The following is a 134,299-nucleotide window of genomic DNA, read 5'->3' as shown; positions in this document are numbered from 1 at the left end:
TGGCCAAGGTTTCCACTTAGCTTCAAGATATGTCCGTGGTATCAGCCGTGGATACCTCTCTTTGAAATCCCATTCTTTACCATGAAACATTATCCCTTCCGGTGTAACCACATGAACGGCACATGCCCTTTTATAATTACAAATCTCAGCATCAATCGCGGTCATGTGAATATCGACGTCTGCTTTACCGAGCACCGATCGGAAATGGCAGCGGTGAATCTCCTCCTCCAGTTTTTGGCCACCTTCCAAGAGTACATGGAAGGTATGGCCCAAAGGTGGCTTTTTGGCTCGTCTCCAACCGTATTCAAGGCCATTATTTATAGCTTGGCAGTGGTAAACTCTCTCTGGACGTTTCAAGCCTTGCATTTCATTACGTATGTTCAGCTCCGTTGTGACGAAATGTGACCTCCCGGCCTGGGAGACCATGGTGACCTGCGTTACAAGGAACCACGCTAAGGTTCTTATAAATCTATCAATGTTAAACGTCATATTTTACTTGTCGTGACAATTTGCCTCGTAAGAAAGTTAAATAAATACGACATATAGGGGTTTCAGTTAGATAAATATCCCAATATATTTTTTTTATACTAGACAATATTTTAAAAATATTTTAGTACCTTGTAATTAGTGGTCAGTTTTGTGATATCTCAATCAATTACCAATTTAATACTTCTGTCAATATTATTATTTTTTTGAAATGTTCAATTTGTTATTATTAAATAATATTTTTTTATAGAAAACATAAAATTTATTATGATGAAACAATGTTTTCCAAAACATTTATATTGGTGGAACGTAAGTAAGTAGTATGTATTTTTTATTTATTTTGAGTGAATATTTTTTTGAGAAATTAAGTCACATATGCCTAGAAAATTTCATATTTAGATAAATACCTTAAACACTATTGATATTTCTAAATCTCAATACTACCTCTGCCCAAACTACTTCTATCTCCCTCTCTTTTTACTACATCTGCCCAAGCTCTCTCCCTCTCTCTTTCTCTTTCTCATTTTCATGTTCCTTTATCTTTTGCCCAAAATATTATTTTTCTATTTTATATCTCTCCTAATCTCGTAAACAATTTTCTTATAAATAGATTTTTTCCATAACTAGGTTTTTTTATCTGATAAATATTTGATTATATGCTATAAATTAAACCTTGTGATCAAATACATGTTTAGTTAGTTCTTACCAACCGATTTGGTGCCGTAATTTGAAAATGTCTATATATGTTTCCAAGTGTGATTTGATATGATTGTAAATTTCTACGTAACATATTGTATTAATTGATACATGTTTTTTTAGCTGTTACAAAACATGCTAACATTTTTCAAAATATGTGGGTATGATGTTTATAAATACCTTGAGTTAGCTATATATGTTTTTTTAAATGCTACAAAATAGATTATCAGGCTAACTTAACCATTAACTGTTTAACTTCTATATTTTTAACGGTTAATCATTATTGTATGATAAGTAAACTAATAAGTTACATCTATCATATTTTTTTACATGGTAAATAACATATAACATTGAGATCATTGATATTGTTACATGATAAGTATATTTTTATGATAAACAAGTTATCCACTAACAGCTTCTATAATATCTTAAGTTAAAGGTTAGCATTGAACTTCTTTTGTTACAAAAAATTTTTTTTCATATGATACAAAGTTTGTTAGATGTTTTTTAATAGTTAACCATGATAACTTAATCATTAGCAACTATGATTTTAGTTAGATGTTATCAAACATTTTAGACGAGACGCTTTTTAAACTGGTTGGTGAGATGTCCAAAAATAACTGGACTTAGCTTATACATAATTTGTTAGATGCTATAAAATAGATTACTTGTTTAACTTAATTGTTATCCATGTAGAATATATCACAATCCATAATTCATCCATTGAATTTCAGTTTTGAAAGATTAGATGAGAGATATATAAACTGGGGGAAAAAAATCTCTAACCGTGATTGGAATTGAAATCCCATAACTCATGTTTGGAATCTTGGTTCTCTTTGAATCTGTGATTCATTTGCATACATATGGCTTCAAATAATACTATTCTGATGTGATAGTGATGGTGACGATGACAAACTATGGAAGAGGAGAAGGTTAGCGTATGATTGGTGCAGAAAATAAAGTAAGTGATGATTGAGGGAGAAGAAGAAGAAAACTAATTTATTTGAGAAGAAGATTTTTCAATAACAATTGAAAAAGGGAGAGAAAGAAAAGTGTAGAAGTGAAGTTGGAAAAGAAAGAGAAACGGGACGAGAGTTTGGGCAGGGATAAAACTGTGTTCTACTTGTAAATTGCTATAGAAACTAGAGTTTTTATGTGTTTGGGATAGTTTCTTAATTTTAGGTGTCTCTACTTTTTTTGAGTGGATCACCAAGATTATATTATAAGTTACAAACTTACAATACATCATCAATATCTATAAATCACTTTTAATCCTTGGCGTGGCCTCCATTTTTAGAGCGTGGAAACGGCAGCCATGGGAAGAGCTTCTTCTCAGGCTTGTAATAAACTCCATCTTTTCTAATAAAATAATGGCATTTATAACTAGGGTAACACCTAGCAGAAGTGTCAGGGTGAATATTGATAGGAACATTGACATACCCACGACTCGACCGGAGATGGCAATGTACGAATTTATACCTTGTAATACCAGTGTGTTCGAACTCGATTACAATGTACCGGTCTCCCGGATTGCTTTTACGCCAAACCTTGGGACCGTGAGCGCATACAAAGCCAGCGTTACCGTTCTTAAGACCCCATAATTCGTTGGCCACGACGATACGTGTGACAGTGCTTGGTCGTATGCTAAACTCCGATTTATAAGGTTTCCTATATAACCGCTCCAGAGAGAAGACAACGATGGAGAAGTTGGAGATTTGCAGGAGGAGTAAGAGGAGGAGGTTTGTAACTATGGTTTTGGGATTCATCTTCACCATCTTTTGAGTTATATCTTAACTAGTGTTAACCCCGTGCGAACACGAATCAAAATGACTGTATTTAAAATTATTTGATAACAAAGTTAAAAAACTGTAATTTTTGAATTATCAATAAAAATGATTATACTAATTAAATATTCTATAGATATGGATAATAATTGCATCTAAAATAGTTGCATCAAACAAAGAGGTTGTAAATGGCAAAACAATATTTTTATGTTGTTTTAAAATAGATATATATTGAAAGTATTTTATGTTTAAAATTTGGTATATATACCAACACATAAAAAATATAGTTAAAAGTACTATATTTGAGTCATTAATTTTTATTTGTATTTTCTTGTAAATAAATCTTCCATTAAGTTATACATTTTTATTTTAAATACAAAGAGCCCAAAATTATGATAGATTATGATAAAATATAATAAAAATATATACTTATTGTTTATGATATTTTGAGACCTAATATAAAGAGTGAAACTCAATAGAAAATCAATTATGAATATATATATATATATATATATATATATATATATATACATATATATATATATATTTATAAATGCTACAATAAACAGATATAAGATTTTTCTCACAATTGTTCTCAAACACGTTCATCATCTTCCAAATTCTAAAAACGCATGTATATTATTTTTAATGTCTACACTTTTTTCATTGTTCTATTTCTAATTATTAAAGTAGCAAACATTTACTTAGAGCCTTGAACAAAAAATGTATTTGCAGGGAATCCAAATTCTATTTAAAGTTATCTATTAGATGAACTGGGATAATACTTTACAAAAATAATACTGATATTCTGTTGTTTTAAAATATTTCTGTAAACTTTTTTTACCATATATTTCTGCAAACTCACGGGTGTACTCCCAATTTCTTATTTGCAACAATTGAAATAGTAAATAGATAACATAAATTTTCTAAAGAGAAGTCAAAAACAGATATTAAAATCAATTTATAAGTAAAAAGAAGTAGATTAATACCTTGTTTCCTTCGTAGTTGATAAACTTTTATGTCCCATTCTTTTTGGAGCTTTCAAACAGAAGTATACTCAAGGGTCATTTTAAATCTGAATTATTTTACTGTTTGGGCTCTATACATATGGTAAGTATGGTGGAGTTTGAGCTTTTGAGGGGACTGTGAGAAATTGACAGAAAGGAAGACCAATAAAAGTTAGAAGTTCTTTACTGTTTTGATCATTTTAAAAAGATTCACAGCCATAATATTGAAACTATGGAAAGTTAGAGAAGAAGCTAAATAGAAAAGAAAACGTGGAAAGAGACTTTTGAGAAATTTTAGGATTTGAGGTAGTTGGAATTGTAGAAAATAGGATTTTGTTTTTCAATTTTTTTTTAAAAACTTATTCCACATGTCTAAGTTTTATTGGTCATGTGACTTGTGCTTTAGTATATAGAGGATACATCAGTTTATATATTGTTTCTTTCGGTTTTTTACTAGACTAATTTTGAAACAATTCTCCTTTATTTATATGTATAAGAACTGACTCGTAACTCGTTTGTATAAGAACTGTTTTTTTGTTCGATAACTAATTAATAATCAAAACGGTGTTATTACTCGTTAATACGTTTCTTTGTGTGTATGGGGTTGCTGCTATTAAAGATTAATGTTTATAAGTGGATAGTTACTTGGTATATGTCCTTACCAATTTAAACGTTGGAGGTCATAGAAGAAGGGCATGACTTGAGTTTTCTTGTATATTATTTATATATTGTCATATGATTAATGGAATCAAGGGACTTTAGTTTCTCAATCAAGTATTAAGATTTGCTTCTGTTACTGAAAGACTTTTTTTATTTATAGTCTACATGAACTGTGGGCAGCAGTTTTGTTAGTAAAATCAACATTTATGGAATGAAATAGTGTAGATAAAAATCTATTCAGTAAAATTACACAACAAAATTTGTCATTTATCTTGAATGAATTAGATTTATCATTCTATCAATTCTATAGAAAAAAACCAAATTAAACGAATTATATTACAATTGGATGAAGAGTGAAATGAAATAAATTTATCTTATTTTTTCTATATCATATTTATCTTGTTTTATTCATTTTTACTTCATCCATTATTTTATACACCATTCACAGCCAAATTAATTACGGGCTTTTTTTTGCTATTTTTGAACGACCCATTAAGTTATAAATTTTACTACACAGCAGTTTAAGGTCCATTATCTCTCAAAATCCAAAATAAAATTATTTTATGATAATCCAAGTACATTATCAAAGTTAAATCTGAACTAATCCTTGAAACTTAAAAACAGGTATTTTATAATTCAAGATATTTTCAGTGACAGAAAAAAACAATTAAATTTTTTTTTTCATATTTTCAAATTAAACCATATAAATATGCAATATTTAATTTTATAAAAATCAATAAAGGTAATTTTCATTTGAAAATATAGGACAGCATCCAAAGAGAGGTTTAATTTTGTCGCCTTGCTCACTCTCGTCTCTGCTTACTTTTTGCCCGATTTGCCTTTATAACGGCTGCTGCAAAAAGCTGTATCCTCTTGCAGAGCTCACTCATTAATGGAGGAGAACCAGAGATTCAAAAAAGTTTGTGTTTTCTGCGGAAGTAACTCTGGTCACAGAGATGTTTTCAGCCTTGCTGCTATCGAACTTGGCAATGAACTGGTTTGCCATCTCTTCTCTCCATTTCTTTTCTTTAATCAAATATCGCTGTTTTAGTAATAAAGATATGAACTTTACGGTCTAGTGAACTAAAAAATCAGAACTTTTCTTGTTCCTGTGAATGTTTTCAGACATGGGTTTAAGTTTTGTTATCCTTTTATGTTCTGTAGTGACAGAACTTACGAAGTGCTCTTTTGCAAGTCGTTTATAGTTTGGTCTGAATTTTTAGATTTGGTGATTAAAGTTGTTTTATTTGGAACAAGAGTCAAATTTTTACTTGAGCATGTCTGAATACAATGTGTTAATCTTTTGCGTGCTTCTGTGTGAATTGTGTTAGGTGAAGAGAAAGATAGATTTGGTTTATGGCGGAGGAAGTGTTGGGCTAATGGGTTTGATATCTCGGAGAGTCTCAGAAGGTGGTTGTCATGTACTTGGGTTAGTTTCAAGACTCTCTTCCACTTTCTTTAGATGCAATTTCAAAATCTCCATCTTAGCAGAGTTTTTTTTTTTTTTAAATGTAGGATCATTCCACAAGCTCTGATGCCTATTGAGGTATGGTTCTTCATCACTCTGCATCTTCTTAACTAATTTGAAAAGTTTGAGATTTTCTTCAATTTGTTTAGCAGATATCTGGTGAGACAGTTGGAGAAGTAAGAATCGTTGCAGACATGCACGAGCGCAAAGCTGCAATGGCACAAGAAGCTGAGGCTTTCATTGCCCTCCCTGGCGAGTTTTCAAAAACCTCTAAGCAAGTTTATATATGTTTTCTCCATGTTTTTTTAAAAAGAAGATGGCTTCTTGTTTCCATCAGGAGGTTATGGAACTATGGAGGAACTGCTGGAGATTATTACATGGGCACAGCTTGGTATCCATAAGAAGACGGTACTTGAAAACCATTTCCACTTTTTGTTAAAGCAGTTTTACCGTTTAATAATCCTGTATTATTTTCTGCAGGTTGGTCTTTTGAATGTTGATGGTTACTACAACAATCTGCTTGCTTTGTTTGATACTGGAGTTGAAGAAGGTTTTATTAAGCCAGGTGCTCGTAATATCGTTGTTTCTGCCCCATCTGCCAAAGAGCTTCTGGAGAAGATGGAGGTAACATACATACAAGCAACAAGAACACTTTAGATCATTGTTTCTTGTGGTCTATTGTTTCAGTGTTTTTTTTGTTACTTCTTGGCAGCTATATACTCCTTCACACAAGCACATTGCTTCTCACCAAAGCTGGAAAGTTGAGCAACTGGCTGGAGATTCTTAACAATCTGTTTAGCATTTGAAACAGCATGTGTGTTTGCATTCAACAGTAGAAAAGCTTTTGGTGTATGGTTAAAGCCATTTATTATTATTCAGATTTTTGGATCATACATAATGTCTTCTTCTTCTACTTCTTTTGGAAATCAGAATGATCTGTCATGTCTTTTGGACAAAAATAATGTGACAGATTCTAAGGTTTGGATAGAGACAGCTTACTCAACTCACATGGAAAGCATTTAGTAACTGTCTGTTTTGAAAGCAACGTTGGCTATGAGGGCCCTTCCTTCATCTCTGTCTCTTAATTTACAGAAAATAAAACACTCTTTTTTTGTCTTCACATTAGTCTTAAAAAATAGCCAAACTAATAACATGTTCAAGGATGGTGAGATGATGTTGAAATACTCAACAATGTACTTATAGTTCATAATATTCCCTGCAACTGTACAATGCATAAGCTTTTATAGATCAGAACAGGACTTTGTTTCACTTGTCTTTTTTTTTACCATTTTTGTCTACCTCAGTACATGTCTAAACCTTATATGTATCCATTTCACTTTGGAGTTTTAGCCTCTTTGTTCCTTTCTTTGCCACAAGCCCAGGATTCATAGGCCTATGGAGTCTGTAAACCGGTCTTTTACTTCTTTAGTGACTTCCTTTGTATAATACTAGGCCCAACTTTCAAAATCCCCATTAGTTTTATTTTTCACAAGCAGTCTACATTTCAACCATAGCCAGCTCTGAAATTTTATGGAATTCGAAATAATTACGGTTTTGGATTCAAATGTCATGGCTTATGGTAAAATCCCTAGTTTGTGAAATAATATGAGGTTGAGGAACTATATTTCAATGATTCTCATTTGTAACAAAATAAGATGCTAAAGAAGTACTACAGTTTCAGAATATCATGTTAAACTGTGAACACACATACACTATATATAAGGAACTAGAAGCAATGTGAGTATAAGAAACAAAACAAATCAGTCTCAAGGTGAATACTCTGAATAGCATTGTTTTCACTATCTTTTCTCAAACCACGTATTGTTATGTTGCCTTGGCAAGCCATAGGGGAAACTGAAAAAGTTGATGAAACTCTTTAAGAACCTTAGTTCATACTTGAGTGATTGTGGAAGCCCTCGTAAGTTGTTATCACAAAGCTCGGATCATCTCTGTCTCTTTCAACTCTTTTCTTCACGGGACAGCCATCAGCTGAACATTTGTAGTAGTTTCTACATATGAACATGGACATCATGATTACAGTTAGCCAGTGGTATGGTGCATTTCATTTTCAGCTCATAAAGGTTGAGTTTTAGAAGATGTAATTCAAGAACTGAGAAAATGTTGTTCCTTACCTGGGATTTGGGCTGTTCTTCACCATCTTCTTCCCATACTTTCTCCACTTGAACCCATCGTCAAGCACTTCAACTTCAGACTGTGTCTTGAATGCCACTCTCTCTTTAACTTTCTTATTTTCTTTCTTAACTTGGTTTTCTTGCATACGGAAATAAAAAAGAAAACAAATAGATTTAGGGTCCAAATGGTAACATACTGAATAACTTTGTTGCAGTTATAATAGTAACAAAACATATAAATTCATAAACATTTAGAAATTTTTGTTATTATTAATTGCGATGCGGTTTTAGCATAGAATGACTTTTAAAAAACACTATAATCAGGCTTTATGTCTTTGCTCTCATAGTCTGATGCATAAGGTTGATGAAATCCTCAATGACATATATGTTTTGACAGCTCTGTGATTCTGTTTTCATTCATGATGGTTTCTTTCTTATATGGTTTCTACAGAACGAAAGAGAGACTTACCGGCCGAAGCAGTGGCTGTAGCAGCAGAAGCGTTGGTACTTGAAGATTCAGGATGACCCAAACTGCTAGAGGAACCAGAGAAGAAAGCAGCAGCATCACTGGTCTGATAAGGATAAGATTGATTCATTCCGGAAACCGCAGAGGCAAGATCATCATCCATCCATTCATCTGACAAGTATAGATCCGGAAGGTCTAAACCTGAGTGAGTATCATCACTGAAACTCCTCGCCAAGTTCGTCTCCGCATCATTCATAACTCGAATACTACAACTTAGTGCCTATATGTTTCTAATAAATCTTTCTATTTCCAAGTTTTGAAGGCTAGCCTTAGAAAGGAAGCTTCGAGGTAAGTGTTTGAATATACTTTGTAGAAACGTGTACTTTGTGGGTACAGTTTCCCAAGGAAACTTACATTAGAAGATGTAGTAGTCTTACAATGACCTGTGGTTGACTTGTGTATTGGCCCACGACTACTAGTCTTCTTATTTCAAGTCCTTTTCATAAGTCTCCTCGTGCAGGACTTAAGGCTTAAGTTACGCTACCACAGTTCACAAGCGTCCCATCACTAAGAATAACATCAATGCATTCAAGTAAGAAATGTTGTTCAAGAGATAAAGACATGCAGTAGTTGACTTGCAAAGATAGAAAGGACTTATGAATCAGACTGTTGAATTTTCTAGTCAACCGGACTTTGCTATTTATAGATTCTCCCTACTTCCTAGACCTTAGTTTATGCAGCCTAAAGCGGGTTCATATTCTTTTTAGCTCTAAGAAGTGAATAAGGACTAGTTGTACATATATCATAGGTACATTTATTTGAGGATAAAACGACTTAAATCAACATCATAGGTGTGAATCAAACAACTACAAAAGAGATCTGAATACATATGTATAAATTAAGGACCCTACTCTGGTTATCATTTTAAATTTAACGGCCAATAATAACTTTATAGAATTTACAAAAAAAATTGCAAAATTTAATGATTTAAATGTAACGGCCAGTAAAAGTTTATAGATTTTAATTAATATTTGCAAATATGTAGGTTTTTCTCGGAATTATATCTTAGTATTTTTAACCAAAAAAGTGTTAAATCTATTAAAATCTATTATAACCAATATTTATAAATTCATATGCCAATAAATTAAATCTGATCAAAAATAAAACTATTAATCTAATAATAAACAAATTCATTTAATTTTCTAATCCATTATTAAAATTTAGTAATCAGTAACCGCATGAAAAAGCCTACCGTAAATCCCAAGTTTAATTTTTACTAAAAAGTTAAAAAAACGAAACCATGGCGGTGGTGTAAATTTGGTTCGGTTTAACAAAACCGGAAAGTCGCGGTGGGTTTAAAGAGCTTTAAACGCTGAAGAAGTCTCGGAAGAAAGGGTTTTAGCTCTGCGAGTTGGTTTGATGGCGCGTCGCAAATCCAACGCGCCGCCGAAAGCCACGCGCCAGCCTGCCAAGCAAAAGTTCTCCAGCGCCGAGAGATCATCTCTGTACGCATCAAGGGAAGCAGCTAAGGTCCTCGGCACAGCTCTCCGAGGAGACGCCGAGCGTCGAGCCGTCGCTTCGATAAAGTCACTCGTCTTCAGCCCTTCCGTCCGCAACAAACGCGGCACCTTCGCTCTCGTCTGCGAGACCCTCAAACGTATTTATTGTCAACAACTTCTTCTTACTCTCTCTCTCTCTGATATTCAGACAGTAACTGATATGTCTTTGTCTTGTCTTGTCTTGTCGGCAGATCTTACTGTAATAAAAGAAGTTCTTGAAATCGCTAACGCGTTGAATAGCAAATGGAAGGTAATGGGTTCATCGTAATTGCTATAAAGTTCGATACTTTAACTTACCCACAATGCTAAAGTTTGATTTTTTTTTGTTTGTATAGAGACAAGAACCATTGGTTTACATTATTTGCTATGATATCCTTTTCGGAAAGGTAATAGCTTTTGTGAGCTTCTCTAGCTGTGTTTTGTTTTTTTTTTTATCTCAAGGGAGCTACTTTGATTGCAGGAGCCTCCATTAATTGGTGATGCTGAGAAGTTTCTAATGAAACGTAAAGATGCTCTAGTGTCAAGTCTAGCCACGCTTCTAGTGAGGAAGAAAGCTGAAACTGTTGATAAGTTGTTGGGTGTTTCTCAGCTCAATGGTAATAGTATGATAACCTAAGCTATTGTGGTTTTGAGTTCTTTTCTGTGTATTGATTTTATAATTGTGTGCAGGTCCTTTGAAACCACGTTATGTTCACGTAAATACACTCAAGATGGATGTTGATTCGGCAGTGCAGGAGCTGGGGAAGCTATATAAGGTAACACTAACTAGTTAGTGAAATTGAAATCTTGGATAAGTGTAACATGTGTGAACGGTCCTTTTTATGATCTATGTGTCCTGATCTCATTTTTCTCACTTTTTTTTTTTGTTTTCAAAATGAAAATAGGTGCAGAAGGATGAGACAGTTCCTGACCTGTTGGTGATGCCACCTGGCAGCGATTTGCATGCTCATCATTTGGTTAAGAATGGGCGTACATTTTTGCAGGTAAAACGGTGAATGATCTTTGTAAATTAGTATGTTTTAATATATAATTTATTTTTAGTTAATATTCATTTCTTCTGAATGATAGGGAAAGGGAAGTGCAATGGTAGCAGTAGCACTACAGCCAGAAGCAGATTGGGAGGTGGGCCACAGTTCTCGCCCACATTTTTCTATTTGGTAGATTGTGGTAGTATCATGCTAAGTTTTTGCCTCTTTTTGTGAAGGTTATTGATGCATGTGCAGCTCCAGGAAACAAAACTATTAATCTTGCTGCTCTTATGAAAGGACAAGGGAAAATCATAGCGTGTGAGCTAAATGAAGAACGTGTAAAGCGTTTGGAACAGACTATTAAGCTCTCTGGTGCTACCAGTATCCTTCTCTTTACCCTTTCAGCTTTTGTTTGATAGTTTTGTTCCAAGTAACTTGAAGAACAAATCTGAATGCTTCTCAAGTCTTGTCTGTCCATGATTGCTTTTCTTAACCTCAAGCTGTAGATATTGAAGTCTCTCATGGTGATTTTTTGGGACTAAATCCGGAAGATCCTTCTTTTGCAAAGGTAAAGCATTACTTAGTCTTCTGTCAAGAGAAGTAACTCTGTGGAATGAACACTAGTAACCAAGGTTCTAAAAATCGGTATAGACAGCGCTTAAGCAGAAAATCAGACTTGAACGAAATGATTTTTCGTGAATGATGAAGGCATTCAACAAAATCTCGGTCTAGGCGTCCACTTAATCAATAATCCCCTATAAAACCCGTAGCGATTTCTTGAAGACTGGTAGTAACCATTTAATATTATCATCGAGTCTTGTAGCATAAGCAGATGTAGTCATTTGAGCCATTGTTCTGCATGCTTGCATGTGGCTGGTTATCTCAGGTTCGGGCTATATTGTTGGATCCTTCTTGCTCTGGCTCAGGAACCATTACAGATCGTTTGGACCACCTTCTTCCTTCTCATTCAGCAGGTTTTAAACTGATTCTTGTGCCTGTGTATGTGTGGTTTATGTTATCTAGCGACTGAACATTTAAGACACTTTTCTATGTAGATAACAAGAACTATGACTCCATAAGACTCCACAAACTCGCTGTTTTCCAGAAGAAGGCTCTTGCTCATGCACTCTCCTGTGAGTTTTACATTCTTAATTACTCTCATGTGTATTGAATTAGTTACTCATCCTATGCATATGCAACTTGTAGTTCCACAGGTTGAGAGAGTCGTATACAGCACATGCTCCATCCACCAGATAGAAAACGAAGATGTGGTCTCATCTGTTTTGCCATTGGCTTCATCCTTGGGCTTCGAACTCGCTACCCCTTTCCCTCAGTGGCAGCGTCGTGGTCTCCCTGTATTAGCAGGATGTAAGTATCATCATCACCCTTACCGTTTTGGTTTCTTAAACAAGTTGATGATCATGTTGGGGTTTTTTGTCTTGCAGCTGAGCATTTACTCAGGATGGATCCAGAGGAGGACAAAGAAGGGTTCTTCATCGCTTTGTTCACCAAGACAAGCAAACTCGAGAACTCGAACTCGTCTGAGATTCCTGAAAGAGAGTGTAGAAGAAGACGCAAACAGGGTCATCCGTTTCTTTGGCCTAAAGTGTTCTTCAGAGCTTGGAATGGGCGGATGAGTAGCTTCATATCAAGTAGCAACTCAGAAGACTACGTTTCTTAATTCTCACGTAATAGACTTGATAGTTATCAAACTTTTGTTTAATCTTCATGTCGTCATATTGATGTTTTGCAACAAAGGCATGGAAGACTTCTGAAAAGTAAAAACAAGAACCTCTTTAACTTTGATCCACACTGAAATACACAACATTGCATTCGGTTACCAACTTACCTAGGCATGGGTGTTCGGGTATCCGTTGGCGTTCGGATCGGGTTTTTCGGATTTTCAGATTTTTGGGTTTACGCTTCTAGGTCCCATACTAAAATTTTATTAGTACGGGTCGGGTTCGGATAATAACACTTCGGGTTCGGTTTAAAATTGTATTGCATCATAAAACCCATAAAGTAATCATATATCGTACGGATTCGGGTTATATCGGTTCGGTTCAGATATAACCAAAGTAAAAAACAAAAATTTTGAAGTAAAACATAAAGAAAAACATCTAAATTAAATAAAAATTAATCTATCACATATAAAATTGATAAAATAACAATAAAATGTTAAATCAAGCATGAAAACAAACATCATTTGTAAAAAATATGTATTGCCTTATAGAGAGTAGACTTTTTATTTCAATGAGCAAATTATAAAATATTTATTTATAACTAATTGTGTACTTAAAGCATTTATTAGAATTTTAATATTTATTATTATATATAATATCACCACAAATATTGAATTTAATAATTGGAATACTTATATAAATTTCAAAATAATTATATTGACTATTAATTTCAGATTTTTTGGGTTACCCGTTCGGGTTCGGTTAATAACACTTCGGGTTCGGATATTTTTTGTACCACCCTACAAGACCTATTCGGGTATTTTTACGTTTCGGATCGGATAACGGGTCGGGTTTTTCGGTTCGGGTTCGGTTCGGATTTCGGGTTCTGGATTTTATGCTCATGCCTAAACTTACCATTGAAACCTGTAATACACAGAGAAAGAGAGGTGGGAGCATTGGATAATAAGAATGTAGACTAATACTTTGAAGATAGTAAACATTTTACATATTATTTCCTATTTAAACTCTGAGCTATTATTTATTAGGAATTATGAGAATTATTACATCAACAATTACAAAACCAAGAGTCCTATTATTCTTATAGGAATTTATATCAAACTGTTCTATTCGCACTATATTGAACTATTTTATGAAAAATTCACGACTAATGATTGTGAAGATTTTATGTAAATAATTTCGTTAAATCTGCATAATCACATTTTTAGGATTCAAACTTCAAATTTTATGTAATAACTTTATTGAACCGTTAATCAACTAAACCAAGGGGATTTCCACATTTTACATATTATCTAAAATCACTAAATTTTATTTAGAAATGGCTATTGGTAAATACAATATTTCTAGAAAATTAAAATGAGAAACTCAACATTAAGGTGCAACAAAGAAAAGAAATGTGACTCTAAATCAGGGAAAAAAGAAAGAATAAATAAATCTTTTTTTTTTTTGACAAAGGGGAGAATAAAAAAATGTTAACCCATAGAATGATGAAATATGTGGGCGATCCGGACAGAAGCCAAACTCCTCTCAGGCTGATGCAACCTTAAAAAAAAAAAAAGCGGCAAGTTTCTCTAGGATAAACTAATAAACGTTAACCACGTCTCCTCCAATCATTTCCAACCCATGACTCTCTCTGTCTCGCAGCCTTTTGAGTCACACTACTAATCGAGTTGTGTGTTTATCCAATACAACCCATTGTTTTGGCTCCTTCCAATTTTTTAAATAATATATTCTCTACCGAGTTCATAGTTTTAAAAGCTAACAAATCCACAGAGATTCCTCTTCTCCTACTGATTTATATATCCTACTCTCTCTTCTCCACAGGATAGTTTCACAACACTAAGTGAATGAAGACACTTGCCATGTTATAGATAACTTATCTCTCTTTTCACTTACTATATATAGCTGACTAGGTTAACCTCTTTAGGTCGCTTTTGAGCATCTTTGATCTATTTAAGGAAAGATTTAGCTTAAAAATGAGTTTAGGTGCGTTGATAAAAGAGGAGAAAAGAGCAGCAACAACATCGTCTTCTTCTCAGGTACATATGCCAAAAGATATAGACTGGCAAATGCTTGATAAACCAAGATTCTTCTTCCTCGGCGCCGCTCTCTTCTCCGGTGTATCCACCGCTCTTTACCCTATCCTTGTCCTCAAAACAAGGCAACAAGTCTCCCCAACCCGCATCTCCTGCGCCAACATCTCTCTGGCCATCGCTAGACTCGAGGGTCTAAAAGGCTTCTACAAGGGCTTTGGAACGTCTTTGCTTGGAACCATCCCGGCACGTGCCCTCTACATGACGGCTCTAGAGATCACCAAGAGTTGTGTTGGTCAAGCAACCGTTAGGTTAGGTTTGTCTGATACAACATCTATGGCTGTTGCCAACGGTGCAGCTGGTTTGGCCTCTGCCGTGGCTGCTCAGGTGGTTTGGACACCGGTTGATGTCGTGAGCCAACGGCTTATGGTTCAAGGCGATGTCTCGTTGAGTTCTTGCAGATACACTAATGGGTTTGATGCTTTTAGAAAGATTCTTTGCACTGATGGACCGAGAGGGTTCTACAGAGGGTTTGGTCTCTCTATCTTGACTTACGCACCTTCAAACGCTGTCTGGTGGGCGTCTTATTCTTTAGCTCAGAAATCAATTTGGTCTCGGCTCAAGCGTCAAGATGGTGGTGGCTCAGTGGTGGTTCAAGCGTTGAGTGCAGTCACGGCAAGCGGTTGCTCAGCTTTGATAACTATGCCTGTTGACACAATCAAGACAAGGTTACAGGTTTTAGACGCTGAAGAGAATGGGAGGAGACGAGCAATGACAGTGATGCAGACGGTGAAGAGCTTGTTGAGGGAAGGAGGCTTTGGGGCTTGTTATAGAGGGTTGGGACCAAGGTGGGTCTCAATGTCCATGTCCGCAACAACAATGATCACAACCTATGAGTTCTTGAAGCGCCTGGCAGTAAAGAAGCAGACATGACATGATAAAATCATTCATAGACTTAGTTTCTCCTTTTCTTAGGTTTAAAAATGTTTTCTTCTCTAATCAACAAACATAAAACATACCAAGGATCACACCCTAAACACAGACTTGTCTCCTTCAACCACAGTTTTCTATATACAATGTTCGCTTTATAAAGAACTACCGACCATACAAGTTATTTAAAGCATTATTATTTAATTTAACAGATTTAAATCAACTTAGATTTTTTTAAACCGATTTAAAACAATTTAAACCAATTTTAAATCGATTTAAAATAATCTAAACCGATTTGAATTGCAAAATCAGATTTTAAGAAAATTACTTTAGGACGACTTGGCACCTAGTGGTTACGAATGATAAGTAATATCTTCCTAAGATGGAGAAAAGAAGAGGCTAAACCGATTTTAGAACACTGGAAATAGAACAAACACTTTGATTGAGAATTAAAATGTTTTATTCTCTAATGAACAAACATAAGACAGAACAAGGATCAAACCCTAAACACATAGATGCTTCACTCAATAACCATTTGTAACAAATGGTAACTAAATGTCTTCCCTAAGAAGGCGAAAAGAAGTCTTAACTTAACCAACAAATCTGATCTAAACCAAAGAGTTAGGCTGTTACATCATATGCAAAGGCAAATACACAGAATTGAATTTTAGGACCGAGCCCTCTTGTTGCTGCAAGATGGGCACTTATACTGCTTAATGTGCTCGGCTCTGGCTGGTGTTATCTTCACACACTTCCCATGGAACCAGTTCTCACAGAGATCACAGCAGATCCAGAACTCATCAGCTGCATAGCTCTCACCACATGCCCCACACTGTGTTTCCCCTTGCTCATCATCCTCATCCTCCTCTTCTTCCACACCTTCCTCTTCCTCCTCCTCCTCATCTTTGGGCTCAGGCTTTGTCAGCTTGGGCCTCGGTTCTGATCCTCGCTGTAATTTCAAAAAAAGAACCAAAGGTTTTAAGTAAGATGGATAAAAACCAGTGTTATAAAAATCGGTCTAGTTCAGGTTTATGCCCTCGCCTAATCAATAATCTCCTATAAAGCACCTAATTACCGTCTAGCGATATTATAAACAGATTATCCCACTCAATTACCTTGGAGTTTGATTTGGATCTGTTGCTACTATTGTTGGAAACAGAAGATTTCTCCTTTGACTGTTTCTTAGCAGTGCCAGCCACAACCTCAAATATTGATGGGAGGTCATTCATCATATTGAAAAGCCTTTTCCTGCAGCAACAAAAGGTTCATAAAGAGCTGCATAAACACATATAAGCAAGTAGATAAGACTCTAGAGAAGAGTTTTTATTGTGTGGCTAAGGAGATACAACATACCTATCAGCTTTGTCAAATCCAAACCTGGCTCCGAAAAAGAAAGCAACAGCGAGAAGCCATGCATCACTGTGGACAGCAACAAGGGACAACCAGTCCTTTTCCTGCATCCCGTCGCGGGCAAAGTTGATGCCCAAGACAGGCTCTGGGAGCTCAGGGGGAACCTCTTCAGCTGGTAAGTTCACTTCCCAGTGCTCATCTGGGCGCCCATAGAGACACAAGTTTTCCTTTTCTACAATCAAGGAACAGAACCAAAACTGTTTCATTGCTGTCTTCTAAATCATAGATTAAAAATGGAAAACAAGGACCAAAACCAACACTAAGAACACACACAAAAAAACAAACCTTGAATGGTGCCTATCACAGGCAACACAATGCTAAAAGCCAATCACGAAATGAACATTTAAAAAAAAAAAAAAACAGTATTCAAAAAGTCAAATAAAAATCAACACTTTACTCATTATAATTCAGACAAAAACAGAGAAGATAAACTATCAAAACACCTTAATGCATCACTCAACACTCAGCTTCAAAACAGAGCACCAAAGAAACACAATAAAGACAGTAACTTTCGTCAAACCCATAACCACAAATCACTCACCTGGATCACAAAGTCGGTAAAACTCCTGAACATCTGCGAAAAGGAGAAACCTTTTAAGTTAAGTTTTCGATGAACAATGGAAGAAGAAACGAAGAGGACAAAAGTGTTTGATGAAACCAATTACTTACCTGAGGTTAAAGCTTTAATCATGCCACTCCTACGGCCCTTGAAATCTCTGAAAACTTCCTCCACCGTGCGTGGGTTGTACGCGCCACCTCCGTCCATAATCTTCTTACAGAACAGCTTCTTCGCAGAGACAACGGAAGAAGAAGAGAGAAGGTATATTTGACTTTGCCCTGTGAATTTGTGAAAAAGGGCGGACACAAAAAATAATATTAAGCGGATTTAATAATATGAGGAGGAGTCCGCTAATGAGAGAGAGACAATCAGATGGGGAAGCGAGCACGATGAGCGTTACTTTATGAACCTCTTGAATTTTGACGCGTGTCGATTTTGAGAGTACTAAGCGTATTGGTAGTAATATGTTTCATGCTCTAGAGATGCTTTAGGGGATGTATTCAACTGAAAGTTTCAGGTGATTTGTATTAAAATGACAAATCTACTGTTATTGAAACATGAATTTTAAAAACTCATTTAAAATCCACTGTTATTGAATTTGACATTTCTTAAAGTACTCTGAAATCCACTGTTATTGGAAATATTTTAAGCTGTGGAGTTTTAAAGTTTTCAGGTGATTTTAGGGTGTTTGGGTATGATTTCTTAGTTAAAAAAATTAAAACTCAAATCTCATAGTTTTAGGTGATATTCTAGAGTAGTTTAATAAAAGTCAATTAAATATCTGCAACTTATTGAAATCATCTAAAACCCCATTAAAAATCAAATCACATCAAATGTTAAATTGAATACATCCCCTTAGATTATATCGAAATTCTAAATTTTCATAGTATCAGAGTCATATCTTCGTTTCTTCGTTTTCGGTTGTGTTCTTTTTTCATTTTTTTTAAAGTAGACTAGTTAACATAGGGTTTGTTTGCTTTTTCGCGCCAAATTTTCTTTGTTAATATGGTAATATAACAATACATTTAAGGGCTATTAATTGTTCTAATTTTGATTAGTGATAAACATTAGAGATGTTTTACTAAAAAATATGTTGTTCGTCCCAAGTTATATTTGGATATGTACAAGAGAAACACGTTCTAACCCTTCAGTATTTTGCTTTTGACTAATGAGATTCGTTTACCAAAATTTTACGCTAAATAATATTTAGTAAAATGATATCAAAATACTTAATTTGGCTCATAAGTACTTTATTATTATAAATAGAAAAAATCTGTTATATTATTAATAAAAATATTGAAGAATGGCAGAGGAATTCTGGATATGATCTCGACATAGTTGAAACACGTATATTCCAGAAATATTCAAGAACGAAGCACTTTGCGTAAAATAAATGCTTCCAAGACTTTTGATGCTGAAATCAAATCTTTCGATCACTGAAAGCTTGCGTAATTTTATTAATTCTTCCCTTTTTTCACTGAATATTTCACCAGACTTAATGGCTTCACTCTTCTGCAGTTGTGATGGCTTCATAGTCTTAAGTGATGGCTTCATAGCCTCATGTGAGGGCTTCATAGTCTTCTGTGATGGATTCATAGTCTCGTACTGAACATTTCCAAAACTACCAAAATCCGCACCAACATTCTCTCTGACAACATGTTTTTGATTTATGTTCACATCATGATGACCTTTGTTTGCAGTCAATGAGACATAAATACACATTACATTTGTCTTGAACAATGTGATAAAGCTTGCAAGTTGTATGTCGTATTCAAGAAAATCGGAGGAGTGTTGTTAGGCATTTTCTCCAATATACGTTTAGGCAACATATAAGCAAACTCGACCGCTTTCACCTCACTAATATTGTAATCTTCACAAAAATCTTCACAAACCATGCGGAGAAAATACTCATATTCCATATATCGTCTTCAACAAAAAAAAACATTCCTTTTCTTACTTGGATCAAGAACGAAATCCCAACCAACATTATCCGTCTTCCATTGTCCAAAAACAGTAATTAAGTGCAACATTATCTAGTAGATCTAAAGACTCATTGCAAAACTTTTTTTTTGAAAGACAACAAGGTATAGTGAATCGTAGCGGCAAGAGAACATCATTGTTAAGACAACCATAGAAAAAAGACTTGGCCTTTGTTCATAGATCTGATAACAATGGACTGTTTATCATACCTGGTGTCTCAGATCTGGTTTTGAAGTTTCTTTCAATCAAATCGCATATAATCTGTTCGCCTTCCACCAATAAATTAACTTAATTTATCTAATATAAACGGAGATCTGACAGCAGAGAAAGTAGTGATGAGGCTTAAAGGTATGAACAACTATGAATCTAATATGGGAAAGAACCGTTGAAGACTTGAAACTAAAGTGATGTCTTTTATTTATTTTTTAATTTTTGTAAAACCAATAATAGCATTCTTGTTGGAAAATGGTTAAATGGTAATTTCAAAAGAGAGTGGACTCTTTTAACAATTTTCCCTTGGAAGGGTACTATTCTCCCTTTTGTGTTTGAAAGTAGTGCATTTCAACAAATGTACCATTGTTTAATGCATAATCTATAAACATTGAATTAATTTTTTTGTTGTATTTCACTTGTATGATATTATTAATTTTTAGTTAGATATCAATTTTTTCACAAGATCTAATCAACCAAACAACTAAAACCAACATAAGCTAAAACAATAACTAACACATATGTGAGAAGAAAAAAATCTATACAAAATTTCCAAAAAGTTTCAAGAGTAAAATTAATCACAAATTTTTGCAATAAGTTTCAAGTATATAATTATAACACGTTAACTTTTAAAATTCATCCAAGTCCATTAAAATCTTACTAACATACACTGTAAAATAATTAAATCGTGAAAAATATGATGAATAATACACAAATGCACTTTTAATAGAATTTACAACGTTGACTTTAACTGTAGTCTATATTTGCAGATTTACAACGACGTCTACACTTAATATCTAACATATTGATATCACTCAAATTACCCTAATGAATGATTTTACTCTTTCAAATAAGAGGTCCAGTTGTAGTTTTAGAGATCAAATCCACAAAGCGTGTGGATACACAATAAACTCAATACAGTCACGATTAAGCTAGGCTAGTAATTTAATAATGCAGTAAATACAGTAAAGTAGGTGAACAAGACAGTTGTTCAGTAGATTGATGAGTTGTTTGATAGAAGGAAGGTTGCTAAACCTAGGGTTGCAGGCAATCAAGTTTATAAAGATATAGAATGCAAACAGTGTGCTATGACAATCCTAGAACTCGATATTGTAATGCAAAGATACCCACCTTTTGTATGTGAGTCTTATCGTGACTAAGTCCAGTATCTCAGTTGTCGCTTATTGATATTGATCTAGCGTCGATCGATGCTATTGAGTTAACGTCGATCGATGCTTCTTTAGGCAAGCATTATCGATCTAATCGATGTGTTCACTAGTCTTAATTAAATCAGTTGTCGCTTGTTTTTAGCAATCCTAGCTCAAGAGAATTAATTCAGGTAATAGACAATGATGTCGCATGCACCTAATTATCCTAAGTTCAGGGTTCTAGTACGCGACTCTAGAACACAAGTAGTAAGAACAATTCTATAGAAGGATATCTAATTATCACCTAGCAATTCTATAGTTTTGGCTGATCCATCAAGAACCCTAATTAACCCTAAACCTAGCAGATGCTCTATTCAGACATGATAGTTGTCATAGAAAATCATAGAAAGAATAGATGAATAGATATAAATTATAAAACCAAAACCAATGGAGTTCCAAGAGGACTCTGAAGGAATTCCTCTCTTTTCTCCAAACTTAAAACTAAGAACAATGAATTGAATAAAGCGTGTAGCTGTCAACAATGACCTAGAACACACATAAATAGGGTTTAGAGTCGTCCAAGGGCATCTTGGTAATTTGTAATTGCTTCTGGGTCGGTCTTCAAATACACTCAGCCCGCTTTCTTGAATCACCTTTGGTCGACACCATGGGTGCACCATCGATCGACGTTCCATTCATCTCCTTGACAGTTTTCTCTCGCGAGACAGATTGACCACTTTTCAATAAAACAAGCATAACTTCTTATCTAACCGTTGGATTGACCTCAAAACGGAGGCATTGGAAGGCTAACCCAAATCTCTATCTTGTGTTAAACGATCAGCTCAATCGCAGCATGGGAAAGTATCCATCCATATTTAAACATCTGACACATCTGTGAAGTTCTGCACCTCAAAAGGCTCCAAATCACCTGAGTTCTCCCAAACGTACCCGAACCTGAAAAACACTCTAAAACATCATACTTCAAACCTATATAATATACTATAGAAAACTTATATGCCATGGCTAAAAGTGGGTAAAATCCATGGTATATCACATATAGTCAAACTAAAAATTGTAGTGTACTTGGCGTTGACTTGATACACAAAGGCGTACAATGTGTGTCTTCGATAACTCAATCAAGTTCTGCACTTTTTGATCATTCGTGACATGCATAAGAGGATTATTCAGAGTCATTTGTAGTAAAATAACGTTTGGTAAGAAATACGTTGGCACCATTTTCTAGATTTTTTTTGTCCAGATCATAATCTTCTTGTACCATTTCAAGAAGTTCACTATGTGTACAACCATCATGCACAAGGAACATTCTCTCTCCTTTATGATTATTGACCACAAACTTCCACAAAGAGCCTTTCACCGCCCATTCTCCGTATACAACAGGTAACTGGGCTATTTCTGGTAAGAAAATACAGTTAACATAATTAGAGAAGAAATATTTCATGTTTCATAAAACTATTAAGGTAGACTTACAAATACGTCTATAATTATTAGCTAATAACATAGTCAAATCAAAAGTATTATACTTTCATAACTACAACAGATTTTCTTTTCAAAATCACTTAGACCCATTAATAACTAATACACACTTTCAAACAAAACAATATCTTGAAAAAACTAAATGAATAATACACAAATTCACTTTTAATATATTTTCTATGTAGACTCCATATTCAATATACGAAGACGTAGACGTTCATTTCAGTTTACTAATGTTGACTATCAAATATGTCTACTTTTACTCTTTGGGTTAGTTTTTGCAATTGCAAATTTTACGGGTTACTTTCTATATATGAAAAAAGTTGTGATTTTATACAAGTAGACTTTCTTTTCAGTTTATATTTTAAAAATGTTAGTTTTTGCAATTGACCAGAATTTGACTTTCAAAAGTAGACTTCATATGCAGTCTACATGTTTGATTTTTTTTTAAAGAGGTTAGTTTTGCAATTTACCAAGTTTGACTTTCTACTAATATATTGAAATGAACGTCTACGGGTGTGTAGACTTTGCATGAAGTATACTCTCAAATCCGACGGGTTAGTTTTGGATTTGACCAAAATAAAAAAGTAGACTTCACACGCAGTCTATATTTTTTTTCTAAGATTAGAAGACTGCATATGAAGTCTACAATTTAATAAGTTTTTGATTAATTTTTAAACTTCTTAGTCAAACACAAAACTAACATATTCAACGAACTCAAAGTTTTGGTCAAATGCAAAACTGACATTTTGTAAACTTCTCTGGCAGTCTACATAGTGTAGACTTCCGATGAAGTCTAATATGAAAAGTCAAAAGTGTGGTCAAATGCAAAACTGACCTCTTTTACGTAGACTTCTTGGTAAGTCTACTTAAATTTTTGTTTTTGTTGTTAAAGATAAAGACCAAGACTGCTGGGGAAGTCTGCTTTACAAAAAAAATGTGTTTGATCAATTGAAAAACTGACATGTGTGTTGATAAGTAGACTGCATCGTAAGTCTACACATAGGCTTAGACATACAAAACAATCTACTATCGCGACATAGATCTGAAAATGATGAAAATCATGTAAATAGTTATCCTTTTCAGGTGTAAAGCTCGTTTCCAGTCTTTTCAACCGTCCAAACTCCAATTATGAGCAAAGAAACACCTTAGACGGTTCATAATGAAGAAACTCGAAAATATGAAGTCTGTGATTATGCAAAATGAAAGTTATGAGAGGTTTTTAGATGGAAATGTAGAGGAAATGAGAGGAAATAAAGATTTGTTGATTTAGAATGAGAAAAAGTGGCTGAAAATTGAATTCTAGAGGTTTAAGAGCTAGTTCATGGTGGTCGAAAAAATTGATGATAATGACATTATTGTAAATAAGAAGCAATGTTTAGAGTTTATTTGGTTTTTTGTTAATTTTGAAATTAATAAAACATTAAATAATAATGAAAATTTTGCAAATAATTAAAAAATAGGGATAATATGAAAAATTCATTGATGAATAGTAATGACAAAAAAATGGTTGTTTTAGCCTTGACTTGAAAATATGTGTTGGTGTTGAAAACCTCTCTTTTTATATTCGAACTAGTAGAAACTGTAAGAAAGAATGTGCACTGTAGAACAAGATATGTAAATATTGGTGTGGTAGGATAAATTAGAAGAAAAATAAACTAAACCAAGTTGGTCATCTAAAAAAAGTTTAAACTTTAAACAATACAAAGACACAATGGGACAAGTGTTGGCCGTCCAACTTATTCACCATGCCGAAGCCGAAGTCACAAAACATCCATGCAATGGAGACATGAAAATCCAACTTACTAGTCTCTTCTGTCCCAAGTAACCTTTTTAAGAAGGGCCTTGTTAAGAAGAACAGCCGAAAACAAAAAGTCATTGAAGCATAGTTTTCAGTGACAGATGCAAACCCAAATAAGGGGATTCTTGTAGTTATAGGCAGAGAGAATTGAAATACTGACTCAACTAACCACTCTCAAGTGACTCAATAACCAACCAAAGTAACAAAACATATATTGCAATGAGAAATATACTGGCTCAGTTCATCGTAGATAGAGCATCGCAATACCCACTCATGTAAATTTTTGTAAGAGTAACCGAAAAGGAAACCTTTGATGTAAGGCTAACAAAAGTGTCCTAGCGGAAGTATCCCTAACTCAAAGTTAATGTTGAATTCAGGCACTCTAGTTTTAGAATAAAAATATATATATATATTAATCAAAAGGTTACATATTTCTGGCCTAAATGGCCACACTTACTACACTGCGATGACGGCCATGAGTAGATCACATCCACCAAGGTGATTTTATCACATTTTTATTTCAGCGTTACTCTTTGAGGGAATTGTCTATCAAGCTTTACCTCTACTAAAACCTTTGCCTCTCCTCATCTGAATGGGATCTAACTAAGATCTACATTGGCTCACCAATTCCTGATGCAATCCACTTAATACCCTTAATCGAGTATAATTGGTCTGGGATATTTCTAAGCGTCAACCACGCGGGAATTGTGGTGATTTCAGAGTGATGTTTGCTGCCAGAGTCCAAGGTGAATAAACTTCAAACAATTGTTTATGTGTCAAAGAACTCTTTGCATAATCCACTTACGTGTCTATATATGAAGAAACTTCTACTTTCCGAGAAAAGAAGCAACACTTTCTACCCCAAATCTTATTAACAACAGTACTTTCCGAGAAAAGAAGCAACACTTTCTACCCCAAATCTTATTAACAACAGCATGAACCAACCTTCGTGGAGGAGCTGCACACTGAAAGAACTCTAGTTAATTATGGGAAACTAGTGTTTCATTTTCAGATTTTTTTTAAGAACACTAATTCTCAAAAGCAAACGATCATCCTAAAAGGAAACTATCTAGAAGAACTTCAGATGAACCACTTCTCCAGGACCAGTCCTGAAAGTTTAGAGGCCTAAGACCATTTAGTAAACACTTCAAATATTTGGGGTCTAAAAATTTTTTTTTCACAGATTGGGGACCTATTTACGTATAAAAATTTTCAAAAATTTTGGGGGCCTAAGACGAATATTTTATTGGGCTTGCCCCAGGGCCGGTCTTGCACTTCTCCTCAGCTGATGGGGTTATCAAAGAGATCTGTTTAACTGTCAAAAACAGAATCGCAAATCTAAGGCAGGAAAGGCCAAAGTTTTCTTCTTTTATGATGCAATTCTGGATTACTAGTTAGTAGAGTAGCACCTGATAATTTTGGGTCTTCACCGGATTTTTTTTTGGCCCATTATATCTATACTATTAAAAATAAAGTATATTTTTTGACACCCCCTTAATTTTTAGGAATATTTAAAAGTATGCCATTATCATTTAATAGTTGTCTTAAATATTTATTAAAAGCATTTTTAAATATTTTTACACCCAAAATACGTGTAACAACTTAATTACTATCATAACCACTAATCTTTTATATTTTTTGTTTCCAATTATATGCTTATGTTAAATTACACAACTAAATTTATCAATATATGCTTTCGATATTTAAAAAAAAAAAGAATTGTATGCTCGTTTTCTAATATATTGCAAATGCATGGGATAAAATGCTCCAATTAATAATCAAATTAATACATCTTCTCTTTTTATAGTTTTTTAATAAATTAAATCCTTTTTAAGAGAACTCCTAACCATATATGATTCTAATTGATTTTAACGAGTTTTTTAAAATGATTTATTCTAACTATAAACTTCTTCATTTTGAGACCAATCCAATAGTATATTAGCATAATTTCTAATGCTTGCTTTGTAGATTAAACAAATGCATCATGCTTTTTAACAATGTAACACAACATCCCCATTATATCCCATATAAAAACCTTTATTACATCTATTTGTTTTTATCCCATTGACAAACTTTTAATACATCCTTTAATTATATTTTTTTTCAAATTAGCGTTTATTACAAAAAATATACTTTAGATTTTAGGGTTATGAAATTTTAAACCCAAATCGTATTATATACGGGTCACATGTTAGTGGCGGATTTTTAAGTTTTTACTGAATTTTATCAGGTTTTTAATAAATAATTTTTTCACTAAATCCAAACTGCATTATATATGAGTCACCGATTGACCGGTTCAATCTCAAATCCGAGTGAGATATGAAAACACTACTGTGGAATATAAAACTTAAAAGGTCAAAATAAAAAAACGTCTCAGTTATAGAAATCAAACATCAAATTTTAATTATTTTGATATCCACTAAATAAAAGTTTTATACCTAAGAAGTTACCCCGCGCTTCTCATAGCACATGTTAAAATCTAGTATGTACTTATAAAAGAAAAGACACATATGAAATCAAACTCAGAACATAAACACATGGTGAAATAGACTCAATCTAATTATCTAAACATGTGCTTGTTGTGCTTCTACTCAAAACCGCTTTGCTGGTTACCATACTTAATCTCGGTTCTTTCGAATCCATTTGGTATATTCTTGAAGGCTCACCTATGATTCAAGTTTGTTAGTATGTGAAATGTTTACTATACATGTTTGGAAATTTCGCCTACTGTGATATAAATCTGTACAACTTTTTATTTCTTTATATAAAATATTTTAAAACAAAAGGGGCATATACCAGCGACGATATGATAATGTAGTGTCACTACATTGTGTGTATGTTACGACGAATCAATACACGTCTTTTTTTTGGCGAAGAAATAGTCTCCTCATCATTTTACGACGATTTAGAAATGAAATATTCTTTACGACGGATGATTAACGATGAAATGATTTTCGAGGTTATTTCATCGTAAAAGGCTATTTACTATAAAACTCATTTGTATTTGATTAGGTTATAATATAACTCATTTGTATTTGATAAACATTAGGGTTGTCATTTATCATTTTATATAGTTAATAATAAAAAATTATTTTATATTTGAAAGAGAAAAGAATATTCCTTTTTACAAAATCTTCTTAAAATCTTTGTAAAATGCATTTTTAAAATTAATCAATTTAAACTTTTATTATTATTAAAATATAATTATTTTGTATAATTTTAATTTTCGTTTATAAAAATTAATAAAGTAATTTTAATCTCTAGTTTTATTTGCATAATTAGAATTTATATTAATTACTTTTGGAAATAAGTTTCAAAAAGATTATAAAAGATTTTTTTTTATAGATTTTGTTAGCATTAGTTAAAAAAAAAGTTTATTATTTCAAACAAAATGATAAAAGATATTATAATTACATTATGTAAAATTTGATATAGTTTCTATGGAGTGGTCCAAAAAATCACAAATAAAAGAATTCTTGACTTCTATTTAAATAGTGTAGATTATTACCATTAGTAAAAAAATTCTTCTTTTCAGTCAACATCTAATGCATCCATTTAGGCTATAAATCCAGATCTATTCTAATAAATTTTATAATATGGAAATATATATATATATATATATATATATATATATTTCTGGTAACCACACTGACTATAAATATTTCTGTAATAGGGTGTTTTATTCTTTTTTCCTCGTTTTAAGATGGAAATAAAAATAATAAAAAAGGAAAGGAAAAAATGTAACGTATATTTGAAAAGCAAAGTCTGGACACGATTCTCATTGGGATATCAAAACTCTACAAAACCATACATACACAGATTTGTAGAATTGAAGAGAGCACAATCACAAGTACAAGATAAGGTTTAGATCTTTTCAAAAAAAAAAAATCACCGGTTGAGTTTAGGGTTTGTTCCTTGGTTATGAAATTTTGGCTATTGTCAAAGAAATGAGGAATCAGGATCGTAGGAGGGGTATAATGACGAATCAGATTCGTAGGAGTCCTAGGAGGGGTAGGCTGAGTGAGTTTCCAGACGAGTTGCTGTTGAAAATACTGTCTTTTCTTCCTAGTAAAGATGTTGTAGCCACGAGTGCCATTTCAAAACGGTGGAAGTCTCTTTGGAAGGAGGTAAAGAAATTCAGATATGATGCTACTCCTTCATATCCTCACACTTTTCAAATGTTTGCTCTATTCATTAGAAGCAGATCAAATGTAGAGAGCTTACAGCTCAAGCTGAACCCAAATAACTCGAGACAAGACATCAAAGATTTGGTTAATTATGTAGTTGCTCGCTCTTTGAGAGAGCTGAGAATAGAGATGCTTTACAAATCCTTTGAGTTTCCCCAAAGCTTGTATCTCTACCCACAACTTGAAACCCTCATACTTGAGAAACTTAGTCTTGTGGATATTCCATCTAACGTTTCTTTGATTGGTGTCAAGAAACTTCACCTTTTATCGGTTAGATTCTCAAGCGACGAATCTGTGACAAAGCTTCTAAGCATATGCCCACTTCTTGAAGACTTGGTGGTGAGAAGAAGCACATATACCAATGTGATGGTATTTACTATTGATGTGCCAACGCTGAAGTGTTTATCTATCGATAATACGTCTGGGAAATCTCGGCCTGAAGGTGTTCATGGGTTTGTGATTAATGCACCTTCTTTAAGGTGCTTTAGCATTAAGGACACCTTCAGCAACTATGTACGGTTTGGATATATGCCCGAGCTGGTCAAGGCGAGTGTCAACATTGTTTGTGACCAACCTATACCGACCGAGAGAGAGAAGGTGCAAAGTACATCCTCGAAAATGTGAGTCGTTTAAAAAAGGCTGCTGCATTCTATTCAAAATATGGGGAGAAACATGATGTACTGAAGGAGTTAGAATGTGTGGCTTGCATGCATGTGTTTGAATAACTTCTTTGTTATTAATAACTTGGAATAGGTAGTTTCCAACATATTTCTTGTTATTTGCTATCTTTGTTTGTTATGAATAAGTTGGAATAGTTTCCAACATATATTTCTTGTTATTAGCTATCTGTGCTTCTTATTATTGAGTCAGTGAAGGATTGATTGTCCGTTATTTTGTATGTTTCTCGGTTTCATCATGTATAACAAAAAGGAAATTCTAGAGTCTATGATCAAATGTAAGAAAGTGTGCAAATGTACCATGTTGGTAATCCTAAGAAAAAACTTTCAAACAATAAAAACACAGGGATAATGTTCTAATTTATACACCGACCAAAGTCACAGAACATCCATGTCTCAAGTTACTTTTTAAGAAAACAATTGAAACAAAAACTCCATAGAACAACAGATACCCAAACAGTATAAGATAATTTTTTACGGGTTGCGGAATTCAGTTTAATAATTCATATTAGGCATGAATTCACAAGAACATTTGCTTTAGGGTTTCAAACGGGATGATCTCCGTGTTGAAGTGAACTTGAAGTAGTTTAGAAACAAGATATCACTTTCCTAATGAGTTATGGAATATGAAAGATAATTATGATTGAGAGTTATCTATTAGAGAGCTATCCTAATGAGTTTAGGAACTTAGTTTTATATATAAAGACATACAAGAGTGTTGTATAATTTAAGAGTTGTGATATTAATAAAGAGATTAAGTTATGGGTTTGATTCAATAACTGGTATCAGAGCATTTTAATATTGTGTGTCTCCGCACCAAATTTTATTTTTTGTTTGCTTTATTTTCTTTCCTTTTTTATAATAATGTATATATATTTCATTTTAATGTGACTTTTAGCATTATTATCAAAAATATCCGTCGTTTTTTCACACAAGTTATGTTAACTAATAAGATATCATATAAATATGCTTGACTGTTTTCTCACTTTCATTATGTTTAACTTTTTTTCCAATCATTTTTCTTCAACTATAATTTGATTGCTACATTTAGTACTTTATCTAATCTTTTCTGTTGTGTTCTCCTATCTTCTAAGAATCATATGGGTTAAGGTAGTTGGGGTGTTCCTATGTCTATTATTTTTATACACCAAAGATGATAGCACTATAGCAGCCCTCACCAAAAGCAAGCTGGGAAAACATAGTCTTATGGCTTCTAATGTGATTATAAATGTGAGAGGTCAAAAATTCACGGAAGGTTTCATTCAGAGCCGGCTTACGGCAAGGGGCAAGGAGGCGTGGACCCCGGGTTCTAAGCATTTTTTAATAAAAATAATATTAAAGAAGAGTCCAACTTTTAAAAAAAAAAATAGTTAGGAATAAAGGCCCAAAAAATTTAAGTTATCCATAGATATATGTAATAAGATTTCTTTTTTGTCCAAAAACCTTTATATACCTTGAGCCGACCATGGTTTCAATATATGTTTTGGTCAAGGCTTCTGATAATTGTAGTGTTCTAACGATTCTGGCGGCTAATTGGCTATATACCATACAGAGTACATATATATAGGCATTTTTTCATATATACAGGCATTTATACAGAGTCTATACGGTATATATTTTTTAGGAAGTATAAATATAATAATTTATCATACATAATTTAATATTGATTTATTGAATAAAATATATATTATAAATAGTAAATTAAGTTTTTTTATATACCCTATAAACTGTAAAACTGCTGCATAGATACCGTAAGATACCGTATTTTTACCGTATACATGTCGCATAATTGACTGTATGATTTTTAACATATATTTTATAGGTTGTGGGATCAAATTTTTTTGAAACTTATTTTTAATATATATACATCAGTTATCATTTAAAAACTTAAATTAAATTTATGTTTTTGTTACATTTGAACAAACTATAATTTCCTTATAATGAAAGATTTACTTCTATTTCATTGTTATTTTCTATTTAAAATATAGAAAAAATCTTTCCACCCTATTGACAAAAGAATTGCATCAAATGTCATCAATTAGATTTTTATACATATTCATTATTTAAATTTATATTTTATAAAATAAATCTTTCCTTTGTTAAACATTACTTATTTTATATAAAAATTTTATTTCCATTTATTGAAAACAAATTTCATTACCATAACTGATAAGTACAAAATAATCTAGCTTATGGAAACAAACAAAAACAAAGAATAACATAAATCTCTTATATAAGAATGATATATAAGTTTTTTCAATTTTTGTAAAAGGGTAAAATACCAAATTAAAAATATAAAAAAACAATAGCATGGGCTCTAATCAAATGTGGGCTTTAGGGTAAATAAAAAACTGGCAAAATTAGAATGGTAATGTACAATCCATGTGAAGATACAAAAAGGTCTTAGCATGACCGCGTGAACTCCATGCTATCGTCAGCTCTGCTTCAGGTTCAGCTTCAACTTTGATTGTGATTGCCTTTCACAAAGCAACCATCTTCCTATCACTGATCTCATCGACTCAAATAATTTCTTTTTAAATGTTCTAAAATGATTGGCATGTAATTGGTCTTTGTGATGGTGAGAGCGAAAGATTCTAGTTATTCTCAACAATTAGATATCACCTCATGGTGTTATAAATGCTCACTGACGACAGAGTAAAGAAATATATAAAGGTCTGTTTTCTGAATTCAAACTTTTGAAAGTTCAAATGTGAAACAAATAAAAGTGGAACTATAAAAGTCACATTCGTAAAAATTCTTCATCAACTTGTTAGTTAGCTCCATGACTTTGCTTGACTCTCATGATGCAAAGACTCGTTGAAGAGTGGAAACATGAGCTTGAGAATGAGATTTGATGGATATACGAGAAACCACAGGCTTCAGCAATGCCTTAACTTCCTTTGGTAAGTCGAGATGTTTCCTAACCTCATTTGCCAATTCAATCACATACTCATCCTCATGCTCTGTTTCACAATATTCATCAAACATCAAAATCAATGCCATATATTTCCTGTTAGTATAAATTCGTTGAGAAGGGCTCTTTCTCACCTATGTCGTGCATTGCTTTCTCCAGCTTAAAAAGATACTCCCGGTTGTTTCCACAAGGTCCAGAAGCTGTGGCGATTTGCATCGCCATCTCCTCCATTGGAGCAGGGCCCAAGTAGTATTTGTTTGACAATTTGTCTGGGGTTGACGTGAATCTACACCAGAGAGAGGACACCAAAGTGGCTTTAACATTGAAATCTTCCAAATTATAAACATTAAGAGCCAAAAAGGAGACTTTAAAATCCAAACATACACTATAACTCCGGTCAAGATTGGTTTGGACTGTTTGGTGGTGTCAGTTTCCTGCATTCAATGGATATAAACTAGTTAATTTTTTTTCTTAATTTGGAATATTTAGAGCACCTCAATCTATAGTAATTTAATTAAGTCAGAGAAAAAAATATTTAGGCATCTTGAAATGTGAGAACTTGTTAAGAAATATCCAAATGTTTTCATGTTCATATTTATACTTTTAAGAATTTTAGTTAAATATTAACAATGAGAATGCTCTTACCGTGTAGAACTCAACGAGTGTTTTTAAGTCGTACTCACATTCTCTTCCTTCCAAGTACTGCAAAAAGAGACAATAATCAGATTCAACAAAAGTAACAAAAAAAACAAGTTATGTAAAATCAATAAAGGAATATTTTTGTACCTCCATCGCTAGCTTCTCCTTCTCGGGTCCTCCACGAACACAATAAGCTGCACCCCACTGTCCATATATCAACAATATCAATTTCAAAATACTTTTGTTTCTTATAAGAAAAAGAGAAGGTATATCTTTTTGTCTTACGCATATTGCTCCGGTGGATTCCTCCAACGTGCAAGTTCTTGCAGGATGTTCAGGCGTGCCTCTATGATCAATGCAGCCTGCAGAAAAGGAAACTTTCTAAGTAACATTCCCATTGTTTCAAGTGTGGATAAATGTACTGGAAACATACCGAGATCGAAGACACGTTTATAGTCTTTGATATAGCCAATGAGTTTCTCATCAAAATCGAAACCCGGGTTCCATATCAAAGATCCATATCCGAACACCCACAAGACCATCTTGATGTGTTCGGTCTCTTTTTATAGGAAGAAGAAGCTAGGAGGAGCTTAGAAAAAAGGAATTGTGATATTTTTTTTAAAGGAAGAGAGAATCGGATATTAATACAGAAGAGTTGAGAGAGAGACCAGAGTTTCAGTTGTGGGAAGAGAATCCCCCAGTGTTTGGGATTATGAATGAATATAGACGGCTTTTAAGGTTTATTACTTGTACCGTGCATCTCCGCATTTATAGCGGATTCCTAACTCTTTGTTTCTCATGGGATACATTGAATCTAGACACCTTTTTGTTATTATTCTTTAACAAATACAGACGCAATTGGCATTGATCCAGCATAGCCTGCCCTAGGCTAGCCCAAGCCCACCTTTTCGTTCTTTCTTTTTTAGCAAAAAGTCAAATTTAATTTTGTCGTCTTAATTTTTTGAAGGTGTATTACGATTTGTGTATACTTAGTTTACTTATTTAGTTGGTATATATATGATTAGGTCTACAAACTTGTATAAATATGTAGGTAGCTTATTGACTTGTTGATTGAATAACTGAAAAGTCTTCGGATGTTTGGATTCCTCCATAATCATATTATCTAAGATCGACGTAGCGTTAGACAATGCTTAGCCAGATGAAAAGAGAGATCGCTGCAATATTAGTTGGGTCACGAGAGATGATCATAATTAATTCGTTGGGGCTAGCTAAACTGGAGTATATGTTAAACTTTAATCAGCGTTAGCTACACAATAAGTAGATGGGTTGCATTTTCTATATGCAAGTTGGACTTTACGTATATTTGAATTTATCTCTGATTTAAAGGTTTCTTAGCGTTTTCTAGGTTTTCTCTCTCTTCCTTTTCTCTCTCTAAAACTCTCTCCACAAGAAAACCAGATCTCGTTTTTTGTCCGGTGGCCAGTGGTCTTCTCACCGCCGGTCACCCCCTTATTTCTTCTTGTGCAGGTTCCCGCCTCACACGCTCCACTCTCTTCTCCAAGTAGATCCGATATGCGTTTTGCTCTGTATCTCCACAGGTGTTGACATCTGGCGGACCTAAAATTGAACACACGGGTGTCCGTGTTTCCTATGGAGCAAAAGCGAGGTATTTTCTTTGGTCTAAGGTGGAGGGTTCCGGACAGGGTACGTTCTACGGCGGGTGAAAACAGATCTGTGTAGATCTGGTTCTCGGAGCCGACGGAGACAGTTTGGGAGCGTCGCTGCCTCCTCTTTGTTCCCGCTCGTCCTGCTCTTCTCCGCTGTCGTTTGTTTACTTTCCGGGTAGTTAAGAGCTTCTCATCTCCTTCTGAGAAAGGCGGTCTCAGAGGCAGCCGCCGAGGACCTCTGTTTTAGATCTGAAGTCAGCAAACCTAGGCGTCACTCTTCTGTCGTTATGTCTCTTTCGCCGTCTTCCGGAGGCTCTGAGCTTTGAGGACATGCTCAGTTTCATTCTCCTTTTTACGGTGAGGTTCCTATCGTCAGTCGTGTCGCTCTGTTTGTGTGGAGCTTCTGCTCCGGTTCTTCAAGCGCTCGCAGGAAGGTTGTGAGGAGTGTGTCATGCCTCTTTGTCGATTGGAAAGCATCTATCTCTTCGACGCTGTGGCCGGTGTAAGGAGTTTAAACCACCGCCTGCAGTCCACGAGTCTCGTTTCTTCACCGCTTGCTTTTCCATTAGTCGGATTGGATCAACAGCCGCATCTTCTTCAATCTTCTGGTTTGTTCAGAGTGGACCCTTGACGGAATGATAGCCGGGGCCGGGACGCCTAACCGCCTCCGCCTGTCACGTCCTCTGATTCCTTTCGGGATCTCATCCGCTCCTGAGCTTTTCCTAGACCTCTAATCTTTTTTGCATGTTTCCTACTTTAAAGTGTCCTCTGGGTCTTCGAGTGCCAATTGCTGACATTTTGATCTCCATGTTTAGCCTTAGTCTTCATAGATTAAGCCTAACTATGTATCTAAGGATCTTTTTTATCTTTTTTGGGGGATCTTTAGGTAGCCTTTGCTAGTTCTAGCAGATTTAGATCCAAGCTTTTGTATCTCAATGTCATTTCTATGAAATGAATTCACATTTTGTCCAAAAAAAAAATCTGATTTAAAGGTTTATTTATTGACCTTTTGGGAGACTAATCAGACTAGACCTAATTAAGATGGTGATTCAATAATAGAACGCTGATAGATCGTCCGAATATCTCTATATTTTAGTCCTAGCCAGCGAATCATGTCAGCATATTGAGTGGCCTAACAAGCCTTTTATAACTTTCATCGTCTATAATGATATAATCTCAGATTTGTATCGAATGGCTTGCCATATGTAAATGCTGAAAAGTTGTTTTTCAAAATCCGTATAACACGTTAATTTAGAAAAATATTAGATGGTGGACAAGCATCCAATAATATTCAACAAATTTAGGTAATATTTGCTAGAAATGGAACGTAAACAGAAATATAATAGTAGTCTTCTAGATCTACTTTAAGTGAACAAAAATAATAAAAATGCTTTGAAAATGTTTTCTAAAAAAGGTCGTTTCATGTAGTACACTCGTATGTAGGGAGAGTGAAGATCAGTTTCCCAACTGTGCAAAATGGTCTCTATAGCCACAATAAGAATATCGATAAAAAAAAAAAAAGAATCAGTGACAAAAAAAAGAACAAAAAAATTGTGGGGCTGGAGGAAAAGTTCAGGTTGTCTGGCTTCTACAACCATTAAGAAATTATATATACCAACCTCGATGGGCGATGGCTCGATGAGCACTTGAGCTGGAGTTCTTGGTGTACTCGTTTTGGTTATGCCGCAGATCGTTATTAATTAGTAGCATTGCTTATGGAAATGCTAAATTGATTACGTAATCCATTTTATAACTTATATAAGTACAATCTGCTTCTTTTGTTATTTTATCCTTTAATTTTGGGTGAATTTGGTATATAGTCGTACCAATCGAGAGTTAACTAGACAAATAACTACATTTTCTGCAGACAAATAACACCCACTTGCTTAAGATACGACTAAAGTTTCCAAAACTCTATAATTGAAATTTTCAAAATTTTATATTTGAAGCAAAACTTCAAAAATGTTCTTCTACAAAAGCAAAACTTCAAATTTAACTTCAAAACAATTTGTATTTTATCTTAAAAAAAAAACAATTTGTATTTTATAACATGGTCTTTATATTTTTCATAACTAATTTGAATTCATAAAACTTTTGTAAATAACTAGCACATATATAAACATATTACAACAATATTAATTAATAAAATAGTATATTAAAATATAAATTTTTAAAAAAAATAACTTAATCTAAACTATTAAAACAGGAATACAAATTTGAAATAACCCTGACTTTTCTTAAAAAATTACAGTTTCATGCCACTGAGTAAATAAATAGATTGATTTTAAATGTAAACTATTAATCATTTATTATAGCTAACCATTTCCAATTGAAATGAAACCGTGTCATTTACGGTTCTCAATTCGTCCATGTTTATGAAAAATATGAGTTTTAGAATTACTGCCTAAGTCAAAACTCATTATTCACTGATTGTGCTCATATTATATTATATATCAAACTGGGAATTTTTTTAAAATATTTCTAGACAATATAATTGCTTCAGTTGAAAAAAACCTGAGACTTTGCTGCCTATAATTTTAGGTTTGTGTTTCATTGCTGCTTTTTTTTCCAGGCATAAACAAACCATTGCATGGTTTTTAAAAAATGAAACAAACCATTGCAAGGTTTCTTAAAACGTTGACCATGGATTATACTATGGCTTTTGTGGCATACCAAGTAACTGGTTTAATTTTCCTATCATTAAAGATCTCGTGATAACAACAATCTATCAAACCGTTTAGTAATTGAAAAAAAAAACTTTTTGAATGGATGGAATATACCTTTGTTTTTGAAATGTACACTAAATAATTAAAATTAAAATGACATATATATATATATATATGTATATATATATATATATATATATCTAAATTAGTAATGAGAATATAAACTTAACAAAACAGATCATCGAATGAAAAATAAAAATTCCACATATTTTAACAAACTGCCAAAAGTACTAGAATATATAAACTCAATATCTAAACTTATCGCCCACATATATTTCGATTTCCTAAGAAATATTATTTATATATATATATATATATATATATTCAGTCCATAATCTTAAATATTCTGTAACTAACAATACATATATTTTTAATGTTATACATTATTCACAGTAATCTCAGCCATATTACCTAGCAATACAAATATTTTGCGTGATTCAATCAGTTTTAAACATTTTTTCTTTATTTTTTTTAAAAAAAATTCTGTCCAATTATGAGTTTAAAAAAAAATATTCCAAAGAATTACAGTCTCATGCCATTGAGTGAAAATCTACAATTAGTGAAAATCTAACTTTTAAACACGAAATTAATTAGCTCATTAATATTAAATCACCATTGTCCTTGTATATATATATATATATCGCTTCCCTTTTATTGTCTTTGCCTCCAAAACACGCTAACAAAAAAAATTGTGACTAACCGAAATTTTACTCTTATCAAGCACGTGAAACCCTGAGTGTATTCTTGCAGGTGAAACTGTTGTAAATTCTTGGGTGACAAGCCTACAGATAACTATGTCAAAAAAAAATTATGAAGTACAATCGATGATAAAGAATCGTAAAAAAGACTTGCACAATGAACAGAACATTCAGATGTTGTTATATTTATCCTCTGTATTCATATTATCTCAAAGCAAATATTATGAGAAACTGACGTATGTAACACAGATCTTCGGCTTCGGATTTCCTTATAGATCAGCTATGTTAAGTCGTACACTAAACATGGAATTTTTTTAGTATTAATTTGATCCCACACACAATATATATATACAAAGATCCAATCATTTTTTTTATAACCACATAACTGCTCCAACACACACTCAATAAAATAAATATATAACATGTTCCAGTAATGCAATACATGATTGGTATAGAAAAACTGAAGTAATGTAAATGCAATTTTTAAGTTCTGTTTCAAAATGTCTATATATATATACATATAAAATGTAAACATGTCTAACATGACAACTTTTACTGATGTAAAATGTAGAATGTAATTTTTTTAGCTAATCAACCTAATTTAAACACATAAAACTAGGGATGGACAAAAAAACCGAACCGAACCGAGTCAAACCGAACCAAAGTCTATTTCAAACAATTCGGTTGTAGATTTTCCCAACTCGAATGGTTATGTTAAAACCGAACCGAACCGAGAAACCGATGTGTTTTGTAATTATTTAAATTAAAAATATTAGTTTTACCAGTATACTAAAATTCTAATACCAAACCATATATTTTCCATTTTTCATTTAATAATGATATAAGATACATTACTAATGATGTTGGTTTTTGTTATTTTAGTTAACTTTCATTTGTTTTAATTTTTATATACTTTTTGTGACTTTTTTAAAGATTTTTGTTTTAGTTTATATTGAATTTAGTTCACATAGTTTATATTTACATAATTTATGTTAGGTCTGGGCGTTCGGGTACCCGTTAGCATTCGGGTTGGGTTTTTCGGATTTCGGTTCATTTTGATAACACCTCCTAGGTCTCATTCTTGTAAATTTTCAAGTACGGGTCGGGTTCGGATATAACACATCGGGTTCGGATCGGTTTTGTATCACATCATAGAACCCATAAATTAACCATATATCATTCGAATTCGGGTTATATCAGATAGGTTCGAATATACCCGAAATGAAATCTAAAATTTAAAAGCAAAACATAAGATATATATACTTATTTATATATAATTAAGTATTTAAAGTAGTTATTTAAATTTTAAATACTTATTGGTAGATACCATATCAAACTAAATAGGAAATTGAATATTTGAAATATATATTCATGTTTCATATAATTACATTGTAAATTAGTTTGGACATTCGGACCGGTTTCTTCGGATATCTTTTCGGATTTTTTAATCTTTTTTCGGTTTTTCGGGTTACCCGTTCGGGTTCGGTTAATAACACTTCGGGTTCAGATATGTTTTGTACCACCTTACAAGATCCATTCGGGTATTTTTTATATTTCGGACCGGGTACGGATCGGATTTTTCTATTCGGGTTCGGTTCGGATTTCGGATTATGGATTTTATGCCCATGCCTAATTTATGTTTTAAAACATAATTTTTCTTACAAAAAATTAAACAAAAAAGAACCTAATTAAACTGATCCAAAAAACAAACCGAACCGAATATAAACCAAACCGAACACAAACCGAACCGAACCGAACCAAATTAACTATGGTTTATTTCAGTTGGAAAAATACTAGAACCGAACAAACCAAACCAAACCAAACCCGAACCGAACCGAGAAAATAACCGAAGTGCCCACCGCTTACATAAAACTGAATCAACACCCGCGCACCCAAGCTCTAGTTAATATTAAACTTCAAGCAAAATACCATATTATTCCATAAAGTGATTTTCGTAATGCATATATGATCTACTAGTGCATTTCGAAGTAAAAATAACTCTCCCCATTTTTAATTTGTAGATTAGAGATAAAAATTGTTGAAATCGGGAGATATTAATACTTGTAAATACATTAGATCAGAACGAGAAAGTAAAAGAGAAACATAAGATATCACTAACATACTAACTTTTATCGATGATATTAATACACGGAATATATTCAATATGAACAAGAAAGAATTGTACGAAAAGACATCATCAACAACAACAACCATCTTAAATTACACAAAAAAATTGGACAATATTTGAAAATTTTGAAGGTTTCGGATCAAACTTACCTGACTATTAGTGTTGTTGTAATATTTAAATATATGTAATAGTTATGTCTATGTAATTTTTAAAAAGTTTTTTTGTTAAGTTTCTTTTGTATATTTTTGTTATCTAAATCTAGTTTTAAGTATTTTAAATCTTCTTTTAAAGTTTTATTTAATTTTATGTGTAAACTTAAATTTTGTAAACAAAACTTAAAATATTTATGAGATATAATTTTTATAAAGGATTAAAATAATAAACAAGAAAATATTTATGAATTATAAATGTGATATGTAATTGCAGGGACCAAAATATAAATAAAAATATAAAACTTCAAATTTGAAGTTTTGAGGAGTGAAACTTCGGATATAGAGTTTCATTCCTCAAAACTTCAATTTGAAGTTCTTTTTTGGAGAGCAAAAGACTTCATATTTGAAGTTATAGAGTGTTTTTTGGAGATGCTCTAAGAGTATCTCCAAAAGACACTCTATAACTTCAAATATATATTTTTTTGCTTTCCAAAAGAAACTTCAAAACTTCAAATTTAGAGTTTTAAGAAGTAAAATTTCATATTTGGAGTTTCACTACTCAAAACTCTAAATTTGAAGTTTCATCTTATTATTTGCATATTGGTCCTTATAATTAATTATACATATCACATTTATGATTCTTAAGGATTTTCACATTCATCTTTTGAATCTTTAGAACTTTTGTATATCTTAGATATTTCAATTTTTTTTAAATTTAAATTTTACACATAAAATAAAAAAATCAAAATAAGATTTATAATATTTTAAAAGTAGAATTAGACAACAAGAATATTACAAAAAAAAACTTAATATTTTTAATAAAAAAGATACGTGAAGACATAATTATTACACAAATTTAAATATTACAACAACACTAATAGTCTAGTAAATTTGCTCCACAACTTCTAAAATATTGTCCAAACAAATTTTGTGTAACCGAAAATGGAGCATTTAAAAATAGTTTTATGTAATAATATGGTATTTTGCTTGTATTTTAATATTTAATTATGTATTTATATTTAGAATTTTATATTTTAGTGTAAAATTTATTAATTAATATTACCATAGTATTTTTATATATGTACTAGTTATTTATAGAATTTTTATAGATTTATATTAACAATGACAAATATAAAGACCATAGTGTAAACTACAAATAATTTTGATGTTAAATTTGAAGTTTTGCTTTCGGAGAAAAATACTTTAAAACTTAAAATATAGAGTTTTGTAAACTATATAATATAGAATCTTTTTGGAGATGCTCGAACAATGGTTCATAGAAAATCATCTGGGTTTTCTAGTTTGAATGTGTATTAAAGATGACAAATTAATTTTATTAAATGTCCAGTCACGACCTAACATCAAAATACAAAAAAAAAAATTTCCTAATTTTATAAATTTTCTCTTTCCGAATTCTTGTTAATCTTTTCAAATTCTTTTTTATTTTCATGTTTCTATTGTTTAAATATTGACCCAAACTATATAACTGGATCATAGAAGCCCTTAAGAGTAAAACATCGTGTTTTAAAAAATCTTGTCATTTAGAAGAATGACGGATATTTTTGTCAGAAAAATATCTAGTCTGATCCTTCACCTAATTAGCTCTCTCCTCTTTAATTTCTGCGTCGGTGCAAGTATTAATATTGTCATTGATACGATAGCGATGCTACCAAAGATCTTAATAAACGCATGTCACTGTTTGTCATTAACTCTACATTTTCATGCAAGGCAAAAACAAATTTCCAACCTACCTTTTTACTAGTATTATTTACTGATCATTTCGACTAGTCATCAATCACACTATCTATATATTAATTCAAACTACGTCAGTTTATTTCACACGAACAATTAGATCTAAATTTATAATTTACACATATATACCAAATAAGATTCAAGAAGTTGAAGAAAAATCTACCAGTTGCATCACTTCTAATACGACACGTCACCGATATATGGGTCCTTTTTTAAAAAAATGTGAAAAAGTGTCAAGTCTGTGATTCGAACTCGGGTTTTTAGGATCTAAACAACGACATTTATACCACTGAGGTAAAAGATTCTTTGTACATTGATGGCTGAAACAAATATATATTTATGAAGGTCAGAAACCTTTGCTTCTTCGGTTTTCGAACCTTTGCTTATTTATTTTATCTAATTATTTAATAAATACTTTATAACTCACGTTTTGAAATGAGATTCGTTAAAAAAAAGTCCAATAAACATCTTTGATCTGTAAGCGTCCTCTTCAATGGAAGTTTATGGCTTTCAATTTTTAATCATCGGCTCATGACTCATCTAAGAAACACAGATTGGCTTTTTGAGTTTCATGAATCGGTTTTTCTTCTTTAGTCTCTACTTCTCCTCATCTTTAATAAATTCTTCATCGGTTCTTTTATTTTGCCTGATAAATCATGATTGTGTGGTTTTAATTTTCTTTGGTCATCCTTAGCTTGCACCCTTTGATCTAACCAAGAAGAAGAAGAAGACATTTGTCGTTCAGGATGCCATCGAGGACTCAGCTGAGTCACACGGGAGACATACTATCCGTTGCCTGATTGTTCAAGAAGAGTTTATGTGCTATGAAACATATTTGTTTCTTTTCATCAGTTGCTTTGTTTAATCTTTTTCCTGCAAATAAAGATGGCTTTGACAGTTCATTCACGGGAGCCAAGAAGTAAAAGAAGAAGAAACCAGTGGGTGTTTGACATTTTATGTCTTCCTGAATTTTTTTTTCCATTCATTAAACTTAGATTTTGAAGATTATGTGCCTCACATTCTTTTTATTTTGATGGTTGTTAAATTGAATGAAGATCATTGAATAAAAAAAATGTCGATGCTCCTGAAGATTTGGAGGGTACTTTATATTTCTTTCTCTGATAATTCTAGCGACATAAATTTGAACCTTACAGAGGGTATATTACAGAGCATCCTAATGATGAGTAAGAGGTGGAGGGAATTGATATGCACCAGCAACGTTACTCGTGGGAGGGAAGTGACATGGATTACTTATACGATGAGGTAAGCATATCATTAGATGGTTTGCAGTCCATCTTTGAGAGCCGTCGATTGTAAGTGTCTATCGTTTTGAAGTTGTACGACACTAAGATGTAAAGAATTACTAATCACGATTACCTTACTAGCAGAGTTCATTTGCACAGCTATTGTCAATGGAATTAACACTGGAAATTGATGGTGCTATATTTCATGTTCCAAATGCTAACGCTAGCTCCAATGTTGATTCTCAGCTTTAACATGCCAAAATCACAATGCAGTAGGTGTTGTAAGGTAATTCAGTAGGCACAAATGTTCAGTTGAAAAAAAATTTAAACTGTATTTATGCATCAAACTTATCATCCGTAACATAATAATATGCTTTTTCTGTGCTAGGAGCCGTTTGTAAATAAACGTCTCGAATGTGTATGACTGCTTAGTTTGTTGCTTTTGACAGTGAAATCACTAAGCTTGCAATGTGTCCGGACAGCAAAAGCATCTCAACTGATGGTTAGCTTTACCATTTCGTTGGTTTCTTTTTCCTATTATGTTGGATGGATTATTTTAGCTAACAAATATCGCAACAGAGTGCTGGCAATAACTCTAATAGATTTATATATACATTTAGAATTGGAAGTTTGGTGAGAACATGAACAAGTACTTCTGTCACGCTATTGGACAGCTATACGCCATTTCAAGATAATTGATTTCTTATATTTCTCATAATCAGTAAAATTTTAAATGTTTTGTCTACTTTGCATCCATACCTCATTCTCCATCTAACTTCTCGGTGTTACTATATAATGATCAAGTCATTTTCTGCACAAATAGGTAAGTGGGGATGTTACGTTGGGTGCTTGGTTTATTAGGCTTGGCTATACAAAGTCTGTTGTGACTCTAAAACTTTTACCTCATTTAACATTGATTCTGGTTCTTGGGAGAATTGCAGATTGTGAATGAAAGGCACAAGCAAGGAACATATGTGTAGCTGCGTTCGACTCGACATGTAGCGGTATCTGAAGATTCGATGATCCCATTGTGGAGGTTAACATGCAATGTGTTGACCTGGAAATCATTATTTGGAAGTTACATTTCGAGGCATTTCCTCAACATATAAATAGACCATAGATAGAGTTCGATATTTATAATACTCAGTGATGATGGAGTCTGCAGAAAACAGTCCTTTTGCATATTCTATATGGAACCAAGAGATATGTCTTTTGTTTGATGATTGTATTATGATAGCTACTAACATAGGAGATGACTAGATAAAGAGAAATGAGTATGAAACTCTTTTATGGGTAGCTTTTTTGTAAACACATTTGGGTTTATTAATAGTTGTGACAAGCAATTATGTTTATAGTAAAGGAAACCCGCCGCAGCGTCAATAACAAATGCGCCTGTTTTTTGGTTGTTTGGGATTGAAATAACTTATGGATTTTCTAAATAATATAATTGATTTGATTAAAGCTATCTTGGATGACAAAAATAAGGATTGCAAGTTTAATAACTTCTACTTTAGACTTTAATTTCAACTAAATTATACTCAGTCTTTTATCCATATCATCTTAGTTATAATCGTAAGGATTTATTAGAATAAATAGACAGTTTCAACAATATTTAATATGTGATTTAATAAACAAAATGACATGTAGAATTTTTAGGATTTAAAGAGATTGAAGACAATAGTTAATGAATATGAAAAGAATACGAAGCAGATGATGAAAAATGATTCGAGCAAATTAGTGGCAACACAGAGTTAAGCGAGATAAAAATATCAATCAATAAAGAATAAAAGAAGAATGAGCAGGGTTAAGTTATTACGCAAGCTAAAACTAAGACAAATCAAACGACAGAACGTGAAAACAAATGTAAACAAGACAAAAAGAGATGGTGAAGATAAAATGCATTGAAAAACTGAATGCTAGATTAGTAAACTGAATGCGCGGATAACGACCCCTAGTGATAATAATGGTGAAGAGGTCCTCATAATAATTGAATTTCACTGTTCTTGTATTTATATAAGCATCAAAATGGTCAAGAACAACATGAAGAGCCCCCATCATATTAAATGAAGATATTATTGGCTATGATTAAAACGAGTTGAAGTAAATATTTTAGTTTGCAGTGTTTAATAGATTTGACTTGGACCACATTAGAATCTTTATTACGTACCAGCGCTTCTCAATGCAAAGAAGCACATGGATTCGTCCACTTAGAGTCAAACACATGCATATGTGATTAATGTTTTTGAGCTTCTACTCCACGTATACGATTAATTGTACTACCATCATAATATCTTTCTGAAACACCTTAGACTAGCCCTGGGACGGATCCGGATATCCGGGAAATTTAGGATATCCGGATCCGGATCCGGATCCGTCGGATCCGTGGATTTAATATCCGGATCCGGATTCGTGGTTTCCGGATATCCGGGTTTCGGATATCCGTCTCGATATTCTATTATCCGCGGATATCCGGATCCGGATCCGGATCCGTCAAAATAATTAAAAATAATTTTTTCAACAAAAAATACTAATTTTTTTAACAAAAAATACTAATTTTTTAATATAATACATAAATTAAATATTTATAAATATATTTATATATGTTTATAATATTGTAAAAGCTAAATTATAATATTATAAGATTAATTCATGTATAAATATTAATATATCAAATATAAATATTAATAAAATTTAAAAATTTAATGTATTTTAAAAATACGGATCCGGATCCGGATATCCGGACCTAAAAATTAAGATATCCGGATCCGGATTCGGTTTGCACGGATCCAAGATTTTACTATCCGGATTCGGATCCGGACACCCCGGATATCCTATTTTCGGAGCGGATCCGGAGCGGATCTCGGATCGAATCCGGATCTCGGATAATAAGTCCCAGGCCTACCTTAGACCATGATTATCCCTAAAACTCATTTAAAATTTCTTTTAAAAAAAAATTATTTTTTTGTCTAAATAAAAAAAATTAAAAAATGCATCAATCGCGAACCGCCATTTGTCGGTAAAACCCACGAACAGTACAAAAAACCCTTCACAATCGATTTTTATCACACACCTTTTGGGATTGTTTTTTAACTTTTTTTGTAGGCCCCATAGGCTAAAAACACTTAAAAATCGACCGATATTCATGCCCTTACAGCATGATTAATGGAGGTTTCTTAGATAGAGATTCTTAGCGAAATATAAAAAACTGTTTCTTAACTTTTAACTAAAAAAACTTCTTAAATATTTAAGAACCGGTTCTTAGCTTTTTTAGTTAGAAGTTAAGAGACGGTTTCTTATATTCTGCTAACAACCTCGGTCTAAGAAACTCCCGTTAATCATGCTCTTGACAAATTCTATTAGAACATGTGTATTTTTCATGTAGTTCAAATTAGCTGGTTCATGATATAATTTTACATGTTTCTTACCATTCCAGTAGATTCTTAATCAGTAACCAGATTGATACATGTTAGATATAAAAACTGCACATTTTACCATCTAAAAACTAAATTTATGGGGAGGCTAATTAGACGACCTTAAAATCGGTTTTCCATTGTAAATAACTTGTTTGTGTCACCATGTGTAACAGATTGTTATTAATCACCAAAGGTAAACCAATGTTCAGAATACAACATCATCCCATCACAAAAAACGATGGAATGATCAACAAAAGACAACAATCTAGACAAACCTAGAGCCATAAGCTAGCACCACGGTGGTTCTATGCTTAGTTTTCTTCTTCATTTTAAAATTGTATAAATCTCATGATAAACTAAAGATATAAAAAGTCGTTGTTGTGCACCCAATAAGTAACATTACTTTTAGTGACTTTTAGTGACTTTTAGCGTTTCATGTCATGTTTAAAGTTTAAACCATTCTTAGAAGAACGACTATAATATATTTTTGGCCTACTAAGTAGTCTAAGCTGGATGTTTTTTATAAACACACAAATATTTAGAGTGTCATTCTCCACCCAAAATCACAATAATAGTTGTATCTATATAGATATAATGTTCGGATATATCTTCAATTATTTTTTTAAAAAATATAAACCCCACCGTCGTTTTCCTTCAATTATTTCACGACGTCTATATACTCGAACTTATCTATCTATTAATCATATATCCAACATACCACAAGATCAAAAACAAGGAAAATTATGTTTGGTGGATGCAGTTTTTAGCTACCAAGAAGTTTGTACAATAACATTAACGTATGATGAATTTATTTAGGGTTTTGGTTTTAGTTGCCGAAAATAACTTTGTAACAACCAAATGGTGGTAATCTAGTGGTAAAGATTGATTTGAGACAATGCGTAAACCCATCGATTTTTGTTTTGTTTCTTATTGCGAACAGAATTGATGCTAATTGGTCAGATGAAGATGGAGCCATACTTTATAATTCGGAATAGTTAAACCTCGGTCATGATACCTCCGATTAACAAATATATATATATATATATATATATATAACTTTGTCATATATATATATATAGGTTTGTTATATCATATGAAAAGTTTGAGTTTTGATCCATTAAACTAATAACACTATCATTTGAAAAGGAATTGAAATCACGACGGATCTTGAAATGACCCACCAACTACAATGTCTTATTCTGAGTTAAGTTTAATCAAACATAGTTCTACTTATATAACATCCGTATTAAATAATAATAACCAATAACATCGTTAATTATATCGCATGTTTGGATCACACACATGGCAATTCTAAGACAAGGGAGTAGCTCAAATTTCAAAATGATTAGAACTACAAAAACATATAATGGATTGGTACAAAGATATAATGCTAGATCTCGAGACTACTAACCAAACTCTTCTGCAACATTGAGTTCTTGCAATGAGCAATAGCTCCTTGAATAGCACTCTGCAACTCTTCCATAGAAGAAGACACACTGTTGTTGCTGCTGCAGCTACTACCTCCTCGTTGGCCCGGAAAGCCACCACGTGTCAGTACCCCGGAGTGACTTGGAGACGACCTCATCGACGACGGACAGCTCGCCGCGTACCGTCCTCGTTTTGTGTATTTCATTAGGTTCCCTGAGAAAGAGGACTCTGTTTTTAAAACAGAGGACTCTGTTTTGAAAGCTGCGACGGTGATGCTCTGTTTCTGAGATAGCTTGTCGTATAAAGGTTTGACCTTTTTCATGTATTTGCGAATAACCTCTTTAGCCGTGGAGCTCATTCTCTTCACCGACGACGGAGCAGCGGCGGAGACGGCTTTGGTGTCTTTCTTGAAAACAGAGGATAGTCTAGAGAGTGAGAAACCACTCTTCTTTGTCTGTTTAAAGAAGACATCTTCTTCGTCGGTAACAGAGCTAGGCCGTGAAGAGTCGCAGCAATCGAGCGGGGGAGCGTGGAGGAGAGGGAAGGAGGAGGTGGAGTCAGTGGAGGAGGAAGATTCCGTGGAGTCACGTGCGGCGGAGGAAGAAGAAGAAGTGTAGTCAGAGGAGGAAGAAGAAGAAGAACAGAGTGTACGGACGAGAGAGAGACGAGGCGAAAGCTGGAGAGGAAGAAGCTGACCTTTGTAGAATAGCTCATCTGCTGGACAAAGCGAAGAAGAAGCTTTTCGCGGCGAGATTGAGATGTTGAATTCAAATTCCGACGAAGATGACGACGGAGAGGAGTGAGATTGCGGTGGCAAGTGACGCTGACGTGGTTGATGTCTCATTGTGTTCTTATCTCTCTCTCTCTGTTTTGTCTTCAGCTTCTATGCAATGTAATAATAGAATGCAATGTTTTAAAATTGTTTATTTATGTTTTGTTTTATATTTGCTACTGCAGTGCAGTTGATATCATGAGGAAAGCCCACAAAGATCGCCAGATTGAAGCTGCAGTCACATGCAATGCAAACAAATAGTGGTAAATGTTTTAACACAAAAAAAAAAGAGTTTAAAATGGTCCACAGGGTTAGAGAGTTGTTTAATGACGTTGATTAATTAGAATAATCAGTTTGTAGGAGTGAAGAGTGAGCAAAGTTATTTGTGGTCTCATTTTTTTTTTTTTATGTATTACGTTTTTTTTAATGGTCTTACCATCTCCAATGGTGCTCTATAATCTCCTCTATAATTACTACTAAATTAGAGTAACTCTATTATAGAGTTGGTTTTCCTCCAATGCTTAACTCTATAACAGAGTTACTCTATAATAGAGTAGAATATAGAGGAATGTTATTTTTCTACTCCAAATATATAGTCAAAAAAACATTACTATATATTCCACTCTATTATAGAGTAATTCTATTATAAAGTTAACTAATGGAGCAAAACTTCCTCTATTTTTAGTGGAAATTATAAAGCACCATTGGAGATACCCTAACGCATCTGATGACTTTGGATTTCGAGTGTTTTCAGAGTTCTCATGATTTTTTAGAGTTTTTTAAGTCGAAACGCGTTTGGATGTATTTTGCCACAAAGAGTAAGAATCATAGCAAACCAGACAAGAAAATTGGACATATTGGACCTAAGAGCATGATTATCGCTTGATACCCGATATGGGGTCCTTAATTTTTTTTTAATTGTTTTTTTTTGTCCATAAAAAAAAAATTGAACCAATCGCGGACCGCCACGTGTCGGTGGGGCCCGCAAACAGTAAAAAAACCAGCCCAAGACCGATCCTTCACTCGGGACTTTCGTGACCGTTTTTTAAAAAACACGTGGGGTCCACACATGAAAATCACACAGAATCGGGTTTTAGAAACCGCGATAATTATGGTCTAAGAGCATCCCTATTAGTAAACCCGGGCACGAAATCTTAGATTAGGCTTTTTCTTTTAATTTTTATTTTTATGTAATATTTTTTTTTTATTTTTTTTAAGAAAAGAACCAATCGCGACGTGTCAGTGGGGCCCGCGAACAGTGTTGAACCCGTATCATACCAGCGAGCTCATGAGAGACACTATCATCAAAACACTGGGGCCAGCAAATATCATAATAATTTTTTTTTTGGGATTCCGTGATGATTTTGGGTATGAATTCTTGATGGACATGCTCTAAGACCATGATTATCGCAAGGGGTCCTTAAGGTTTTTTTATTTTTTCTAAAAAGAAAAAAAAAATAAACCAATCGCGGGCCGTCACGTGTCGGTTGGATCCGCAAACAGTGCCAAAACCCTTCAATTACCGATCCTTATTTGGTGATTTTGGAGAGTAGTTTTTAAATTTTTATGGGATACACGCTTTAGTGGGGTCCACATTTTGTCAAAAAAAGAAAGTTGGGACGTTCATGCTCTAATCGATCATCTCAATTCACCCGAGGAAAATATGGTAGAGGTTGAATTTTAGTACTAGATGTTAAACATTATCAATAAATAATATTTTAGTACAAGGTGCATTGAATTTTAGTACTAGATGTTAAACAGTATCAATAAATAATATTTTAGTACAAGGTGCATTTTGTTGTAAAACAGAACAAACTTGTATACTATAGTCTATAGAACAGTAGTAACTAACAATACATTTTTAGAACAATGATGTTAATTGACTTTAATTTGGATTAGTAATGGAATTTGGTAGGAAATGGTGATACAAGGATATACATTTTTTTTTAAACAGTATACATATATATGAAATATGAAAACGTCATCGTCGTGTTCTTGTCGGGAAAATACAGCGGGAGAGTTTAGGAATAGTGATTCCATCACGTGACGCTAACCCTCTGTGTGGCGCGATTGCTCGCCTTGATTCTTTGATATAAGTTATTTTATTCATAGATTCTCTATCAGTTTCACATTGTTATATAATTCTCATTTCTCAATTAGTTCTTGATTATGCCGTTTATATTATTGTTGAAGTTTATATTATTGTTGAATCCTTTACTTATTTATAAAGCAACTACTTTATTATATATCACAGTCATGCAGGTGGTGTCGAAGACACTTTATTGATCACGCGGAAGAACTATGACATAACAAGCATCAACAAAGTCACAGTACCAAATTTTAGCAAAAAAAAAAAGTCACAAGTTTGGATAGTAAACAAGTAGAGTCAGACGGGGACAATGTTGGTAACAGAAACCCTAACCATCTCGGCTTCAAAGACAATGGAATCTTTCACCAAATATCCGTCTTGTAAATCTTTACGCAAGATTATATTGCTTACTCCCTCACGATGACCTGGTTGAATCGGGTACCAAGCTGCAGCTGCGACACCAAATTGCATTCGTTTAGATAGTGAGTAAGGTCGAGACATAATGTTACATTTACACTGTCCTAAAATATATGTGTTTTTTCCCATCACTTACAAGATGCTCTTTTGGGGTTGGAGCCTAGCTGATGCCTCAATCGCAGATTAACCGCTCCCCAGGTGCTCGTCTCGACAGCGTTTGGCCTAAAGCCTTGAGCGTATAGGAAGATAGGGATTGCATGGGGTCTTCCTTCTCCCTCTCCTTTCGGGTTAAACCCTAATCTCCTGATTAATTATACATTAATGAAAACCAATTACTGTAGCTCAAATTGACCATTTACACTTGTGGACTCTGAATTCAAACTAAACATTAGTCTAGGACTTTTACCGAAGTTGGTTACCAAAAATAATCATCAGGATTTTCGCGGTGCTACGTATGTATCATCAAATAAAGTACTAACCAGAATCGGTCTCCAACAAGAAATTCGGAAGAGTAATAGATCTTATCTTCCAAGGAGGAGAAACGAAGTATTCTCCAAGTGAAAACGTTGTCCGGAGGGTTCGATACAAAACTGACTCTCTCTTGTTGTCCGACCGGTCTGATGATGAAGATCTCAGCGCCAAAAGAAACAGTGTTTTGCACGATGAAACCTTGATTCGGGTTGCGGAATGTTGAAAGAGGAATCAACTGTCCAAATCCCCACTCTCTATTTCCTTGGTTGTATCGTTTCACCGCTTCATCTGCAACCCACGATATATACATAAAACTTACATGGGCCGAATACAGAGTAATCATGCATGCGTACGTAATATTCATTAACAAAATGTATCCAAGTGGTTAATATCAGAAAACACATACCAGTGACAGTCAAGTACTTGCGCCGTCTGGCATTAAACACAAAGAGCTTGAGATCAACATCGACCTCCCAGCCCGTGGGAAGAGATTCTGTGTCTTCAATCCTCACGTAAAGTGATACATGGTTGTTTCCTCCATCGTCTTTGTTACCAGTCACGTACAAAATCAACCTCCTGGTATGGTTCATACAGAAAACAATGTTTTCTCTTTTCTTTTTTAACAACATGCAATACTTTGGTTTTTTACAGCATGCATTTACATCAAGAATACACATATTTATGAAGTAAAAGAATAGCGAGAAAGAACTAACCATTTGTAACCAGAAGCCTCAAAAACTGAGGATTCGTACGGTTCAAATCTCTCCATAACCACAGAGAAATTTCCTATTGTTACGATCTTACTTGATGGTCGCACGGTTCTCAACTCTCTAGTCACTCCTGTCAACCAAAATTTTCACAAGCATTATAAAACAAGTTTCCACTTTTAGATAGAAAACAAAGTGAAAAATGATTTTAGAACCGCATGCATACCCAAATTTGCGTTGGGATTGTAAGAACTATTATACTCTGTGACCTGTTTTTGTGTTGTTCGTTAAAAACTATGTTTAGTTACATTAATAAAAGCATAATAGATAAATAAAATAAATTGAAAAAATAGATTCAGACCTGTTGAATGAGGAACTCTGCAGAAGAGGAAGTGATGATAAAGAAAAAAGCGAAACATATGACTCTCAGACTCCATCTCCCATTCTCCATTCTCCCTTTATGTTTAATTAAGTGTTTAAGGAAGATGAGGTTGTGTTTGGCTTCGTATTTCGCAAGCATTTTTTTATAGACAGACAAAATGTGTCCTACTAGATGCTCGTTGTAACCACGTGCTTGAACAAAGCTGTTACAGAGCCACACGGCTAGTTCGTGTAATTTGAATTCTATCACAACAATGCATGGTTTTACTTGGAGCACTGGAAAATAGTTTTAAATGTGACAAGAACACCCCTAAATGCAAGGCCGGTCCCTCGACATAGCTTAGTGAAATATTGATCTTGTGATCCAAAAATTTTAAACATGCGGTTATTTTTATTTGAGAAGAAAAACATTTTGAATATAAAATAAGTTATGAAAATATATATTTTATATTAAGAAAAATGCACATAATAGTTATGGTCCTTAAAGAATATTCTTCCTCCCCGATGTTAGGAGTTTTCAAGGCTCGTAAGACAAATGATGTATTATAAAAAATTGTCGAACCAGTTCTGAGGGATATCAAAGCACTGAGAATGCAAGTACTCACTTAATCTAAGTGCAACCAATAATTTAGATGAGTTTTAAACTACTACTAATACTAGAAAGCAATTACAAAATGATACTTTCTTGACTAAGGGAAAAGAGAACTCATAGGCATAGGAATTAGACCTTGGGTGATCAAGTATCGAACTAAGAATGTCAAATGATCAATCAAACTATCGACCTTAAGCCTAGACACAATTTTAAGCAAGCTCTATGTCTAGATGAATGCTCATTTGCTAACATATCTCAAACATCAAATGTCTTTGGTTTAATAATGTGAAAGCAATCATTACTAACAAGTCTATTAGCTATCTTAGCATCTTTAACAACAAATGTCTTTGGCAAAGTATACTAAAAGCCTAGGAGAGTTGTCTCAGGCATTTCATCAAACACCTTTTGGGTGAAAAATGCCTATTGATCAACTTTTAAGTGGCCAACTCAGAAGATGCATTATGAATACTCTACTAGCAAGGAACAAGAATGATCTACACTAAAGCATCCTAGAACTAACCTAATCACCCTTGATCTCCCTAACCCATGAATTAAAAAGGTGATTACTCATTAATCTCCATGATTCCTCTTAAACTCATATTGGATTTCAGATTAATCATGTAGAAGAATAGATAAGAAATCAACAAGAACACAAGATGAAAGCAATCTGAATCTCCAGAAGTTTTACTAGTTGTTCTCCACCAAAAGGGATCCTCTGCCTCCAATGGCTTACAAAAGTACTTAACTTAGGTTTAGGCAATGTAAAAAAACAAAACAAATGACCAAAAGACCCCTGAAATAACATAAAAATCGCCCAAGCAAAACACGCGGAGCGACCTAGCATAGCCGCTCCAGGAGGTCGCTCCCGACGCGTTTCTTCGTGTCTCACCCCGTCAAAACGCGAGCGACTTGAGCTGGTCGCTCTGGCTGGAGCGACTTGAGATAGTCGCTCTGGGCTGGTCGCTCTGGCTGGGAGCGACCTTGGTAGGTCGCTCTGAGAGGTCGCTCCAGGATGCTCAAACAGGGTGGATATGCCTCTAGTAAATTGGTCGTAACTCCTTCATTACATATTCAAATGACTTGAAACCACTTCCATTAGAAAGCTAACTCAATTTGCTGTGTCTCCACAAAATCTTAGCAACAGAAGATTTCTCTAAAGACTCCATCCATGCTCATCTTTCACCCCCTTTTAGATCACAATGCTCCCAAACATCTCAAATCACTCCATGGCACACTCCAACACCTAATAAGGACAATGAATGCAAAATGCAACCTAGACATGGCTAAATCCTAATCTATATGATGAAAATGCCCATGGATGAATGGATAAAACAATGAAAATATGCAAGACATCAACTCTCCCAAACTTGCTCTTTACTTGTCCTCAAGTGATCAATTCAAATTCATGGAAGGGAGACAAATGGCATAACCTCACTCTTTAGTCTGCTCTAGCTTCTCAAGGCCTAGTGAAACTCATACCTCTACACAAGTTGCTGGATCATCAATTAACAAGCACCTTAACCAGCTCTCACATTAAATTAAGCACAATGCAAACAAGTGAATTCTTGCAAATGGATAATTGATCCTAGTCATTTGACTTGGTGAACAAGGGTTGGTTTCATGAGAATGAAAGAAGGGTTTCCAAAGCATTTTTTCTAGCTATCACTCAAAAACAGGAACCTCATCATTATTCAAAATCTTTCTAAGAAGGGAAGCAACTGATGCATACATAGATTGGTTCTCATCCTTCTACCCTTTTCTAAGTGACATCAAACTCCACAAATCACCTTTTTCACCCGATAAACATTCTTGCTCTCTCTCTTTTTCTTTTTCTTTTTCTTTTAACCACTAGGGACTCAATATCTTTCTCAACACTTAGCTCTAACTTTTCCTTATTCACTCTCCTTTTTTTATAATTTTTTTTTCTTATCTAGAGCTTTCTCTCATTAATCTATTTTGTCCCTAGGGTCTTTCTATCTTCTGTTTCCCCTTTAGTCATATTCTTTTCTTTTTTTTTTCACTTCCCAAACCCAAGATAAAAGAACTTAGAATACACAAACTCACCCACCATCCTAGATGCTAGCTCAAATGAGGTTCCTATTGCTAGCCAAAGATGAGAACAAACCTATGTCGCTCCCAATACTCTATAGATTTTGCACATGACAAGCTATCAAGAGGAGACCTCACTCAAGCAAATCAATGTTGGTCTCAAAGAATGGTAAGGGTTTAAGGGCGTGGAGTGCCATTTGGGTTAACAAAAAGGTAATGAATGGAATAAGATAACCCAAATGTGTATGAGATCCATGACTAAGTTTGCAGATGCCCATATGCAAGAGAGATTAGATTCATTAAGTTCAGGTTCATTTGGAGCTGGTTTCAAGGCTATATAAATCTCACACAGCACAACAAGTTTCAAGCGGAGCTTTCAAGGTACAAAGCATACAAGTTTTCCAAGAGAAGTTTAAGCTATAAGGCAATCCCAATCATTGTTCCAAATGCAACATGAATGCAATCCTATATGCTGTAGACTCAATCCTAAGGATGCAACTACATGCTTGTTTTTGGTTTTTTTTTCTATGCAAATATGTATGTATAATGCAATGCATGAGACTCAAAATCATCAAAGCAAACGTGATCAAATACTTGGTACCTCCTCCACACTTAAATCACACAGTCTCTGTGTGAGTGAGAGAGAGAGATACCCAAAAGATAACTAAAATGCAAAATATGAACTAGTATATACAAGGGAGTGTGGTGGGTTACCTTCTATGGGGAATGAGTAGAGGGAGATGCTCCCTCCTCGTTGTCTTCAGGTGGTAATTCTTCAAGGTGCTCATCAGCAGGAGTGTCCATCTCTTCAATGTAGAAGGTTTGCCCGAACACAGTTGGTTTTCTCATTTTCCCCTTGATGTCAAAGTGGAGGATGTTCTCTTTACCCAAATGGAGATCAATCGTGCCTTCCTTCACATTAACAATAGCTCCTGCTGTAGCTAAGAATGGCCTTCCTAGAATCAATGGGTCTTGAGCCTCCTCACCCATCTCAAGCACCACAAAATCTGTAGGTATCTCATACCTTCCAATCTTCACAGGGAGGTCCTCTAAGATGCCCACATGGTACTTCACTGAACGATCAGCTAACACCAGAGAGAGTCTACACTTCTTGTACTGAGTGAATCCAAGCTTCTTTGCAACAGACAAAGACATCAAGCTAACACTAGCTCCCAAATCGCAGAGACATTTCTCAAATACCATAGGTCCAAGAGCACAAGGTAGTGTGAAGCATCCTGGATCCTCTAACTTCTCTGGAACATCAAGCCTTTGGATGATGGCACTGCGTTAATGGGTAAGAATCATCATGCCTTCTATCTCCTTCTTCTTTGCAGCTACAACATCTTTCAGGAACTTGTTGTATTGAGGAATCAACATGAAAGCATCGATGATGGGCATTGCAACCTGAACTTCACTCATTTGCTTCTCAAACAGAGCCTTGTACTTCTCTAGCAGCTGCTTCTTGAATCTACCAGAGAATGGAAGTTTGGGTTCATAGGGGGGAGGAACAGAAGAATTCTCACTTGCTGGAACAGCAGCTTCACCATCTTGTATTGTTTTCTTCTCTTCTCCAACCTTTCCTTTTCCTTTACCTTTAGCTTCCATAATCTTCTCCAAAATCTCATCATTGGTCTTCTCATCAACAATTACCACATCATCATCTAAGTTGATGGCCACTTCCTCACCTAGTTTCTCAACATCCCTGGTGAGGGTTGTAGGAGGTAACTGCTTACCACTCCTAAGGGTGATAGCTTTGGCCTCCTTGGGGTTTTGGTCAGATTTTCCAGGTAGAGATCCTTGCTGGCGATTCTGGTGAGTGATCATAGAAGCAAACTGATTCTCTAAATTCTTGACTGTAGAAGCAAGATGTGAGAATTTGTTGTTGAGCTCATTGTAGCTCCCATCAATCTTGGAATGAAGGTTCTTCAACTCATAACCAACATGCTTATCACTTCTAGTCTGAGACTCCAAGATTTGTTTCAGTAAGGTATCAGTGCTGCTCTCTTGAGGAGCAGAGGAACCAGACGAGGGGTTTTTCTGAGGCTGATAGCTGCATTGCTGGTTGTTTCTAGGCGGATAACCACTATGTTGGTTGTTGGAATATGATTTCTGTTGGTAGTTGTTGTACTGAAAGTTGGGCTCTTTTTTGTACCAGCTACCATTGTTGTTGATGAAACACAGCTCTTCCTGACCTTCCAAACCCTCAACCTCATGGACAACAGGTGGTGTCTCTTGACTTGGGTTACCAACAAAGTGCAGCTGTTCTTGGGTGGCTTTATCAGCAATGAGGATGTCTATCTTATCCTATAGAGCTTTCAACTCCTTCCTCGTCTGCTTATCACCTGATCGACTGCCTCTGTCGTGGTCTCCACTGTAGACTGCATCACTCTTTACCATGTTGTCAACCAGCTCCTCTGCATCTTCCTCAGTTATCCCCAAGAAGAACCAATTGCTAGTTGTATCCAGTCTGGCCCTGTACTTAGGAAGAGCACCACGGTAGAATGTGCTCAGCAAGCTCTCCTTAGAGAAACCATGGTGTGGGCATTGAGCTTGGTAGCCCTTGAATCTCTCCCAGGCTTCACTGAAGCCTTCCAAGTTCTTCTGTTGAAAGCAGGAAATCTCATTTCTCAACTTAGCAGTTCTTGAAGTAGAGAAGAACTTCTCTAAGAATGCTTTCTTGCAGTCATCCCAAGTGGTGATAGAGTCAATGGGTAGAGACTTCTCCCACAGACGTGCCTTATCCCCCAAAGAGAAAAGGGAATAGCTTGAGCTTTAAGGCATCTTCGGACACACCATTGGTTTTTGACAACCCACAGTAGCTGTCGAACTTGTCCAAGTGATCAAATGGGTCCTCTAGAGCCAAGCCATGATACTTGTTGTTCTCGATCATGTTGAGGAGTCCTGATTTGATCTCAAAGTTGTTGGCTGCCACGGCGGGTGCTCGGATTCCCATATGACCATGAATGTTGGGGCGGTCATAAGTGCCAATGGGTCGAGCTGCTCGCTGTGGTGGAACGTTGTTAGCTCCATTGGCATTCGCATCATTTTGAGGTATGTCTCCCATATCAGTATCCAATCTCTGCAAGTGAGCCTGTTGCTCTTCTTCTCTTCTCTTCTCTTCCTAGCACACTCTCTCTCTAAAGCTCTGATGTCTGCTGCTCTTGGTACTAGGTTTGATGGACCCCTACTCCGCAAGTTCATACATATGTAGATGAAAGGGAGGTGAAGAAGGAGAATCAGTAACAAAAAAAATAAAAATGACTTAGTCTCAAGTAAGTGACTAAATCTCAATGTTCAAATCTACTCAGAATTTGGCAACGGCGCCAATTTGATGTTAGGAGTTTTCAAGGCTCCTAAGACAAATGATGTAGTATAAAAGATTGTCGAACCAGTTCTGAGGGATATCAAAGCACCGAGAATGCAAGTACTCACTTAATCTAAGTGCAACCAATGATTTAGATGGGTTTTAAACTACTATTAATACTAGAAAGTAATTACAGAATGATACTTTCTTGACTAAGGGAAAATAGAACTCATGGGCATAGGGATTAGACCTTGGGTGATCAAGTATCGAACTAAGGATGGCAAATGATCAATCAAACTATCGACCTTAAGCCTAGACACAATTCTAAGCAAGCTCTATGTCTAGATGAATGCTCATTTGCTAACATATCTCAAACATCAAATGTCTTTGGTTGAATAATGTGAAAGCAATTATTACTAACAAGTCTATTAGCTATCTTAGCACCTTTAACAACAAATGTCTTTGGCAAAGTATACTAAAAGCCTAGGAGAGTTGTCTCAGGCATTTCATCAAACACCTTTTGGGTGGGAAATGCCTATTGATCAACTTTTGAGTGGCCAACTCAGAAGATGCATTATGAATACTCTACTAGCGAGGAACAAGAATGATCTACACTAAAGCATCCTAGAACTAACCTAATCAGCCTTGATCTCCCTAACCCATGAATTAAAAAGGTGATTATTCACTAATCTCCATGATTCCTCTTAAACCCATATTGGATTTCAGATTAATCATGTAGAGGAATAGATAAGAAATCAACAAGAACACAAGATGAAAGCAATCTGAATCTCCAGAAGTTTTACTAGTTGTTCTCCACCAAAAGGGATCCTCTGCCTCCAATGGCTTACAAAATTACTTAACTTAAGTTTAGGCATTGTAAAAATACAAAACAAATGACCAAAAGGCCCCTGAAATAACATAAAAATCGTCCAAGCAAAACACGCGGAGCGACCTAACATAGCCACTCCAGGAGGTCGCTCCCTACGCGTTTCTTCGTGTCTCGCCCCTTCAAAACGCGAGCGACTTGAGCTGGTCGCTCTGGCTGATCGCTCTGGCTGGAGCGACTTGAGATAGTCGCTCTGGGCTGGTCGCTCTGGCTGGGAGCGACCTTGGTAGGTCGCTCTGAGAGGTCGCTCCAGGATGCTCGAACAGGGTAGATATGCCTCTAGTAAATTGGTCGTAACTCCTTCATTACATCTTCAAATGACTTGAAACCACTTCCATTAGAAAGCTAACTCAATTTTCTGTGTCTCCACAAAATCTTAGCAACAGAAGATTTCTCTAAAGGCTCCATCCATGCTCATCTTTCACCCCTTTTTGGATCACAATGCTCCCAAACATCTCAAATCACTCCATGGCACACTCCAACACCTAATAAGGACAATGAATGCAAAATGCAACCTAGACATGGCTAAATCCTAATCTATATGATGAAAATGTTCATGTATGAATGGATAAAACAATGAAAATATGCAAGACATCACTCCCCCAAACTTGCTCTTTACTTGTCCTCAAGTGATCGATTTAAATTCATGGAAGAGAGACAAATAGCATAACCTCACTCTTTAGTCTACTCTAGCTTCTCAATGCCTAGTGAAACTCATACCTCTACACAAGTTGCCAGATCATCAATTAACAAGCACCTTAACCAGCTCTCACATTAAATTAAGCACAATGCAAACAAGTGAATTCTTGCAAATGGATAATTGATCCTAGTCATTTGACTTGGTGAACAAGGGTTGGTTTCATGAGAATGAAAGAAGGGTTTCCAAAGCATTTTTTCTAGCTATCACTCAAAAACAGGAACCTCATCATTATTGAAAATCTTTCTAAGAAAGGAAGCAACGGATGCATACATAGATTGGTTTTCATCCTTCTACCTTTTTCTAAGTGACATCAAACTCCACAAATTCCCTTTTTCACCCGATAAACATTCTTGCTCTCTCTCTTTTTCTTTTTCTTTTAACCACCAGAGACTCAATATCTTTCTCAACACTTAGCTCTAACTTTTCCTTATTCACTCTCTTTTTTTTATATTTTTTTTTCTTATCTAGAGCTTTCTCTCATTAACCTCTTTTGTCCCTAAGGTCTTTCTATCTTCTGTTTCCTCTTTAGTCATATCCTTTTTTTTTCACTTCCCAAACCCAAGATAAAAGAACTTAGAGTACACAAACTCACCCACCATCCTAGATGCTAGCTCAAATGAGGTTCCTATTGCTAGCCAAAGATGAGAACAAACCTATGTCGCTCCCAATACTCTCAAGATTTTGCACATGGCAAGCTAGCAAGAAGAGCCTCACTCAAGCAAATCAATGTTGGTCTCAAAGAAAGGTAAGTGTTTAAGGGTGTGGAGTGTCATTTGGGTTAACAAAAAGGTAATGAATTGAATAAGATAACTCAAATGTGTATGAGATCTATGACTAAGTATGCAAATGCTCATATACAAGAAAGATTAGATTCATTAAAATGTAAATCATATATTTAAATATTTACGATTATATTAAAATTATTCATTTATAGATGTATTTTTATCCGTACATATGCGTGGGCCAAGCATTAGTTTTACTTTTAAATAAAATAACTGGAGACCGTCTTCTCGATATTTCCCAAGTAGACCCAAAGGTTTTCAAATTGAACCTGTGAGTTGTTTGTCTGTTTATACAAAAGTTGATTGATATGAAAGTAATTTAAATCAATACATGAATATTTTATAATTCTTTGATGATAATGATATTACCTTTGACATTGGCTCGATCACGCAATTATTTAGAATCTTTTTTTACCTCAATTATTTAAGTATCTTACTTTAAATGTTCTTCATCAAGATTTTCGGCAATTATTAATTCGAACCTGCCACTCACCACGTACTTCATATAGATCATCCAGAGATCCATGCCCATATTGTTTGTTAATAAAATTGGGGGTGGGGGGTTAGAATTAAAAAAAACATAAAACAACAATAACCAAAACAATCAATTGTTTTTTGGGAAAATTGTTTTTTTTTGGAAAAATTGTTTATTAGAGCAAGAAAAGATATTAGTCTAAAAGGGACATAGTTATCATGTGTTCAATCAAGCGGGATCGATCGATCCAAAATTACAAGGTCTAACGGATCGATCGATCCTGATCATTATGCAGAACAATAAAAACGCGGAGCATATACTGATCAACCTGGTCCATTTCAGTCGATTGGCAAGGTCGATTTCATACAGATCGACCGATCTCAAATTATAGATTGATCGATCCGTGGAAGCATAGATATGAATCATGGTAGAAATAATGTGATTTTTTGTGAAATTTTTGTGAACAATCAATGGAATATAGAAGACGGCGTGAGAAGAAGGTTGCCACTTTTTTTTTGGTTTTTTTTTTTAAATCGATTTTTTTCAAAATATAAAAGTGAATATTCCCAAATATTTTGTTTCCATATTTTTAGGAACTGATTTCTTATCCGTAAAATACAACTAATATGTAGAAATCGGTTTCTACAGGTTTTTAGAATTATAGTAATGTGTAGATTTTGATTTCTACATGTTTTAGATTTACAGTAAATCTGTAGAAGTCGGTTTCTATGTGTTTTAGATTTATATTAATGTGTAGATTTTAATTTCTAAAGATTTTAAATCGGTAGGTTAAACGCGGAATGTGTATTCTAAATATTTTTAGAATACTCTTATTTGGGTATATCACGTAATCTAAACATTGTAGATTCAATAAAAAAAATAGATTTCGTTTTCTACTTCGTAGAATACCATTTCTACTTTATTTAGAATATAATCTGAAAATTATGATTTAAACATTTTTAAAACTTAAAAAAATACCACTAAGTTCATATAGGTATTTTATTAATAGTTACTATTTTTTTAATTTTTTTTGTTTGTAAAACTATTTATTAAATTTATTTTCAAATATATTAAACGGTATTATAGGCAAAAAATGACACAAAATAGATATTAGTCTTAAAATGAAATAGTTATCATTTTTTTGCTCTAAAAAATAATTTTCGCCTGTTTTTTTGATGATTAAATTGTCTTACGAATATTTCAACTAAAACCCTGGAGTTTTTAGTGCCTTCTTCAATTCTCTACCTGTCATCATCCATAGGACTTTACGAGAATCTCCTTTTGTAAAGCCTCAATCATTTTCTCTTTACTAAATTTCAACTTCAACCTAAAATAAACGTGTAGAAATTACTTTAGGAGTATTTTATATTAGTAACTAACTCAATAGGTGCCCTGATGTGGCTATCTATATAAATGTAAAGGCCTCCCGAAGACCCAAAACCAGACCACAGCAAAAATGGATAGTCACAAAAGGAGTTTGGGTTTCATATCTCTCGCTTTTCTCTTCATCACTTGCTCTTCTGCTGAGTTCCTCATTCAACAGGTCACAGAAGGCAAAGGAACAGAGAACAACAGTTCTTACAATGTCGAGGCGAATCTTGGTAAGCTTGTTGTTAGAGTAGAAGAGATCATGCTTCTTTTTTTTTTTGGATTTTCTTAGTAAAAGACTGGGATCCCGTAAAAGACTGAAACTCGTTTCTTGATTTTCTTGGAAACTTCCTTTGTTCACAGGAGAGACAAGAGCGTTTAGAGAGGAGCGACCATCAAGTAAGATAGTGACAATAGCAGGCTACTCGGTGATTAAAGGGAGATTCGAACCCTACGAATCCTCTGTTTTCGAAGCAGCTGGTTACAGATGGTAAAAAAATATTTCATTTTTACTGATTTTAACTCATTTATTAATTATTATTTTGGTAAAAAAAAACAGGAGATTGGTTTTGTACGTGATTGGTAATAAAAACGACGGTGGAGCTGGCCATATATCACTTTACGTGAGGATGGAAGAGACCGAGTCTCTTCCCTATGGTTGGGAAGTCAATGTTGATCTCAAACTCTTTGTCCACAATCCAAAGACCCATAAGTACTTGACTGTCACAGGTATATTTTCATCATTCATTTCTCAAAACTTATACAATGTGCTATGGACATTACTAGATCCATTCCATTTTTCACATTCTGCTAGCTATATTTTCATCATTCATCTTCCACGACGTATAAATGAGCTATGGATAATACTAGATCCATATAGTGCCGGCCTGACATTTTAAAAAATTTCATAATGCCCTACGCGCAACTACAAATTTATGCTTTTATTCTTTATATAAATTTTTTTAGTGCCCTATACACAACTAAAATTGTTGTATAAAATTGGAATACTCTAAGCGGCCAGTTCTTTTGCTTATGTTCTGGACCGGGCACTCATCCATTACACTTTTCATATTTTGATAGCTACATCTATTTGGAGGCTATAGAAGTTTGTAGAGATTAGTCTAAAAACCGAGTTGATAGTGATTGATATTTTTTTTCCCCCTAATTACGGATCGCAGATGGAACCGTGAAGCGATACAACGCTGCAAAAAAGGAGTGGGGATTCGGAAAATTGATCTCTCTTTCAATATTCGAGAACACGAACAATGGCTACATTGTGCAAGACACTTGTTCTTTTGGTGCTGAGATCCTCATTGTTAAACCAGCTGAGATACAAGAGAAAGTCACATTCATATCAAACCCTCCAAACAATGTTTTCACTTGGAAGATACTTCGTTTCTCCAGCTTGGAAGATAAATTTTACTATTCTGCCGATTTTCTCGTTGGAGACCGATACTGGTTAGTACTTGATCTCAAAGCATTGCAACTGTCATTTAAATTCATGGAGTGGCCAAGTGTAATAATTAACGTTCTTTTGGTTAATGAATAATCAGGAGATTAGGCTTTAACCCGAAAGGGGATGGAGATGGACGACCACATGCACTTCCACTCTTCTTATTTGCTCAAGGCTTTAAGGAAAACGCAGTTGCTACAAACACTTGGGGAGCAGTTAACTTGCGGTTAAAGAATCAGCGAAACTCCAACCACAGACAATTATATTGTAAGAAAACTATAACCAAAAGAAGAAAAAACAGTGACTGAAATTAATACCTGATATTAATTGTTCTTTTTTGGGGATGTATGCAGCTGCAGCTTGGTACCCGATTCGAAGCGATTATGGTGTAGGAGTGAACAACATCATATTGCTATCAGATTTAAAGGATCCGTCGAAAGGGTATTTGGTGAATGATGCCATTATCTTTGAAGCTGAAATGGTTAAGGTCTCTGTGACCAACATCGTCTCCGTTTAGTAAACTCTACTTGTTTGTCATATGGGTCAAACAACCTTATAAATAAAGAGACGTTTAATGAGGTTTTAATAATATGAAGTTGTCGATGCTTGTGATGTAATCGTCATTTATGTTCATCGAGTGTGTGTTTTCTGGTTTGTTATTAATGAAATGAAACTTTCATGGCTTTAAGTGTTTTTTTTCTCAAAAGATGTTGAGATAATTTTATAGTAATATGGATACAGTCAACCATTTCTAGAAGATTAATATGTTTTTAATTTGGTTTACGTAGCAAGTCCTTAGGCTATTTACCATGCCATATTTTGGATTCAAACTTAAAAATATTAATGAGATTACGAAAATAAAACTAGCATTTCTAACGAACTTACTCATTACAAAAATAAGTACTAACAAAATCGTTATACTTATATGCTTTTTCTTTTTATTATTGATGGAACGTTTCTACATTTTGAATCAACTAAGGGAGAAAAGAACAATACGGTAGAAAGATGAAAACATAGCAAAAACTTAAATGCAGTCATTGCAATGTTTTATATAATCCTAATTAAGAAGCAAAATTTGCAAAGATCAAAGAGACAAGGAGAGACACCACAGCTGCCGCCACACTCGAAAGAGAAGCCGCGTGGCTAGGAGATGGACCGGGGACTCCGGCTGCAGGAATCATAGTAGTCGACGAAGGAGAAGAGGAGGAAGAAATCGGTGGATCAGAGAGTGGCGTGAAGGAGACGGGATGAATGACGTTGAGGTCAAGTTTCTGACCAGCCATACAATGACCGGGAACGCCGCAGAAGAAGAAATGGTGGCCGTGGTTGGTGAGGGTAACTGAGTCGTTACCGGTGGTGAAGGTGGAGATTGGGTTTGAGTTGTTGCAGCTTCTATACATTGCATGCGTCACTCTCATCACGTTATGGAATTTCGGGTTGTACTCAAACACTGTCATATACAAATTACTTTATAGATCAGTTATAAACTTAATCATTCAAACTTTGAACAAATGTGAAAAAAAAAGAAGAAGTTAATAGTGCTGGAACAGGACCCACTTTCCGACATAAGTAAAAAGAACAACTACAAGTAGAATCCAGATCTGCTCATCTTAATGTATAATTAATGTGGTCAGAATGTTGTGGAACTCACAGACGGTATCACCAATGTGGAAAGTTTTGGTTGAGGCCCATAGCTTATAGTCTACGTTGGCTATGGTTGTCCAGCCTGCTGAGTCGCCGACTTTGTACACTGCCGCTTTACTCAGCCCTAACATCACCACCATACATGCCAAAGCCACCACTATCCTCGCCGCCATTCTCTCACTCTTCTTCTTCTTCGATATCTGGTCGAGAGCCCCACAAGGGTATGTGTATTTCTATACATAAATGAAACTAAGTGGTGTGTATATGTATGAAGAGGCCACTTTATTACTTTGGTTAGTTGGCTAATTTGGAGAAAGGAGTGTCTAAAAAGCATAATACCGACAAAGATTGCTTACTTGTTTATCCTTTATTGGTGTTGGACTTGATTTCTTATACTGACTTGAAATATCCGAAGACTATATCACATAAATATATTATTTTTGCGCCAACTATTTTTATGTAGTCGTACATAGTAAAGTCAATGCACCCATTACCAGATGATTCGAAATTGGAAAAAATATGAGTCTTTATATAAATTAAAGATCATGAACAAACAAAGATTTTGATCATCTGAAGAGTTCGGTATTAACTTGGCTAAAATTTTAAATTTATACCAGAATTGTTATATATGAATGATTTAGAAGAACCATGAATGATTTAGAAGAACCATCTTTCAGAAGTGTTATTAGGAACCTCACGCCAACTATAAGTTGGGTTCTGATTTTATGTGTAAAGACTACAATAAGCTCACTTATTGGTAATTTATGATTGATTTTTTTTTTAGAAAAAAAAGTGTTAAGCCTCTTGACAAAACAAATTAGATAATTAAATAAAACACACACACACAATGACACAAACTTAACCATACAATACATTTCTTGTATAATTTAAGTGTTCACATGGTTTAAAGTTTGGAAAGCTTGCAAGGAAGGAATGCTCAGTTGGTTGGTACGTTAATTTTGAATCACCTTATAATATTTCTACTTGGCATTTACTCTTCCTCCTACAATCTTGGTAACCAGATTTATTTACTTATTTAAATTATATTTTCATGCTAAAATCATTTTCTTTATCTGTTTCTATAGCACAATCTCTAGCAATTCAATCACTGCAGTATTCAGCAGATATCAAAAAGAAATCTGTACCAGACACACAACCCATGTGATGCCCCCTTTCATGATAATATACTATGCCCATAACAAACCCAATTTCGACCATTAATATAGCCTACATCTATTTGTAGAAATTCAACAATACAACTTTGGACTTTGGAATATACAATGTCACTCTCTTTAAGAAAAAACATAAAAAAAAAAACATAACAGAACACATGTTGGATGAAACATTAAGTACTTTACCTATACACAAACTCACTTTGAAGCATTAAGCAGAGTGTACAAAAACTGTATATTTCTTACAACTATTTGGTGTTTCTCTCGCTTCTAGTTTGGTTTAGAGCCGTGTTGAAGGGTCAAATCCGTTAGATTTACCGTTACTCTTCTTACCATTTACATGACCACTCGCGAACACTTGATCATCGTGATGATCATCCATGAACCTAGCCCAGAACCAGTGCTTCTTCCACACTCTCTCAGTCATCTCCTCGATAGGAATGTTCTTGGTCTCAGGAAGGAGGAACATCACAAAGAAAGACATCACCAAGACCCAAGCAGAAAAGAAGATGAATATCCCGAACTTGAAATGACACAACATCGAGAGGAAAGCCTGCGCGATGATGAAAGTGAAGAGGAGGTTGACGCAGACCGTCACACTCTGTCCAGCAGAACGTGTCTCTAGAGGGAAAGTCTCACTAGGGATTAGCCACCCGAGCGGTCCCCAAGACCAGGCGAAAGCAGCTACGTAGGTGCAGATCATCACCACGACTAGAATCGCAAACCCTTTGGAGAGGTTTTGTGAGTGGTCTGTGACTTTGATGCCGAGTATAATGGCGATAACGACTTGAGAGAAGAACATTTGGACACCAGCTTCAAGGAGAAGAACACGACGACCGACTTTGTCAACAGAGTAGATTGAGACTACCGTGGAGAGCACGTTGACTGCACCAGTGACCACCGCAGAGTAGAGAGCAGCGTCATTGCCAAAACCTAAAGTGCTGAAGAGAACAGGAGCGTAGAACATGATGGCGTTGATTCCAGTGCATTGTTGGAAGATCTGCAGTGTTTGCGTAATTATCACGCAACAATGGGTTAGCATAAACTAACAGCAGAACTAGCCTTACAAAATTAAACTTAAAATTTCAGCTCGTTTAATTCGGAAAGCTTTTGAAAATACTTTTTTTGTTAGTTCGAATTTTAAGAAAATATATATATCCAAAAATTAACCAAAATAATATAACCAAATTAACTAAACTAACCGAATTTAATTGAAAATAACCAAATTTAACCAAAAATATTTGAATTTTTTTAAAAAAATACTAAACTGAAATTATCACAAAACTGAGTCGAAAGTTTACTTCCGTGGGATTGTAACCGAAGCGAAAATACTCGACGTGAATTAAATCGATCAAACCGAAACTGCAGGGCTACACAAAGCAAAATACTGACCTGCAAAGCCACGGCAATGACAAGCTGAGGCCTATTCCTACGTTGAAGAAGGTTTCTAAAAGGGTGTTTGACTTCTTTAGCAAGGCGGCTAGCTTCAAGAAGGTCAGCAAACTCTGGCTCGACATTATCAGTACCCCGAATGCGACGAAGAACGGCTTTTCCTTCATCAAGACGACCTCTTTCGACGAGACTGTTCGGTGTTTCCGTCACCAACAAAGCTCCCACCGTCAGTAGAAGCGCCGGGACTCCGGCCAAACCTAAGGATAGTCTCCATCCCCATCCTCCCTTGATCCTGCAAAAAAATAAAACATTTATTTAGTGGGTCCGTATTTAACTCCAGTATGGGCCTAAGTAGATATATAATTAAAGCCCATTAATTCGGCTCAAGTGACAGATGCATTAAAAGTCAACGTAGAGGATAAAAATATTAGGGCATGCCGTGAAAAATGAGATACGACTAGATTCAGTGTACTATACTATCTCCGTATCTGAAAGTAAGATGTTTTAGATTTTTTTCTTGTTCCATAAAGATAGATTTTTTATATTGTTAAAGTATTTTTTTATATTTTTGAGAAACATTAATTGAAAATATTTGAATTGATTAAATTTTATTGGTGGAAAGTTATTGGAAAGTGTATAATAAAATAAAAAATAAATTAAATTATAAACATTTATTAAATTCTTAATAAACGTCTCTGCTCTAGAAAATGTAACTTAAATAACTGAGGGAGAGTATAAGATAAGACGTAGTCACGTAGGATGTGGATAGTATTTGCTGAAATCACGGAAGACTTAAATGTCTACTATTAAAAAAGGGTTAAAATGCTTTTGTGATGGTAGTTGAATATGAACAACCAAAAGTTTCACAACAAGTATAAGAAAACTTTGGAATAGTTTAGAAAGTATATGTTAAATATTTATCACCATCTATTTATTTGAAATTTTATTAATTTAAGCTTATTTCACACATTTTAGTCTTACTTTATCATAAAAAATAAAAAAATAAGAAGAGGATATATAAGGATAGAGATATCTTAAATAGACTTAAAACGTTAAAATGCTTTTCTGATAGTAGTTGAATATTGACAACCAAAAGTTTGACAAGAAGATAAATAAAACTTTGGAATAATTTAGAAAGTATATGTAAAATCATTATCACCATATATTGATTTTTTTAATTAATTTTAAGCTTATTTTCACACATTTTAGTCTTACTTTATCATAAAAAATAAAATAAAAATAAGAAGAGGACTTAAATTCCCATTTTATTAACTAAATTTTAAAAGAATCAGTTAAAAAAAAAAATAAGAAGAGGATATAAGGATAGAGATATTTACTTGGCGGTACCATAGTTGACAAGATTAGCGAAGAGGATTCCAATAGTGACGTTAAGTTGAAACAGAATATTAAGACCACCACGGATCTTAGTAGGTGCAATCTCCGACAAGAACAAAGGCACAGCTTGATTAGCGAACCCAACTCCACAACCAAGTAATATCCTTCCTGCAATGAGCATAGCTAGGTCTTGAGCCGCGGCGTTGAGAACCACACCGATGATGAAGAACACGCCGGCTATAAGCATGGTTGGTCTTCGTCCTAACGTTCTCGTCGTGTATGAAGCGAAGAACGTTGCGGTTAGACCGGCTAAGTATAGAGATGATGTGAAGAGTTGTAGTCCTTGGTTGTCGTACTTGCAGTAGTTGCTGTTTTTGTCGGCTCCGGCTTCTACTTTCCGGTGAACCACCGGAAAAAACTTCTTCAGAAAGTCCGGCATCGATGTCACTCCGCCTACATAACCAGATGGATGATGGAAAATAATTAATTATTCGTTGTTTTTTTGACGAAATTAATTATTCGTAGTTGCAATTATTTACCGTTTAATCTCATTTAGATATTGTAAGATAGTCATGAATCATGATGTTATGCATGAATTGTAGAGGACAAAATTATAATTAGTTATTCTAAAAAAAAAACTAACACCTATGACACTAGTGTTGTCATTATATTACTATTTAAAGTTAAACAAGGACGATCTAGATCTAGGGGTCACTAGTTGCCAAACTTTTGCAAGCTATGATTTCACTAATTAATTAACATTAATGGAACTAGCTGTAGTGAAACTTATTTTGATAAATTACTTTCTACAAGTTCTCTATATTTTAGTTGAAATCTTCCTCCCAAAGAAAAAAGTTAAATATGGTAGGTGAGAACATAACCAAAGTCCTATTAAGAATCATTACTGGAGATTTTTTTTTTTTTTTTTCTAAAACAAATATACATACTTGAGAAATCTTGCACTAACAAAAACTTAGGTATCCTATTATAATCAAATTTTCTACTTCATTCCATTAGAAACTAGCAATGGAATATTCATACCGGAGACACCAACGTCGTAGCCGAACATGAGACCGCCGGTAGCAGCCATGATGCAAGAGATGATAACTATTGGAGTTATCTTTGCCTCAAACTCCACTCCGTTTGCCGTCGCCGTCGCGAATCCTCCTCCGGCCATACTTAAGGTCTCTTCAGATACTAAATTGTAAAAGTAATTTTCTATAACGAGTTAAAAGGGAACACTTAATTAAAGAGACCATTGGGTGTTTAGTTCTTTATATAGAAGAAGAGGCAGTGAAGCACAAAGAGAAACCGTCTGCAGCCAATTGGATGCACACACGTCTCTTTGAATGTTCACATGCTCCTGAGTCATCAAGTCATTGGTCAACAAACGTTACTTCTGCTTTATGTGGCGCCTTAGTTGAATATATAATATGCATACCGCACAAGTCATAAGTCTTCTCTTTCTTGTTATTATATTATCCTTGAATATTATATTTTTTGTTCTGTTATACTGCATGATTCTCCTCTATTGTTAGATTGTTACAATTCTTTATATCGCTCTCAACGTGTTGTGAAAATCTTGCTACCGTATCAAAATATCTCATACCTTTGTATAATAAGAACGATCCGTTAACATCGTGTGTAGGTCATACAAATTTGCTGTCATGTAGCCTGTGAATAACTTCATAGATGTCACATTTGTACAATTTTATATATGGTATTTAAAGCCGACGGGACCGTTCCAAATGGCAAAATTCTGAAACAGTTTAGGTCAGTTTTAATTTGGTTTAAATTGCAGAATCGAAGTGGGATAAACCAGTTTAAAATTGTTGTTGTGCATTTGGCTACTTAACTGGTGAATAATGTAACAAACAGTACTCCAAGAAAGTAGGCTGAGACAACTCCAACCCACCAAACTTTCTTAAGACTATCTTAAAAGTCTATATATGTAAACACATATTTGTATCCTTACTCCATTCAACTGTTGTTAAATACGATTATGGAATCAAATATGTGATATTAATCTAAAGGTTTCGACATGGATTCGGCGGATCCGCCGGGATTACCTAGGTCTCCGGGGAGATCTACGGTTAATCGGAAGAATCAGCAGGAGGAAGTAACAATGGTGAACCTATCGGAAGGATCTGGTGATAAGCAGATTCAAAAAGTGATCTCGGAGTTGAAGAGTAAGGAGAGTTCGGTGGAGGTTGTAACGAAAAAACAAGGATCGGAGAACCTTTCGAGGGGAACTGAAAACGGAGGATCGTCATGGGTTGAGATAGCACAAGAGAAGAAAGTATTGAAGAAGTATGATCTGAAGATTGTAGAGTTAGAGGGTGGGAAAGCTGTGGAAATTCCTGATGAGGTTATTGATAAAGCAGATCTTCTATGGGAAGACTTTCTGATTGGCAAGTTTCTCGACACTGCTCCACACGTAGCTAGAGTACATGCTACTGTGAATAGGATCTGGAACCAAGGAGAATCGAAGCAGATTGATGTTCATATTGTGGATGATACGACAATGAAGTTCAAGGTTCAAAACCCAGCAATGCGAGCTCGAATCTTGAAAAGAGGTATGTGGAATATTGGGAATGTGCCGTTGGTTGTGACGAAGTGGACACCTGATGAGTTGAAGGAGAAGCCAGAAATTAAGACAATACTGATGTGGGTATATCTCAAAAATGTGCCAATGAATATGTATTCTTGGCAGGGGCTGAGTTTCATAGTGAGCGCAGCAGGGTTTCCGGTTCGTTTGCATCCAGAAACAACATCGTGTTCAAATTTCAAGTTAGCAAAGATCTTTGTGAATGTGGACTTATCTAAGGAGATGCCTGATAAGATAAACTTCACAAAAAATGGGAAATCTTCGGAGGTGGAGTTCATATACCCATGGTTGCCTCTTAGATGTCGCAGTTGTGGAAAGTGGGGGCATATAGCCAAAGTTTGTTTAATGAACAAGAAGAATGGGTCGGAGAAGTCAACTCATCAGATAGTAGAGCAAGAAGAAACGAGTAAAAGGGTCGCTATAGAAGATAGTAAAGAGAAGGCCAAAGAGAGGGAGATTGAAACAGAAGGAGGTGTTGATTTAAGAAAGGAGAACTCAGATGCAAATATTGTAGTGGATATTGAGGAGGGGGTAATAGTAGAGAAATGGATTGATGTCACACCAGAGAAGGCGAGTAGAAAATCAAATCTGAAGTTTGGGCAGGTGAAGATTTTAACTCCATCTAGATTCACAAATTTGCTCGAGGTGGATGAGGAAGGAATTTCTTTACAAGTGGGGAATATAAAAGATGCAGAGGTTGAGGAGATACTGAGTGTTGAAGAAGAGGTTGAAGAGATACTGAGTGTTGAAGAAGAGATTGTAGAGAGAGAGGAAACTAAAAGCGCAGAAGGGAAAGCAGAAAGCATAGAGGAGCAAGAAGTTGTAATAGCAAAAAAGGATGATATGAGTAGTGGAAAGGGTGGTAAGGAAGGAAGTATAATAGAAGAAAGTCAGAATCAGGGTATTGCTGGCATACAGATCACTCAAGAGAATTGGCCAGACTTGGCTAGTGCTTCTAAGCTTAGGCCTTCTCTACCACGAAGATCAAAGACGATGCATAAAGTGGTTCCAGAGTTGGGAATTCTGGGGAAACGTAACAAAAACTACTTGCAATGACCGGTTTCTTCTGGAATGTACGGGGATTTAATAAGCAATCGAAGCATAGAGTTGTGAGTAAATGGATTCAAGATAAAGGTTTACAGTTTGGGGGTTTGCTGGAAACAAGAGTGAAGGAAAGTAAGTCAGCAAAAATTATCTCATCAGTGTTCCAAGGATGGTCTGCTATGAGTAACTATAAGTTAAACAGAAGGGGAAGAATTTGGGTGCTTTGGAATTCTCAAGTCAGATTGACACCGATTTTTAAGTCAGATCAAATAATAACAGTGTCGGTTCTTTTGGAGGGAGAAGAGGAGGAATTCTTCTGCTCTTTTGTCTATGCAGACAATCTTGCAGAAAAAAGAAAAGAGTTATGGAAGGATATAAAAGATCATCAGGATTCACGAATGTTTAGAAACAAGTAGTGGGTGATTATGGAAGATTTCAACGAGATTTTGGATGGTAAAGAACACTCTAGTTATCAAGATTCGGGATTGATGACTTCGGGTATGAGAGACTTTGAGAGTGTGGTTCAGCATTGCAGGCTTATGGATATGGGGTATCAGGGTCCGAAGTTTACCTGGTGCAACAAGAGAGACGAAGAGACCATTAACAAAAAGCTAGATCGCATTCTAGTCAATGAGACATGGCTTAACAACCGTACGCAGGCTTTTGGGGTTTTTTAAGCGGGTGGTGTATCAGATCATCTTAGGGGGAGGTTTCACTTGGCGGTGGAAGTTGCAGGCAAAAGGAAGTCATTTAAGTTCACAAATGTGATTGCTGAAACATCTGAGTTCAAGGAGACCATTGAGAACTATTGGAAGGAAACACAGCCTTTATTTAAATCAGCTTCAGCTCTTTTTAGGTTCTCAAAGTACCTCAAAGGGCTGAAACCTCACATTCGATCTCTTAGTAAAAATAAATTGGGAGCGCTGACGACGAAGGTGAAAGAAGCTTTTAGTGATCTTTGTGAGAAACAAGAAAGGTTGATGGAAGCTCCTTCGCTGGAGAATGTTCGTGCAGAGCATGATGCAGCAGTAAGGTGGCAGAGAGTCTCAGATATTGAGGAGAAGGTGCTGAAGCAACGATCGAAATTGCATTGGTTGCAAGTTGGTGATAAAAATAATAAGGCTTTCCACAATGCAGCAAAGATTAGAGAAACAAGAAATGCGATTCGAGAGATAAAGTGTTCAGATGGAAGGGTAGTAACTAATCAAGAGGAGATAAAGAAGGAAGCAGAAAGATTCTTTACTGAATTTCTCACTTATGAGCCGAGAGGTATTGAAGGAAAATCTATAGAGGAAATTCAGAGTTTTCTTCCTTTCAGATGTAATGAGGAAGAGAGAGGTAACCTTATCAGAGCAGTTACAGAGGAGGAAGTAAGAGAGGTGGTCTTCAAAATGCCAAGTAATAAGTCTCCAGGACCGGATGGCTATACAAGTGAGTTCTTTAAAGCATCTTGGAGTGTGATTGGGAAAGACTTCACCGTTGCAGTCTAATCTTTCTTTAGCAAAGGTTTTCTACCTAAGGGCTTAAATTCTACTATACTGGCGCTTATTCCCAAGAAAGATAGAGCTCAAGAAATGAGGGACTACAGACCGATCTCGTGCTGTAACGTTTTGTACAAAGTGATATCGAAGATCATTGAAAACAGGTTGAAAGGAACTTTGCCACAATGTATATCTTATAACCAGTCTGCGTTCATAAAAGACAGGCTCTTGGTGGAGAACTTATTACTGGCAACAAAGATAGTTAAAGACTACCACAAAGAAGATGTCTCACCTCGATGTGCGATGAAGATTGACATCGCAAAAGCCTTTGATTCAGTGCACTGGCCGTTCTTGTTAAACACGCTGAGGGCTTTAAACCTACCTGAAGAGTTCATACATTGGATTGAATTGTGTGTTTGTACGGCTTCATTCTCAGTTCAAGTTAATGGGGAGCTTGCGGGGTTTTTTCAGAGTAAGAGAGGGTTGCGACAGGGATGTGCGTTGTCTCCCTACCTATTTGTGATATGCATCAATGTGCTTTCGGGAATGTTGGACAAGACAGTGGAAAGGAAGCAGATTGGCTATCACCCCAAATGTAAGAACATTCTGCTGTCTCATTTATGCTTTGCAGATGACTTACTGGTATTCACTGATGGAACTAAGAGATCGATAGAGGAAGCTCTCAGAGTATTCAAGGAGTTTGAAAGCTGTTCGGGGCTAAAGATAAGTCTAGAAAAATCAACCATATATACTGCGGGCATCAGTGAGAGTACGAAGAACGACATTCTTGCAACATTTCCTTTTTCTACAGGCAGCCTACCAGTTAGGTATTTGGGGTTACCTCTACTAACCAAGTGCATGACAGTTAATGACTATCTACCACTGGTTGAGAAAGTCAGGAAAAGAATGAGTTCTTGGACGGGTAGGCTTCTCTCGCATGCATGGCGTCTGCAACTTATAAAATCGGTCATAACAAGCCTAGGTAACTTCTGGATGGCAGCGTTTCGACTTCCTGGCAGCTGTATAAAAGAGATCGAAAGGTTGTGCTCTGCTTTCTTATGGTCTGGTCCTGATCTAAAAACAACAAAAGCAAAAGTTAGATGGAAGGACATCTGTTACCCAAAAGAAGAGGGAGGCTTGGGAATGAGATCGTTAAAGGAGCTGAATAAAATTTATGGCTTGAAACTTATCTGGAGGTTAACGGCAGAAACATCACTTTGGGTCCGATGGGTTCAATGTTATTTGATTCGACAAGGCTCATTCTGGTCAATCAAAGAGAGTACAAGCTCTGGATCATGGGTATGGAGAAAATTGTTAAAACTGCGAGGTCTTGCTAAAGAATTCCTTAAGAAGGAGGTGAGAAATGGGGAATGCACATCTTTTTGGTATGATAGATGGTCCAGGTTCAATACACTTAAAGATGTACTTGGAGAAAGAGGTCCACTTGATTTAGGAGTACCAGATTATTACTCTGTTGCGGAGGCAAAGAGAAATAGAAGGAGGAGGAACCATAGAGTGGAGTTGTTGAATCAGATAGAAGAGGAATTAAGTAAGTATGGTAGCTACCCGGATGAAGATGTTGCATTATGGAAACAAGCTGAAGGAAAGTTCATGGCTAAATTCTCGACAAGGAAAACATGGGAGCAGGTCCGAGAAAAAAGGCCTAACTGTGCATGGTACAGAGGAGTCTGGTTCCCTCAATCTACTCCAAAATACGCTTTCTTTATGTGGGTAGCTCTTAAGGAAAGGCTACAGACGGCAAACAAGATGCAGAAATGGAACAGTTCAATCAACACAACCTGTGTTCTTTGTACTGAGGCAATAGAATCATGTGATCATCTCTTCTTTGGCTATCGATATTCGGGAACGGTATGGAGAAACTTAGTTGAGGGACTTATGCGAGATCAATTCACTATGGTGTGGAATGAGCTGATTGATATTGTCTCAAAGTCTTGGGTAACACCAATTAAGATTTTTATTATCAGATACACTGCAAGCCACAATGCATACAGTCTGGTGGGAGAGGAATGCTCGCAGGCATGGGGATGCGCCTAGAGACATCAATATCTTGACAAAGATGGTGGATAAGAATGTGAGGTCGAGGCTTTTATCACTAAAAGGAAGAGAAGTAATTTTACATTCTTTAAAAAAAAAAAAGATATTAATCTAAATTTGTGTTTTTATCTTCCTATTGGTTTCTCAGTTTCTGTCACGTTATTTGTGTATATATATCTTCTTAACTGTCACTTTTGTATTGTTTATGGGTCCATATCTTTAAAAGCCAACAACCATATTTGCTCAATGTTACTCGATTATGGAATACACTTATGCAACAACAAGTGGATTAAAGTATGATTTTTTCATTAATTTGTAGTGGCTTTCTGTCACTGACTCACGGGTTTTGTTTTTCTTGACTGGTATCAGTAATCGACTTATTTTAAGGTATATCAACACATGCAAATTCAAAACTGAATATTAGTTGTGTATAAGTTTTTGTTGAAATATGATACCACGGATATCATGTGTTCAGACGTGTAAGTAAACTATATCCACTTGACATACATGTACGTAAAATTAATTACGTAACAAAAATTTCATGTAAGCACCAAAAATGTGTTTTACTTCTCAATCATCATTATCCTGTTAAGAGTTGTAGTCAACGATTCTAACTTGAGAAGCATCAAAAGAATGAACAAATAATAAAACGTGACGATGGTTTTATTAAAAGATAGAAAAGAATATGCTAACAATGAAAATGCATGTATACGTCTAATAATTATCCTGTTGACAAAAAGTATATAAACAAAAAATATCTGTAACGTTTTACTATTATCCTGAACATCAAAACTATGAGATGCAATTAATGGTGTTTGACACAAATGGTCAACTTAAAACTCCATCAAAAAGTATTCAATATTACAGAAAAAACAACATAATAAAAAAAGTCTTTGGAGCAGAAATTTCAAAAAGGCATAACAGCTAGCACTCTGAAGACCAACCAAGTGACTATGAAAATTCAACAAGCCAAAAAGCTTATCTCACTAAAAGTCATTGCAAAATTAGAAGACATGTCAAACGTAACGATAAAAGCTAAAAAGAAGAAAATAGAGAAAAAAGTGAGAACACAAACATACCAACGGTTGGGTTTCTCTTTTCTTAGCCGGGAAGAATCTGTTAGTTGTCTGCATCTCCTTCTGTCTCACTCTCAATGGTTGGCTTTGTAGGTCCAGCTCCAGGAGCTTGCTTCTTCTTGATACGACTCTCTATATGATCGATTATACGGGCGAGCATACATGCAGCCTCTATCGCCGTCTTGAAAGTTTGCGCATTCACATTGTACACAACTGGGAAAATCCTCCGATTCTTTCCCTTTCGCTTCTTTTTAGCCCGGCTCAAAAAAAACTGAATATTGTTGGTCGATTCTTGATCACGTGTTTCGTTATTTATATCAATAAGTTTGTTTTCCTTAAAGCAGCTCTTTCGTTCTTTGTAATTATCGATATCATAATTGACAAACAAAAATTATAACAAAGAAAGCTAGATTCATTTGTTGCAACAAATGCATATGTTAAATGTATGATTTCATCCCTTTATGTTCAACGAAAAAGAAAGAACGGAGAGAATGGGCAAAGAGAAATAATAATTTAAAGTGACATCATAAGGTAAGGCCTTTTTGTATGTTATGTCTCCTTCCGTTCCTTAAAGATACATATTCTAGAGAAAAAATTTGTTTCTAAAATATTCATTTTTTACATTTTCAATGCAAGTTTTATCAACTAATTGCAACCTTCAAAAATCTTAAGTGCACTAATTGATTTTTTATTGGTTTAAAATTGTGAAAAGAAGATAAACACAAAAAGTTATGTAAATTTAATATGTTTTATTAAAATACGTGAAAAAACTAGAATATAGATTTTTTAGAAACAGTGGGAGTATATATTAAAAACCCATAAGCAGTCTAGTACTTTTCTATCCAGTTAAAACTTAACAAACTTATTTTTTCAATAAACATATTATACACGTACTATTTTGGAATCTAAAAGCTAAATTTAACATAGAAAATAATAATAGTTATTAAAAATATTTTCAATATATCTCTATATTCTCTGTAATAAAATTCAGAGAAACACTTTTTTTTAACTCACTCATGTTCTTAAATAAAAATACCATTTTCATCTATATTTAAAATAAAATAGTATGTCTTTATATTTAAAATAAGAAATAAAAAGTTGTTATTTAGATACATCCATTTGTAATCTTTATTCTAATTTTTTTTAAAATAAAAACATTATAAATAGTCTAATATGAACATGAAATGCAGGATATATATATATATATATATACTTCCAGCTATTTTAAAATAAAATAGTATTAAACACGAATCGGATTCCTAGGACTACCTTTACGTACATTTTACGAATAGAATGGTTTAAGAAGTTTTTTTATAATAATTTTTTTATCTATTTCATCGCCTCTCCTTGGTTTAACAGTATCAATAAAACCGACAAAAATTAATATCTCTGTCACGGAAGATATTTTTTCGACATATTTTGGCAATTTCCCAGTGGAAAAAAGCGAAAAAAACTCTATAATTGTTAATGGCTTCCCTGAGATTTGAAGACTGACAAAAACAAAAACTCCAATGGAGAGCATTGGCAGCCATTTTCACGGCTCTCCTTTCACCTTCACCACCACGAGAAACTCCTCTCTTCCCAGTCTCGTTCACTTCACTCGCAGAGCTGCTCACCTCCCCCGCCGATCAGACCGTCTCAAAATCTCACCTTCTCGCCTCACCTGCTGCTGCTCTGCTTCTTCTTCCTCTTCATCAACCACCATGTAAAGTCTCTTCCTTTACTCTTCCTTTCGATCGAATTTTGTCTGTTGAGTTCTAAAAATCGAAACTTTGATCTGACCCAGTGAGGAACAGAGGAAGAATCGAGATGGGTCGGGGGGAAAAGTAAAGTTAAACGTGAGGCTTGATCGTCAAGTTAAGTTCGGCGAGCATGTGGCTATGTTCGGATCAGCTAAAGAGATCGGTTCCTGGAAGGAGAAGTCGCCACTTGCTTGGTCTGAGAAGGGATGGGTTTGCGAGCTTGAGCTTAGCGGAGGTGAGGCTTTGGAGTTTAAGTTCGTCGTCGTCAAGAAAGATGGCTCACTCTCATGGGAGTCTGGTGACAATCGTGTCCTTAAGCTTCCTGATTCCGGGAGCTTCTCCGTTGTTTGCCACTGGGATGCCACTGGAGAAGCCCTTGATTTGCCTCTTGTTGATGATGATGCTGGTGGGGAGGAGAGCGGTGATAGCTACGACGTTGGTGGTGATAATGGTGTGCAGCTTCGGAAGAGTACATTGGGCGGGCAGTGGCAAGGGAAAGATGCTTCCTTTATGCGTTCTAATGAGCATGGTAGTAGAGAAGTTGGTAGGAATTGGGATGCTAGTGGTCTTGAAGGCTCAGCTCTTAAGATGGTGGAAGGTGATCGCAGCTCTAGGAACTGGCGGAAGAAGGTATCTTGCATGTGTCTTTTTTAAGTTAAAAGATTTCATTTTTGGATAATGTAACGTCTCTAATTGGTTAATGTGTACTCTTGTGTTGAAAGCTTGAGTTGGTAAGTGAGGTCATAGTTGGGAGTGTTGAGAGGGAGGAACGGTTGAAAGCGCTCATTTACTCTGCAGTTTATTTGAAGGTTTCTCTCTTTTTTTTCTTTATACACTAATCTATATTGCATTGTTTTAAAAAAAGGTTGTAAGTGCCCGCCTAAAAAATAATCCTCTATAAGGCACCTAACCACCGCCTAGCGATTTCTTGAACATATCTGGGAGTTCAACTAGTTTATTTTTCGATTTTTTTGTTTGTTTGGCATTGTATGCAGTGGATAAATACAGGTCAGATTCCTTGCTTTGAAGATGGAGGGCATCACCGTCCAAACCATCACGCTGAGATTTCCAGGCTTATATTTCGTGAGTTGGAGAACATTTGCAGCAAGAAAGATGCTACTGCAGAGGTGACACATCTGCTTTCACAGCCTGTTGTTGACTTACCTGTAGCTTTCGCTAAATTGGATATGTTTTAATTTGGTAGGAAGTGCTTGTCGCTAGAAAAATCCATCCATGTTTACCTTCTTTCAAAGCAGAGTTTACTGCATCTGTCCCTCTAACTAGAATTAGAGACATAGCCCATCGCAATGACATTCCTCATGATCTCAAGGTAAATAATAATACTCTCTCTTTTAGCTGTTTAGTCATTAAAGATCATTTACTGGTCATAGTATTCATATTACCAATCTTTGTACCAGCAAGAAATCAAGCATACCATACAAAACAAGCTTCACCGGAACGCTGGTCCAGAAGATCTAATTGCAACAGAAGCAATGCTTGAGAGAATCACTGAGACCCCAGGAAAATACAGTGGAGACTTTGTGGAGCAATTCAGAATATTCCATAATGAGCTTAAGGATTTCTTTAATGCCGGAAGGTAAAGGCAAACCTATGCTCCCCCACTTACTGTATAATTATATAACTCTTGTATCTTGTTGCAGCCTCACTGAACAACTTGAATCTATGAAAATTTCTATGGATGAGAGAGGTCTTTCTGCTCTCAAATTGTTTTTTGAGTGTAAAGAGGTAAAGCTCTTATTAAATACAATCTTTGCAATGTTTGTTATTTGTAGTCCTCTTCAGGAGTCTTGATTGTGATATTTATATTTTCCAGCGCCTTGACGCATCTGGAGAGTCGAGCAACGTTTTGGAGTTGGTTAAAACTATGCAATCTCTGGCTTCTCTAAGAGAAACAATCATTAAGGAACTTAACAGCGGTTTGCGAAATGATGCTCCTGATGCTGCCATTGCAATGCGCCAGAAGGTGAGCTTAATTTTAACACAATTCATCATTATTATGTAGCAATTTATTTATTTATATAGTTTGCTACCTTTGATTAGTGGCGGCTTTGTGAGATTGGCCTTGAGGACTACTTTTTTGTTCTACTAAGCAGGTGTGCATAAGATTTTTTTTTTATTTCTTTTTGGAGCAATATTTTCCTTTTGATGTTATTTAACTTGTCAATGATTTTGAGTTAGATTCCTCAATGCTCTTGAATCTATGGGAGGAGCTGTTCAACTAGCAAAAGATGTGGAGTCAAGAAGTGTTGCCTCGTGGAAAGATCCTCTGGATGCTTTGGTATTGGGTGTTCAGCAAGTAGGTCTATCTGGTTGGAAGCAAGAAGAGTGTTTAGCTATTGGAAATGAACTCCTCGCTTGGCGAGAGAGAGACCTACTTGAAAAAGAAGGTTACTACCTTCTCTCAACATACATCAACTCGTTCTTATGTAACTCTGATGTGTAAGGCTAGTTCTGAAAATGCATCCTCTTTTTTTCATGAAGGGGAAGAGGATGGGAAAACCATTTGGGCCATGAGGCTGAAAGCAAGTCTTGATCGAGCAAGGAGATTAACATCAGAATATTCTGATTTACTTCTTCAAATATTCCCTCCTAATGTTGAGGTACAGACTTCTCCTCATAATGTGATCAAATTATCACTCTGTTACTAATCTATATGAAACGTGTTTTATCATTTTAGATACTAGGAAGAGCTCTAGGCATTCCAGAGAACAGTGTCAAGACCTATACAGAAGCGGAGATTCGTGCTGGGTAAGTTCAAGCCCGTTCTTAGCTTAAGGCTTAAGCTGTACAAACAACCTCATTTGAGAATGTTTTGTTGGTTATAATTACTTAAAACATTCGTTCTCTTGATTTATTTTCTTCTGACTAAACCTGTGGTTCCTTCCACCTTGCAGTATAATTTTCCAGATCTCTAAGCTCTGCACTGTTCTTCTAAAAGCTGTAAGAAACTCACTTGGTTCTGAGGGATGGGACGTCATTGTACCTGGATCGACTTCTGGGACATTAGTTCAGGTACGTTGAGAAGGCTAATGAATACATAGCTGAGATTTTGAGTTTACTACTTTGTAACTTTGATGAGATTTACATTTGTGGCTTTTTGTAATTTGCAGGTTGAGAGCATTGTGCCTGGATCATTACCATCAACTGGTGGTGGTCCTATTATTCTCTTGGTTAACAAAGCTGATGGCGATGAAGAGGTCTCTTACCTAAGATTCAACCTCACCGTGATTCTCAACATCATACTAACGATTTCCTCATAAACATGCTTTGACAGGTAAGTGCTGCTAATGGAAACATAGCTGGAGTCATGCTTCTCCAGGAGTTACCTCACTTGTCTCACCTTGGCGTTAGAGCTCGGCAGGCAATAACCTTTCTTCTCTTATTTTATTTCATTAAATTTTTATTGTGAAGTGAATTGTTGAAACTCTTCATTTCACATAATGTTTCCCACAGGAGAAGATTGTCTTTGTGACATGTGATGATGATGACAAGGTGGCTGATATACGGCGACTTGTGGGAAAATATGTGAGGTAATATTAATTAGCTTCAATCCCTCATAAAAACAAGAAGCTCGTGTCTGTCTCTTCTCAAATGTTATCTCTACTATGAAACCTTACAGGTTGGAAGCATCTCCAAGCCATGTTAATCTGATACTCTCAACTGAGGATAGCAGTCGTACTCCCAAATCCAAATCCAAATCCAAATCCAATGCTAAGAAAAAAACTGATAAGAAAAGTGTATCTAAGGATGATGAAGAGTCAAAGCCTCTCTCCTCATCTTCTGAGAGCCTCCTTTACTCATCCAAGGTAAAGTTATGATTGTACACTTAACCCTCTGCTAGCATACTGATGATATACAACGTTCATCCACAGGATATCCCTAGTGGAGGAATCATAGAACTTGCGGATTCAGATGCATCAACATCTGGTTCGAAAGCTGCTGCATGTGGGCTCCTTGCATCTTTAGCAGCAGCCTCTACCAGAGGTAAAGTTTTCTCAATCTCTTAAAAGGGATTAAACTCACTAGAACCAAATCTGATTTTGCGCGGTTTCTTTTCAGGCAGCGCCTAGATGCCCGACTAATCAGTAATTCCATATAAAGTGCCTAACCATTTCTTGAACATTGATTTTTATAATAAATGTGCAGTGGACAGCGAGAACGGAGTTCCAGCCTCATTCAAGGTTCCAGCGGGAGTTGTCATACCTTTTGGATCAATGGAGCTAGCTCTAAAGCAAAGCAACTCGGAAGAAAAGTTTGCACCTCTGTTAGAGAAGTTAGAAACCGCCAGACCTGAAGGCGGTGAGCTAGACAGCATATGTGATCAGATCCATGAAGTGATGAAATCACTGCAAGTGCCTAAAGAAACAATCAACACCATAAGCAAAGCGTTTCCCAAAGACGCTCGTCTCATTGTTCGTTCAAGCGCCAACGTTGAGGACTTAGCTGGAATGTCAGCAGCAGGACTCTATGAATCAATTCCCAACGTGAGTCCCTCAGATCCTTTGGTGTTTTCTGACTCTATTTGCCAAGTTTGGGCTTCTCTCTACACAAGAAGAGCTGTTCTAAGCCGTAGAGCCGCTGGTGTCTCTCAAAGAGAAGCTTCAATGGCGGTTCTGGTACAAGAGATGCTGTCTCCTGACTTATCTTTCGTTCTTCACACTGTAAGTCCAGCTGATCCAGACAGCAACCTAGTGGAAGCTGAGATAGCTCCTGGTTTAGGTGAGACTTTAGCTTCGGGGACGAGGGGAACACCGTGGAGACTTGCTTCGGGTAAGCTTGATGGGATTGTGGAAACCTTAGCGTTTGCAAACTTCAGTGAAGAGCTTCTTGTGTCAGGAAAAGGTCCTGCTGATGGAAAATACGTTCGGTTAACCGTTGACTATAGCAAGAAACGGTTAACGGTTGACTCAGTGTTTAGACAGAAGCTCGGTCAGAGACTTGGTTCTGTTGGTTTCTTCTTGGAAAGGAACTTTGGATGTGCACAAGACGTCGAAGGTTGTTTGGTTGGTGAAGATGTTTACATTGTTCAGTCAAGGCCACAACCTCTGTAGAATCTTTTCCTTTTTTTATGCTCTATCAAGCGAATTATAATAAAAATGTCGGAAACAATTCTGCATTATGTCACTTCCATATGTTAAGTATGCTTAATTATGATACATACAGTATATAATTGCTATTATTTGCTATTCATATCTCTTGCTCACATGGTGTTTTGGCTAATTAAAATCTCAAGAGATCACCTTGACTGATCTAAATCTAGACCCTAAGTAAGTTAAAGTATCTTGGCTAATCTCGTTACAAAAAGAAAGAGGAAAAAAAAGGAAAATATGCAACAAATTTTCTTCTTATCTTCATGGTACTTGTTACATTTAAATATATTTTCATTCACTGAATGGCATAACGAGAAAGAAACAAGGAAAATACAAATCCTACATGACATGACCATCTCGATCAGGTACTTACCATCTATTTTCGTAGTTTTAACTCTTTTGAAAACACTAAAATCAAACAGACCGAAATCACGAATCTATTCAAGTCAACTAAACTAAAACAACAGAACGCACATAAATAACAAATGTACTAAACATAGAGGCAAATACTCAGTATATAAACGTCTTCATTTCCACCACCTATTTGCACATCTTATCAGACTATCACTACTTGTTACATTTTAAATATATTTCCAATTCATTAAATGACAAAAAATAATTGATTAAAAAATAATTAATGTTTCTACATCAAAAGATCTGAATTTCAAGTTTCAGAAAAAAAAACGAATTATGATGTTAATGGAGACAATATTTACGGTAACGATTAAGGATTGCAGTAAAATGTAAATGCCAGTAAGACAAGTATAATTGTCGGTTATAAAATCGTTGTTGTTATATTTTTTATAGTTTATAATATCATAGTTAACCAGGAGAATACAAATTCGATCATGTACTTGCTATCTATTTTCATAGTTCTAACTTTTTGGCAATACGAAAGTCCACTAATAGTTAACCAATCCGATTTATGTCAAACTAGACATAAATCAGAAATCTATATTCAAAGTCAAACCAAACAAAAATAGCAAACAACAAAAACAACCACACACAAATATACTAAATATAGAGGCAAGGATCCAGTATATAAACGCCTTCCTCTCCAATCACCTATTTGCACATCTCATATCTATCAATAATCAAATAAAACACAAGTCCTAATAAACTTGTAAAGAGAAAATGGCGGGAAAAGTGTGTATGGTGATGGCATTGATAATGATAGGGTGTGTTTTACAAGCATGCAATGCAGCCAATGTTGATGAGAGCCAGCCAACACAAGATTCAAGATTCGATTGCTTCAGAACATGTTCCACAACCTGTGGCAAACAAAACAAACCTTGTTACGATGAATGTTTGACCAAATGTGGTCTCCCACAGAGACCTCCTAGACCAACAACATCTTCATCACCTTCCTCCACCGCTTGATCTGATCTTATTCAATTTGTGATTTGTGTCTTTATTGCTAAGGATGTCATCTATTTGTTTTTCTTTAGCATGAAAATTAAATGAGATTTATATGATAATTTTTTTTGATTATATATCTGGTTTTATCTTGACTTATACAAACTAGTAAGTATGATCCGGCATAAAATGATTCAAGACTCGTTAGCTTTCTTTCAAATAAAACCACTAAATAAACAATTTTGATTATATTAAAACGAAACAATTTTCAATTATCATGATACTGTTCCTTCTGTCAAAACACATGTGATCACAGATTCACAATTCAAAACACACAAAACGGCTGACTCATTGTTTAGACAGAAACTTGGTCAGAGACTTGGTTCGGTTACTTTGTTCTTGGAAAGGAACTTTGGATGTGCACAAGACGTTGAAGGTTGTTTGGTTGGTGAAGATGTTTACATTGTTCAGTCAAGGCCACAACCTCTGTAGAATCTTTTCCTTTTTTTATGTGCTATAAAGCGAACTATAATAAAAATGTCGGAAAACAATTCTCCATACTATATATTACCATATGTTAAGTATGCTTAATTATGATATATACAGTATATAACTACTGTATTTTTCAAGTCACGTTTGTGGAATTATCAGATTTTAATTTATGAACTTAACTAATAGATAATCGTTTTTATATAGACTTATAGATATTTTTATAATATACACAAAGATTTTGTCATATCATTGTGTTATTTTCTTTAAAAAAAATCCAATAGATATATGATAATCTCAGAACTTGCAAAGAAATATTAGATTTTGTTTATTTTATGAATTAAAACTGAATCAAAAGTTGAACATATGACGTGATATTTCTTGCTAAATGTATGTATAAGTATTTTTTATAGTTTGTAATCATGATATCATATAATGATTATTTGCTATTCATGTATGTTGCTCACATGGTGTTTTGGCTAATTAGAATCTCAAGAGATCAATCTAAACCCTACAAGTTAAAGGATCTTGAAAAAATGTAAAATCATGTAAAGTACCCAAAATGGAAAAAGTAGAAAGATCACTAGATCTCCTCCGAATCCAAAAACACAATCCAGCTGATTTTTTTCACAATTTCTTTCTCCTTTAAATATTCAACAAATATATTTTTGAGTTTCACAAAATATTTTCTTATAAGAGTTCTGTAATATTTTGTTGCTCACAAGAAAGAAAGATAAGGAGAGAGATGGCTGACGAAGTTCCAAGCTTGGCAGAGTCGAAGTTAACAGCTTTGGTCGTCGATGACAACTTTGTAAACCAAACCATGCATCACAAACTGCTGGACCGTCTAGGTATTCAAAACGACGTCGTTTGCAACGGCCAAGAAGCTGTGGACGTTCATTGTTCCGGGAGAAACTATGATCTTATTCTTATGGACATGGAGATGCCCATCTTGAACGGTATTCAGGTAATATTAGTATATATTTTTTAAGGGCCCGACTGGTTTTTCCGCTGCCACCCGCAAACGCAGCTTTTGCGGTTGGTAGCGGTTGACGGCGTTTCGAAATAATCATACAAACCGCTACAAATCGGTTCAAACCGCTCTGAACCTCTTAAAATCAAAAGCTGGTTCTATATAGCGTTTGCGGTTGCGGGCGGTTGCAGGAGGATAATTTCTTTTTCTTTTGTTTAAAAACCATATAAATACAAAAGTAAAAATATTCAATAAAAATTTTAAATTGGAATGATAAAAATACTAAAATATATCTATTATATTTTAATTAATATTATAAAATTTTAAAATAAAAATATTTTCTGTAATTTTTAAAACTATAACTTTCTAAATATAATTTTCATATTTATTATAATATTATGATTTTTGATAATTTTTATAAGTATATAAAATATAAATATTGTTAATTTATTATTTAACCGCTGTTGTATTTGGTAGTTAACCAGTCATAAGTATTTCGCAAACACATCAATTTCTAACCGCATAACTAGTCGTACAAATCTCTTATAATCGCTACAAACCACAACCACCCGCATCCGCAAACTCCCGCAACCGCAACCGCTACCTCTACGTTTGATCAGACCCTTAAGTCATTAAATTCTTTTCGTTATTCAATTCTTTTTTTTTGTGTTATAAAACCCATAAAAGAATAAGTCATTACTAATTAATTTTTGTTTGAGAATTTTCATATCCATAAACCTTAAATGTGCAGTACCCTTTTTATTATTTTCTTAACAATAGAACCGATGGTTTATATGTATAACTAATGGATGTGTTTTGTCTGCCTAGGCGACAAAGAGACTAAGAGAGATGGGGATAGAGAGCAAGATAGCAGGAGTAACCACTAGAGCTAACGAAGGAGACAAGAAAGAGTTTATGGAAGCTGGTCTTAATGACTTTCAAGAGAAACCTCTCACAATCTCCAAACTTTTGTCCATTCTCCACAGACTTGACTTTTATGTCCAAACGTAATTATTCTACATTATTCGTTAGGGATTTTTGATAATCTTCACATGTTTTCTATAACATACTTATAGTTTGTAATATTCATACTTCAGAATAGTAAGCACCAATACCAATTTCGATAAAAGTTTCCGAGCAAGTGATCATGCTTATTTTTTGTGTGATCATGCTTAATTTACATATATATAATATATAGTTGTTTGATATTTTCGGTTCATGATTCAAAAATTTGGTCACGTTTATTATGATTTATGAAGACATCATCATCACCTCGGCCATTTTAGAATATGTTAACCAGTCAGAATGCTTTGTAGCGAAACGAATAAGGTTCATGAAAAGCAGCGATGTGTCACGTGAATGATGATGTTAAATCCAAGGTATCTTGGCCTACATTAAAAGTGCGACGTAGAAACAAAATCTATTTTATCAAATTTTAGTATCACAAGAGAGACATCAAAGCTCTTAATTTGAAGAAGACTCATGAAAAACTCGTCTATTGCATTTCTTGGACTTTTTGAGTTTGTCTGATGTGCCTTCCTCCTCGACCCTTCATAGCTATATATACCATAACTATGTTCAAACTCTGAGGAACTGAAAGCAAACCACATGTGCTAGTGCTACTAATCCATTCCCAATTTATTCGTTGACAATTAGCGTTTACGCAAGGCCCATGTGTTAGCTAGTTTGACGCTTAGGCATAATGTCACATTCCATTCTAGAGCATAACCAAATAAAGAGCAAGATATGGATCAGATGTGACACCCATTGGTTTTTGTAAAGCCTTCATATATAAAGTAAAGCTTATTTATTCACTTGAATCGTCATATTTCTCTAATGTATGATACAATTCTTATGACAACTGCTACAAGAAATCTTTTTGTCACTTTTTTTTTTTTTTTGTGTGTCAACAATTTTTTTTTCTGTCAGTTTAAATAGTCTATCAAAATCTTGGTTTAAATTATGTTAAAAAAAAATCTTGGTTTAAATTAAAAGTAACAGAGACACATGGACTGAAATTAATTGTTCCTTAAACTGTAACCAACATAAGATTAAACAATAATTAAAACGAACGTATTAAATATAAATATATATGTGTCTACATATATATATATAGCTTACCTCTCCTTCCTCATTTCTCACATTTTCAGCGATTAATCAAAACTTTCTCCGTCTTCAGGTTCGCTTTTTCCTTTTCTCAGATCTTTCTAAAACATCTCTTTTATAGTTTCTTATTCTTGTCTGAAAATTATCTCTAAATCTCAAAAAAAAAAAAAAAAAAAACATGTGTAATGATGGGTTTGTGTCTCTCATTCACATCATTCTCTCCCAATACTCGGATCTCACATTTCTTCCAAAAGTTTGCATCTTTATTAGATATTCATCTGTTTGATTCCAATTCTGGGTATCGATGTTCATTTGCATCTGATCTGATTGATCCTATTCCTCTACATGCTTAGCATTTTGTTTATGTCGGATCTGGATTATCTTTTGATCTTGATCTGTATACGTCAGCATTGTTCTATCATTACATCATCATTTGATCTCTTATTTCGCATGTGTTACAGATGTCTGTTTTTAAAGTTTGCAACTTTATATAGATCTGCGCGTTTTGGTCCCATTGCATGGTGATTTTTTTTTAATGAAATGTGTTCTCTAGAAACTGATTTAGATTCCTTCCTCACAGGTAACATTTGAACGAGTTGCTTACTAGTACCATGGGATCCATTGTTGATGCTTCAAACAAGGTATTGTTTCAGACACTTTGGTTGATTTACATATAACTGTAATATACAATCTTACTACTGTTGAAGGAATCATATTTTGTTTTTTGGTGTGTTTTTCTTACAGGAGGTTAATGGAACCGCAAGTGAGAAGAAACCCGCTGTTATTTTTGTCCTCGGTAAGTTCAGGAGGTCTCCTCAGTAGATTGTCTTGCTATTATGATCAAATGAGAAGTGCTTTTTGGTCGAGTTATATTGTAGATTTTTCTGAGTTAGATACTACTTTTGATTCCAGGTGGCCCCGGAAGTGGGAAAGGTACACAGTGTGCCTATATTGTTGAGCATTTTGGTTACACACATCTGAGTGCTGGAGACCTTCTCAGGGCTGAAATTAAATCAGGTTCTGAAAATGGGTATGCCCCTTAAAACTTTCTGGCATTGTCTTATAAACTAAAAACTTTCTGGCATTCATCATCCTTCTTGAGGTTGTTTATTGAAGCGGTTCTGACTTTATTTATGTGATTTTTTTTTTGTCCTTTCTAATGGTGTTGCAGGACTATGATCCAGAATATGATTAAAGAAGGGAAGATTGTACCTTCTGAGGTTACAATCAAGCTTCTCCAGAAAGCAATTCAGGAGAACGGGAACGACAAGTTCCTCATTGATGGTTTCCCTCGCAATGAGGAGAACCGAGCAGCCTTTGAAAAAGTTGTAAGTATATTTACAAAATTTTAAAAGAGTGTTATATTTTTTTTTTTTTGCTGACACAATTGCTTAATAGTTACATGGGTTTGATGATGTATGTAGACTGGGATTGAACCCAAGTTTGTCTTGTTCTTTGATTGTCCTGAGGAAGAGATGGAGAGGCGCCTCTTGGGAAGAAACCAGGTTAGTATGATATGAAAAGCTCTGTTTATTTTACTCTGTGTAGCCTCTTGTTTCATGTTATATTGATTGTTGCCTCCGGTTCTGTTGTTGAAGGGGAGAGAGGATGACAATATAGAGACTATAAGGAAGCGTTTCAAGGTGTTTCTTGAATCTAGCTTGCCGGTGATTCAGTACTACGAAGCTAAAGGGAAAGTGCGCAAGGTGAAAATCTTTTTTTCTTCTTGTTTTTGACTGTATCACGGTCCAGAAATTGCAAGTTGTAACAAAGTTTTGTTGTTTTCTAATACTTGGCTTTAGATTCATGCCGCAAAGCCTATTGAAGATGTGTTTCAGGAGGTGAAGGCAGTCTTTTCTCCTGAAGCTGAGAAGGTAAAAAACCAATAGTTGTGACATTCTCTAATCTCTTAGAAGCTTGTAATTTGTAGCTAATGTTTAAAGATTTGAATCGTGTGTACTACTTAAATAGCTTGGCACAGTGATATTGATTATATTGTAGAGGCCAAGTAGCTGCAGTTATGATGCCATTATTTGATCACTTATGCTATTGGTAAGATTCTCAAGTTAATGATTCTGTGAATGTTTTACAGGTTGAAGCCTAGGCAGCAGCATCGTAAAGAGATATCTGATACATTGATCAGGTATGTGTAGCAGTCAATGTTGTTTGAGCATTTGTTTATTTATGTTCAAACACAACTCAGGTTTTGATCTGTAAAAGTAAAAAAAAAATCACTTGAATCTGAAATAAAGGCTGTGTGGAAGCTGATGCTTCTTGTAGCATATATGTATGGTGTATCTAGTTCTGTTAGAATATTTAGGACAAAAGGAGTATCTGATGATGGTATGATTAATGTCTGTTTCCTTTGAAACTTTGTATAGGTAGCTTGGCAGTTGCATCTTTACAAAGGAAGTCTCTGCTTGGTTGTATTTTTTCTTCTTCTATATAACCCATATGATTACTGTTATTATTACTATACACCTGTTTACCTATTATATAATTTTTTTGCTTTTGTATTTGATGAAATTTTGTGATTGGTACTTTCTGTAATTTCATTTGAATTAATGGGATTTTATAATCCTTTTATAATATACCTAGATTAATGAAATCCGTGTGTTGTGGTCTTTCTTGTTGTTACCATTATTTATTTTATTTATTTCTGCTGTAACTTTTGTTTTTCACCAAATCCATATTATTGAGCTAAGTATCAGAAAGACTCGCATAGTGTAAATAAATACATCTCATGTCTTATTCAGTAAAAAAATCAATACTAGTAAGCTACTCTAGTTTGAAATTTTTAATGAGACCTAGGATATGACTTCATTTTCGTTTTGCCAGACAACAACACTAACTTAATATCTGACATGATTCAAATTCAGAGTATGTTTTGTCTCAAATCTTTCTTTTAACTATCACTACTTGTTACATTTTAAATATATTTTTGACAACAAAAAGTTTACTAAAGAATTATTAATGTTTCTGAATCTCAAGAGATCTCAGTTTCAAATTTCAGAAAAAACGTTGTTAATGGAGACAATATTTACTTTACTGGTTAAGGAATCGTCAATATAATACTTTTTATAGTTTATAATATCAAAGTTAATTAGGAGAATAGTGGAATCCCCTTGGTTCAGTGGTTTGACCAAGAGTTCATTAATGCTTCTACACTAGGATATGGGTTTCAATTTTCGGAAAAGACGAAATTATGCAAATTAAAGGAGAAAAGGCTTACAAGAGATCTACAACATGGCGTAAGGAATACCGTCAAGCGTGGATCCGATAGGACGGCTCAGGTGATGCAGTCAGGTAGGCCTGGGTATTTTACCCGGACCCGAAGATCCGAACCGGAACCGACCCGAAAATACAGGTTCGGGTCCGGGTCCCGGTCCATGCTAAGTACCTATTGGGTCTTTTTTTTTGGACCCGTGGGTCTTTTTTTTTGGACCCGCGGGTCTCGGTTCGGGTCCGGGTCCTACCCGAGACCCGTTCGGGTAGGTCCTACCCGAGACCCGTTCGGGTACCCGAAGTACCCGCAAATAATTGTATATACTAGGTATATTTGGGTGATTGGGTATATTTTTGGTATTTCGGATTTTTTTAAAAGTTTCGGGTTTGGATTTTTGGGTATAAATTGTAGGTTTTTGGTGAAATTTTAGATTTTTAGAAAATATAATTTGGGTATTCGGGTAAAATTCGGGTATGTTTTGGGTTTTCGGATCCGATTTTGGATAAATGTTTGGGTATTTTTGCGGTTCTTCGGGTATTTTTAGAGTTTTCGGGCCCAGTTCGGGTATTTCGGGTCTATTTTGGGTCCTAACTACCCGAACCGACCCGGATCCGAAATATACCCGAATATTTTGGGTATTTTATGGATATTGAAATTATAGACTCGAACCGACCCGGACTCGACAAGACCCGACCCGGAACCGACCCGAAAAGTTTTAGGTACCTATATGGGTCTAAACTGCTAGGACCCGAAGGACCTGGACCCGACAATACCCGACCCGAACCCGACCCGAAGACCCGGATGCCCAGGCCTAAGTCAGGCGTGAATCTTCATATGGCAGGTAGAATTGTCGGCTGTAGAATCGTTTGTAATATTTTTCATAGTTGTAATATCATAATTATCCAGCGTTAAAAAAAAAAAAAATTAGGAGAATACAAATCCTACATGATCTGATCATTTCGATCATGTACTTGCTATATATTTTCATAGTTTTAATAACTCTTTTCACAATATGAAAATCCAACAATAGTTAGCCAATCCTATTTTTATGTCAAACTACACAGAAATCACAAATCTCTATTCAAAGTCAAACCAAACAAAAATAGCAAACAACAAAAATAACCACTCACACAAATATACTAAATATAGAGGCAAAGATTCAGTATATAAACGCCTTCCTCTCCAGTCACCTATTTGCACATCTCATATCTATCAATAATTAAATAAAACACAAGTCCTAATAAACTTGTAAAGAGAAAATGGCGGGAAAAATGTGTATGGTGATGGCACTTATCATGATGGGGTGTGTTTTACAAGCATGCAATGGAGCCAATGTTGATGAGAGCCAACCAACACAAGATTCAAGGTTCGTTTGCTTCAGGACCTGTTCCATAGCCTGTGGCAAACAAAACAAACCTTGTTACGATGAATGTTTGACCAAATGTGGTCTCCCACAACGACCAGCAACACCTTCATCACCTTCTACCACCGCTTGATCTGATCTAATTTATTTGTGATTTGTGTCCTTACTGCCGAGGATGTCATCTATATTCTTTTGTTTATTATGAAGAAAATTTGAGATTTATATATTATAAATTTTGATTATATATCTGGTTTTTTCTTGACTACAGCTTGTTGCAGCATAAAACGATTCAAGATTCCGTAATTTTCTTTCAAATAAAACAACTAAATAAACAATTTTGATTATATTAAAAATGAAACAATTCTATTATCATGATAGAGTTTCATTCTGTCAAAAGTGAAAACATATGTGATCGCAATTCACATGAATAAAAAGAGTAGTGTAAATAGTCTGATTACTTAAATCATACAAAACTCAGAAACGAATCTGTTCATTATACTAACCTAGAAATAAATAGATTCATTAGCTTTACCTTGTCACAAAAGCAATCTCTGAAAATGCCAATTGAGGAAAACTTTATCCTACACTTCTTCTGCCACTCTTTTTCTGCACTATGCTTGTATTTAAAGCCTTGTCTGAAAGCATACATCCTCTCTACCGTCCGAAACCAACGGTTGAACCAAACACGAAAGGACAAGGATCTCTCACGAGAACACTTTAAAACCCTCTCTTATCAGGACAATCTGCTGCCCTGTGTCCTGAGCTTCCACAAGTGAAGCAAGCACCGCCAAAACTCCTGTTTTACAGACAATAACCAATCAGTTGAATGTGGGAAAGTGTGTCGATCTTAACATAGATTTGTTTGAAGCCCAAAAAACTCACCTCTCCCGGGAAGGACCTCTGCTGCTTGATGATGGTCTTCTGTCACTACCACCACCAATCAACCAATCATCAGAACTTCCTCTGGAACCACCACCACCACGAGACCAGCTGCTTCCTCCACCACCACTGCTTCTACTTCTTCTGTCATCATCACGTCCTCGTGATGACCCTCCTCTACCGCCAAATCTTGACCCTCTTGAACCTCCTCCTCCTCCTCTAGGCATCCTGTCTCTGCTAGAGAACCGTCCATAGTTATCACTAGACGGTCCATCATCTTGCAACGGAGGTAACTACAAATCAAAACCCCCAAAAAATGTCAAGTGTTGTTAGTTAGAAATGGTCTTATGTTGTATCAATACCTTTGTTATCATGGATAAACTGTTTCCTTCTGGCACTTCTTTCTCTAGCAGCTCTTTCGCAATGTCCTCTGGCAGATCAAAAACAGCTCCTTGCACCTGACATATAAGCAGAGTTTGAGATTTTATAAAAGAAGATAGGTTTATAATATGAAGATTGTTTCAATCATACTGACCCTTTCATCTGCGATCATGAAGATTTTTCCAACTTCATCTGCAGCTGGACGGTAAACATCAGAAAGAAAACCAGTGACAGACCTCGCAGACAGGAAGCCTCTAGCGTTTGTTGGATCTCGTATCAACTGCAAAGTTACCCATCCCTGCAGTCCAAAAATGTAACTTCAGTTGATGATTGTTGGAGTATCAAATCTAATATAACGAGTTGCTATATAGTGGATTAGGCCTGCGGGTTGGGGTAGTTTGGGTAATTTGGTTGAGGTTGTTCGGTTCAACAAAAATCTTACCCAACTAACCCAAAATAAAATTCAGTTTGGTTAGGTATTCGGTATTCGATTAATTCGGTTTGAAGTTTTTTATTTCGGTTATATTTAAGTTTAATTTTGTTAAAGTTTCGGATAAGTTTGATTAATTTTAGTTAAATTTTTAACTCAGTTAGTTCTGTTCGGGTTTTTGGTATGGTTTGGTTATATATATTTTTAAGAAAACCGAAGTAACCGATTTTCTGAACCGAAAACTACCGAATCGAACCAAACTCCTAACGAACTAACTGAAAATTTTGGTATGGTTCAGTTCAAAATCCCAGCCCTAGTGGATGTTGAAGTTTCTAGGACTTTCAAGAAGCACTCTTAAAAGAAATGATTTGAGAATTAAACCTGCTCATGACTGAGGAGAGATCTAGATGAAGGTGGCTGAGAGAAACCGCTCAGGTGAGCTAGAGCTGCAGCTAAGGCATCTGTTCCTCTTTCCTCAAACAGTTTTTGAGCAGTTGCTGAGAAAAACTTTATAGACTCAGGGTGAACACCGTTTAGAGTGGCCACCACTTGGTCTGCTGACGCCTCCAACAAGTCTCCAACAGTTGGTGGGCTAATAAACTCAAATCCTGTGTTTAAAATGGCGCATGGCGCACCAAGGCGAGACGTGCCGAGCCTTGCGCCTCGCGCCATGGCGCAATATGGCGCTCGCCTTGAAGAAAATTTTAGTTACGTCATTTTAGTTACGTCTTGTTTTGTTTTGTATTGGAGAAGAAACTTAGAGAACACTTATGCAATGATTGATATACTAAATTTAAATAAGATGCAAGCTTTATTATACTAGAGAGTTCTAACCTTAAGCAAAAAACCTTGAGATCTAGATCTATGTTTTACGTAACTTCTCTTTTATAAAGCTAGGGTTTGGCGTTTAAGTTTCCCCGGTTAAGTTTTTTTAAAGTCTAAGGTTTAATTTTTTTTTTTTTGAGCAAAAAAGTCTAAGGTTTAATTATTAATTAAGGCTTATATGGTTTAGATACGGTTTACATTAATCTCGCCTTACGCTCGCCTTTGCCATGCTCGCCTTCTCGACAAGGCACCCATGGCGCGCGCCTTAGGGAACCCACCCTCGCCTAGGTGGTACATGGCGACAGAGCCATCGCCTGAGTGCGCCTTGCGCCATGGCGCAAAAGGCGAGCGCCATTTTAAACACAGCTCAAATCTGCAGCCTACGTCACGCTCCAGAGACCTCACCGTTCTCTTCTGACTACTAGAGTGCATTAGAATAGCTGAGCCTTCTTTCCCTGCACGCCCGGTACGACCAGACCGGTGCACAAAAGTCTCAGGGTCATTAGGAAGTTCGTAGTGGATAACCTGTAGAACAAAATATCAGAACAAACATGGCTTAAGAGAGAGGTAACCTATGTACTGAAGCTTTGAAAACTTACTAGATCTACGTTTGGGATGTCAAGCCCACGAGATGCAACATCAGTGGCAACTAGAACTGTGAATTTCCCTTGGCGGAAACCGTTGAGTGTTCTCTCTCTTTGATGCTGAGAGATATCTCCATGAAGTGCTTCAGAAGCTATACTGTTTGATAACGCTAGAGAGACCTCGTCTGCATCTCTTTTTGTTTGGGTAAAAACAATGGTCTTGCCACCCTTTGCATATACCTTCAAGTTTTGAAAATAGAACAAATCAATATACAGTAGTAGAACTAAAGACACAAACTGAACCGAATTTTCGGTTAATTTGGTTAGCAGTTCGGTTCGATTCGGTAGGTTTTTTTTAAAAAAATTGGCTTTCGGTTTGGTTCAGCAATCAATTTTCTTCAAAAAAAAAAGATTATAACCAAGCCATACCAAAAAACTAACCAAACTAACCAAATTTTGAGCCGAAATAACCAAATTTAACCAAACTTATCTGAAATTTTGACAAAATTACGCCGAAATAACCGAATACCGAACTACACTTCAGTTCGGGTTGATTCGGTAAGATTTATGTCAAACTGAACTAACAGAACCCACAAGCCTAAAAGACACCAAGCAATCATCAACCATGTTTTAAGGAAATAGCAAACTATAAGCTGAGTCATACTGTTATAAGGTCGCTTAGAATAGTGCGCTTTGATGTTGATGTAGCTGAGATTGCATAAAGCTTGATCCCCTCCGCAAGCTTCTCATCTTGGTCACCAACCTGCAAAACAAACAATAACATAGCCTTAAGCATCTGTAACTAAACCAAAATAATGAGAAGGAATAAAGAAAAGCTTTTACCAGATCAATATTCAAGGGATTGTCAAGGTACTTCCTCGCCAGCTTCTTCACCCAAGTAGGCATAGTAGCTGAGAAAAGCATACTCTGTCTCTTCTGTGGAAGATTCTCAAGAATCGATTCCACAGCTTCCTCAAAACCAACAGCAAGCATCTGGTCAGCTTCATCAAGCACCAAGTACTCAACTTCACCCAATTTGAGGCTCCTTCCTTCTATCAAGTCAATGATCCTTCCAGGAGTTCCAACAACAACATCAACACCACGTGACAAAGCACTCTGCTGAATGGTGTAAGAGACACCACCGTATACACAAACGGTGCTTAGATAAGGTGCAGACTCCTTAATCTCCTTCTCCACTTGCTTAGCTAGTTCTCGTGTAGGCGCGAGGACAAGGAACTTAGGAAGACGACCAGACCTCCTGCTCAATAAGACAAAACTAAACGTTTAGAAAATCCGAATTAAAAACTTATCCGAAATTTAACAAAATTAAAGCAAAATGTAACCGAAATCAAAAACTTCAGTAGGATTTTCAAAAACCAAACTGACCAAATACCGAAACAAACCAAACTTATCCGAAATTTTAACAAAATTAAACCAAATATAAACGAAATCAAAAATTTCGTAGGATTTTCAAAAACCATACCGAAACAAACCAAACTTATTCGAAGTTTTAACAAAACTAAACCAAAATATAAGCGAAACCAAAACTTCGGTAGGATTTTCAAAAACCGAACTAACCAAATACCAGAACTAACCAAATACCGAAACTAACCAAATTTTAATTTGGGGTTAATTAGTTAAGATTTATGTTGAACCGAACTAACCGGAAACCAAACTATCCGAACCCCTAGAAATGACAAAATAAACAAAGGGGATGTTAAATAATGACCTAAACTCAGAGTAATCTCCAGCTTGTTCAGTGAGGCGTTTGATGATAGGGATACCGAAAGCTAGAGTCTTCCCAGTTCCCGTCTTTGCACGAGCTATAATGTCTCTTCCATCCAGCGCAGGAACCAACACAGCCCTCTTCAGACAACAACACACAAAAAAAACAGTAAGTCAATACAGATAAAAAAGGATAAGTCTTTAACAGTTTTCAGATTGAAAGGATGAGTCTTTAAACCTGAATGGGGAAGAGGTGAGTGATACCACGCTTCTCCAGAGACTCGCCGAGACGCTGCGGCAAACCGAGTTTCGAGATGGCGAGCTCTTCAGCATCGTCTTCGGAGGAGGAGCCCTCCTTGAGGTCGAAATCGTCGGAAAGGCCGAGGCTTTTGAAAGCTTCCTCGCTGAGAACGGAGTTTGGAGTTGCGACGGCGGAGGGAGGAAGGAGTGAAGAGTGGATAAGACGAGTTCTTCGGAGAGATAAGGGAGAGGAGAAGAAAGGGTTATCTAGAGAGAGAGATATGGAAGTGGACCTCTTCATGGAAGTGGGTTTGGAGGTTTCAAGGTGAGGAACCTGGTAAAGTGATGGGACTCCCACCGTCGACGCCATTTTCGATACTTGTCTCGCCGGAGAGGAAGGAGAAGGATAAGGTGAGAGTGTGAGTTTTTTTAAAGGCTTCTCTGCTCCGACCTATCTTTATTTATTTGTTTTCACTGTGTTGTAAAATGTCATGATTTAATGGGCCCTTATTGGGCTTGGCTTGTGTATATTCAGGTCCAGTATTGATTAGATTTTGGTTAAATTTTTTTTAACTCTTATTTATTATGATCTTACAATTATATCAACAATTATGATATGAGAAAGATTACAACTCAACAACCGACAATACTATCTGCCTTATGAAGACCTATTCCTAACTGCATCACCTGAACCGTCCTATGAAGATCCACGTCTGGCCAGATTTACTTGCACCATGTTGAAAATCTCTTGTAAGCATTTCTTCCATAGTCTGCATAATTGTTTAATAAGAGCATCTCCAACTCATCTCTATAATAGAGATCTCTAAAATAGAGGAAAAAAATAGAGATGGTTTTTTTGCTCCAATGCGTTCCTCTATAATAGAGGAATGCTATATTTGCCTCTATTTTAGAGATCTCTATTATAGAGATGGGTTGGAGATGGTCTAAATCGCTTTCTCCGGGACTTGAAACCTGGATTTCCTGTAATCTGCAGTAAATTGCATAGTTTGGGATTCGAACCCCAGACTTGGGTGTAGAAGCCTTTAAACCTTAACCAGTAGGCTACGGTGCTTCCACAAATTTTGGTTAGATTTAATCCGAAATAAAGTTCAAGTTTATCATGATTTAATCCGAAATAAAATAAAGTTCGTTTTGGTTTTTGAGAATGCTACAGAATTTTTTGATTTTGGTTAGATTTTGGTTTATTTTGTTAAAGCTTCGGATATATTGGTTAATTTCAATTCAATTTGGTTAGTTTGGTTCAGATTTTTCTTATGGTTTTTTTTTTAACGTCTGGTTAATTATGCTATTACAACGATGATAAATATTACATAGAAAATTCTACAACCGACAATTCTACCACCTTGTGTGAATACAAGTCAGACTGCGCCACTCTGAGTCGTCATATGAGATCCATGTCCGATGGTAAGTCATGCACCATGCTGAAGATCTCTTGTAACCTATTTTCTCCATAATATGCATAATTTTGATTTTTCATATGGTTTGGGTATTTTTTTTTAAAGAAGAAAACTGAAATAAATTATTTCTGAACAAGAAACCAAAGGTTTTAAAAAACCTACCAAATCGAACCAAACTCTTAACCAACTAACCAAAATTTTGGTTTGCGGTTTGATTCGGTTCAGATTTTTAGTTTTTCCAAATTTTGTTCTGTGACCCTCTTCTTTGTACAAGGTGTTTAGTTTTTATCGCTGCAAAATATGGATTCATATAGACTGCAGAGGAAACTGCTCATTTCCAAAACTTATAATATTCCATTCATTTCAATTCAATTGTCGTTGTAAAGTAAAATTTTTCATTTCAAAATAAATGTTGTTTTAGAATCTCAATGAAAAATATATTAACAATATTTTCCAGTTTATTTTTTCTATTAGTTGAAATATGATTAGATGCATAGGTAATGTGTAAAATTAAATGTTTTTTTTAATTTGTGTGCATATAACTAAAACACGATTAAATGAAACGGATGGAATATGTGTTGAGATGCTTATTGCTGCAGCATGCCATTTCTATGCTTTTCCATACAAGGAGTATGCAGGTGCAAATGTTGGTGGATCTGGCAGTTTCTCAGGGAGCCTGTCACATGACTCGCATGCTGTAAAACTAAATGACTTCTACCATGACACTGTTCATCAGGTAACTACCACATCTATGTTTCAAATAGTTACGTTGTCATCGTGGTTACCTGATGATTAGTTATTAACTTATTGCAGTTTGCTCCTACTTATCACGATAATTACGTTGTCATCGTGGTCCAGAACTTTTGTGCCAACTGGCCAAGAGATGGATGGAATGAGAAAGAACAAACCCCTGTATGCAAACAAGATAGATTGTGTTTCGGTCTCAAGTAGTTTATCCTCAGAGGCAAGCTCACCGAAAATCTCCAGCGTAACAACTGATCATGCCGCCCTGGTGCTGTGAAATCTTCGTCATTGGTTGTGGATGCATCGGATTCTCTTGGTACAATGTATGACATGACGCTTATTGGCATTGATATATCTAGTTTCCCCAGCAATGTCCCCTCAGCAAATGGAAGTGGGGATAAGATAGGAGCAAAAAATAGGTGTAGAGAGCACCATTTCAAGGTATAGAACGTGCTCCTTTTAGTTGGATTCAGATGAATCTTCTCAGGTGTGTTCTTAGTTGGAAGATGTTAGCAGGAAACTTGAGGATAAATGCAACTCATGTAGCTTTATATGATGAGTCTTATACTGGCAATTTCTTTTGCAGCATGTTTCTTGTTCTTGCCTGCTTTGTACATGCAATATGATATGGAATTTGTCGTTACTTGCTTCTCAAGCTTCATATATACATGTAACTAGATGAGTTTGCAGAATTTTTAAAAGCTTACATTTTGTGTGTTCTTGGCATCAGTTTCTTAAGTTTGAGAACATGTAAAGGCCTTAAAAACTCTTAACGGATTAGGCTAAGGAACAGAGATGGTGGTCTTGTGCGCCTAACACGAAATTGCTTTTATTCTGGAAGTAAGAGACCTAGTCGTAGCCTTGTGAACGTTGGAGAGATTTGTTGTGATCCATTTCATAAGAGGTCTTGTGCTTTAGGATGGTAGGTTTTGACCAAAGCAAGCATAGTAAATGCATAGGAGTTGGCGTATTCTTTCTTTAGTGCCCGATGTCACATCTTCACACAACTAATTAACTAAACTCGACTACTTTGATCCACCAAATGTTAATTATTTAGGTCTTTCGAACTCTCTCCATTCCAAAATATATAATGTTTTAGGTAATTCATAACTATTTAAAAATAATTTTTATTTATTTTAAATATAAATAAAATATAAATTAAAAATTACTCAATCAATTTACCAAAATCGATTATAAAATATTATTGAAATATATATTTTAAACAAATTAAAACTTATTTAGAAATATAAAAACATTTTACATAATAAAATATCAAAAACTCCCTAAAACATCGTATTCTTTTGTGACCATATAATATAAATATCAGTTATTATATGATAAGATGATAACATATACTAAAAGAAGGCACTAGTGGATTTGTATAGTAGAAAGGCAAATCCTCTCCCTTTCAATATAATATATGTTTTATAGTTTTTACGCATATTTAATTATAAATGCATTATTTTTCGTGATTAGCTATTTTTATAATTTTTAACCAATAAAAATTCAATAAATACAATTAATGTTTTCGAAGTTCACAATTTATCATTATCATATGCATTGAAAATGTAAAACATATATTTTTTAGAAACAATTCAAAAATATAGCTCATTTTAAAACGAAAGAATATACGTAAGCACATATATTTTTGTATGTTGATACACTTTTTACATTTGATAGTAGGGGCCCTTGATAGTATGTATGTTACATTAAATATTACGAGTGCATTTATTCGTGAAACAAATGGTTTTATTCTGAGTCGTTCAATTCTTATAGCTTTATTGTTAGTTTAATGCTTATTAGAATATTGTTGGTCCTCGGGACCAAGCTTACATTAAAGTCTCACCAGATTCTTGACTGGATTAACGAGGAGAAGGACATGACTTTCACATTAGCGAGAGAGAGAGAGAGACAGAGAGAGAGAGAGAGATACAGAGAGCACTAGGGTTGCGTCAATAAGAAGACAGTGTGTATAAAATAGAGAGAAGTACTGAAGAAGAGAAGGAAACCTTAACGCGCACGCTTTATTATCTTCTATATTACGCGACTGCGTTAGCGGCGGCGACAGAGCGTTTAGGGATTTTAATAAACCCCTCATTTTTAAAGGGTTCCTTGCTCCAAACTTTGGAAACATAATAATCTTCACTGGTCTCAGATTCCGATGAGTGAGAAGCTCGTCTTCAGAAGCAGCACTGGCGGAGACTGTTACTACCATGGAGCATATGGAGAGTATTTGGAGAAGAGACAGATGTTTCTGAGGAGCTACCAGTTCTCCAGGAAACAGAGCTTCACTGAAAAGGTTACAAGATCTGTGAGGAGAGTGAGGAGGTTTGCTTGGACGAGGTTGAGATCAGCTAGGAGGTTGAAACGCGTTGTCTGGTCCCGACTCAGAACGGCGTTTTTCTACCGCCGAAAACGCTTTTTCCGTCTCCTCCACTTACACGACGAACCTTCTTACTGCTTCTAGTTTTAGGGTTAGGAACTCTTCAGTTGTTGTTTATGTTCCGTCTTTGATTATGTTTTGTTATGCTTCAGATAAGTCACTGTATAATCTCGTCATTGATCAGAATAATTGAAGTTTAACCATTCTAACTTTGAGTTGTTTTCCTTAATTAGACTTGATTTTGGTGTGTGGAAAGTCAAAACAAGGTTTATTGTGTGTGTACGGATAGAGAATCATGCAGACAGCTAAAAAGCGTTCAAGTCGGACCTCTTTTTGTGTGTCACTTCGTCAACAAGTCAAAGCTGCGTTTTCGTCTGGTTTTGGGCTTCCCCCTTATAATGGGCCTTTAATGGGTTTTAGTCCGAATCAAAACCTGCCGACATTGGGGAGAGCATATCATTTAGCGACATTGTGACGTGGTCACATGTAAGTCAACTGATGGGGGGTTTGGCTTCCCGACCAACTATTGATTTTACAAACATCTCATGGCGAATTCTTGTAATGTGTTGCGTCGTTTGAATACATTTGCATGTTGTTGCAGCCCAAAAGAAACGTATCTGGGATTACAAGCCTATCTCATGTCTACGTGGAACTGTTTTTATTTCTAAGGACGAACAAGATGGACTTCTGTCTTCTGTCTTTTCTATTAATGTTGCCAAATGATTTACGCCACTGGCTTACTTAGAGTGGCTTCTCTTCTCTTTTTTTTTTTTTTCTCTTTATGTGACAGCCACAGCGACATAAGGTCAAATACATGGCAATTGGCAGCTGCAATCTCTCACTCTCTTTCTGACTCGTGGTTAAACAAAACTGCAAAAATTTCAGAAGATTTGGGGATTTGGGGTTTTTAATAATTACAAAAATATAATATAAGACATGTGCTTTCAGAATCTTTCCATCACTCTCTTATCATATAATGGAGGAGCCCCTTGCTCTCATCAATATCATCATCAAAGTGTTCTTTGTTTGCTACTCAACTATTGCTCTTTAGATTCATTACTTATTTAAATGTTTTCTTTCTTTAAGAGCTACTTTCAAACCCTTCATCAACAAACATTTTCTTTTCTCTGTTTTGTAAAAGACAACAAAAACTAACTCAAGATGCTGCAGATTACTGGTAAGTACCGGTCAAGATCATCGCGCCGGTACCAAAAGCTAGGTCATCATTACGAGAAGGCGACGACAAGAACTATAAGACATAACTGGGGGAAGAAGATCGAGGGCAGGTCAAAAGGGTTCAGACTAAACCGACCAAGGAAGCTGGTTCTTAACGCATTGGTTTTACCAAGAAGGATCTCGAGCATTTACTCGCGGGTCAAAGATAAATTGAACAAGGAAGGTTTCTGTTCCAATCTCATTCTCTTTTCTCACTGGGGCTTCCCTATTGTATTAGAGAAAAAGCTCACATTTTGACGTTGGTGACTTCGTATGGACCAAAAGATTTCACAACAAGGGGAATAGTGAAATTGTAACAAAATGCTATTTGTAGTCATGAGCAAAGGTTGATAAAGAACTATTATAATAAGTCATATGATCCTAAATTGTAAAAAAAATTGTTTAGTAAGATTTCTTTAAGCTTATTTTGCATTTTAACTAAAAGTGTTTTTTATGTTTCAAAAACAAAAGAAAACAAAGTTTTTTTTTTATCAAAAAAGAAGTATATATGACTCAGAGAGATTCCACACGAGTATTCTTGTCACACTTACTAAATGAACTAAAGTCACGAATCAACCATGCATCAACTAATCACCACGACGCTTATACCAGTTTAGTATCAACTCCTAACATTCATGAACTTTTGTGAGTTTCACTTTCCTACATAGTATATATAAATTCGTTTTCAACGTTATATAATTGATAACAAGTGATTATTTTATCATCGGCTACTATGAGATCTCTCTTCCTTACAATATCTCCCTTGTTCTTCTTCCTTCTTACGATCCTTGCATCCACAGTAACCGAGCCACGTCCAACTCCCATACTAAGACACGACAACCAAAGCAGCGACCTCGTCTCAGCCATTTCCGACATGAGAAGAGAAACTTACTACGGGTTTGTAACCCTTCTCCACATCCTCAACGACACAGATTTCTTCAGGAGCCAAGAGATCACTTTCTTGATGCCTAACGACGAGGACATATCTCAAGCGGACATGACTCGAGAGAGTCTTGAGACGTTCATCTTAAGACACGCGATCCCTGCATGGCTTATGATCAACCACATGCTTCGCTTCCCTAACAAAACTCTTGTCCCTTGTAGCATCCCTGATAGAATGTTCACCATTACAAAGTCAGGCGGGTCGGGACTTTTTGTGAATAATGCGAGGATTGTTTCTCCTAATATCTGTCAGAACTCTCGCATATCGTGCCATGGAATCAGCAATGTTATTACGTTCAATGAAGACTCGTTTCCAAAGGGAAGGTTATCACCCAAAATGTTATAATCAAGAATCAATTCATCGAGGCACTGAAACTTCCTTCTCGTGTCTCATCAACTTTGGACGGTGTGAAGATGTTCTAATATGCTTTTTAAGAAAATAATAAGAGTAGTAGATTTGTCAAAAAAATCATGTAACAGAGCTGCAGTGTGACCAATAAACTCTGGACTGTGTTTTCCTTTATGAAGATCAGATTCAAATTACTAGACATTAATGTCGATCTGATGTTTATGTCGAGCAGTATAAATCTAAAAAAATCTATAAAAAAAAAGCAATTTGTGTATTGGTTCTGATTCGTATAGCATAGTGTGATTGATACGGTTTACATCTACGAGGTCAAGCTCATGATAAGTTCAATGTACATAGATAGATATGTTCTTAATAGATTTGGATGATTTTGCCTCTTTCTCTAATGTGCCTAATGGTAAGAGACAAGAGAAATTCACTTGTAATTCTCCAAAATGCAGAGACATGAATACATCAAAGTCAAACTAGTCATAACCAAGTATGTACTTATCATTCTCCAAAATGACAAGCACATAGATTGAACCACGTAGTCATATACTCATTCAGTTTCAAAATATTATATATTTTAGATTTTTCGTTCATTTTAATAAAACACATTAAATTTATATATTTTTTATGAATTTTTTTGCCCATAATTTTAAGCCAATAAAAATCTAATAAGTACAATTAAGTTCTTTTTTGAAATTTGCAATTAATTAATAAAACATGTATTTAAAATGTAAAAAAAAATATTTTTGAAACAAATTTTTTATCAAAAATATGTAAAGGGAGGAAGTATATACTAGTTGCAATCCAAGTTGGGGCAAATAATGTAAAGATCGATACTTTACGGACAATAATGTAAAAAGTATACAACTTGAGCCTTTCCCAGTAGAAAAAAACCTTCATAGTCTAAAACCTAACCTTAAAGAACAAAACATCGCCGCCGAATCTTACTTCTCATTCTACACATTGCCCAAAGGAAGAAGATGGAAAGGATCAAGCTTTCTTTCCCAGCTGACACTCCACCACTCTCAGTCATCGCTGCTCTCCATATCTCATCCTCTCCGGTGACTATCGACTCCTCCTCCTCCGCCGCAGCCACCGTCCCCACCTTCGTCTTCTCCGACGGGTACTCTCCCTTTCCCAGTGTGATTTATTTCCTTTTACGCTCTGAAACTAAAACCCTTCTCTTGATTTTAGGAGGAAACTGAGTGGCACTTGCGTTCTTCTCCGCTACGTTGCTCGATCAGCTCCCTCGCTTCCTGGCTTCTACGGCCACGATGCTTTTGAATCTTCTCATGTAAAGTCTCAACCTTTACTTTGTTTCTTCTTCTCATTGTGGATTTTTTTTTGTTTAAAGTCTCAACCTTTATTATGTTTTTTTTCTTTGGCAGATTGATGAGTGGGTGGATTACGCTCCTGTCTTCTCCTCTGGCTCTGAGTTCGAGAACGCTTGCACCCGCGTCGATAACTACCTTCAAAGTCGCACCTTTCTTGTTGGCAATTCTCTTTCCATTGCTGATGTTGCTGTTTGGTCAGCTCTTTCTGGTAAAAACACTCATTGCTATGTGTCTGTCTGAACAATGCTCTCACTTAGTTATAAACGCAATGTTCAAGAGATCGTCTTATAGGGGATTTTGATTATTGATTAAGAGGGTGTTTAGACAAACCTAGACCGTTTAAAAGAAAGAATAGAAAAACTTGTGTAAGAAAAATCATTTAATCGGATGCCTAGGCGCGCAGTCTTTAGAGCATTATCATTACCCTGCTATGTATCTGTCTGAACAATTCTCACTTAGTTATAGACTCAATATTCAAGAAATGGCTACGCTGTAGTATTATTGATTAAGCAGGCACCTAAACCAATTAAAAAAATCGTTTTTTTAGGTCTGATTTGCCGCCTAGACCGGTTTTTAGAACACTTACAGTCTTTAACACATTGTTATCATTTTAACACATTGTTATCGTTAGGATCCGGTCCAAGATGGGAGAGTTTGAGGAAATCCAAAAAGTATCAGAATCTGGTTAGATGGTTCAACTCTATATCGCTAGAGTACGCCGAGCCTCTCAACAAGGTAGCAGCATATACCCTGAAGAAGGGCTCAGGGAAGCCTGTTGCTGCAGCATCCAAGTCCAAAGACCAACAAACAGACGCTAATGACAAAGGAAAACCTGAAGTGGACTTGCCTGGTGCAGTCATGGGAAAGGTTAAGCTCCGGTTTGCTCCAGAGCCGAGCGGTTATCTCCACATCGGACACGCGAAAGCCGCGCTGCTGAACAAGTATTTCGCCGAGCGGTACCAAGGGGAAGTCATTGTGCGTTTCGACGACACTAACCCTGCTAAAGAGAGCAACGAGTTTGTGGACAATCTCGTTAAAGACATTGGTACCTTGGGGATCAAGTATGAGAGAGTGACCTACACTTCTGATTATTTCCCTGAGCTGATGGACATGGCGGAGAAGCTTATGCGCGAGGGTAAGGCTTACGTTGACGACACGCCGAGGGAGCAGATGCAGAAGGAGAGGATGGATGGGATTGATTCGAAGTGTAGGAACCATAGCGTTGAGGAGAATCTGAAGCTGTGGAAGGAAATGATTGAGGGAAGTGAGAGAGGGTTACAGTGTTGCGTGCGCGGAAAGTTAGACATGCAAGATCCCAACAAAGCTATGAGGGATCCTGTTTATTACCGTTGCAACCCTATGTCTCATCACCGTATAGGGAACAAGTATAAGATATATCCAACGTATGACTTTGCTTGCCCGTTTGTTGATTCTATTGAAGGTATAACGCATGCTCTTCGGTCTAGTGAGTATCATGACAGGAATGCGCAGTACTATAAGGTTCTGGAGGATATGGGATTGAGGAGAGTTGAGATTTATGAGTTTAGTAGGTTGAATCTTGTTTACACTCTTTTGAGTAAGCGGAAGCTTCTATGGTTTGTTCAGCAAGGGTTGGTTGGCGGGTGGGATGATCCTCGCTTCCCTACAGTGCAAGGCATTGTTCGTAGAGGTTTGAAAATTGAGGCTCTGATTCAGTTCATTCTCGAGCAGGTAAAGCTTTCTGTCTCGTTGTTACTTGTCTCTTTTGAATGTTTATTAACCAAACCTCCCTAACTGAAATGTTCGGTTTTCGGTTCAGTTCCTGGTTCGATTCGATAATTTTTTTTAAAAAAAAATTGGTTTTGGTTTAGTTTGGTAATCAATTAATCCGGTTTTCGAAAAAAACTATACCGATCTTAACCAAAATTCCGAACGAACTAACCAAAATCTTAACAAAAATTAACTGAAATTTTTGAATTTTAACTAATTTAAACCAAAATTTAACCGAATTCAAAAACTTTGGTGAAGTTTGTTAGAAATTTTTGAAAATGAACCAAACTTTTTTCCTGTTCAATTTCGCTAGATTTTGGCCAAACCGAACTCCTAACTAACCAACCGAACCGAAAAACCCGAACTAACCGAACCTCAGGCCTAGTTCTGTAATATAAGTTTGTTAATTTTTACGTGTTGTTGTTTCCAGGGTGCTTCCAAGAATCTAAACTTGATGGAATGGGACAAGCTCTGGACTATTAACAAGAAGATCATCGACCCTGTGTGTCCTAGACACACGGCTGTGATCGAAGAGCGGCGTGTACTGTTGACATTAACCGATGGTCCTGATGAGCCGTTTGTCCGTTTAATACCAAAGCACAAGAAGTTCGAAGGTGCTGGAGAGAAGGCTACCACGTTCACCAAGAGGATATGGATAGAAGGAGCTGATGCGAGCGCCATCTCTGTTGGTGAGGAAGTAACTTTGATGGATTGGGGAAACGCCATTGTTAAAGAGATTACTAAAGACGAGGAAGGTCGTGTCACTGCGTTATCTGGTGTTTTGAATCTCCAAGGATCTGTGAAGACTACAAAGCTGAAGCTCACATGGTTGCCTGAGATTACTGAGTTGGTGAAGCTCACGTTAACAGATTTTGATTACTTAATCACCAAGAAGAAGGTAAGTATTGATTGCCTATTTCTACATTGTTTTCTCTCTCTCAGAATCACTAATTTTCTTTGCTGCAAACACAGCTGGAAGAAGATGATGAGGTTGCTACATTTGTGAATCCTTACACGAAGAAGGAAACATTAGCACTCGGTGATTCTAATATGAGGAGTCTGAAGTGTGGAGATGTGATTCAGCTAGAGAGGAAAGGGTACTACAGATGTGATGTTCCTTTTGTCAAACCTTCGAAGCCCATTGTCTTATTCTCAATTCCAGATGGAAGGCAACACCAGCCACTGTCTGCTGCTAAGTGAAAGAATGAAACCACACGGAGAGAAACAACAACAAGAACAAACTCTTTTCATCGATTAAAATGTTCCAAACTTTATCTTTTATCTTCTTTGCTTAATGTTTTACAATTAGAGCTCAAAAAAGGGAGACAGAGATTATGTTTATTCTCTCTTCTTCTCATTTCTTTGGTTGGTATCTTGACTTGATCGTCTTAACCTGTTTGGGTTTGATCTTGAATGTCTCAACGAGAATGTTGTCAGGAAGAGCTCCAAAGAGAGACGCCACGAGCGACTGTGTTCCAGGCAACTGGCTATCAAAAGCTGCTAGTACAGAAGCTGGAGCTGATCCAGCAATGTTCTTCTGGAAATGGAGAAGTCCTTTGGGGAAAACGAACACTTCTCCTTTGTTAATGTATTTAGCTACTAGTTTCCCTGCGGTTGTTACGAACCCCACGTAGAGCTGACCTTCTAGAACAAAGATAACCTCGGAGGCACGTGGGTGCACATGCGGTGGGTTTAGACCGTTTGGTGCGTAGTCTATGCGGGACATGGAGAGGCCGAGAGTGTTGAGTCCTGGTAACTTCTCTACTGTGGCGCTGGTTACAATGGCTCCAGTGGAAGAGTTTGCAGCTGCTTTGGCTGTGGCTAAGCCTTGGAAGTAAAAGTCTTCAGGTGTTACTTGTGTTGAGTCCTTGCATGTGTATCCGTTGACCCTGACCGCTTCATTTGTCAAGAGAAAAAATGTTATAAAAATTAGGATATTTAAAAAATAAAAATAAAGAAAACTTATTACCATTGGACAAATCAGCAACACAAAAATCTTGAAGCATGTTGGATTCTGCTGCGGCCATGGCTGAGACCAACATGGTGAAAACAACAACAAGATGGGTCGCTGTAGACGCCATTGTTGTTATTGTTTATCTTCTGAAAAGAGTTTGTTCTTGATGGATTTATAATTAAAGAATGAATCAATGAATGGAGAAGCTTTAAAAATGGATGTTCTTATAAAAATATTGAGAGGCTTTAGAGGTTTATTTTTAGGCTAACTGTGAAGGTGTGGTTAGGCCTTAATTTAGACAAGATTTGGTTAATTGTTTAGTTAATATTTAGGGAGGTTGTGATTAACAGAAGGGTTGTTTATTGGAGAACAGAGACTTCTAAACTAAACTTCTGTTAGACATCTAAAATAACTTTATCTTCCTGGCAATTAACATACATTGACATTGAACCTTGCTTTTACATCACACTGAGTTCTGATATTAGTACACGAATACACTAGCACAAGCTTTTTCTTTGTCCAAAGACAGCTCATGATCATACCTTCACATAGACCATAAGATGCAAATGAAGTCCAAACCTGACTAAATTTTCTACCACTGAGAAAACAGAGAAGCAAAGCAAACAACAGTTGAGAAACTCATTTTGGCATTTTCGAACAATGAGTACTAATCTTAAAGAATGTCTTGAACATCCTAGGTAAGCGGCGTTACATGATTACCAATTTCGTAAATTTGTGTAAATTAGGTAGTTTTTACAAGCTATTATTTGAGTAAATTTGTGAGAAATTTTTACTTATTTTATTTGTATGGTTTCATGTGTTTGTTTAATGATGTGTGTGTATCAAGTATGAACCAACATCCAGTAAACAAAAAGATGGTTTCCCTGTTTTAATTACCAGTATTATTAATTAATCACTTTATATTAGTATAATCAACTAATTAAGAAAACCAAAGGTGATGAGATTCCAAACGTGAATCCAGCCATGAAATCTTTTTTTTCTTTCTTTTGGTTCTTTTTCTTTAAACAGTCTACTTCACACTCACTTCTCCACTGCTCTGTTCTGTCACTTTCTTCTTTTAAAAGCTGAAATAGAGTTTGATTCTTTCAGTACAACACATGCAAGTTCTTGCCTATTGTCTGAAATCCTTTTAAAGTCTATTTGTTTTATATACTCTAAGCATTTCCTACTCAAGATTAAGAGAAATGAGGAAGATTTTCTTGTTAGGTTTTGTGGTCACAGGACTGATTCTTGTGACTGAGGCAATTGGGTATCTAGAGTTCAATGTCACAGAGTTAGATCACATTGAGGAACTAGAGTATGGTGTCTCCAAATCTATCTCCAGTTTCAACCCATTAATGGTTGGCCTCACACTTATCACTGGAGCTGGTGCCAAAGGAGCTGGTACTCTCTTACTCTCTCTCTCTGATTTACTTCAGTTCATTTACACAAAACTGGTTTTGCTTTTTGTTTGTTTATCATATATTTACCCCAATGATATTTACCCAGTTTCTAAGATGGTTAGTTGCTTTCTTGTTTTGGAATGTGAGGCACATTATGTATATGCATCAAATATCATATCCTATAAACAAAAAGAAAAAAGAAATAGGGACAGTGTTGGAATCTATATGTGATCTTGTTTGTATTTTTAATTACAGTTTGTTTGGATGGAACATTGCCTGGATATCATTTACATCGTGGGCATGGTTCAGGAGCCAATAGCTGGCTAATTCAACTAGAGGTTAGCAAAGGAAGAGTCTTCTTAGAGATCATACATTTTCATTTTTGGAATGTGTGTTGTCTATATTGAAAAAAAAATGTGGAAAAAGGGAGGAGGATGGTGTGACAACATAAGGAACTGCGTATACCGGAAGAAGAGTCGTCGTGGATCCTCTAACTATATGGAGAAACAGATACAGTTTACAGGCATACTTAGCGATAAAGCTCAAGCAAATCCAGGTCTCTTTGTCTTCATGCTTTCTATTAGTAAAGATCTTGAAGAAACAACTAGCTCTATTTTTAACATGTTCATACAGATTTTTTCAACTGGAATAGAGTCAAGCTTCGTTACTGTGATGGTGGTTCCTTCAGTGGAGATAGTCAGGACAAGGTTGAGCTTTGTCTTAGAGATCATACATTTCATTCTCTTTAGGGAAAATGTCCAAAATAGCACTTTCTATAAATTTATCCCCAAAATAGCACCCAAAAGTACATGTTTCCAAAATAGCACTCATTTCACAAGGGAAAAAAAAAACTAAATTACTCTTAACTCCTAAGCTCTCATCCACTTTAATACTAAATTCAAATATAAAATAGATATTTGTTATTATCTTTAATAAATGCTATTTTGAGAATTTGTTTCTCTTTGTATGCTAATTTTGTCATAAAAACATGTTTTAATGCTATTTGAGGTATTTTTTCTCGTTTTAAAAATGTAACGCTTTTCAGGCTGCAGGGCTTCAGTTTAGAGGAGAGAGGATATGGAGAGCAGCAATGGATGATTTGAAGGCAAAGGGAATGCAAAATGCCAAACAGGTATATATATGTTCACTTTGTCCTTCCTTTGCTCTATATAGTCTTGTCTTTACATTGTTCTTAACTTGCTTACTACTCTTCAGGCACTTCTATCTGGATGCTCTGCAGGTGGTCTAGCAGTCATTTTACGCTGTGATGAATTCAGCAACTTGTTTTCAAGAACTACCAAAGTCAAGTGCTTAAGCGACGCAGGCTTTTTCTTGGACACGTAAGTTACTTTACATGCATCTTTCTTCTCAAAGTCAGCTTTGTACCTGTTACTGAACCACTTGCTTCTCCATGATTAAAGCCCTGATGTGTCCGGTGGCCACACCATTAGGAATCTATATAACGGCGTTGTGCAGCTGCAGGTGTGAAGTATTTTACCTCATCTTCACAATAAAAATTTCATAAACTGAAAAAAGGTAATGAATCTTGCAGGGAGTGAGGAACAATCTACCACATATGTGCACAGACCATCTCAATCCAACTTCTGTAACCTCTTACTTCTTTAGTTGAACCAATTCTATAAGCTCAGAAGCTAACCCTTATCTTTTTGTGACAGTGTTTCTTCCCTCAAAACTTGATCAGTGAGATGAAAACCCCTCTCTTTATTGTCAATGCAGCATATGATATTTGGCAGGTGACATTTCTTCAGTCTTCCATGTTTATTGAAAGTAATCATTTATGTGTGTGTTCTTGACTGATATGTTTTAACAGGTTCAAAGCAGTCTAGCTCCACGAAGTGCAGATCCTAGTGGTTATTGGCATGAATGCAGATTAAACCATGGAAGATGCACTCCAGCACAGATACTGTTCTTGCAAGGTCGGAATCATCATCTGAAAAGTTCACAACTTACTTTTAAATTGACCTCTCACCACTCTTAGTTATGTTGTTTCTTTAAACAGGGTTTAGAGATCAGATGCTGAGAGCTGTGAGCGGATTCTTGAATGCAAGAAAGAACGGTTTGTTTATAAACTCATGTTTTGCTCATTGCCAAACCGAAAGGCAAGACACTTGGTTCGCTGATAATTCACCTGTTATCAACAAGAAGGTAAGCACTTCATGTGCATTTGCCTTGTGAAGTTATACGTTAGTGCTTCTGAAATGATTTATTCTTTTTCCGAATCTGAGGTTAGGCGGTGGCGACAGCGGTTGGAGATTGGTATTTTGATAGGGCAGAAGTTAAGCTAATAGATTGTCCATACCCTTGTGATAGTAGCTGCCACAATCTTGTCTTCAGATGAGTGAATGACCTTCTCATACTTTCTTTTTCTTTCATATCTTAGTGATCCTTTTGTATTCTTTTACTTCAATAATTCTGTTTGCAATACTTAATAATATACGGAAAATATGTTTTGTGATCACATTAACATTGGCTTGAGCTTGAAAGGCAAGTCCGAAAATAGTGATGTGTACTAGTGTCAACCCATTCAGATACGAGTTCAGGAATGTGTTTGAGAATTGTAGAGAAAAAAAAATAGAGTCTGGTTGAAATAAATCAAACAATCCAAGCCCATAAAATTGGCGTGATCGGTTTTCAAAATGTTATTAAACTATATATATTTATAATATCCCAAATTAAATTTAAATTTAAATTTCAATACTAATATTTTATCTAAATGACATTTTATTTTTTCGAAAAACATTTTTTATTTATATTTATTCATCCACGATCTGTTTGTAACCATAAACAATAAAATAGACTTAACTTTGATTTTAAGAAATTAAAAATGGTTTTTATTGATTGTTTTAAAGCATCAACAGCCGCGTTATCATCCACAAATGGGGTGGTAACGGAGAAACCAACAAAACTCTCAGTGATTTAAATAAAATCTAGATGAACGGTGTAATTCTTTGTTTTGATCATCAAAATGGACTGCCTGTTCTATAAACCTGTTAATTTCGACTAGGTGATATAACCAGGTCAGACTCAAGTCAGTGAAGCTGTCAAAAGCCCATACGGGGCCCATACACATTTTTTAAAAATTCAAGGGATACTGGATAATTGTTTTAGCAGGAAATGTTACATGAAAACAGTAACCTCACGTTTTAAATATTAGGTTCCCATGACTGATAGTTGAGCTTTATAATATTGCCTCGACACCGCCACATCGTTGTCTTTATCAATAAGCTAGGCTTTTTGTTAACGTTATCGTCATCGCCATATTAAAACGACAACGATCGTTTTTAGAAATATCACTCTATACATTTTTTATATAAAATGCTTTTTATTTATTTTAAAGACAAGTTGAGAAACTTAAGAACAGTAATGATCGAATATTCATTTGCTTTGAATTTTAAATGATTTATACAAAATGACAAAATTTATTTTTTAAATATAAATCTTAAAATTTAAAGTTTTAATATTAGAAAACTTATGATTTTGAATCTATATTATATTTTTCTATAAAAATTCTAAGTAGTAAATTTTATAATGTAGTTTCAAAATGTATTAGTCAAGTTTCTTGATTAACAGTATATATATATTATAGTTTTTAAATGAATTTTATTATTTTAAAAATCATAATAAATTGTCTAATTCACCCCAAAACGCTTTAGTTTTTAATAATAATATTAGATTGTCTACACCCTTTAATACATATAGTGATACTTTGTGATTGTAATATAGAAATGAAGTTATGATTGAAGTAGGGCCTCAATTATTTTGGCTCACATGCAAATTACAAGGTGTAAGCATAAAAAAAAAAATACTTTCTATAAGTCTTCAAAATACAAATGATCAACTCATGCACATTTGCTTTCAAAAAGTCTACAGAACTCTTTGTATTTATACTCTCGTTCAACAACCAGCATTGGGGGAAATATTGATTAATAATCATTTTTGGCTTTGTGTAACATCGGTTCATTCTTTCATATGTGATATTTACAGTTCGGCATCGCCAGAGATAAAAGACCGACACGTGTACTTAACACGTAAGTATATGTGGCTAATCTGGATTTACTTCTATAGGGCCAGAATACTTCTGTATAATTAAAAAAAAAACGTTGGTTCGTCCTTTTTCATAAAAGAAAATACATAAAATGTTGCAAATGATAATTTCCGTGTAATATCACTGAAATTCTTACTAATTAAAAATATATTTGTCAAAGAAAAAAATCCCCAATAAATCAATAATTTTTAGTAAAAAAAATTAATAAATTGGAATTAAAAGATAGCATCAAAATTTTGAATAGTTTATAGGGTCGGACCGAAAATATAGGTATTTCTTATCAAACTATAAATCAGAGAAAGGGAAGCCATATAGGCATCAATCAATCAAAGCTAATAATAGCCGACAATATATGCAAGTTACTTTCATCTCATCTTTTGATTTTGGCTTACAAAAAAACTATATAATTGCTAACATGTGTCACATCGTTTTCATCAGGCTTGATATTCACATATCCAATAATAAGTCCATGATCATGATCATATTCATATAAAGGCTAAAAGCATGTTAAATTTTCCATTACCGCTCATATGTACAATATAATCTTACAAGTTAGATTTCCTTGACTAATAATAAAATCTCAAATGTATGGTTTTTATTTTCTGAATTAGTGCTTGGCTCTTCTTATCCCTTGCATGGCTTTTCCAGTTTTATGAACACTGTCAGTCTGTCAGCAACAAGGGTCCCTTCTTCTGCAAGCACCAACTCAAAAGCATCCCTCGTGTGGATTATATATTGGGATATTGTCAGAAGAGTACACACCTTCGAATTTCGTATTTCGCCACCTTACAAGACAATGGTCCCTTCTTCTACGCGTATGACTTCTTTCTTTTTATAGTAAACGATGACCAAGAATCGAGATATATACTAATTTAGGGATGGAACTTATAATCGTTATATTAATTTCTTTGAAACTGAGTCTGATGATGTAAGAAAAATTCTAACCATTTGCAATATATCAATTTCATTTATAAACATATAAATGACGATATCAGAAACAAAACATGAATTTAGAGTCAATTGTTAAAAGAATCTGTCAGACATTTTTTTCATTAAATTAATTAGTTAAAAATTCAAGAAAGAAGAACATGCATGTAAATTAGTCTTCTTTCATACACGGAAACTCTGAACTCGCAGATTGGTCTTTCTCACATGCTCTCCTCGTTCTAATATTACATCTTCCAATTTTCATACGTCATTTTCAAAACTGCATGTGGGAAATCGATTATGAGAAGTAAAAAAATTGAATATGAGAACTGTTGACAAGTGAAGCACACCTTCATCTCTGTTTCCAAAGGAGACAACGATGATGGACTTCCATTCTAAGATGAATTGTCTCATTCACACATTTTCACTTGTAATTCGGTTTCATCTTTAGTTCAATACCTTAACCAGCTAAAGCTAGAGAAGTTTTTGGCAAAGAGATAGACCAGTCCTAGTTTCAACTTCTGAAGATAGACAAAACAAATAATCTTTTTTTGGTCGACAACTATAAAAAAAAAATTTAAGTAGTTAAACAAAAAAAATCGTAATTAACAATTAAAATATTTTAATGACGTCTCTTTTACATTTTATAATCAAATAAGTATGAACTCTTTCGAGATTCGACTATTTTTATTAGTGTTAACGAACAATAAGATTATTTTTAACATACAATTAAACTAGTTTTCAAACGGATTAAATTTCTTTCAAAATAGTGTTCTAAGTTATATAAATTCATAGGTAGTTTAAAGTTTTAACACAAATCATACTCTAATTACATTTTTGAATATATAACTTATTAAATAAAGTCAATTTATGAATATTATCATATTCATAAACTATTCGCCGTTTCTTACAATAATAACATGGTGGGTTCACTTGTAATATAAAAACCAAAGTTAATTGAAAAATGAATTACTATTATATTTGAGACATACTACATATATGTAAACTTATAATACAAAAAGAAATATTGACTTTCACGCATGCGTCATGTTGTCCGGAATCACTTTTCCGAAGAAGAAGTCTCTACTCGATCTTGGTAAGAATTAACTTCTTCATGAAAAAATAAAACACCATCCAATTCTACCGGGACGTGTTTATTTTATTTTAAATAGGTTTTGTTTTTGTAGTTTTTCAAAATTCCGTAACCAGTAATAACTTTTCTCAAGCAAACGTAGCGTAGTGGTAAATAAAAAATAATTTGAAACTCTATTAAGATCAAAGTCATGACAAGTAAAAAGAGGAAAAACGAGTTACATCTTAGCACCAAAAATATATATACACGATCGCGAAAATTTACACAACCAAAAACATATATATACTTACATGACGAACATATATTATATATGTATCAATCAAATAAACTCCGGTCCGTGAATATAGATAGAAAATGAAGTACTGATTAGGATCTTTCTCTAGCACATAATATAACTCTAAAGGCTCTGATCAAACGCCATGTTATGAACTTTTTGAAGATTTTTAGCATACCACTCAATGTCAGCATCATGTAGTAATGCCGCAGCGTTTTCGTTTGGTGATGACGATGATGATGTTGATCTCCAATAGTACTTGGCAATATCTGGCTTCACCTCTGCTTCTAAACCAGTTTCTGAGCTTTGGTTGTAATGAAGTATCTCCGATGCCCATGACTTCATGTCTTGATCATGAGGATGATTCACTACATGATTATTATTATTATTGTTGATTTGGCTAGCTTCTGTGTAACTATTACCAAAGAAAGCACTGTAGATACTGTTGGTCTGAGATGGAACTGTGTTGTTGCAGTAATTGAGTTCAGGAACAGGATTGAATGAAGTAATCGGTGTCGTAGATGATGACGTGGACATTGAAGAGATTAAAGATACGATCTGGTCTGAAACCGTGGGAGTAGTATTTGAACTTAAGCAAAACGCAGCGTTTTGATTCGGGAACCACCATGAACCTGGTTGCGATGAGACGATCATTGACTGATCATGTGGATTGTTTAACAAACCCGTTGACTTTAGTACTTCAGATGACGCCAGCTTCTGATTTATGACGTTAAGAGTTTGAAGATCGCTTATTAAGGGTTTATGTGTAGTTGGGTCAATGCCTTTTCTTCTCAGCTTCTTCTTAAGACATGAGTTCCAAAAGTTTTTGATCTCGTTGTCTGTTCTTCCTGGTAACCGAGTTGCGATCTGAGACCATCTACACAATTCAAAACGGACTCAGCATATAATGAAACATATAAAAAAAAACATATCCCAAACTCAACGTTTTAATATTTTTTTGTAATTTTTATGTAACATGTTGCTAATTTATTAACCTGTTGCCTAACGCAGCATGGAGCTCAATGATCAAGCATTCTTCGTCTTGAGAGAAAGCTCCCCTTTTTAAGTCTGGTCTCAAATAGTTTATCCACCTAAGCCTACAACTCTTTCCACATCTTTGCAAACCTATATGATCATATCAAATGCATATATATATACAAACATTGTAAAAGATATATATACAATTTTTTTTTTTACTTTTCAAAGATAAGAGCACATGATGGAAACCAAACCTGCGAGTTTGGGGACAGAACTCCAACAGCCATGACCATGTCTAGTTATGTAATTGAGAAGTTTTTCATCTTCTTCAGGAGACCAAAGGCCTTTTCTAAGCTTTTGCTTATAACAACAAGAATGCCTTCCCATTTCTATATGTAATATTGATACGTAGCAATTGATTTATAAGAGTAATGAAGAAACAAGAAGTTATGGATTGTTGCAGAGATAGAGTTTTATGATTTGTGAAGGTTCTATAAGGTAGAAGAAGAAGGAAGAAGATGAAGAAATTATTATAAAAATGAGAGTAAATGTGATTGGCGACTCTGGTGTAACCCTTCTGTTTTATAATCGTTGTGTGAATTAATTGACACCTTTTATGGGACCACAATATATAGAAATATCAAGAGATGAACTAAAAACCTAGTTAAAAACAAAAAACTATTTGATTCCTTTACAATATAGAAAGAAATCGCAGCTTATACTTTAGAGATCAATCTGGTAAACTATTATCACTACAACTTAATAAACAATTTGATTTTATAAAATAGTAAATACTACGTTTGGTTTATCATGAATGTTGTTTTATGAGTTTTTACACTCATAATCATATTTAAATTTACCCCCCCCCCCACCCCCCCCCCCCCCAATATAATTGTGATGTGAAAAATGTATTTTGTTTTTTTTTTCTGAGCAATATGATTTTATAAAATAGTATATGTTACGTTTGGTTTATCATGAATGTTGTTTTCTGAGTTCTTACCCCCTCCCCCCAATTGTGAAGATGCGAAAAAAAATCTTTACTTCTTTTATTCTCTGCTAACAGAACGAAAAATAAAAGCAAAAATAAAAGAATATATCGGTCAACAACAGACTCATTTCATGAATTGTACGTACCTAAAATTATTTGTCGCCCTCAAAGATAAGAAATTTCGATATTCTCTTTTTTTTCACAAAGAAATATAATATTTTTGATAGATTATTATTTTTCCTACATTTTTTTTTTTGATAAAATAAAAGGATTAAACCCGGGTCTATTAAAGACACAGACCTAACCCCCGGGTGGGAAGTGCAGCCCACGGATAGACCCTCTCCCGGGTATTCAAATGGGCCGAAATGCAATAGTCCATATCCGTGTAGGTGACCAGGAAAATGTGACTTAGTTTCGCATGGTAGGTGGATCGAACTTGAAATGTGGTGACATCCCAAGCTCTTCCCATTACCACTTGACCACAAGCTCCCGGTCTATTTTTCCTACATTGATTTCAGAAGAGGCAGCTTTTTTTTTTTTTGATGCCAAAAAAAAAAAAGAAGAGGCAGCTTGATGTCCAGAGAATGTAAAAGAGTTGTTCAATTTAAGTACGCAAAGTGGTGGTGGAAAAATAGCCATAAATGTTTCCGCTATGCAATAATTTGGTCGCGTAACCACTAATATTCTAATTTATATAAACATTAACTAATTCTAATAGTTACCGACTTTTTTTTCTGACTTGTAACTTGGGCATGTTTGTAAACAAGAACAACAATAAGAGTCTAATTGATGAAGAAATAAAAAAAGGAATAAAAATAAAATGATTTTTTTTGAAAAAGAAAAATAAAATGATAAAGTATGTTCTTTCCCAAATTTAGTGAGAAGTAATTTTTTTATAATCCTCTATAAAAATGAAATAGGATAAAACAATATTTATATATGGTGTACTTTTTAGGAATGATAAAATTTTAAATTTTCTTTTCATTTTCATGATCACTAGTTACACCATAAGTGTTAAAAACATATATTATGATAGCAAATGCGTTTTCATTATTACTGTAATATAGGAAAGAGAACGGTATTAAATAATATTATCATGATTAGCTAAAAGAAATATGTTATATAGTCTGTTTTTTTAAGAAAGATATATGTTTCTGGAGAAAATTTGTTTTTTTATTTCTATATATTTTAATTACGTAATAATGATAACTAGTATATTTGAAAAATAATTGTCTTGGTCATATTTTTATTTAAAATGATTGAAAATAGATATCACAAAAATAATTTATTTGTAATTAAAATTTAGTATATTTATTAATATTTATAAAATTCTGAAAAATAACTTAAGTCTAGTCTTGAGAAATTATAAATCATCAGCGTAGTTTAAGGATATCATGACAACGAAAAAAACACTCAATCTCTTTTATGTGCAACCTGTATCAATTGACATATTGTTGTAACCAGACGTAATCTCATGGTTTACCTCAATCTAATCATAGAATGAAGAATGAGATACTATATCATTTCAATTGGAACTGAAAAAAGTAATGGAAGTCACCCAGTTATTTATTTATTTATTTATTTATTTATTTATAACATGCATGAAGTTGGCCGATGCCAAGCTCGTAGGATCCCAAATGGTACTTAACATTAAAATAGTGTTTAATTTTGTGATTTGACAGTTTAAGTACTTATGTTAGTCTATTTAATTTTTTCATTTTCTATCGGTAGAATCTCATCGAGGTTCCTAAATACTTTTTTTTATTTTTTTTAAGTTGAATGATTTAAAATAAAAGTATACATAAAATTTTAATAAAAATGACCTAAAAACATATTAATAATACAAATACAAATCGTGAACGAGAAAAAACCGATTAGTTGAAATCTTGAGGTGTTCCAAATTTGTGCTATATATTCTCAATCAAATCAGCTTTCAATCGTTGATGTATTTTGTTATCACGGACTACATTCCGAATGGTCAACAATACACATGAACAAAGGCTTGTTCATTCGAAAACAACGTCGAAACATGTGAGAAGGATATGTTGCATCTTCACTAAAATAATCATTCCATAATCAGTGCCGTGCGAAGGTTTAATGGAGCTTGGGGCGAGTATAAAAATGAGGCCTCTTACAAAAAAATTTCCTGTCAAAAGTATAATATATATTTGAAAACATAAAAAAAAGAAACTAAAACAATAACTTGAAAATACTAAGACATAATTTTTCTTCCCTCTTTTTCAATAAATTCTTTCACCAAAGTTTCATAATCTAGATTCCTAAGTAAATCTCTTTCTATAGACATGATTGCTAAGTCATTTAGCCTTTCTTGTGACATGATTGATCGTAGATAAGATTTTATCAACTTTAGCTTGAAAAAGCTTCTTTCGGCAGTGGCGACTGAAACCGGAATTGTCAATAATATTTGGTAAGCAATCCATGAGTTTGGATAACAGACTTCTCTTCCTTTTAAGAAGTTCAAAACTTCAAGAGGTCTCTTGCAATCTTGTGGCAAAGCCTCTTTTAGTACCAGTAGTTCAAAACACAAATCATCCGCAATAACATCATAATGATTTCCATGCTTTAAAGCAGCTTCAAGATTGGTACAAGATACCATCAAACTATCTTCACTTGCTGACTTCAGTTTCTCCAAATCAAACAAAAAACCAAATGTTTGTTCATACTTCTGAAATTGCTCAAACCTTGTTTCAAGAGAATAAATAGCTCGATCCATGACTTCAAGGAAATAAGAAATTCTGAAGCTCTCTTCTGGAGATAAATCTATAGACTGATCATAAACTAACTATGATTCCTCATCAAAAAACTTTTTTTTCTTTTGATGACACGCTTTTTCTTTGATGGGAATATGGCTTCAATCTCCATAGCCTCTGCAATCTGTTTAACATCAGATTTCGCACTCTCAAAGCCTGTTTCTCTATAATTTTGAAAAAAAGAAACAAGTCCTTTCAACTGAGAAACATCAACTTCAATATTCATGTCTTTTGACTGCAAACTCTTGCCTACCATGTTAACACCAAATAAAAGTTTGTACCAAATCACCATAGACAACAAGAATTCATAATTTCCAATCCCATGTGTCTCGCTTGTAACAAGACACTCAGCATTGCTTTGTGTACTCGGATCATCAGTAGTCTCTGCTATATAAATTAAAGCATCTCTTATCTTTGGAGCTTGAAATCTAATTGCCTTAACACAATTAACATGACTTTCCCACCTAGTCTGTGATAAAGATTTCACTGTTAAACCTCCCACCTTATCTTCTAAAACTTTTCACCGCTTTGTTGAAGATGCAAAGACATTATAAATACGCTGGATTATCCCAAAAAATGAAATGGCTTTTTCAGAAGTGCTTGCCATATCACAAAGAGCAAGATTAAGACTGTGACAACCACATGGCATATAAAATGCACGTGGATTAACATCAAGGAATCTTTTTTGTACTCCTTTATGTTTTCCCTTCATATTGGATCCATTATCATATCCTTGTCCCCTCACATCATTAATATCTAAATCAAGAGAAACCAAAACATTCTGAATCTCACGGAAAAGCCCTTCTCCGGATGTATCGTTAACTATCAAGAATGTGAGAAAAAAATTCTTCTATCTTAGCTGAAGCTGCTGAAACATCAACACATCGAAGGATAAGAGTCATTTGTTCATGATGACTTATATCTGGAGTACAATCAACAATGAGTGAAAAAAAATTTGCACTTCGAATCTTTTTTATGATAATACCTTTGATCTCATCAGCCATCGTTGCTATCAACTCATTCTGAATTCTGTTGCTGAGATAGTGATAACGAGATTCCCCATCTTCAAACCGTCTAACATGTTCTCTCATTACCAGATCCCACTCAGCCATTGAATCAATAAAGCTTAAAAAATTTCCATTGCCATCTACTCTTTGCTTTTCGTCTCCCCCACGAAATGCTAAATTTTGTTTAGCAAGAGTTTTTACCAGTGAAAAAATTCTGACCATGACATCTTTCTAATGATTTCTCTCTCTGTTGAGTTCTTCTTGAATGTGCTTGTCAATTGTTTGGTTTTTCTGCAGCCTTAATTCAAGTTCCATCCACTGGTTCATACATTTGATGTGCTCATGACTAGTCTCGTGGCACCTTAACCTTTCCAAAATATGTTTCCAGTCATTGAATCCCTTAGATGCCATGTGACTGGGATTGTTGTCGCGAGTGAACAACTTACAACAAAAACAAAAGATTTATCTAATGTTTTTGAATAAACTAGCCAACGTCTGTCTTGCTTCTTTCCATTACTCAACGATCTTATATAGTATGCATGAGAAAAATGTCGACCACTTGCCTTCTCTCTTGGAAACACAAAATCATTCGGTAGTCTTTGAGCATGACCTTTTTCAACCATGACAAGTCTTAATCCAGGTTTGACTTCTCCCCAATTTCCAGGATCATAAATATCTAAGATTCTGCCTATATCTGTACTATCTTGATGATCATTCACATCATGATTCTCCTTTATACTTAGATTCTCATCTTCTTCAATCTCAACGTTAACATTATCTTCATTCTTCTTATCTTCTTCATTAATAGTCTCATCATTTATTTCCTTCTCATCTTCCATTGGATCATCAAACTCGTCATTACTTCTATCGGATTCATTAAGATTTGCTGGTTGTACAAGAAATCTGTCCATGGAACCTTGTATTGATCTCATCAATGCATCAGATTTCTCCTTTCTTTGTCTTTTTTGAGCTCTCGATAGATATATTCTCTTTGGTGGCATATTTTCTGAAATTAATAATAAAAATAATAAAAATTCATCACTTCAAAAAACTGACAAACAAAGATAGTTACATTAGAATTCTACAAAGAAAATAAATACCTTAATACAGAAGTTGAAGATGTGGCGACGATGATATAATAGGAGACGGTTGTTGGTATACAGAAGAAAGAGAAAAGACGTGTGTTGGCTTGAAAAATAGATTGATATGAGATTCTATGTAAAATATTTAGGAATCTATAAAAGTTAAAGGATTCACACTTTTTTCCTTTTTTAATTAGAAATTTGACATATACAACGATATTTTCTTGTTTGAAATTTGGAAAAGTGACAATAAATTAAAATTTCTTTTTTGGAAAATATCTACCAGAAATTTAAGAAGATCGAACATGGATTGAATGGGTAAAGAATTAAATAAAACCAATATGTTACTAAATATTTTTAGAAATCTGGGGGCCCTAAAAAAATTATTTATTTTGGGGGTCTGGGGCAAAAGCCCTTTTGGTAACACTTGAGGCACGGCACTGTCCATAACTGCATGTGTCATTGTTATCGTTGTCTTTCAATGTAGGCTCGTTTCTTTTTTGATCTTGATGCTTCTTTGCGATTTTCATTACGAGTGAGGAGATTTTCGAAATGTTGATCGAAAAATTGATCAAATTTTTCATCCAACATTTCTTCAATATCATTATTAGAAGAAGAAGCCATATAGAAGAGAAATGGTATTTGAGCTTGAGAAATTGTTCTTCTTTTAACTTGAGAAACAAAGAAATGTTTTTGAGGTTGAAAAATGTATTTGAGAGAAATGGTTGTTCTTTAACTTAACAAACAAAGAAACGGTTTATGAAGAAACAAAAGAGAGAAGAGAAATTGTAAGAGAGAAGAGGTTTATGAAGAACTACATCTATTTACAACACGGGAAGGTTTATAAAGAATATGTTTTCTGAGTGAAGTCACGAGACAGTCTATTTACTACATCTATTACATGGTTTTGTCTTTTTGTTGTCACAGGTCACGCAAGCAAGTCACGAGACTGAGTTCAACTTGGATTCTTCTCTGTTTGGAAGCTTTACGTCACGAAACAACTCACGAGTCTTGGCTTCTTGTGTCACAAGTCTTCTCTGTTTCACCTACAAAAAATAGACAGCATCATTAGTCAAACCATTCAAAGCAATCAAGCACACATATATCTTTACTCAAAGACAAAGCATTCAAAGCATTTATTCCACAACTTGAGAACGATTCAAAGCATTCAAAGCATTACAAAGCATTTATCTTAACTTAAACAAGCAAACTCAAAGACAAAGCATTACAAAGCATTAAGACAGACTCGGACACATTCTTTTCAGACACAAAGTAGTAAGACAGCCTAACTTGACACATTCAGACTCGACATTAAGCAGAAATATCAGCCAAACAGACTCGATAGAAGACAACCTAACTTGACATCATCTCAGTAATTAGTTTATTTTTGAAGGTCATTTCAAGTTCACTTAGAGGCTCTGTCTTGGCAAGAAGGTGGTCAAGCAATTTTTGCTTGTTAAGCTTGTCCTTTAAGGCAAAGTCTTGCTGCCTTAACTCCCACATGCTCTGTACCTCCACATCCGACTTCACTTCCTCTTCTGAAGCCTTTGACTTGCTTCTACCTTTCGCCTTAGCTGCTTTGACACCAATAGGACGAGGCATTGCTTCAGCCTCTCCAATGCAACCGGGCACAGAAGTTGACGTATGGTCATTTTTTTTCTTCTTTTTAAGCTAACCTTCTCTTTCGTAGAAGATGATCCACACCACTTCTGATCCTTGCGAAGCTCCAACCATGCATGCTCCATAGTGAACTTTGCATTGTGATCATTGTAGTAAATATCGTGAGTCATCTTCAAAATGCCATCCTCGTTCTGTCCACTTGATTTACAGTTCTTTCCCTCTCTCTTTTCCATACCAGCCAGCTTTGGACTTGCATTAAAATAGGTAGCAATGCGTTTCCAAAACTCTTCTGCTTTCTGGTCATTCCCAACCACTGAATCCTTGGAGGTGTTCAGCCATGCACTTATGAGCACACCATCTTTAGTTGGAGACCATTTACGTCTCTCTTTACGGCCAGACACAGCCTCTGCGTGTTCGTTGCCATCTTCAGCCCATTGTGAACCAAAGACAGAGGCATCCGACGCAGAGAGTTCTATACTAGGGATTTGACCAGAGACATAGGAGAATGAGGTGTTTGGTTGTTGGCTGTTTAAGAGGTTTTGGAAGCTAAATGGATCCATGGCGAAGAAGAAGTGGAGGTGAATTATGAAGAATGAATTAACTTGTTGAAACAAGTTAGGCAGTATTTATAAAGGAATTAACTTGTTGAAACAAGTTTGATAGATTTTAAAAAGGAATTAAATTTAAAACCTATCTACCAAAGCATTAATTCCACAACCAACAAACGTTAATCACATCAACCCAGCTAACAAAGACCATCAGAGTAAATTCCATTTAATTTGAAACCTAACTCACAGAGCATTCAAAGAGACTAAACTGAGAAACTAAACAACACGGCAACCAACTCAAAAAAACTAAACCGACTAACTATTTCCATTTAATTTGAAACCTAATTCACAGAGCATTTAAAATACACTAACTAAGAGTAAAACTCACACGAACCTTTGTTGAGTAGCTTGAGAGGACCTAACCCGAAGCTATAGTAGCTTGAAAACAGCCTCGTAGAACCACCAAGCAGAGAAGTGCTCGCTACTGTGTTTGAAACCTATTAGAGAGCAAAAGATTTAAAAGTGAGATTAGAACCATGAATCATGTTTGAGAAAAAACAATATCGAATCAAACACACACAAGAACAGAGGAAAATGTATGAGAAAATTCTATCCATAAATCTTTTGGTCTATCATTTTTTTTTACTTATGAAAAACACACAATACGGATCACATTCATACGGATCACATTCATCAATCTCATCAATCATGTTTGAATCATCAGATAAGTGTTTCAGATAAAACAATGAAACAAGGATCAAACACACACAAGATTCTAAAACATGAACCTGATCTAAACAACGATCATTCACACACAAAATTCTAAAACACATCTCATAAAGATTCAACCTTTGCTGACAAAACTATGAGATTACAACAATTTCACAAAAACCCAAATCGCAAAAATAAATTTCTTTGCAAAATAAAGACACTTATCTCTGAGAGACATCGATTGACAGAGAATCCGGAGGGAGGAAGTGGAAGTGAAACCGATCACCGATTGACAAAGAATACACAGGGACGGAGCGAGACAGAAGACGAAGGGACGGAGAAGCCGGACCGAATGAGAGAGATGACCGACTGAGACACGCGACAAAGAAGCCGGACCGAACGAGAGAGACAACGGAGACGACGGAGTGCAAAAATCGAGAGAGCGATCGTCGAGAGAGAAGATCGACAGAGAGAAGATCGAGAGTGTTCGAGAGACCCTGGAGAAGAGAGAGAGAGACAATTAAGTAAGTTCAATGACCAGCCGCCACATATGATCTCCTTAACAATCCTTTAAACCCTCTATTAAGGTGCGTTCCTCCATTTAATTATCCTTTTTTATTTATTTTTAATCAGTTTTCCTTAAGTACCCATCATTAGGACCTTTGGATATGGAGGTGGTCTAATAGCCGCCTTCCAAATGATTGAGCATTTAAAGTTTTCAAGTTAGAGAGGTTGACGTTGACTTTGTTTTATTTTCGAGAAGCCATGTTCAGGAGAGTAGGACTTGCCGACTTGCATCTTTCAAGGTCCTAGCGGAATATTGACATGAAAGTATGTACGAAGAGGTGGAAGATCAATAGCTACAAAAATAAGAAGAAAACAACAATCAAGTCATGGTCCAATAGTTTTGTTATAGCAATCAAATATCATTATTTATTACTACAAGAAATGAGCTGTAATTAACCATGCAATATGTTGGAGGTGGAGTTTAATGTTCAAAGAAAAAAACATGTCGGAGGAAATGTAGTAAGGTTTTAGACCTAATGCATTGATATTCTTTGGGTTGACGATCTATTTCCCCCTGAGAACTTTCATATAGCACCAGTTATCCACAAAGTTAAAACCTCGTTCTATATCTCCATGAGATGAAACTCAATAATCTATTTCCCCGTCAATAGAAAGTTCGAAATCTATTTACCCCTAAATCTGGTTAATTGAGTTTACAACCAAAACCGAAAACCAAACCACATATATTCAGACCGTAAACCGAATTTAAATTTTGACCAGAGTAAACCGGACCCATCAAAGTCGGGTAAAAGTCGGTTTTCTCCATCAGAATCCTCGCCGTTGAGTGGAGGAACATCTCCCCATTCCGGTAACGCCATGGATGCACGCCGAATTAGGGTTCTTCGTAAAAGTTTCTGATTTGGTGGTTTTGCTCTCTTTAGTCGACTTACGGGTAATAAACTCGGGTGGGTAAGGTTTTAATTATTGTAATCGGGTTTATTTCGGTTGATTTTGAGTCTGATTGGCGCTTAATGGTTATCACCGTTTTGGTAAACAGTAAACCGTACTTAAATGTGGTTTATGTGTTGATAGATTTCGATGTATTGATTTAGGGGTAAATAGATTTCGAACTTTCTATCGACGGAGAAATAGATTATTGAGTTTCATCTCATGGAGATATAGAACGAGGTTTTAACTTTGTGGATAACTGGTGCTATATGAAATTTTCAGGGGGAAATAGATCGTCAACCCATATTCTTTAGATTATAGTTGACAATAATGATAAAAGAAAAAAAAAAGGATTTGGCTCACTTCCCAGATTAGTCGGGCACTTTGACAAAATTTGTATATCCAATAATGATCAGAAAGAGATGCAGAAAGAGATGCACAAATTTTTATTCATGAACCCTTTAAGAACGTGTAGAAATCAATATGATTAATTTTTTAACAAGAATTTGTGGTTTGGTGGTGATTAACTTGAGGACAAAAGCCCAATACGGTGAAAGGTTCGTGTAAGACCCGATCCTGGATTCCTCAATCCAACCAGACCGCAGCCTCACTAAACAATGCAACCAGTTTCATTTACATATTCAAGTTCCAGTGTTAAATAATTCTAAGTCTTTTTCAGAGTTTTGAGGTTCAACATTCTACTAAGGCAAATAGATATTTCATAGATAATAACCAAGGTTCATACATCATTCATCATCCTAATAAATAGATCACACACTAGAATCGCATAAGTTCACAAGTTGCACAATAGGCTACAATAATTATACAATTTTCCGAATCAACCCAATCACCACACATCTTCCCATGGCTGCGGTCCTCATGGTGCTTTTCCCTTACCACGGTCCATTTCTGGTCCTGGATCCAACACAGACAAACACACAATCACAAGGTTAGATTACAAAACAAGAATCAGTTCACATTGCATGGTCGGATCCAATCTAGACAAGAACAATCATCAAAAATGTCAAATCTGACCCCTTTAAAAAGAGATCCAAATACCAAATAAAATTCATGATAATTCATGACAATTCATAAGAAAAATATTCCCATGATCAGATTCAAAAGAACCGGCTCAGATCATAGAGATCTCGGCCATGATCAGCCCACACAAGAACAAGGGACTTTCATGGGAATTTGTTCAGGCCAAGGCCTTAAGATCAATAGATCATTCCCTGTAACATCATAAAACAACCCCTATATAATATACATAAAGAAAACAGAGTAGAAGAAGTCAGAGTAAGGAGTGACCAATCGATCCAAACCGGCCAGACTCACACGGCTATCACCCGCGGCCTTGTCCGGTTACTTTTGGCCACACCTCTCACCTTAGGAGTTCGGTCTCCAGGGGCGACTTCCTTCTCTTTCTCCTTTGCCTTCTCCTTGTCTTTCTGTCTCAAATCCATCCTCTTGATCACACGCCAAACACACCAGGAACACTCAAGAACAATCTCTTGGATCAAATCGGCCAATCCAAGTTTTGTGTCTCTCTTTCTCTCCTGAGTTTTTCTCTGTGTTTCTCTCTGTGCTCAGATGAATAAAATCGACCAGAATGGCAGAAAAGAGAGAGAGAGACCGAGTTAAACTGTCCCCAACTGCCTGGGGTGGCAGTTACCAAGAATCAGATTCCCTTCTTCCCAAAACCGCCCCATAACCGTCCCATAACTGCCCCTTGGCGGTTTCTCCCCTTTTCTTCCTTTGAAAAATCGATCCCTGAGCCTCAGCTCACACTCTGGGAACTTGTCCACTGTCCCAAGTCTAAGACCAATTTGGTCGAACCGTCCCGTACCCGGACCATCGGCTCGTCCAGTAACCGTCCCAGACTCGTCCACACTGATCCGAACCAAAATGCACTGTTCACCGGATTGAGCTGGTCTCCAGCTGTTCCCAGCTGAGTGAGCTAGTCTACCAGCTCCCGTGAGCTGAATAGATCTTAGTGAACTGAATACCAGCTGAACCGAGCTGATTGAACTCAAACCAACACTCGTCCAGCTGCCTAAACACTCACTCAACTCCTTTAACCTTGTTTCCATCCTATTCTGGTTAAGTCTCAGCTGACTGATGCCCTTAACCTTCATTTAGGGCCATGATACGCTTGTCTCAAGGTCCAATGACCTGACTGGTGCGTCTCCCCGCACCATGGCCCGTCCAGCCGATCCTATGTAGGATCGGGGACATGACAAGTCTCCCCCACTAACTTGGGATTCGTCCTCGAATCCATGTTAGGTGTTCCCTCAGGAAGAAATTGTCTGTACCAGTCCGGATACATAGCTTTCATTTTTGCTTCTATTTCCCAAGTGATGAGGTCTTTACCATTGTAATCCCACACCACTTTGATCATGGGAACTCTCTTCTTCCTCATAGCTTTCTCTGACCGATCCACAATCCGAACCGGCAAGGTTTCCAAAGCCAGGTCCTTACCAAGGTCAGCAGGAATCTCGGGCAAGACAATGTCTTGTTCAGACAAACATTTCCGGAGTTGGGATACATGGAACACATTGTGGTATGCATCCATTGCTGATGGCAAGTCCAACTTGTATGCCACTGCACCCACTCTTTCTATGATTCTGAATGGACCCAAGTACCTAGGATCCAGTTTCTTTCGTCCAGAAACCCTGGTCCTACCCTTAAAGGTAATCATCTTGAGATACACCAGGTCATTGACCTCAAACTCAAGATGTTTCCTGCGCTTATCTGCATAGCTCTTTTGGCGGTCCTGCGCCTCTTTCATCTTCTCTTTGACCATCCTGATCTTTTCAGTGGTCTGTTCTACAATTTCAGGACCCAACATGCTACACTCCCCCACTTGGGTCCAGCATAGGGGTGTTCTGCACGGCCTACCATACAAAGCCTCATACGGCGACATGCCAATGCTTGTATGGAAGCTGTTGTTGTAAGCAAACTCCACTAAGGGTAAGTGTTTTTCCCAAGACTCTCCCCAGTCTAACACACACGCCCTTAGCATATCCTCCAAGGTTTGGATTGTCCTTTCAGACTGCCCATCCGTTTGAGGATGATAAGATGTGCTCATATTTACTCTGGTTCCCAAGGCCTTTTGGAAAGACTGCCAGAAATAAGATGTAAATCTTGGATCTATGTCCGAGATAATGCTTGCTGGTACACCATGCAACTTCACTATCTCATCTAGGTACACTTGCACAATCCTATCGACCCCATCCCCTTTCTTGATCGGCAGGAAATGAGCCGACTTGGTCAGACGATCAACCACAACCCATATTGCATCTTTCTTATTCCTGGTCGTGGGAAACCCTGTCACAAAATCCATTGTGATGTGATCCCATTTCCATTCTGGTATGGGTAGGTTTTGAAGTAGACCACTGGGAACCTGATGTTCTGCCTTCACTAGTTGACAAGTGGGACACTTAGCCACCCACTCTGCAACATCAGATTTCATCCTCACCCAATGGTAGTACCTTTTCAGATCCTTATACATCTTGTTCAGTC

The 134,299-nt window shown here is 35.4% G+C and overlaps 29 protein-coding genes, 2 long non-coding RNA genes and 1 other non-coding gene across 35 annotated transcripts in view; 16 read left to right on the top strand and 16 right to left on the bottom strand.

Moving 5' to 3' along the window:
* The window catches only part of LOC106442581, a 552-nt gene extending 63 nt beyond the window's left edge, over positions 1 to 489 (bottom strand). The window contains exon 1 of the mRNA XM_013884249.1: positions 1 to 489. This exon is cut by the window's left edge and continues 63 nt beyond it. Within this exon, the coding sequence (XP_013739703.1) occupies positions 1 to 489 (489 nt within the window).
* An 823-nt stretch (positions 490 to 1,312) lies between these two features.
* On the bottom strand, positions 1,313 to 3,314 carry BNAC09G03820D. Its single transcript, XM_048769733.1, has one exon. It carries the CDS (start codon positions 2,955 to 2,957, stop codon positions 2,451 to 2,453), a length of 507 nt encoding a protein of 168 aa, XP_048625690.1. The 5' UTR covers positions 2,958 to 3,314; the 3' UTR covers positions 1,313 to 2,450.
* A 2,091-nt stretch (positions 3,315 to 5,405) lies between these two features.
* Positions 5,406 to 7,014, top strand: LOC106440364 (cytokinin riboside 5'-monophosphate phosphoribohydrolase LOG8). Of its 2 annotated transcripts, none has more exons than XM_013882011.3 (7): positions 5,406 to 5,630; positions 5,965 to 6,062; positions 6,149 to 6,179; positions 6,254 to 6,353; positions 6,439 to 6,509; positions 6,582 to 6,725; positions 6,814 to 7,014. In XM_013882011.3, the coding sequence occupies exons 1-7, from the start codon at positions 5,526 to 5,528 to the stop codon at positions 6,886 to 6,888; spliced, it is 624 nt and encodes a 207-aa protein (XP_013737465.2). In that variant the 5' UTR covers positions 5,406 to 5,525; the 3' UTR covers positions 6,889 to 7,014. The 2 variants fall into 2 exon arrangements, with proteins under 2 accessions (XP_013737465.2, XP_013737464.2); XM_013882010.3 differs by having other exon boundaries at positions 6,251 to 6,353.
* A 199-nt stretch (positions 7,015 to 7,213) lies between these two features.
* Positions 7,214 to 9,519, bottom strand: LOC106440366 (probable WRKY transcription factor 50). Its single transcript, XM_013882012.3, has 3 exons — positions 8,703 to 9,519; positions 8,234 to 8,372; positions 7,214 to 8,110 (listed from the first exon to the last, which is right to left on the bottom strand). The coding sequence occupies exons 1-3, from the start codon at positions 8,953 to 8,955 to the stop codon at positions 7,987 to 7,989; spliced, it is 516 nt and encodes a 171-aa protein (XP_013737466.1). The 5' UTR covers positions 8,956 to 9,519; the 3' UTR covers positions 7,214 to 7,986.
* Positions 9,520 to 10,087: 568 nt separating this feature from the next.
* Positions 10,088 to 13,032, top strand: LOC106440361 (25S rRNA (cytosine-C(5))-methyltransferase NSUN5-like). Its single transcript, XM_013882006.3, has 13 exons — positions 10,088 to 10,356; positions 10,450 to 10,508; positions 10,594 to 10,644; positions 10,719 to 10,854; positions 10,928 to 11,013; positions 11,143 to 11,241; positions 11,327 to 11,380; positions 11,463 to 11,607; positions 11,733 to 11,794; positions 12,113 to 12,200; positions 12,282 to 12,359; positions 12,433 to 12,594; positions 12,672 to 13,032. Exons 1-13 carry the CDS (start codon positions 10,119 to 10,121, stop codon positions 12,905 to 12,907), a joined length of 1,494 nt encoding a protein of 497 aa, XP_013737460.2. The 5' UTR covers positions 10,088 to 10,118; the 3' UTR covers positions 12,908 to 13,032.
* Positions 13,033 to 14,708: 1,676 nt separating this feature from the next.
* Positions 14,709 to 16,079, top strand: LOC106440362 (solute carrier family 25 member 44). The gene has a single exon (XM_013882008.3). It carries the CDS (start codon positions 14,903 to 14,905, stop codon positions 15,890 to 15,892), a length of 990 nt encoding a protein of 329 aa, XP_013737462.2. The 5' UTR covers positions 14,709 to 14,902; the 3' UTR covers positions 15,893 to 16,079.
* A 233-nt stretch (positions 16,080 to 16,312) lies between these two features.
* LOC106440363 (PHD finger protein ALFIN-LIKE 4) lies at positions 16,313 to 18,201 on the bottom strand. Its single transcript, XM_048769732.1, has 5 exons — positions 17,969 to 18,201; positions 17,841 to 17,873; positions 17,243 to 17,471; positions 17,005 to 17,137; positions 16,313 to 16,838 (listed from the first exon to the last, which is right to left on the bottom strand). The coding sequence occupies exons 1-5, from the start codon at positions 18,063 to 18,065 to the stop codon at positions 16,557 to 16,559; spliced, it is 774 nt and encodes a 257-aa protein (XP_048625689.1). The 5' UTR covers positions 18,066 to 18,201; the 3' UTR covers positions 16,313 to 16,556.
* A 10,267-nt stretch (positions 18,202 to 28,468) lies between these two features.
* On the top strand, positions 28,469 to 29,302 carry LOC106442579 (putative FBD-associated F-box protein At1g50980). Its single transcript, XM_013884246.3, has one exon. The coding sequence runs from the start codon at positions 28,469 to 28,471 to the stop codon at positions 29,300 to 29,302; it is 834 nt and encodes a 277-aa protein (XP_013739700.3).
* Positions 29,303 to 32,147: 2,845 nt separating this feature from the next.
* Positions 32,148 to 33,615, bottom strand: LOC106444452 (gamma-glutamylcyclotransferase 2-1). Its single transcript, XM_013885923.3, has 7 exons — positions 33,342 to 33,615; positions 33,194 to 33,270; positions 33,056 to 33,112; positions 32,915 to 32,971; positions 32,654 to 32,703; positions 32,404 to 32,555; positions 32,148 to 32,318 (listed from the first exon to the last, which is right to left on the bottom strand). The coding sequence occupies exons 1-7, from the start codon at positions 33,448 to 33,450 to the stop codon at positions 32,155 to 32,157; spliced, it is 666 nt and encodes a 221-aa protein (XP_013741377.2). The 5' UTR covers positions 33,451 to 33,615; the 3' UTR covers positions 32,148 to 32,154.
* A 14,285-nt stretch (positions 33,616 to 47,900) lies between these two features.
* Positions 47,901 to 49,133, bottom strand: LOC106444451 (probable membrane-associated kinase regulator 1). The gene has a single exon (XM_013885922.3). The coding sequence runs from the start codon at positions 48,919 to 48,921 to the stop codon at positions 48,040 to 48,042; it is 882 nt and encodes a 293-aa protein (XP_013741376.2). The 5' UTR covers positions 48,922 to 49,133; the 3' UTR covers positions 47,901 to 48,039.
* A 1,970-nt stretch (positions 49,134 to 51,103) lies between these two features.
* On the bottom strand, positions 51,104 to 53,199 carry LOC106440360. Its single transcript, XM_013882005.2, has 7 exons — positions 52,895 to 53,199; positions 52,760 to 52,802; positions 52,540 to 52,666; positions 52,233 to 52,402; positions 51,835 to 52,114; positions 51,492 to 51,658; positions 51,104 to 51,390 (listed from the first exon to the last, which is right to left on the bottom strand). The coding sequence occupies exons 1-7, from the start codon at positions 53,051 to 53,053 to the stop codon at positions 51,236 to 51,238; spliced, it is 1,101 nt and encodes a 366-aa protein (XP_013737459.2). The 5' UTR covers positions 53,054 to 53,199; the 3' UTR covers positions 51,104 to 51,235.
* Positions 53,200 to 58,082: 4,883 nt separating this feature from the next.
* On the top strand, positions 58,083 to 58,189 carry LOC125593569. Its single transcript, XR_007329472.1, has one exon. It is a non-coding gene; the product is annotated as a small nucleolar RNA R71 (small nucleolar RNA).
* Positions 58,190 to 63,101: 4,912 nt separating this feature from the next.
* On the top strand, positions 63,102 to 65,211 carry BNAC09G03690D. Its single transcript, XM_013882002.3, has 6 exons — positions 63,102 to 63,303; positions 63,434 to 63,560; positions 63,630 to 63,799; positions 64,249 to 64,528; positions 64,624 to 64,790; positions 64,877 to 65,211. Exons 1-6 carry the CDS (start codon positions 63,159 to 63,161, stop codon positions 65,038 to 65,040), a joined length of 1,053 nt encoding a protein of 350 aa, XP_013737456.1. The 5' UTR covers positions 63,102 to 63,158; the 3' UTR covers positions 65,041 to 65,211.
* Positions 65,212 to 65,411: 200 nt separating this feature from the next.
* LOC106444450 (mavicyanin) lies at positions 65,412 to 66,430 on the bottom strand. Its single transcript, XM_013885921.3, has 2 exons — positions 66,175 to 66,430; positions 65,412 to 65,973 (listed from the first exon to the last, which is right to left on the bottom strand). Exons 1-2 carry the CDS (start codon positions 66,338 to 66,340, stop codon positions 65,585 to 65,587), a joined length of 555 nt encoding a protein of 184 aa, XP_013741375.2. The 5' UTR covers positions 66,341 to 66,430; the 3' UTR covers positions 65,412 to 65,584.
* Positions 66,431 to 67,357: 927 nt separating this feature from the next.
* On the bottom strand, positions 67,358 to 71,374 carry LOC106440357 (sugar transport protein 13). The gene is made up of 4 exons (XM_013882001.3): positions 71,108 to 71,374; positions 70,069 to 70,519; positions 68,732 to 69,023; positions 67,358 to 68,339 (listed from the first exon to the last, which is right to left on the bottom strand). The coding sequence occupies exons 1-4, from the start codon at positions 71,241 to 71,243 to the stop codon at positions 67,620 to 67,622; spliced, it is 1,599 nt and encodes a 532-aa protein (XP_013737455.2). The 5' UTR covers positions 71,244 to 71,374; the 3' UTR covers positions 67,358 to 67,619.
* An 8,377-nt stretch (positions 71,375 to 79,751) lies between these two features.
* Positions 79,752 to 87,168, top strand: LOC106440356 (phosphoglucan, water dikinase, chloroplastic). The gene is made up of 20 exons (XM_048769731.1): positions 79,752 to 80,035; positions 80,117 to 80,702; positions 80,795 to 80,881; positions 81,068 to 81,199; positions 81,277 to 81,402; positions 81,491 to 81,669; positions 81,734 to 81,818; positions 81,907 to 82,056; positions 82,134 to 82,186; positions 82,272 to 82,480; positions 82,575 to 82,693; positions 82,771 to 82,841; positions 82,988 to 83,105; positions 83,204 to 83,290; positions 83,368 to 83,454; positions 83,547 to 83,623; positions 83,713 to 83,899; positions 83,966 to 84,077; positions 84,240 to 85,088; positions 86,976 to 87,168. The coding sequence occupies exons 1-20, from the start codon at positions 79,842 to 79,844 to the stop codon at positions 87,029 to 87,031; spliced, it is 3,564 nt and encodes a 1,187-aa protein (XP_048625688.1). The 5' UTR covers positions 79,752 to 79,841; the 3' UTR covers positions 87,032 to 87,168.
* Positions 86,261 to 86,672, top strand: LOC106364010. Its single transcript, XM_013803658.3, has one exon. It carries the CDS (start codon positions 86,318 to 86,320, stop codon positions 86,561 to 86,563), a length of 246 nt encoding a protein of 81 aa, XP_013659112.2. The 5' UTR covers positions 86,261 to 86,317; the 3' UTR covers positions 86,564 to 86,672.
* A 213-nt stretch (positions 87,169 to 87,381) lies between the features above and the next one.
* On the top strand, positions 87,382 to 89,133 carry LOC106444449 (two-component response regulator 24). The gene is made up of 2 exons (XM_013885920.3): positions 87,382 to 87,995; positions 88,830 to 89,133. The coding sequence occupies exons 1-2, from the start codon at positions 87,774 to 87,776 to the stop codon at positions 89,010 to 89,012; spliced, it is 405 nt and encodes a 134-aa protein (XP_013741374.1). The 5' UTR covers positions 87,382 to 87,773; the 3' UTR covers positions 89,013 to 89,133.
* Positions 89,134 to 90,101: 968 nt separating this feature from the next.
* Positions 90,102 to 92,732, top strand: LOC106440355 (UMP-CMP kinase 3). Of its 2 annotated transcripts, none has more exons than XM_013881998.3 (10): positions 90,102 to 90,180; positions 90,688 to 90,748; positions 90,852 to 90,903; positions 91,020 to 91,137; positions 91,279 to 91,435; positions 91,532 to 91,612; positions 91,706 to 91,813; positions 91,910 to 91,981; positions 92,200 to 92,250; positions 92,489 to 92,732. In XM_013881998.3, the coding sequence occupies exons 2-9, from the start codon at positions 90,719 to 90,721 to the stop codon at positions 92,209 to 92,211; spliced, it is 630 nt and encodes a 209-aa protein (XP_013737452.2). In that variant the 5' UTR covers positions 90,102 to 90,180; positions 90,688 to 90,718; the 3' UTR covers positions 92,212 to 92,250; positions 92,489 to 92,732. The 2 variants fall into 2 exon arrangements, with proteins under 2 accessions (XP_013737452.2, XP_048625687.1); XM_048769730.1 differs by lacking the exon at positions 90,102 to 90,180 and adding an exon at positions 90,327 to 90,405.
* A 1,783-nt stretch (positions 92,733 to 94,515) lies between these two features.
* On the top strand, positions 94,516 to 94,940 carry LOC125593297. Its single transcript, XM_048769729.1, has one exon. It carries the CDS (start codon positions 94,593 to 94,595, stop codon positions 94,827 to 94,829), a length of 237 nt encoding a protein of 78 aa, XP_048625686.1. The 5' UTR covers positions 94,516 to 94,592; the 3' UTR covers positions 94,830 to 94,940.
* On the bottom strand, positions 94,672 to 100,203 carry LOC106440354 (DEAD-box ATP-dependent RNA helicase 3, chloroplastic). Its single transcript, XM_048769728.1, has 11 exons — positions 99,759 to 100,203; positions 99,525 to 99,661; positions 98,639 to 99,053; positions 98,460 to 98,558; positions 97,811 to 98,035; positions 97,586 to 97,736; positions 96,768 to 96,994; positions 96,111 to 96,254; positions 95,938 to 96,033; positions 95,579 to 95,868; positions 94,672 to 95,492 (listed from the first exon to the last, which is right to left on the bottom strand). The coding sequence occupies exons 1-11, from the start codon at positions 100,128 to 100,130 to the stop codon at positions 95,414 to 95,416; spliced, it is 2,235 nt and encodes a 744-aa protein (XP_048625685.1). The 5' UTR covers positions 100,131 to 100,203; the 3' UTR covers positions 94,672 to 95,413.
* A 3,420-nt stretch (positions 100,204 to 103,623) lies between these two features.
* BNAC09G03580D lies at positions 103,624 to 104,561 on the top strand. The gene has a single exon (XM_013885918.3). It carries the CDS (start codon positions 104,084 to 104,086, stop codon positions 104,387 to 104,389), a length of 306 nt encoding a protein of 101 aa, XP_013741372.2. The 5' UTR covers positions 103,624 to 104,083; the 3' UTR covers positions 104,390 to 104,561.
* Positions 104,562 to 105,087: 526 nt separating this feature from the next.
* Positions 105,088 to 107,005, top strand: LOC111210111. The gene has a single exon (XM_022710473.2). It carries the CDS (start codon positions 105,467 to 105,469, stop codon positions 105,776 to 105,778), a length of 312 nt encoding a protein of 103 aa, XP_022566194.2. The 5' UTR covers positions 105,088 to 105,466; the 3' UTR covers positions 105,779 to 107,005.
* LOC106444447 lies at positions 106,217 to 107,087 on the top strand. Its single transcript, XM_013885917.3, has one exon. The coding sequence runs from the start codon at positions 106,254 to 106,256 to the stop codon at positions 106,806 to 106,808; it is 555 nt and encodes a 184-aa protein (XP_013741371.3). The 5' UTR covers positions 106,217 to 106,253; the 3' UTR covers positions 106,809 to 107,087.
* Positions 107,088 to 107,687: 600 nt separating this feature from the next.
* Positions 107,688 to 111,272, top strand: LOC106440352 (glutamate--tRNA ligase, cytoplasmic). The gene is made up of 6 exons (XM_013881994.3): positions 107,688 to 107,940; positions 108,012 to 108,111; positions 108,206 to 108,359; positions 108,783 to 109,861; positions 110,331 to 110,798; positions 110,873 to 111,272. The coding sequence occupies exons 1-6, from the start codon at positions 107,798 to 107,800 to the stop codon at positions 111,098 to 111,100; spliced, it is 2,172 nt and encodes a 723-aa protein (XP_013737448.2). The 5' UTR covers positions 107,688 to 107,797; the 3' UTR covers positions 111,101 to 111,272.
* On the bottom strand, positions 110,906 to 112,580 carry LOC106440353 (probable germin-like protein subfamily 2 member 5). Its single transcript, XM_013881996.3, has 2 exons — positions 111,870 to 112,580; positions 110,906 to 111,796 (listed from the first exon to the last, which is right to left on the bottom strand). Exons 1-2 carry the CDS (start codon positions 111,979 to 111,981, stop codon positions 111,255 to 111,257), a joined length of 654 nt encoding a protein of 217 aa, XP_013737450.2. The 5' UTR covers positions 111,982 to 112,580; the 3' UTR covers positions 110,906 to 111,254.
* A 182-nt stretch (positions 112,581 to 112,762) lies between these two features.
* LOC106444445 (pectin acetylesterase 10) lies at positions 112,763 to 115,736 on the top strand. Of its 2 annotated transcripts, none has more exons than XM_048769727.1 (12): positions 112,763 to 113,243; positions 113,513 to 113,595; positions 113,684 to 113,813; positions 113,891 to 113,964; positions 114,303 to 114,389; positions 114,473 to 114,597; positions 114,679 to 114,739; positions 114,810 to 114,863; positions 114,934 to 115,011; positions 115,089 to 115,194; positions 115,278 to 115,423; positions 115,509 to 115,736. In XM_048769727.1, the coding sequence occupies exons 1-12, from the start codon at positions 113,060 to 113,062 to the stop codon at positions 115,614 to 115,616; spliced, it is 1,236 nt and encodes a 411-aa protein (XP_048625684.1). In that variant the 5' UTR covers positions 112,763 to 113,059; the 3' UTR covers positions 115,617 to 115,736. The 2 variants fall into 2 exon arrangements, with proteins under 2 accessions (XP_048625684.1, XP_013741369.2); XM_013885915.3 differs by having other exon boundaries at positions 112,776 to 113,258.
* Positions 115,737 to 118,244: 2,508 nt separating this feature from the next.
* On the bottom strand, positions 118,245 to 119,110 carry LOC125593296. The gene is made up of 2 exons (XR_007329218.1): positions 118,601 to 119,110; positions 118,245 to 118,530 (listed from the first exon to the last, which is right to left on the bottom strand). It is a non-coding gene; the product is annotated as an uncharacterized LOC125593296 (long non-coding RNA).
* Positions 119,111 to 119,602: 492 nt separating this feature from the next.
* LOC106444444 (transcription factor MYB86) lies at positions 119,603 to 121,169 on the bottom strand. The gene is made up of 3 exons (XM_013885914.3): positions 120,850 to 121,169; positions 120,613 to 120,742; positions 119,603 to 120,494 (listed from the first exon to the last, which is right to left on the bottom strand). Exons 1-3 carry the CDS (start codon positions 120,980 to 120,982, stop codon positions 119,741 to 119,743), a joined length of 1,017 nt encoding a protein of 338 aa, XP_013741368.2. The 5' UTR covers positions 120,983 to 121,169; the 3' UTR covers positions 119,603 to 119,740.
* Positions 121,170 to 123,898: 2,729 nt separating this feature from the next.
* Positions 123,899 to 124,338, bottom strand: LOC125593295. The gene is made up of 2 exons (XM_048769726.1): positions 124,248 to 124,338; positions 123,899 to 123,981 (listed from the first exon to the last, which is right to left on the bottom strand). The coding sequence occupies exons 1-2, from the start codon at positions 124,315 to 124,317 to the stop codon at positions 123,899 to 123,901; spliced, it is 153 nt and encodes a 50-aa protein (XP_048625683.1). The 5' UTR covers positions 124,318 to 124,338.
* An 834-nt stretch (positions 124,339 to 125,172) lies between these two features.
* LOC125592296 lies at positions 125,173 to 126,272 on the bottom strand. The gene is made up of 4 exons (XM_048767088.1): positions 125,925 to 126,272; positions 125,691 to 125,802; positions 125,340 to 125,534; positions 125,173 to 125,276 (listed from the first exon to the last, which is right to left on the bottom strand). The coding sequence occupies exons 1-4, from the start codon at positions 126,270 to 126,272 to the stop codon at positions 125,173 to 125,175; spliced, it is 759 nt and encodes a 252-aa protein (XP_048623045.1).
* An 882-nt stretch (positions 126,273 to 127,154) lies between these two features.
* Positions 127,155 to 129,876, bottom strand: LOC125593294. Its single transcript, XR_007329217.1, has 2 exons — positions 129,006 to 129,876; positions 127,155 to 127,489 (listed from the first exon to the last, which is right to left on the bottom strand). It is a non-coding gene; the product is annotated as an uncharacterized LOC125593294 (long non-coding RNA).
* Between the last annotated feature and the right edge of the window lie 4,423 nt (positions 129,877 to 134,299).

This window comes from Brassica napus, chromosome C9 (assembly GCF_020379485.1).
Source record: "Brassica napus cultivar Da-Ae chromosome C9, Da-Ae, whole genome shotgun sequence".
Lineage (NCBI taxonomy): Eukaryota > Viridiplantae > Streptophyta > Magnoliopsida > Brassicales > Brassicaceae > Brassica > Brassica napus.
Note: the sequence above shows the minus strand (reverse complement) of the source record. Positions and strands in the feature narration are given on the sequence as shown.

Excerpts from the sequence above, each read along its gene's own strand:
- BNAC09G03820D (XM_048769733.1), bottom strand. The coding sequence starts at position 2,957 with ATGGTGAAGATGAATCCCAAAACCATAGTTACAAACCTCCTCCTCTTA.
- LOC106440364 (XM_013882010.3), top strand. The coding sequence starts at position 5,526 with ATGGAGGAGAACCAGAGATTCAAAAAAGTTTGTGTTTTCTGCGGAAGT. Across the intron at positions 5,631-5,964 it reads TCGAACTTGGCAATGAACTG|GTGAAGAGAAAGATAGATTT; the intron begins GTTTGCCATCTC and ends GAATTGTGTTAG. Across the intron at positions 6,180-6,250 it reads AAGCTCTGATGCCTATTGAG|CAGATATCTGGTGAGACAGT; the intron begins GTATGGTTCTTC and ends CAATTTGTTTAG.
- LOC106440366 (XM_013882012.3), bottom strand. The coding sequence starts at position 8,955 with ATGAATGATGCGGAGACGAACTTGGCGAGGAGTTTCAGTGATGATACT. Across the intron at positions 8,373-8,702 it reads TACAGCCACTGCTTCGGCCG|AAAACCAAGTTAAGAAAGAA; the intron begins GTAAGTCTCTCT and ends TCCGTATGCAAG. Across the intron at positions 8,111-8,233 it reads AAGAACAGCCCAAATCCCAG|AAACTACTACAAATGTTCAG; the intron begins GTAAGGAACAAC and ends GTTCATATGTAG.
- LOC106440361 (XM_013882006.3), top strand. The coding sequence starts at position 10,119 with ATGGCGCGTCGCAAATCCAACGCGCCGCCGAAAGCCACGCGCCAGCCT. Across the intron at positions 10,357-10,449 it reads CGTCTGCGAGACCCTCAAAC|ATCTTACTGTAATAAAAGAA; the intron begins GTATTTATTGTC and ends TCTTGTCGGCAG. Across the intron at positions 12,360-12,432 it reads TCTTGCTCATGCACTCTCCT|TTCCACAGGTTGAGAGAGTC; the intron begins GTGAGTTTTACA and ends TGCAACTTGTAG.
- LOC106440362 (XM_013882008.3), top strand. The coding sequence starts at position 14,903 with ATGAGTTTAGGTGCGTTGATAAAAGAGGAGAAAAGAGCAGCAACAACA.
- LOC106440363 (XM_048769732.1), bottom strand. The coding sequence starts at position 18,065 with ATGGACGGAGGTGGCGCGTACAACCCACGCACGGTGGAGGAAGTTTTC. Across the intron at positions 17,472-17,840 it reads TTACCGACTTTGTGATCCAG|AAAAGGAAAACTTGTGTCTC; the intron begins GTGAGTGATTTG and ends CCTTGATTGTAG. Across the intron at positions 16,839-17,004 it reads GATCCAAATCAAACTCCAAG|CGAGGATCAGAACCGAGGCC; the intron begins GTAATTGAGTGG and ends TTGAAATTACAG.
- LOC106442579 (XM_013884246.3), top strand. The coding sequence starts at position 28,469 with ATGACGAATCAGATTCGTAGGAGTCCTAGGAGGGGTAGGCTGAGTGAG.
- LOC106444452 (XM_013885923.3), bottom strand. The coding sequence starts at position 33,450 with ATGGTCTTGTGGGTGTTCGGATATGGATCTTTGATATGGAACCCGGGT. Across the intron at positions 33,113-33,193 it reads AATCCACCGGAGCAATATGC|TGGGGTGCAGCTTATTGTGT; the intron begins GTAAGACAAAAA and ends ATATATGGACAG. Across the intron at positions 32,704-32,914 it reads CACTCGTTGAGTTCTACACG|GAAACTGACACCACCAAACA; the intron begins GTAAGAGCATTC and ends CATTGAATGCAG.
- LOC106444451 (XM_013885922.3), bottom strand. The coding sequence starts at position 48,921 with ATGAGACATCAACCACGTCAGCGTCACTTGCCACCGCAATCTCACTCC.
- LOC106440360 (XM_013882005.2), bottom strand. The coding sequence starts at position 53,053 with ATGCTTGCGAAATACGAAGCCAAACACAACCTCATCTTCCTTAAACAC. Across the intron at positions 52,667-52,759 it reads CAATCCCAACGCAAATTTGG|GAGTGACTAGAGAGTTGAGA; the intron begins GTATGCATGCGG and ends TTTGGTTGACAG. Across the intron at positions 52,403-52,539 it reads GAGGCTTCTGGTTACAAATG|GAGGTTGATTTTGTACGTGA; the intron begins GTTAGTTCTTTC and ends GAACCATACCAG.
- BNAC09G03690D (XM_013882002.3), top strand. The coding sequence starts at position 63,159 with ATGGATAGTCACAAAAGGAGTTTGGGTTTCATATCTCTCGCTTTTCTC. Across the intron at positions 63,304-63,433 it reads CAATGTCGAGGCGAATCTTG|GAGAGACAAGAGCGTTTAGA; the intron begins GTAAGCTTGTTG and ends CTTTGTTCACAG. Across the intron at positions 64,791-64,876 it reads CAACCACAGACAATTATATT|CTGCAGCTTGGTACCCGATT; the intron begins GTAAGAAAACTA and ends GGATGTATGCAG.
- LOC106444450 (XM_013885921.3), bottom strand. The coding sequence starts at position 66,340 with ATGGCGGCGAGGATAGTGGTGGCTTTGGCATGTATGGTGGTGATGTTA. Across the intron at positions 65,974-66,174 it reads CCACATTGGTGATACCGTCT|TGTTTGAGTACAACCCGAAA; the intron begins GTGAGTTCCACA and ends TGTATATGACAG.
- LOC106440357 (XM_013882001.3), bottom strand. The coding sequence starts at position 71,243 with ATGGCCGGAGGAGGATTCGCGACGGCGACGGCAAACGGAGTGGAGTTT. Across the intron at positions 69,024-70,068 it reads GTCAACTATGGTACCGCCAA|GATCAAGGGAGGATGGGGAT; the intron begins GTAAATATCTCT and ends ATTTTTTTGCAG. Across the intron at positions 68,340-68,731 it reads TCATTGCCGTGGCTTTGCAG|ATCTTCCAACAATGCACTGG; the intron begins GTCAGTATTTTG and ends CAAACACTGCAG.
- LOC106440356 (XM_048769731.1), top strand. The coding sequence starts at position 79,842 with ATGGAGAGCATTGGCAGCCATTTTCACGGCTCTCCTTTCACCTTCACC. Across the intron at positions 80,703-80,794 it reads CTAGGAACTGGCGGAAGAAG|CTTGAGTTGGTAAGTGAGGT; the intron begins GTATCTTGCATG and ends TTGTGTTGAAAG. Across the intron at positions 82,694-82,770 it reads TATTCCCTCCTAATGTTGAG|ATACTAGGAAGAGCTCTAGG; the intron begins GTACAGACTTCT and ends TTATCATTTTAG.
- LOC106364010 (XM_013803658.3), top strand. The coding sequence starts at position 86,318 with ATGGCGGGAAAAGTGTGTATGGTGATGGCATTGATAATGATAGGGTGT.
- LOC106444449 (XM_013885920.3), top strand. The coding sequence starts at position 87,774 with ATGGCTGACGAAGTTCCAAGCTTGGCAGAGTCGAAGTTAACAGCTTTG. Across the intron at positions 87,996-88,829 it reads CCATCTTGAACGGTATTCAG|GCGACAAAGAGACTAAGAGA; the intron begins GTAATATTAGTA and ends TTGTCTGCCTAG.
- LOC106440355 (XM_013881998.3), top strand. The coding sequence starts at position 90,719 with ATGGGATCCATTGTTGATGCTTCAAACAAG. Across the intron at positions 90,749-90,851 it reads TTGTTGATGCTTCAAACAAG|GAGGTTAATGGAACCGCAAG; the intron begins GTATTGTTTCAG and ends TTTTTCTTACAG. Across the intron at positions 91,138-91,278 it reads AAATCAGGTTCTGAAAATGG|GACTATGATCCAGAATATGA; the intron begins GTATGCCCCTTA and ends ATGGTGTTGCAG.
- LOC125593297 (XM_048769729.1), top strand. The coding sequence starts at position 94,593 with ATGGCGGGAAAAATGTGTATGGTGATGGCACTTATCATGATGGGGTGT.
- LOC106440354 (XM_048769728.1), bottom strand. The coding sequence starts at position 100,130 with ATGGCGTCGACGGTGGGAGTCCCATCACTTTACCAGGTTCCTCACCTT. Across the intron at positions 98,559-98,638 it reads ATCCCTTGAATATTGATCTG|GTTGGTGACCAAGATGAGAA; the intron begins GTAAAAGCTTTT and ends TTTGTTTTGCAG. Across the intron at positions 97,737-97,810 it reads ACATCCCAAACGTAGATCTA|GTTATCCACTACGAACTTCC; the intron begins GTAAGTTTTCAA and ends TTTGTTCTACAG.
- BNAC09G03580D (XM_013885918.3), top strand. The coding sequence starts at position 104,084 with ATGAGTGAGAAGCTCGTCTTCAGAAGCAGCACTGGCGGAGACTGTTAC.
- LOC111210111 (XM_022710473.2), top strand. The coding sequence starts at position 105,467 with ATGCTGCAGATTACTGGTAAGTACCGGTCAAGATCATCGCGCCGGTAC.
- LOC106444447 (XM_013885917.3), top strand. The coding sequence starts at position 106,254 with ATGAGATCTCTCTTCCTTACAATATCTCCCTTGTTCTTCTTCCTTCTT.
- LOC106440352 (XM_013881994.3), top strand. The coding sequence starts at position 107,798 with ATGGAAAGGATCAAGCTTTCTTTCCCAGCTGACACTCCACCACTCTCA. Across the intron at positions 107,941-108,011 it reads ACCTTCGTCTTCTCCGACGG|GAGGAAACTGAGTGGCACTT; the intron begins GTACTCTCCCTT and ends TCTTGATTTTAG. Across the intron at positions 110,799-110,872 it reads ACTTAATCACCAAGAAGAAG|CTGGAAGAAGATGATGAGGT; the intron begins GTAAGTATTGAT and ends CTGCAAACACAG.
- LOC106440353 (XM_013881996.3), bottom strand. The coding sequence starts at position 111,981 with ATGGCGTCTACAGCGACCCATCTTGTTGTTGTTTTCACCATGTTGGTC. Across the intron at positions 111,797-111,869 it reads TGTTGCTGATTTGTCCAATG|CGGTCAGGGTCAACGGATAC; the intron begins GTAATAAGTTTT and ends TGACAAATGAAG.
- LOC106444445 (XM_013885915.3), top strand. The coding sequence starts at position 113,060 with ATGAGGAAGATTTTCTTGTTAGGTTTTGTGGTCACAGGACTGATTCTT. Across the intron at positions 114,864-114,933 it reads ACCATCTCAATCCAACTTCT|TGTTTCTTCCCTCAAAACTT; the intron begins GTAACCTCTTAC and ends TTTTTGTGACAG. Across the intron at positions 115,012-115,088 it reads CAGCATATGATATTTGGCAG|GTTCAAAGCAGTCTAGCTCC; the intron begins GTGACATTTCTT and ends ATGTTTTAACAG.
- LOC106444444 (XM_013885914.3), bottom strand. The coding sequence starts at position 120,982 with ATGGGAAGGCATTCTTGTTGTTATAAGCAAAAGCTTAGAAAAGGCCTT. Across the intron at positions 120,743-120,849 it reads TTCTGTCCCCAAACTCGCAG|GTTTGCAAAGATGTGGAAAG; the intron begins GTTTGGTTTCCA and ends ATGATCATATAG. Across the intron at positions 120,495-120,612 it reads CATGCTGCGTTAGGCAACAG|ATGGTCTCAGATCGCAACTC; the intron begins GTTAATAAATTA and ends TGAATTGTGTAG.
- LOC125593295 (XM_048769726.1), bottom strand. The coding sequence starts at position 124,317 with ATGGATCGAGCTATTTATTCTCTTGAAACAAGGTTTGAGCAATTTCAG. Across the intron at positions 123,982-124,247 it reads GTATGAACAAACATTTGGTT|GCCACTGCCGAAAGAAGCTT; the intron begins TTTTGTTTGATT and ends CCGGTTTCAGTC.
- LOC125592296 (XM_048767088.1), bottom strand. The coding sequence starts at position 126,272 with ATGGACAGATTTCTTGTACAACCAGCAAATCTTAATGAATCCGATAGA. Across the intron at positions 125,535-125,690 it reads TAGTCATGAGCACATCAAAT|CATTTCGTGGGGGAGACGAA; the intron begins GTATGAACCAGT and ends AACAAAATTTAG. Across the intron at positions 125,277-125,339 it reads GATGGCTGATGAGATCAAAG|ATATAAGTCATCATGAACAA; the intron begins GTATTATCATAA and ends ATTGTACTCCAG.